The 144,179-nt window shown below is 44.1% G+C and overlaps 2 protein-coding genes and 1 long non-coding RNA gene across 4 annotated transcripts in view; all 3 read right to left on the minus strand.

Annotated features, from left to right (window-relative positions):
• Positions 1–20,816: 20,816 nt before the first annotated feature.
• LOC148043240 (uncharacterized) lies at positions 20,817–32,551 on the minus strand. The gene is made up of 2 exons (XR_015698247.1): positions 31,151–32,551; positions 20,817–21,097 (listed from the first exon to the last, which is right to left on the minus strand). It is a non-coding gene; the product is annotated as an uncharacterized LOC148043240 (long non-coding RNA).
• Positions 32,552–33,224: 673 nt separating this feature from the next.
• Positions 33,225–77,569, minus strand: AKAP11 (A-kinase anchoring protein 11). 2 transcript variants are annotated; one of them, XM_087726954.1, is made up of 13 exons: positions 77,513–77,569; positions 63,848–64,022; positions 63,026–63,124; positions 60,968–61,078; positions 59,374–59,418; positions 58,194–58,328; positions 56,686–56,950; positions 50,641–55,201; positions 49,113–49,256; positions 47,865–47,948; positions 46,682–46,728; positions 42,720–42,880; positions 33,225–34,454 (listed from the first exon to the last, which is right to left on the minus strand). In XM_087726954.1, the coding sequence occupies exons 3-13, from the start codon at positions 63,083–63,085 to the stop codon at positions 34,305–34,307; spliced, it is 5,763 nt and encodes a 1,920-aa protein (XP_087583080.1). In that variant the 5' UTR covers positions 63,086–63,124; positions 63,848–64,022; positions 77,513–77,569; the 3' UTR covers positions 33,225–34,304. The 2 variants fall into 2 exon arrangements, with proteins under 2 accessions (XP_087583080.1, XP_087583081.1); XM_087726955.1 differs by lacking the exon at positions 47,865–47,948.
• Positions 77,570–89,382: 11,813 nt separating this feature from the next.
• The window catches only part of DGKH (diacylglycerol kinase eta), a 57,509-nt gene continuing 2,712 nt past the window's right edge, over positions 89,383–144,179 (minus strand). The window contains 28 exon segments of the mRNA XM_087726956.1: positions 89,383–89,928; positions 96,720–96,799; positions 96,802–96,849; positions 100,171–100,279; positions 100,612–100,731; positions 101,882–101,974; positions 102,998–103,103; positions 104,415–104,581; positions 106,121–106,255; positions 107,120–107,233; positions 109,441–109,548; positions 112,498–112,594; positions 113,170–113,280; positions 115,757–115,874; positions 117,787–117,849; positions 119,305–119,430; positions 121,457–121,739; positions 123,471–123,567; positions 123,926–124,011; positions 126,386–126,473; positions 126,591–126,730; positions 127,749–127,857; positions 128,685–128,847; positions 130,350–130,452; positions 134,195–134,320; positions 136,374–136,480; positions 141,299–141,431; positions 141,740–141,844. Coding sequence (XP_087583082.1) covers positions 89,839–89,928; positions 96,720–96,799; positions 96,802–96,849; positions 100,171–100,279; positions 100,612–100,731; positions 101,882–101,974; positions 102,998–103,103; positions 104,415–104,581; positions 106,121–106,255; positions 107,120–107,233; positions 109,441–109,548; positions 112,498–112,594; positions 113,170–113,280; positions 115,757–115,874; positions 117,787–117,849; positions 119,305–119,430; positions 121,457–121,739; positions 123,471–123,567; positions 123,926–124,011; positions 126,386–126,473; positions 126,591–126,730; positions 127,749–127,857; positions 128,685–128,847; positions 130,350–130,452; positions 134,195–134,320; positions 136,374–136,480; positions 141,299–141,431; positions 141,740–141,844 — 3,225 coding nt within the window. The 3' untranslated portion in view covers positions 89,383–89,838.

The following is a 144,179-nucleotide window of genomic DNA, read 5'->3' on the forward strand; positions in this document are numbered from 1 at the left end:
AGAATAGAATAGAATAGAATAGAATAGAATAGAATAGAATAGAATTCTTTATTGGCCAACTGTGTTTGGACACACAAGGAATTTGTCTTTGGAGCAGATGCTCTCAGGGTACATAAAAAGACAAGATACATTCTATAGAATATAATAGCATAGAGTAGAGTAGAGTAGAGTAGAGTAGAGTAGAGTAGAGTAGAGTAGAGTAGAGTAGAGTAGAGTAGAGTAGAGTAGAATAGAATAGAATAGAATAGAATAGAATAGAATAGAATAGAATAGAATAGAATAGAATAGAATTCTTTATTGGCCAAGTGTAATTGGACACACAAGGAATTTGTCTTTGGTGCAGATGCTCTCGTATAGGTAAAAAGACATGAAAAGATACATTTCATCAAGAACCATAAGGTGCAACACTTAATGATAGTCATAGGGTAGAAATAAGCAATCAGGAAACAATCAATATCAATATAAATCATATGGATCCATGCAACAAAGTTATAGTCCTGCAGTCATAATTGGGAGGAGACAAATATCACTGTGCAATAGCAATCAAAATATCATTCACATTGATATTAATTCTCTAATCTTGGAATTATAGTGTATTAAATAGTTGAACATAGTGAACCTGTTCGTTTTTTTCTTCTTAACACATCATCTAATAAAAATATAATAACACTAAGCATAATAATCCTCATAATAATACTAACAATTTATCATATTATTTATATTTCTATCTTAACATATTTTCTACTCTTCTTTAATCTCCTTTTATTTCCAACTTCCATTTTCATTCTCTAACCATTGATAAAATAATTCCCATGTCATATAATATTCAGTTTGTTCTTTCGCTTTGATTATTAGTGCTAGTCTATTCATTTCTGCACATTCTAATATTCTAATATTTTCCTAATCACCTTCTCTTCTGTAAAGATCTCTTCACTTTTCCAATGCCGTGCAAATACAATTCTAGGTGTGGTTAATACCTGAATAATTAAATATGTGTTCTCTTTACTATAAGCTTCAGGTAAAATGCCCAACAGAAATATTTCTGGTTTTAAACCAATGTGCTGTTTTATGATCTTTACTAATAATGCAAATCTTGATAAATAAGTCACGGTGATAAGGAAGTCATGGCAGAAAACCCATCCATGAATCATCGGCAATTAAGAGTGAAATGACTAATGTTCGCCTCCCGTTTGAGAATAGAAAGAAATCTGGATTATATGATGGTTATCATCATAGATTCAAGATTAAATCTCCTGATATATATTTTCTTTCTTTATTTTTGCTTGGAACTGCAGAGTTCAGTCAAGGGGTATGAAATCTCCAATTTCAGTCTCAACACAGAACCAATGAGAAGAGAATGTGGACAAATTGTTATCAGCTCGATCGAGGAATTCAGTATATATTTCTGGTAGTCCTGCCACCTCCCTGGTTTTGCAGAGGGAGGGAAGGGAAACGGTTTGGGGTTGTTTTTAATAAAAACAATTTCAAATTGGAAAAACCTTGCAGAGAAAAAGGCTAGGTTTTTTGCGGGGGGGGGGGAGAAAAACGTGTGATCTACTGAACAGACCACAATTGCCACGGATAGTACAATTCTGCACGCCAGAGTTTTCTGATTTGGATGCCCCTTAAATTCACATCTTTGACTGGGCTACTGAATAACAGAATAATAGAGTTGGAAGGGGCCTTGGATGTTGTAAGTCATACGTGTGGTCGTAAGTCTTCCCACTTCTAATAGAATTTAGAGTTGAAAGGGAGACGTGTAGGAAACCAGAAGTTGGTCGCAATCAACAAGATGGTACAATCAAGTAAAGGTATTTCTTGTGTTGTGGCCTGTCGTGCGCCGGCCCCTCCAGCAGCCGAATCAGAGGAGGAGGAGATGCGGGGATTAAGGTCAGCATCAAGGCAACCTGTGAGCTCCGAGGGGGAAGAGGGAATGGAGCTGGCAGAGAGAGAGAGGGGGAGGAAGGGAGGGAGGGAAGGAGAAAGAGAGAGAGAGAGAGAGAGAGAGAGAGAGATGGAGCCTGGGCTGTCCGTCAGCCCTCAAATGGAGAGTCAGCAGCCTCCAGGTCTGGAGGTGGCTGACGAGGAAGAGGAGGAACAGCTGGGTCCAGTGCCTGATGTGAGGATGCACAGAAGGCAGAGAGGAGAGGAGAGCAGTGGAAATCTATGGGCCGGTCCTTGGGACGGAAGAGCCACCGCTGCTAGCGAAGCCCCACCCGAGCTCTGGGGATAAAAGGCAGCGGGCGGAGATGAATGGGTGGGTTCCTTCCTTCCTTTTGTCTCTCTGTCCCTTTTTCCTTTTTTTCTTTCATCTCTCTCTCACTTTTCTTTTTTCTTTATTTATTTCTTCCTCTTTCTCTTTCTGTGTGTGTGTGTGTGTCAGTGGTGGGTTTCAAAAATTTTTGGAGCCTCTTCTGTAGGTGTGGCCTGCTTTCCGGGTCCACTGGTGGAACCTCTTCTAACCGGTTCGGTAGATTTGACGAACCGGTTCTACCGAACTGGTGCGAACTGGTAGGAACCCACCTCTGAATCCTATGCAGCTTTACTTGAGAGTAAGTTCCATTAGATTCCCCGTGTCCTGCCTTTGAGTAGAACTGCACTGTTGATATAGACACAGAGGAAGTACAGGGAAATCAAGATTTGTTTTCATAAATTCAAAGATGTTTTATGTGATTTCTCTTCCTAGGGAATGAAAAAGTTCCCAGACTCAAGAAAATGAACTAAGTCTGAGAAATAACATATTCTCAGGCTTGTACGTAGGTGGGCAATCTTATAATATAATTTGTTATTTTAAAGGATTTCTTTTTTTTTTTTTTAGCACTGTGAGAAATTGCATCGAAAGAACTTACAGGCCAGGTCCAATATGGATAATAATTTTTATCCTTTAACATGCTGTGTTTCATATGGTACCATAGAGAAATCTGCATTTTTGAACTTATTTGGCAAAAGGTATTTCCTTTTTTTCCCTGCAGATTTTATTCATTAGCCCATTTGAGATGTTCCTGATCTTAACAATTAACTTTTGGCTCCTATAGATAATTGTAAGTCTATCTTCCATACGGAAGTTCTTATGGTTAGCTACATCAGCCAGAGAGATAATAATTCAGGTTAGACTTTAAACCAACTCCAGAAGAGAAGAGGGGGAGGGACCAGAGGGGAGAGAAGAAAGGAGAGGAGTAAAGGGAAGGGAAGAGAGAAGACAGGAGAGGAGAGGGGAGAGGGGAGGGGAGAGAAGACAGGAGAGGGGAGGGGAGAGGAGAGGAGGGAAGGAAAGAGAAGAGAGGAGAGGAGAAGGAAGAGGAGAGGGGAGGGAAGAGAAGAGGGAAGGGAAGAGAAGATATGGAAGAGGAAGGGAGGAGAGGGAAGGGAGGAGAGGGAGGGAGGGAAGGAGGGGTTAGAGTCAAGGAGGATACCATGTTTTTTTTCATTTGATGGTTCTTCAGGAGCCAGCCACTTCTAGATATTTAGATAGTGGCCCTATGCTCATCTTGGGATTTCTTGATCTGACCCGTAAAACTCTCTGTAACCACTAGATGGCAAAAAAAGGGATTGAGAACTCTTGCTCTTTGCTGCCATCATGTGGCCACACTACGTTTTGCAAAGCAGGTGTGGAAACTTACCCATCTTTTTTTTTTTGTTTCTTTTTTAAATGTGTTTTTATTTTCCATTTCATTTTTGTACAGTCACATATATACTGTGCAGAACTGGGGCCATATAACAATAAACAATAAACACAGCCATTCCTCTTGTCGACAATACCCCCCAAAATAGAAAGCCAATGTACCTCTTCGACCCTCCATACACCCTTTCTTTCACCCCCCTCCAACTTCCCTTCTTCCCTCCATCATTCCCCTCTACCCTACTTCCCCTTTCCCTCTACCACTCCTCTCTCCCGATACACTCCCTCCCTTCCTTCTCCCCCTCCCTCCAGTCCTCTCTCCCACCCTCGCTACCCCTCTTTCTTCTATCCCTCTACTCCTCCCTTCGGTGTATTTCTACAATCTATTAATATATTCAGCTTGTCCTATTTTTACAGTGGAATTAAAGAGCAACAGTATACAAGTGCCATCACGTCACTTTAAAATCTAGCACATACTATGTATCCCCCCTCCCCCCTCCCCCCTAACACCCCACCTCCCTCCCCCCCCCGACTTCCCAGAGCCCGTAAATGGTATAGATTTTTAACAAACACAGTCTAAAATATAGAGACAAAGGAAATAATAAAAAAAGAAGTTAATAACATCTCTGCATTGAACTCAGCTTCTTCCTGTTACACTAACTTTGAGCAGTTTAGATTTTTCCTAATCTTAAGCATAGGCTATCTGTAATACCCATCTTAATGTCAATAGAGATTCTCAGTCATCCAGACCAGGGTTGTCCCAGATGTGTTTTTTTTCCCCAAAAGGCAACTGGACTTTGTTTTTCCTTGAAGATGTTTTGCTTCTCATCCAAGAATCTTCATCAGTTCTGACTGGATGATGGAGAACGGAAGGATTTATACCTCTGACATAAGTGGGGCATGGTGGTAATATTAGAACCATTGCCCATTTACTGTACGTTTCTGCTTAGTTAGATTAAAAAGACCAGGATATTTAGCTGCTAATTCTAACTCTCCCAGAATCCTGATATCGAATGAAAAATTTATTCCATGGTTCTTCCCACCAGGAGGTCAAACATGTTGAGGAGCATTTCATGTGGGAGTCCTTCAACCCTGCCATCTCGTCTTGTGTGTGCAATTAGGACACTAGCAACTGCCTAAACTTGAAAAAAAAAACACTTTAATTTGGCTTTGTGTATGCCACGGGGAGAGATTTCTTACAGCTTTGACGTGAAGCTGCCTTTAGCGGCATGTTTTGCCACGGAGCGCTCAAACGCCAATTCAAACGTTGCAGGCCCATGCATATTCATTAGCCAAAGACAACGGCCTGTGGAAATATTCCCACACGGAAATTATAGTATTTGTAGACTGCCGACCGCAGAGACTTCCAAACTCAGTGCTGTAGACATCTGAGGACAATCGACATTAGCAGAGGCTCGCCAACGAATTAGCTAGAGCGTGGTTTCTCCACTTAGTGCAACTTTTTAAGATGGCTGGGCTTCAAACTCCCAGAATTCCCCAGCCAGCCGAATCGAACTGAAGAAGCATCTGGGATGAGAAGCAAAACGTCTTCAAGGGGGGAAAAAAAATCTAAGAAAGTCCACTTGCCTTTTTCAAAAAAAGCGCCTGTGGGAGAACCGTCAGCTGGATGACTGAGAATCTCCGCGGGCATTTCATTTTTTATTTGTATTTTTATGTTTTTTTTATATTTTTTATTTCCATTTTCATAACATACACTCACATGTATACTATTACATAGCCAATATCCTATTGTATTAAGTAGTAATTACATCAGTTCCTCTTGTCATCAACGCCCAGAAAGATAAAAACCCATTATTAGCTCTTCTGCTCTCCATACACCTCTTTCTTCTACCTCTCTCCTACCTCCTATCTTCCCTCCATCATCCTTTCCTACTCTACTTCCCCTTCCTTTCTCCTTCTCCTCTCTCTTCATTCCACTCCTCCTTATCCTCCTCATCTTCCCCCCTCTCTCCTATCCCTCTCTTCCCATCTTTCTTCTCTCTTCTGTTTCCCACTCTTCCTCCCATTGGTGTATTTCCGCTTCATGTCAATATGCTTAACATATCCTAGGCATTTCAGAAGGGACTTGCCATTATTTCCTTCCAAGGGCTACGGGGGGGGGGGAGTGACTGGTCCAAAGTCAACCAGTTGGCCTTATGCCTAAGGCAGGACTAGAACTCACAGTCTCCTGGTTTCTAGCCTGACGCTAGAAGCCCCTTGGGGCGCTTCTGGAATCTTGCCATGAAAACTGCAGGGATTTGTTTCGACCAATTGTAAAACTCAGCGGGGGAAATGCTACCGGTTCGGACTGGGGTTGGCCCGAATTGATAGTAAAGATGCTACTGGTTGAACGGTTTTTCCAACAATCAGCGGTCGCACAGAGTATTCCCCCCCCGCCCCGTTGTTCACTTACCTTAGCAGGCGCACTCAATAGCAAGCTCCGCCCACCCACCCAGACATCATTTTGACCAGTGGTGGGTTTGAAAATTTTTTAGAACCTCCCTGCTTTGTGGGAGTGGCTTGCCAGCCATGTGACAGGGTGGGAGTGGCTTGCCAGCCATGTGACCGGATGGGAGTGGCTTGCCGGCCATGTGACCGAGTGGGAATGGCTTGGCAGTCATGTGACTGGGTGGGCGTGGCCAACTTGTAAAATGTGGTGAAACTCGTTTAACAACGCTCTTGCTTAGAAACCAAAATGTTGGCTCAGGAACTCTGGCATTGAAGCACGCAAGTCTTAAAGCTGTCAAGTTACAAGACCCTCGCACCTCTAACCCTTTAGAAAGAAAACCCCCAGGGGTGTTCAAACTTGACAGCTTTAAGACCTGTGGACTTCAACTCCCAGAATTCCTCCTCTTGCTCTTCATCTTGATGATGTGTGGACGGGTGGGGGGAGAGAGCTGGAACCGGTTCTAAACGGCACTGTAGATTTGTGGAACCTCTTCTGTAGAAGAGGTTAGAACTGGCAGGAACCCACTCCTGATTTTGACGCACTGTGCATCACAGACGGTCCTCCTCATGCGCGGAGGTGGCACGTGCTGGCATGCACACAAATGTACATGCGCGAATGCACGCCCACATTGATACCGAACCGGTAGGAAAGGGAAGTAGATTTTACCCCTGCTAAAACAGTCTGGAAGGCACAAATAAATGAATCAGTCAGTTAGAAGGCAAGGATACATTTGGGCTGAATATTATTGGCTTCTTCTTTATATCAGGCACAAATCTCCCAACGCTTTATAATTTTCAAAATAAAAACCTAGAGTTATAGTGCAGCCTAAGCCTAAATTCACAATGTACCACCATTTGGGGCTTTTTACATGGTTCTACCAGAAAGAGTTAGATCCTAAACATCCTTGGAGATCCTCACTCATCCAGATCATGGTTGCCCCAAAGGTGCTTTTTCAAAGAGGCAACTGGTCTTTTCTTGGTCTTTTCTTGGAAGAGGTTTTGCTTCTCATCCAAGAAGCTTCTTCGGTTTTTCTTCTTCGGAACTGAAGAAGCTCCTTGGATGAGAAGCAAAACATCTTCAAAGGAACGTCCATGGAGGTTCTCACTCATCCAGGTTGTCCCAAAGCTGCTTTTTCAGCTCTGACTGGATGGTGGGGAATGGAAGACAGACCTGAAGAATCTCCTTGGATGAGAAGCGAAACGTCTCCAGGGAAAACCGAAGTCCAGTTGCCTTTTGAAAAAGCCCCTTTGGGACATCCTCGATGATCCTGCAGATATCTACAACATCGAGTAGAGGTGGACAAAGCTTCGAAGGGGAAATTGGCTTCGCAACCGTTTCTGCTGCGATTTTCTTTGTGTTCCTTCCGAGGTGTCTTCTCTGCACATCTCTAGAAGCACCGAAGAGGATTTTGTAACCCATACGAGACCTCTTCCAACTACAGGAGCTGCAAGGACCCCAAAACGTTGACTTCACCCTGGTCTGGCTGGCTTTCCTACAACAATAAACATTTGTCCGTGGCATTCCTCCCCCCCCCCCCTCCGGTTTCAAAAATCATGATTGGGAGGAGCGTGGGCTGGCCGGCCACGGCAATTTAGGATAGAAAGCGGTATGCTGTTTCTAGGCCATAATATTCCTGGATTGTGATTGTTTACATTTGTGTAGCACACAGACAGGAGTCTTAACTTTTAGCGTTGCCCTGAATTCCGTACGGAAGAGTCAGGCTTGGGACTTAGGGTTCCGAGGGGAAAGGATTTCTTTCCGATGGAAATATCCTCAACAGAGAAAAAAAGCACAGACCACATTGGCCTGGGGGGAAAGCTAAAGGAAACCATCATTAAGCAAACAATCCACTATTATGACAACTGATTGCATTACAGCCGGATTATTATTATTATTTTTCCTTACGTCCACATTTTCTACATCTGGAGTTAATCCAGGAAGTGGGATGGACACATGGCAAACGCAAAATTCTCCCAAAAACAATTTGCTTTCTTTAAAAAATAAAAAAAAGACACCACAATTTTAAAACTGGGTTTTCGTAGAAATAGTAGAAATGAGAAATTGAGTGCAGGCCTGAATGTTTTCCTGACTCTCAACAGCACTTGGCTAATGTCTACTTCCAGAAAATACCGGAAGCCCCAGACTGACAACATTGAGTGACGGTTCAAAGTTACAATGGCACTGAAAAAAGGGACTTATGACTATTTTTCACACCGTTACAGCATCCCCAGGGTGATGTGATCAAAATTCGGATGCTTACCAACGGGCTCGTATTTATGACGGTCGCAGTGCCCCGGGGTCACTTGGTCACCTTTTCCTACATTCTGACCAGCCATGCCAATGGGAAAGCCAGAGTCATTTAACACCCAGGTTATTAAGTTGATAACAGCAGTGAAGAGAGAGAGAGAGAGGCAAGAGAAGAGAGGAGGGAAGAGAGGGGTGAAGAGAAAGAGAAGGGAGAGAGGTAAGAAGAGAGAAAGAACAGAGAAGAGAAAGAGAAAGGAGAAGAGGGACTGAGAGAAAGAGAGAGAAGAGAGAAACAGAGGAGAGAGGAGAAGATAGGGAGAAGGGAGGAGAGAGGAGAAGACAGAACAGAGAGAAGAGAGAAGCAGGGAAGAGAGAGAAAGAGAGAGAAATATGAGAAGGGAGAAGGGAGAGAGAACAGAAAAGAGAGAAGAGGGGGAGAGAAAGAGAGGAAACAGAGGAGAGAGAAGAGAGAGGAGAAGAGAGGGAGAAGGGAGAGAAGGGAGGAGAGGAGAGAGAAGGGGGACGAGAGAGAGAAATAGGAGAAGGGAGAGAGAACAGAAAAGAGAGAAGAGGGGGAGAGAGAGAAAGAGAGGAAACAGAGGAGAGAGAAAAGAGAGGAGAAGAGAGGGAGAAGGGAGGAGAGGAGAGAGAAGGGGGACAAGAGAAAGAGAGAAATAGGAGAAGGGAGAGAGAACAGAAAAGAGAGAAGAGGGGGAGAGAAAGAGAGGAAACAGAGGAGAGAGAAGAGAGAGGAGAAGGGAGAGAAGGGAGGAGAGGAGAGAGAAGGGGGACAAGAGAGAGAGAGAAATAGGAGAAGGGAGAGAGAACAGAAAAGAGAGAAGAGGGGGAGAGAGAGAAAGAGAGGAAACAGAGGAGAGAGAAGAGAGAGAAGAGAGGGAGAAGAGATGAGAGAGAAGAGAGGAGAGAGAAGAGAAAGAACAGAGAGGGAACAGAGAAGCAGAGAGGAGAGAGAGAGGAGAGAGAAACAGAGGAGAGAAGAGAGGGAAAAAGAGAGAGACCATCCTTAACTGCAGGGGGCATCATCAAATGGTCGCCATGGGCTACGTTCCTACCCAAGTTTGTTTGTTCAACTTTTTCCAGCATACTTGGCTGCCCTGAGGTCTTTCTCAAAGCACTTACGCCGTGGTCAGCCTTCCCGAAATTTGGGCCACGGCTACGGCACATGGAACAGACATTTCAGGAATCTGTTTGCAGCGTGGACGCTCCAGCCGCCACCTAAGTCAACAATCACAGTTAAATCAGGATTACATAAGGATCATTTCATCGTCAAACCATTCTCTATCATTTCCCTGCTGCAACTTTTAATTATCATCCACCACCTTAGCGGGGGAGTCGGGGGGCAGAGGGTGTTCTGTTCTGTTCGTGAGCGTGAAATAGAAGCCAGGATGAAATTCTTCATGGCCAGCTGGTAAGGAAAAAAAAAAGTTTAGAGGCTAGGAATGATACGTCGAAAAACTGAAAGATGGGAGAGAAATGTGATGGTTTGCAGGAAAATAACCGTACGGAGCATTTGCACTGGCTTTTCTTATTTATTTTAAAGAACTTTAGCTATGCATAATTCTTTTTTTAAAAAAAAAATTTATTTCCATTCCATTCTATACAATCACATGTTTACTGTGCATAACCGGGGCATATAACATTGAATAATAAACACAGCCCTCACTTATATAGAAAATGCCCTCTACAATACAAGCCCAATATACCTCCTTGGCCCACCATACACCCTCTTTCAACCCCCTCCAACTTTCATTCTTCCTTCTTACATACCCCTCTACTACCTACTTCCCCCCCCTCTATCACTCCCTCTCTTAATCCAATCCCTCCCTTCCTTCTCTTCCTCCTCTCTCTCTCTCCTCCTCTCTCTCTCACCCTCTCCACTCTCCTTCTTCTTTCACTCAGCTATGCATAATTCTTGAAGAATCCATAAAGCAGAAGTGTCAAACTCAATTTCATTGAGGGCTACATCAAGGTTAGGTTTGCCCCCCCCGGGGGGGGCAGAGGTGGGTGTGGCCAGGGTGGGCCTGGCCAGCTCATTACTCATGTCATGGGAGGCCTGTGGCAGTGGTGGGTTTCAAAAAATTTTGGAACCTCTTCTGTAGGTGTGGATGACTTTCCAGATCCACTGTTAGAACCTCTTCTAACCAGTTCGGGAGATTTGACGAACCGGTTCTACCGAACCGGTGCAAACCGGTAGGAACCCATCTCTGGCCTGTGGATGCCTGAGCGCTCCGCCAGCGAAAACAGGCTCCCGAGCTCCATTTTCAGCTACAACAGCCTCCTGCAACCCTCTGCCAGCAAAAATGGTCACTACTTCCATTCTCTGTCCATCGGCTCGTCACAAGAGACCATCCAGACAGAAACCCAATATTTTTACTGTCGCCTTTGTTATATTTGTGTTGTGTTTGTGCTGATAAATAAATAAAGGGAGACTAGTATAGATCTATTTCAAGCTATTTAGCTCTCATCAGCTAGCCATACCCTTACTGGGATTCGAACCTGGGCTATATTACATATTAGGCAGATGAATTAACCACTAAGCCACAGGCTCTAGTTATTCGGGTTTTCTCCGGCGTAAAATTGGAGATGACTTGGCGGCGTTTCGACGAAGTCTCATTCGTCATCTTCAGGCTTGGTGCTTCCAGGAGCAAACAGCCGAGATCTCACATTGCTCCTGGAAGCACCAAGCCTGAAGAAGCCTGAAGATGACGAATGAGACTTTGTCGAAACATCACCAAGACATCTCCAATTTTACGCCGGAGAAAACCCGAATAACTAGAGACCTACATATATATATGTTATATTTATGCTGATAAATAAATAAAGGGAGACTAGTATAGATCTATTTCAAGCTATTTAGCTCTCATCAGCTAGCCACACCCTTACTGGGAATCAGCATAAATATAACAAATGTAACAAAAAGGCAACAGTAAAAAAATATTGGATTTCTGTCTGGATGGTCTCTTGTGACGAGCCGAAGACAGAGAGTGGAAGTGTGACCTTCCTCCCATATTTGGGCATACCAGGGGTTGTGACTTTAAATAAATAAATAAATATATATATATATATTTGGTGGACGTGATGAACCAGGGTCTGGAGGCCGTTAAGAACTGGATGAGCGCTAACAAACTGGTACTCAACCCGGACAAGACCGAGTGGCTGTTGTGTTTCCCTCCCAATAATTTGGCTAATACACCAATGCTTAGGCTGGGGGGTCAAATTTTATACCCCTCAGACAGGGTCCGCAACTTAGGAGTCCTCCTGGACCCACAGCTGACTTTTGATCACCAGCTGTCAGCTGTGACCAGGGGGGCATTTGCCCAGGTTCGCCTGGTCCGCCAGTTGCGGCCCTACCTAGACCGGGGGGCTCTCACAACAGTCACTCGAGCCCTTGTGATCTCTAGACTGGAATACTGCAATGGGCTCTACATGGGGTTGCCCTTGAAGTACATCCGGCGACTACAGCCGCGCGAGTGATAGTGGGCGCACCGCGGTTCGCCCACGTTACACCCGTCCTCCGCGAGCTGCACTGGCTACCTGTTGGTCTCCGGGTGCGCTTCAGGGTACTGATGACCACCTTTAAAGCACTCCATGGTAGTGGATCTGGGTACTTGAGAGACCGCCTTCTGCCGATTACCTCCCTAAATCGACCAATTAGATCGCACAGACTGGGCCTCCTCCGAATTCCATCTGCCAGTCAATGTCGACTGGCGACCACACGGAGGAGAGCCTTTTCTGTTGCTGCTCCGACCCTGTGGAACGAGCTCCCCATGGAGATCCGTACCCTCACCACCATCCAGACCTTCCGCGCAGCCCTCAAGATCTGGCTCTCCCAGCAGGCCTGGGGATAGGCTTTTAATTTACCCGCCCGAGTGTTTGATTGCTGAATGAAAGTTGTGGTTTTACTATTTTTTCTTTGTTCACATATTGCTTTGTTTTTGACCTCGCACTCCCCCTCCCCTGTGGTTGTAAGCCGCCCTGAGTCCCCTCAGGGAAAAGGTCGGCATATAAATCCCAATAAACTCATATATATATATATATATATATATATATATATATATATATATATATATATATATATATATATATATATATATATATATATATATATATATATATATATATATATATATATATATATATATATATATATATATATATATATATATATATATATATATATATATATATATATATATATATATATATATATATATATATATATATATATATACACATACATACATACATACATACATACATACATATACACACACACACACACACACACACACACACACACACCATACATCATACACCATACACCATACATACATACATACATACATGTATATATAGTGGTCTTTCATTGCAAACTTTGCATTCTGTTTTCTAGCTGCAGATTCAGAGAATCAACTATCAATTTGATCGGTATCACTGCACTCTGCTTCTGTAGCTATCCTTTCATTTGATTGATCTTGAAGGTTGCATTGCCCGAGAACTTTCAGCAACTCCCAATTCCGCTCTTCAAGTGAACCACGTTTCACCTCATTCCCTCAAAGCTTTTAACCCAGTGAGTCACTTACTCAGACAGATCTTCTTACCGTTGTGGCGGAATAGAACTGGGTCAAAAGAAGCTACATGGAAAAAACGACTCGAGGGATTTTTTCAGGAGGCAAGTGGACTTTCTGGTTTTTCTTTGAAGACGTTTTGCTCCTCATCCAAGAAGCTTCTTCAGCTCCGGAATCCAGGGGTGTCAAACTCAAAGCCTGTGGGCCGGATCTGGCCAGCGGGGTGTTTAGAACTGGCTCGTGGGGCCACCGTGGAAGCAGCACGCGGCTCTTGTGAGCTCCGCTTTCTGCCACAATGGCCTCCTGCAGCTCTCTGCCAGTGAAAATAGAGCAGGGGGTGGCCCTCCATTTTCCCAGGCACAGGGCTATAGGAGGCCATTGCGGCTGAAAATGGAGCTCACAAGGGCTGTGTGCGGCCTCCCGAGCTCTGTTTTCATTGACGGGGCTGCAGGAAGCTGTCATAACCAAAAACGGAGCTCACGAGGGCTATGCCCAAGCTTCATTTTCTCTGGCAGAGGGTTGCAGGAGGTCCCAGCTGAAAATGGAGCTCGGAAGCCCATTTTCACTGGCAGAGCTCTTGGGCCACAGGCGTCCCTGACACAAGTGACATCAAGCTGGCCACGCCCGCCCTAGCCACGCCCCCTGAGGTCAAACACAACCCTGATGCGCCCCTCAATGAAATCGAGTTTGACACCCCTGCTCTGGTTTAACCCCAATGGATGTATGGATATGCTTGGAGTTTAATTTAACACCTGAGTGGTCGCAGAGACCAATGAAAACCACGGATCCAGGAAATGGTGCATTTGTGGATCACCTTTGCATACGTTCTCAATCAAGGGAATTACGGCGGCGTAGAATGTACTGTAAGTCTTAGAAACCAGATAAAAGAGTCAATATTTTTTTTCCCTAGAGGATCAAAGGTTCCTTTTACAAAAAAAAACTATCTGTCCAATTTGAAGCAATTTTGCCAAAAAGAAGAGAGAAAAAAATCCCACCACCACTAAACTAAATAAACAGGATTTAATGCAGCGCTGTCTGGTTTGGATGAGCAAAACCCCAAGGTGTGGTAGACGCTGGAAATTTCTGATGACTCAGTGGGAATTAAAAAATTGCAAATGGAAGGATTGTCTCGTCCAATTTCTAGAATGCTTAGAGATGAAAATAAAAAGTTGAGTAATTTAGATTAACGTAACATAAATATTAACAAGCATAAAGTTTAATCTTGGTGAGGGAGGGAGGGAAGAAGGAAGGAAGGCAGGCAGGAAGGAAGGCAGGAAAGCAGGAAGGCAGGAAGGAAGGAATTTGATGGGAAAGGAAAAGAGGGAAGAAGGAAGGAATTTGATGGGAAAGGAAGGGAGGGAGGGAAGAGATGGGAAAGAGAGGGAGGGAGGGAAGGAATTTGATGGGGGGAGGGAGGGAGGGAGGGAGGAAAGAAAGAAGGAAGGAAGGTGCTACTCGTTCCTGACTCTAGGGGACGGTGCTCATCTCCGTTTCAAAGCCGAAGAGCCAGTGCTGTCCGAAGACGTCTTCGTGGTCACGTGGCTGGCATGATTAGACGCCGAAAGTGCACAGAACATTGTTACCTTCCCACCAAAGGTGGTTCCTATTTTTCTACTGGCATTTTTTTCGAACTGCTAGGTTGACAGAAGCTAGCAATAGCAATAGCAGTTGCACTTATATGCCGCTTCATAGGGCTTTCAGCCCTCTCTAAGCGGTTTACAGAGTCAGCATATCGCCCCCACAGTCTGGGTCCTCAATTTACCCACCTCGGAAGGATGGAAGGCTGAGTCAACCTTGAGCCGGTGAGATTTGAACCACTGAACTGCAGATAACAGTCAGCTGAAGTAGCCTGCAGTGCTGCACCCTAACCACTGCGCCACCTCGGCCCAGTCTCAGCTGGGACAAGTAACGGGAACTCACTCTGTGCTAGGGATTCGAACTGCCGACCTTTCTGATCGACAAGCTCAGCATCTTAGCCCCTGAGCCACCGCATCCCAGCTCATCTCTTAGAACCTGGTTTTTAGGTGCATTGCCTAATCTTGGGGTCTTCGCATACAAACTAAAGATTTACAACAGAGTCCAAAGTTTAGCTGCACCGGCTTTTCCCAAAATAACGCTGAATCGTAGTAACTTCAGAGAAAGGGTAACCCCTTTCTACAGACTTTTACGACTCCAATTTCTAGTCAGCCGAAAAGATTTTTCAAGTGCTTAATCATGCTATTGTTAATCACCTTGCAATATCAGGATTTCCGTGCACAATTAATTACTCAATTAGTTTTATACACTTTATTACCAAAAGTATGAGTCTGAATTTGTGGATGGGTGAGCGAATACTTTTTTCAATATAGTGTACATCTTAATCAGATCATATCCTTTTAATCCACTTGGCTTTCTTCTTGTTTTAATTAATGGCTGTCATTAAATGAAACCACCTTTCCCCTTCAAGTTTCTCTTTTATTAAATACAAAGTTCTAACCTATAAATACGAGGCAATGAAGTTAGTAAAGCTTTAAGCCAAGAATTCTACGTTTTATTTATTATGGCTATATGTTCTTGTTAGATCTTGCATAGAAAAACCATTCTGGTGTAGTGGTTAAAGCACCAAATTAGAAACCAGCAGGTCATAAAGGCCCAAACCAGTGGCTGACCGTGGGCCAGTCATTCTCTCTCAGCCAGGGGTGGGTTACCACCAGCATTACTGCCAGTTCAGTGCGCGCAAAAATGTTTGCAATGAAAATTGTTCTGCGCGTGCACATTTGCACATAAATAGGTCTGTGCACTTGCAAAGTGTTAAAAAAATGAAAAAAATGTGCAATGAAAATTGTTCTGTGTGAGCACATTTGCACATAAATAGGTCTGCACATGCGCAAAATGAAAAAAAATGAAAAAAATGTGCAATGGCAGCATCAAGATGTATAGGGTTTCTTGCTTGAGCAAGAGTTGGACTAGAAGACCTCCAAGGTGTTGTGGCCTTCTAGCGGCCAACAGAGCCGGCAGCAGAGTCAGAGAGTGAGGAGGGTTGGGGAGGAACATGGGCCAGTCCTGGTGTCAGCGTTCCAAGAATCATGTAGAATTAAATCAGAGTCCAAAGCAAAACGATACTTAAAAGTTCCAATTTAATAGATCAGACATCTTGGCATTATGCTATGGAATCCCAATTCTGGAAGTTACATCAGAATCCCACCCAGTTAAAAGTTCATGATCTTGTCCCCACACCCACAGTCCTTCAAATGGTCCAATCTTCTTCTTCCACGCTGGCATCCACACCCAGCTGCTTCCGGTCAGGTGCAAAGGTTTGGGAGACAAAAGATGACCTTGAGCTTCTAGAAAGGAATTTTTTATTTTGAAAACAACACATTCTACCCCTTGCTAATCCCCCCCCTTAATGAGACTGCGGCAGGCCAAAGATTCTTAAAGTGAGAGACCGCCTGCTGCCAATTACCTCCCAAAGACCCATTAGATCACACAGATTAGGCCTCCTCCGGGTTCCGTCTACTAGCCAATGTCATCTGGCCACGACCCAGGGGAGGGCCTTCTCTGTGGCGGCTCCGGCCCTTTGGAACGAGCTCCCCGCAGAGATTCGGACCCTCTCTACAGGCCTTCCGAAAAGCCGTTAAAACCTGGCTGTGTCGGCAGTCCTGGGGTCGATGAGTTCCCTTCCCCTCTCGAATCGTGTGGCTGTTGGTTGTTTTTATATGCCCTGTACTTTTTGTGTAGTTTTTTGTGTTTCCCTTCTCCTCCTTGGGTTTGTGCGCCGCCCTGAGTCCCGCTGCAGGCCTGACACTTGGAATCTGGGGAAGGCTCTGATGAGGGCTCTGTGTCGGAGGCAGAGAAGGGGCCAGGGCTGTCTGGCAGTTACCAGCTGCCTTCAGAGTCAGACATCAGTGAGGCAGAAGAACAGCTGGAGCCTGTTCCCAGTGTGCGCACGCGCAGAGTTGCCAGACGAAAGGAACAGCTAAAGAACATGGGTCGACTCCGGAGTAAGGCCACAGGTGGACGGTGAATGGCCCCTCCCAGAGGAAATAAAAGAGGAGCGAATGGGGAGTGGAGTTTGCAGGAGACAATTAGTTCGCTTCATGACTCTCTGAGACTCCTTGCCAAGTTCTGCAGATCTCGGCCTGGCAGCTCTCCAAGCCAGATAAGGTCTGTGACTGTAAATCCTCCCTTGAAAGACTTTGCTGGATGTGACGGAGCAGAATTCACAGTCAATTAATAAAAGGGTTTTTTGTCGGGACCACCAGGAGTTTGCTTCAGGTTCTTGGGAAGCCTCGGTCAGAACGCAAGGTCCTTTTTCAACTCGGTTATTCCGTTATTTTGGAACCCACTTTATTTAGGGAATGATTTACAGAAAGGACGTCCTTTCCCATAGCAAGAGAAATATTTCCCATCAAGTCTACAGTCTGTTTGCCCTCTAAAAATCCTGCCGTTAGGGAGGCTGACACATTTCCTTGAGGAAACCGAGGAGGGGGGTCTAAATTGTCAGTTACATAATTTTTCACTTTTTTTTTTCCACTTTAGGAAACTCCTCCTTCATCCCATCTGCCGAAAAGTCCCAAAATTGCTCCATCCACGGACGAGTCATTATTTTTTAATATTTACACAGTTGCCTTCACAACATCCCTTGAGCGTCTTCTGCCTCTGAGCTGATGCCCTGCTCTTCTCTTTCCTGCACAGCCAGTGCTACTTTGAAGAGGTGGGCAACCAAAAGCCACAGGCCCAACTGCATGGTTTCGGTTTTGTGGCGGTGGTGGTTATTTTAAATATAGATAGATGGAAATGGGAAATAGGAGTGGTGTCTTTGAAGTAAACCTCTTCTAGCAATAGCAAGAGCAGTTAGACTTATATACCGCTTCATAGGGCTTTCAGCCCTCTCTAAGCGGTTTACAGAGTCAGCATATCGCCCCCAGCAACAATCCGGGTCCTCATTTCACCCACCTCGGAAGGATGGAAGGCTGAGTCAACCTTGAGCCGGTGAGATTTGAACAGCCGAACTGCAGTCAGCTGAAGTAGCCTGCAGTGCTGCATTTAACCACTGCGCCACCACAGCTATTGCTACCCTTAAAACTTTCTCAACGCTCTCCATCAAAAGCCTAATATAGTTGACCATTTGGCCACCAAATGTTGGTGGCAATTTCTGCTTCAGTTCCCATCCTTCAAAGCCCGTCTTGCTGATCCAAAAAGTAAGTTATGGACTGCTGACCTTATCAGATTTTCCATTCTGGCTTTTAAATACGAGGAGGAGGAGGAGGAGGAGGAGGAGGAGGAGGAGGAGGAGGAGGAGGAGGAGGAGGAGGAGGAGGAGGAGGAGGAGGAGGAGGTGGTGGTGGTGGTGGTGGAACACGAGGAGTAGGAGAGGAGGGGGGAAGAAGGGAGGAGGAGAAGAAGAAAGGAGGAGGGAGAGGAGAAGGAGAAGAAGGGAGGAGTAGGAAGAGGAGGAGAGGAGGAAGGAAGAAGGGAAAAGAATGGTGAAAGAGAAGGCGAAGAAGGGAGGAGGAGGAGGAGAGGAGGGGGGAAGAAGGGAGAAGGAGGAGGGGAAGGGGAAGAAGGGAGGAGGAGAAGAAGAAAGGAGGAGGGAGAAGAGAAGGAGAAGGGAGGAAGAGGAAGGAAGAAGGGAAAAGAATGGTGAAAGAGAAGGGGAAGAAGGGAGGAGGAGGAGGAGGAGGAGAGGAGGGGGAAGAAGGGAGGAGGAGGGGAAGGGGAAGAAGGGAGGAGGAGGAGAAGAAGAAAGGAGGAGGGAGAGGAGGAGGAGGAGAGGAGGAGGGGAAGGGGAAGAAGGGAGGAGGAGGGGAAGGGGAAGAAGGGAGGAGGAGGAGAAGAAGAAAGGAGGAGGGAGAGGAGGAGAGGGGAAGAAGGGAAAAGAAGGTGAAAGAGAAGGGGAAGAAGGGAGGAGGAGGAGAGAAGAAAGAGGAGGGGAAGGGGAAGAAGGGAGGGGAAGGGGGAAAAGGGAGGAAGAAGGAAAAGGAGAAGGTGAAAGAGGAGGAGGTGGAGAAGGAGAAGGAGGAGAGAAACAAATCCATCTTTTGACAAAGAGAAGTCATCCCTCTTCTACCTTTCTGGTCTGGCCAGTATAAACCTTCTTGGCTTCCTTTCAAGGGGGTCGAGGTGAACGTGACCCGTGTTGGGATTAGGCCACTCTTGGTTTCACCAACCCTCGTCATTTGCTCTGTCATCTCCACCTCCCCAAACTCCAGTGGTCCAAGAAAATTCCTCCTCCTTCACCCAGATGTCCACCCAGCGACTCTAAAAACACAACCATGGCCTAGTCTACATTTCTTTAGCTCTTAAACTTAGGTATAAACAAGCCTTCTGCTCACCACAGAAATGAATCAAGTGGAGCCCAAACCAATAATTATCAACATGTGCTCATTTCCCCTGGATGCCTTAAGGTAGAGAAGGGTTTGTTTGTGTTGCTTCAAGAGCCTTCAAGAAGGGAAGTTTGGAAGGAGGGAGGGAGGGAGGGAGGGAGGGAGGGAAGGAGACGACAACCAAAAGAAAAACGAGAGAGAGAGAGAGAAATCTTCTTCATGGAAGTGGACTCAATGTTCTGACAAAGACTTGCCCACACGGTACGACCAGGGACAAGGAGTGCAACTTGGCTCCTTGAAAAAGTGCCAGCACAAAGTGCACAATGACCCTGAAATCTTTCCAGGCAACACACACAGACACACACAGACACACACACACAGAGAGAAATGGGTTTCTGGTGGTGAAGAGACGCAGCTGAGAAGAGACCCCTCTGTCATTTAACTTTTGCAGAGTTATGCAGCTTGCAAAGGCTTCAGATTCAGCATATCCGTAAAGCATTTTATTTTCCTTTTTTGTTTTATTTTCCTTTTTTGTTTTATTTTCCTTTTTTTATTTTCCTTTTGTTTTATTTTCCTTTTTTCTTTTCTTTTCCTTTTTTCTTTTCTTTTCCTTTTTTCTTTTCTTTTCCTTTTTTCTTTTATTTTCCTTTTTTTCTTTTATTTTACTTTTTTATTTTACTTTTTTATTTTATTTTATTTTTTATTTTATTTTATTTTTTTTATTTTATTATTTTATTAATTTATTTTATTATTTTATTTTATTGTATTATTTTATTTTATTGTATTTATTTATTGTATTGTTTATTATTTATTGTATTTATTTATTGTATTTATTTATTGTGTTTTATTACTTATTTTATTTAATTTCATTTTATTTATTGTACACGTTGTATTTATTATTGTATTTATTAATTTTATATATATTTATATTTTATTTGATTTATTTATTTATTTGATTATTTATTTTAGTTGTTGAAAAATTTTCCAGCACGGCCCCACAAGCCGTATCCAGCCCGTGGGCCTTGTGTTTGACACCTCTGGCCCATGGAGTCCTTCCCAAGGGCCTGAGAGAAGTAGAAATTGTTCTCTGATAGCGTTAAAGGTTTCGTTGCAGGATGCAAGCTATTCCAAGGAAAGCCGTCCTTCGCAATTGACTCACGTTGAGCTCGTCAATTCCCACGGTGTTCAGAAGCTTTTGAGATTGCAGAAGTGTTGGGCATTTCATCCGTTTATTTAATTCACAGGAGGCCAGGACTGGAAAGAGTTAAACCTATTCATGTTCTCTGGATGTTGGCCAAAGTTTGATATATTACAAACCAAACCCCCTCCAGTACCTAATTATCTTTTTATTCTTACATAGTAAATCATCACTCTTCAAAACAGGCTACTGGTTCGGGGGTTGGGGGTTTCTGCCAGCGTAACTGCCGGTTCGGTGCACCACACCTACCCAGTTGGCCAAGCCCCCACCCCACCCAAGATCAACCACAGCCCTGATGTGGCCCTCCATGAAATTGAGTTTGACACCCCTACCGTAGAGGGATAAAATGCCAAATCCAGCCTGAACAATAGATTCTGTTTTGTCTAGGTCATAAAATAAAGCAGAGGTGTTGGGTACTTTTGTGATTTTATTTAATTCACACCAGCCTCGGTTCTGGCTCCGAACATCTGGATGGTAACTCACTTCAGAAGCCTTTTAGGAGAAAACGCAGCTGCGTTGGTGTCTTTTGGTGTTCCCTGGGCGAATCCTGCAGCTGCTTTGGTGAACCACATAGCCACTCGTCCCATCCTCGCTCATTTCAAGAAGAAGGTCGTAACCTAAGAAATACTGAAAAGCGTTGGCTGGCCAAGTCATTACTGTAGAAACTTAAATCCACAAGGGATGGCAAAACTACGAGAGAAAAGAAGAGAGAAGGAAAGAATGGAAAGGAAAAACCTCCATGGAAAATTAAACCTTAAGAGTTTTTAATTGAAACTGATTCAGTATTTGGGCCCAAGTGAAGGAGGCAATTTCATCGCAACTTAATTCAACAAATCTTTTTTTTTTAAGTTTATTTATACATTTTTCTTTTGCAGGCATAAGTGCTTTGTGAACGGTGTATTGTCTGGGTCAATTTGCTTACACATAATAATATTTATCCAATTTCTAATCTCTATCACTGTTTATCAAGCCATTGATAAAATAAGCTAGCAATAGCAGTTAGCAGTTAGACTTATATACCGCTTCCTAGGGCTTTCAGCCCTCTCTAAGCGGTTTACAGAGTCAGCATATTGCCCCCAACAACAATCCGGGTCCTCATTTTACCCACCTCGGAAGGATGGAAGGCTGAGTCAACCCTGAGCCGGTGAGATTTGAACAGCCGAACTGCAGAACTGCAGTCAGCTGAAGTAGCCTGCAGTGCTGCACTCTAACCACTGCGCCACCTCGGCTTCTATCAGTTCCACAAGTTAGAAAATATTCCGTAATTCAGCAATCCTTATTCTAGGCTCAAAATGAAGCAATCTTTTGCAATCGTGCAATTATCAGTTTTTGATTTCTCAAAAAGCATCAGATCAACTCCGGAGCTTCTACAAGTATAAATGCAGCAATCTTTCAAATGTTTATTAAAGCCAGCCTGCTTTTTCGGACCGTCCCGTGAGGCTGGGGGGGGAAAAGTGCCATTAATTCATTGAAGTTCCTTCGGTCTTTAACACAGCTAGGCCTCTTTTTCAAGGCTCAAAGGGAAACATGAAGAAATTTGGACTGCGAAACTGCAAACCGGTAGAGAAGGCAAGATCCTTTTTCCGTACAAGCTTATTTTAAATTTTGCACCTGCTTTGCAAAGATCGGGGCACCTTATCACGGTTGCAATAGAATTGTCAGGATTCAACTAGGGGAGATAATGTGTGGGTTTTTTTCCCCTTTTAACTCACACCTTTTTTTTAATGTTTTGGTTTAGTTTTGTTTTGTCTCTTTAATTTTTTTTCTTTTGGCTTTTGTCTTTTAATCTTTTGAATAAAGTAAATATGGTGAGGAAGCAGGCAGGGAGTACCAGAAATTAATCAATCAAATCTTTCTTTCTTTCTTTCTTTCCTTTTTTCTCTTTCTCTTCCTTCCTTCGTCTCTCCTCCTTCTTCCCAGTTCCCTTTCCTTTCTTCTCCTTCCTTCCTTTCCTCCCTCCCCTTCCCACCCTCTGTACCCCTTCCTTCCTTCTTCCCTCCCTCCTTCTATCTTCCTTCCCCTCCTTCCTTCCTTCCCCTTCATCCCTTTTCGCTCCTCCCTCCCTTTTCTTCCTTACTTCTTCCCCTCCCATCCCCTTCCCTTTCCAGCGACTGCCGTTGGTGGGGAAGGAAACAAGGGATTGCGAGAGTGGCTGGGAAACTGTCACAGAACATTGCAAATGAAGCTTTCCATGAAACAACAGCAGCCAACAGCGCTGAAGCAGCCACAATGTCCCTAAATTTTATTCTCTTGGGTTCACAAACCCAGGATTTTTCACACGTTCTATAAGTTAGGCCATTTGAGACAACGTGGTTCAAAAACTGTTGCCCTGTGTGACGCGCCATTTTGTCCAGTTAAAAGTCCTGTCAATGCAAATTTTAGTAGCATGTAGATAAAAAGTGTTGAATACTAGCGCGGGAAATACAAGCGCGCGAATAAAGGACTCCTTCCCTGATTGGTTCCCGGGCGGAGCCGGTTCAATCCTCGCCCTGATTGGTCGAGCTACTCGACGCCCCATTGGCTCCTCGTTCAAACCCGGGGGTATAAATGTTTGGCGCGAACCACGCCACGTTGAATCGCAGTTTACTATGAGCTGAATAAAGTCACTTTCACTTGTCTCTTGTCGCGTCCTTCCCTTCGCTCCAAGATACAAAACTGGCGACGAAGGTGGGATCCCGATTCCCGCGACCACGGAGAAGAGCAAGCCAGCTGCCACCGCGTCTGAACCAGCTCGAACGCTAACTTCAGACTGAGAATTCCGGCAGCGAACGCGAAGTTTTTCTCCGCCTTTCCTCTCTCCCCCTCCGGCTCCACACCTCGATGGCATCTTCGCTTCCTCCTTTCGCGCCATTCGGCGGAGCCAGCGGAGAATCATGGGACAGTTTCATGGAACGTTTCGAGTGCTACCTGATCGCCTCGAAGAACCAGGCTCAGACCGACGAGGAGAAATGCAGCTTCTTCCTATCCTGCTGTGAGCCTTCCATGTTCGCCTCTGCGAGGGCCCTGGCCGCCCCGAGGCCAGCCTACAAACTCGGGTGGAGCGAGCTGATGTCCAGGCTGAGGAACCACTACGCTCCCTCACCCTCTCTCTTTGCACGCCGTTTCGCTTTCCGCCGCCGAGTGCAAAAGCCCAACGAATCCATCAGCCAGTTCCTGGAGGCTTTGCGCACAGTGGCCGCCCAGTGTGATTTTGCAGACCTGGAGGAGAACCTCGCGGAGCAGTTTGTGTGCGGGGTCCGCGACGTGCAATTGCGCAGCCGAATGCTCCGGAATCACAAGATTACCCTGATGCAAGCCGTGGAGACAGCGCGAGCGGCCGAACTCTCCGAGCAATCCACGGCCGACATGGAACGCCTCCAGCTAAACCCCCCCGCGCAAGCCGCCGCGGGGCCGTCCACCCAGACGAACCTCGTCGACGATCTCTCTCCTGCTGAAGACGAGGAGGAGGAGGAGGAAACCGTAGGGCAAATGAGGATGCAGCCGAAGCGGAGGCCACCCCAGCAACCGCCGACGCCCGTTCAGCCAGCCTCAAACGCACCTTGCCGCGGATGCGGCGGCCGCCACAGCCGCGCAGCCTGCCCGTTCCGCTCTGCCGTCTGCCGCCGCTGCAGAAGGGCACCTCGCCAGAGTATGCCGGGCTCTCCTGCCAGCCCCGTCGTTTATGCAGCCCAGCGACCAGCGCCAGGCACCGCAACGCCGCCAGCAGCCACGTTCCGCGAGGCGCTCCGAGGACTGCCACTCAACCTACCAGCCCCCCAGCGCCGACTGCGTGGTCTACCAGGCATCCCACGTTCCCGCTGGCAACCGGAAAATAAGCACCGCCGTCCGGCTCGAAGGTCAGCTGTGCCAAATGGAGGTGGACTCCGGTTCATCCCGTTCTCTCCTTTCTTGGGCTTTGTTCTCCCGCCTTTGCCCCGGGGTCCCCCAGAGAAAGCTGCGCCCCGCCGGGGTCTCCCTCCTAGACTATCAGGGAAATGGGATTCCCACAGCTGGGATATACCACATCCGGGTGGAATATGGGAATTTTAAAGGGAAACTCCCAGTTTTAGTCGTTAGGAACAACCTGCCCGCTCTCCTGGGGTTAGAATGGTTCCCCGCCTTGGGCCTCACCATAGAAGGGGTACACAGGGTAGTTCCCCTCCCCGTAGATAGCGTCCTAGACGAGTTCGCTGATGTGTTCGATGGGAAATTGGGTTGTTACAAGGGTACCCCCATTTCTCTCTGCCTCGATCCCCAGGTCGCTCCCGTTAGGTTGAAGGCACGCAGGGTTCCTTTCGCATTGAGAGCAAAGGTAGACGCGGAACTTGATAAGCTTATTGAGCAAGGGGTACTCGAGCCCGTAGATCACGCCCGTTGGGAAACCCCCATAGTCCTCCCGGTCAAACCCGACGGATCGGTGAGAATATGTGCCGACTACAAGTCGACCATCAATTTGGCCCTGCAGGCAAACCCGTATCCGGTTCCCGTAGTGCAGCACCTACTCCACTCCTTAGGACAGGGCCGCATCTTCGCTAAGCTAGACATGGCACAGGCCTACCAGCAGCTTCCCGTAGACGACGATGCGGCTACAGCCCAGACCATCGTCACCCACCGCGGGGCTTTCCGTTGCCGCCGTCTCCAATTCGGCGTTTCGGTTGCCCCTGGGATTTTCCAGAGCCTCATGGAGCGGTTGCTCCACGGGCTCCCAGGTGTCGTTCCCTACTTCGACGACGTCCTGGTCGCAGCCCCCAGTCACTCGGAACTCCTGAAAACACTGCGGGAGGTCCTCACACGTTTCAGGGAGGCAGGACTGAAATTAAAGCGCAGCAAATGCGAAATTGCTGTTCCCAAAGTTGAATTCTTGGGGTTCCTCATTGATGCCCAAGGCATCCACCCCACTCCTTCCAAAGTTGCCGCCATCAAAAACGCACCCGCACCCACCTCTAGGGCGGAATTACAGGCGTTCCTGGGGCTCTTAAACTTCTACGCCCCTTTTATCCCCCACAAGGCGTCACTAGCTGAGCCGCTACACCGACTACTTGACCGGTCAGCGGCCTGGAAATGGGGTAGCCGTGAAGCGCACGCGTTCGCGGCTATAAAGGACATTTTAACTTCATCGGCAGTCCTAATCCAGTACAGCGATAGGATGCCTCTAATTCTGACTTGCGACGCCTCCCCCTATGGCATAGGGGCGGTCCTGAGCCACGTCCTCCCGAACGGCTCAGAAGCCCCCATAGCTTTCTATTCCCGGACACTCTCCTCCACGGAGCGGAACTACAGCCAAATCGATAAAGAAGCCCTGGCTGCAGTGTCCGGCATTAAGCGGTTCCATGACTACCTTTATGGTAGAAAGTTCACCCTAGTCACGGATCACAAGCCCCTCCTGGGGCTACTGGCGGGCGACAAGCCAACTCCCCCCATTTTGTCCCCCCGCATGACTCGGTGGACGGAGTTCCTAACGGCGTATTCGTATACGCTGTTATACCGTCCGGGAAAACAGCTAGGGCACGCAGACGCCCTGAGCCGTTGCCCTCTGCCAGAGACGGACACAGCCCACGTGCCCGCACTCTCTGTTCTGTCCATCGCCGAATCCGACCTCCCCGTCTCGGCCGCGGACGTTGCAGCCTGCACAAAGGCTGACCCCGTCCTATCTCAGGTTGCTTCATGGGTTTTGAGGGGGTGGCCCACGGAAAAGGTAGCGGAAGAATTCCGCCCATTTAAAGCGCGACAAGCCGAACTCGCCCTTCACGGGGGTTGTCTTGTCTGGGGGGATAGGGTAGTGATCCCCAAAGCCCTACGGGCACGAATCCTGCCCGCACTCCACAAAAACCACCCAGGCATAGCGCGAATGAAAGCCTTAGCCCGTAGCTACGTGTGGTGGCCCTTGTTAGACTCGGAAATTGCAGACTACGTTGGCCGATGCAGGGTCTGCCAAAACTCTAGGCCGAATCCCCCCACAGCCGCCCCTCGTGAGTGGGAAATCCCTAGAGGCCCATGGTCCCGTATACACATCGACTTCGCCGGCCCCTTCCACGGCCGGAACTTCATGATAGTGGTCGATGCTTACTCCAAGTGGGTGGAGCTGGTAATCATGACCTCCACCACAGCGGAGAGCACAGTGAGGGCCCTCCGTAAGATGTTCGCTACCCATGGGTTACCGGATGTGATAGTTTCCGATAACGGGCCCCAGTTTACCTCCACCACGTTCCAAGAATTCCTGGCCGAACAAGGAATCAGACACGCGGCCACGGCCCCTTATCACCCAGCTAGTAACGGCCGGGCGGAGCGAGCAGTTCGCTCAGCGAAAGAAGCTTTGGGCCGCATGGACCAGGGCGACTGGCAAGAAAGAGTAGCGGCCTACCTCTTGAGCCAGCACTCCATACCCTGTCCGACGACCAATAAAAGTCCCGCGGAGCTCTTGATGGGTAGGAGATTGCGGACCCCCCTAGACAGGCTCCATCCATTATACGCAGGGGATCCGCCAAGCAACCTGGGGGCCCTTCCTTCCCACGCGTTTAAGTTAGGGGACCCTGTATGGGCCCGTTCCTTTTCTGGGGATCCACGGTGGGTTCCCGCAACCATCACAGCTCTGACCGGCCCCTGTTCCTTCAGGGTCGCCCTGGCCGACGGAACACAATGGAGGCGCCACGTGGACCAGTTAAGGCGTCGCCTTCACGCAGAAACAGACGGCCCAAGCCCCTCAGACACCCGCTCACACCAGGAGCCACCCTCGTTGACCTTTTCCCCAACGGACCGTTTCCACCCGGGGAACGGGAGGCATGCCGATGCGAACTTGCAGGACAGGCGCGCCCCAACCGGCTACTCTTTTCCTCGAAGCCCTTATCGAGACTCTGAACCTACACCCCAACTAGACTGCGCGGGGCCGCTACCGGACACTCCTGTTGCCACGGAGACGCTACCCCGGACAGATGGACATCGGGCACGGGACCCGGGGCCAGCGCCTCCTCTCGGGGTCACGCCGCACGTTCACCGCCCCACCACGGACACTCCTCCACCGGCGGTTCCCCCCCCGTCGACAACCGCCGGGGAGCCACGAAGATCGGGACGAGAACGCCACCGGCCCGCCTACCTACAGGACTATGTTTGCCCTTCCTAAAGGAACTCTTTGACTGGGGGGGGAGGGGTGTTGAATACTAGCGCGGGAAATACAAGCGCGCGAATAAAGGACTCCTTCCCTGATTGGTTCCCGGGCGGAGCCGGTTCAATCCTCGCCCTGATTGGTCGAGCTACTCGACGCCCCATTGGCTCCTCGTTCAAACCCGGGGGTATAAATGTTTGGCGCGAACCACGCCACGTTGAATCGCAGTTTACTATGAGCTGAATAAAGTCACTTTCACTTGTCTCTTGTCGCGTCCTTCCCTTCGCTCCAAGATACAAAAAAAAGAACTAAGTAAACTGCAATAAGAACATTGAACTTGGCCCCAAGACAACGTCCCATCCCACTCACGGTTCTCACCACTTCATTCAACTTCTTGTCTATTTTTGTTCTCATTTTGTCAGTGAAACTATGATCGACCGCAGTAAGCACAAAGGTATTTGCATTTATTTTAAACTAGATAGAACCCTGTTAATCTAAGCGGAGCGGCCCACACAAAGGTTTTCAGCGAGACAAGAAGCATCTGGCTGCACATCCTGTTGTGATGTTCCTCCCAGACTGGAGAAAGTGATGGAGCATGCTTCAGCTCCAACAGCTGCTTCCCATGGATGGTAGAGCCCAGGTGGGAAAATTAGATGAAATTGGAAGGACTTGGGAGAGGCCATGGGAACCGTGAACCCAAAGTCCTGTTCTTCTTCATCAGTCGGTTTAAAACTGTGTTGCTAGCAATTTTTATCTTCAATCCCAAGCAACGGTGATAGGAAGAGCACAACATATTAGTCATATTGTACCTTACAGATGACATTGTATTCATGGACCGTGCTCCATGTTTTTCTTTGTGTTTGATGTTTTTCACTGGCTCCCCCAGGAGTTCCATTGATAAATCCTTGGGCAAAGATGACAAAGGTCCTTAATGGTTCTTTCAAAAGATCCTCATCTGTTTTCCCATCCCTATATTTCTTTGAGAATGTCCTGTTACCAAGCTAATCACCAGCCTAAGGGATCCAATTCTTTATTTTTCAAATAAACTTTTTAGAGATGACTACCTCCTAAATGGTATGTCTGTCTGTCTGTCTGTCTGTCTATTCTATCATCTATCTATCTATCTATCTATCTATCTATCTATCTATCTATCTATCTATCATCTATCTATCTATCTATCTATCTATCTATCATCTATCTATCTATCTATCTATCTATCTATCTATCTATCTATCTATCTATCATCTATCCAACCATCTAACCACCCTTTTCTCCATAGCCATCCATCCACATTACCAATCAATCTTTTTATCTATCCATTCACCCAGTCACCCATATTCCATCTATCATCTATACCTATTGATCAATCTTCAATCCATCCATCCACATTATCTATCAATCTGTCTATCATCATCCACCCACCCATCTATATTCTATCTGTCTGTCTGTCTGTCCGTATCATCTATCATATCTACCCACATCTATCTATCTATCCATCCATCCATCCATCCATCCATCCATCCATCCATCCATCCATCCATATCATCTATCATATCCATCCATATCTATCTCTCTATCCATCCATCCATCCATATCTATCTATTTATCTATCCATCCATATCATCTATCATATCCATCCATTATCTATCTCTCTGTCTACCTATCCATCCATCCATCCATCCATCCATCCATCCATATAGATCTATTTATCTATCCATCCATCCATCCACCCATATCATCTATCATATCCATCCATATCTATCTATCTATCTATCTATCTATCTATCTATCTATCTATCTATCTATCTATCATCTATCTTTCATCTATCTATCTATCTATCTATCTATCTATCTATCTATCTATCTATCTATCCATCCATCCATCCATCCATCCATCCATTCATTAAATGTATATGCCACTCCTTACCATGCAAATCCACTTTAAAAATCTTCTACATTGATTTTACACACGCAGTGGTCTGTAAATCCTAAAAATGCAAATCAGCCTTGCCTTCATTATTTTCAACCTGACAAGATTCAATTGACGCAGAAGAAGAAGGATATATTGCTGTTTTCTACGCCATCCACGAGAATTCCGGCAAAAATAATTTCCCAATATGATTTCACATTGCATTTGTTCATTGGCATTTAAGCTCTTCTAACTTTCCTTTGTATACCATCCCTGCTCTCTCTCTCAGAGAGCTATCGGGAATACATCCTGGACTCTGAAAAAGAAGGTTTTTTTTCCCCCCTTACTCTCCTGTCAAGATAACTTAGATGAAAGAGTGCAGATTTTTAACCTTCTCTAGAGGATTTGGCTCACTCTTAGAAACAGGAGGTTGAATTTTACAGGACTGGGCTGAGATCCAAGTAGTTACTATGCTTTGTGCTTATTAAGACAAGTGTCCTTGTTCTGAATCCAGAAGTAGACACTTGGTTATTGATCTTGCTCTGAGCAAACACATCTTCATTTACGGAAGACTTTTAGAAGTACGGCCAGCCAGATTTTTACGAAACGGTTGGGAAGGAACTCAGCAATATTCATTTGGGATAAAACCTTAGAAACACGTAGAAAAGTAGAACATCTCAGCTGACTGTCTCATTCATATTTTCTCTTCCCCTTGTATGAATAAAAACATTAGTGGGAATCCTGATTCTAGAATCTGTCTTTCCGAAGAATTTGTTTTAAAAAGCGGACTTGAATCCTAAGATTTAAAGGATCTTTTCTAGACACCTGGGACACACGGGAAGCGATCACTCTTCCTCTAGAGAACAATATTTGCAAATAGTTCTTGAGATCTTTTTATTGCTTTCTTTTGTCTGTTCAAAGTTTAGGTTTTCACCCTTGCAACAGCATTTGTTTCTAGCCTATCACACAACAGATGTTTCTTGATACTTCTTCGTCCAATGTTAGTGGTTTTAATCCTACGTTGGATATTGTTATGTTAAAAATTGTTTTGCTCTTAGTTATTGAAATTTGTTGAAAGAATCTCACAAATGCAGTGGTATAAACAGGACAGGATGGATGGATGGATGGATAGATGGATAGATGGATGGACGGATGGACAGACAGACAATGATGATAGATGATAGATAGATAGATAGATAGATAGATAGATAGATAGATAGATAGATAGATAGATAGATAGATAGATATAGATAGACAGACAGATACATCCATACATATACATATACATATACATATACGTACATACATACATACATACATACATACATACATACATACATACATAGACAGAGAGACACAGACACACAGACACACAGTCATGATAGATAGATGAGAGACAGAGGTAGATAATAGAGATACACAGATGAGAAAAAGATGAGATGATAGACAGCCATGATAGAGATGAGAGATAGATAAAAGATAGGTAGATAATAGATATAAATAGCCAGATGAGAAAGAGAAATGATAGATGATAAATAGATGAGAGAGAGAGAGAGAGAGAGAAACAGAAAGAGAGAGAGAGAGACAGACAGACAGACAGACAGAGACAGAGAGATACACAGACAGACAAGACTAAATATTGGGACTCTCTAAATTTTGCATGGCATGATTGTGAGACTACTTAAAAACAAGAATTCATAACACAGGGTCAATACTGTTAAATAATATTATGGAAATACTTAAATTTGATACTTACATTTCATTGATTTGCATCTGCAGCTTTCTCAAGTTATTTTGCGATTGTTTGGGAAATGGCTGGAATTCCCCTCTCAGTCGCCAATCTTGACGCTTCCCTTCTTTGAAGAGACAAATTTTAAACCACACCGACGTCTGCTTATATACAATTTATTTTAAGGTTACTGTTAAAACAACAACTTTAGTGCAACTTGAAATTCACATCTCGACATCTAATTGCGCCCATTTACTAACCACCAACAGTGGAAAATCTTCACGTTGACTTTCATTCCTTGTACTCACACAGGCGCACGCATGCGCGCGGGCACTCAAACACGCCTAAGAGCAATTCAGAATATGATACAATTCCTAAACAAGAAGGCTCTCTGTACAGAGGAAGCCTGAAACGTGTACAGCAAGAAACGCAAACAATAGAATTCCGAAATGTATTTTGATATTCCTGGAAGGTCAGGTAAATTCCACCTTCCATAGCAGTCAAGTAAGAAAAGCAGAACCAAGCCACCAAGACTCATAATGGTCTCACAACCTTCAACCATCAACTTTTGAGAGTGCTATTAAGGCTGGAGTAGGGCACGTCGTCCAATCTCTTTTTGTCTCCGGCATCTGTATGGATCCCTCCATTGCAACACCAATTCTCAGTAGAAGACTCCCGGAAGATCTCCTTAATCTTCAGAGATACCTTCTATCTGCTTGTCCCTTCCTCTCCGTTGACTGGAGAGGTTTGATTTATTTTCTTAGCTCATGGGCTTCTGCTTCCTTGCAGCATCCTCATTTGGGTCAACAACAATTCGCCATGGCCAAATTCACCATGGCCAACTTGCTATGGCCAACTCACCATGGCCAACTTGGCATGGCCAACTAGCCAAGGCCAATCACCATAGCCAATGCACCATGGCCAACATGCCATGGTCAACTCACCACGGTCAACTTGGCACGGCCAACTAGCCAAGGCCAATCACCATAGCCAATGCACCATGGTCAACTCACCATGGCCAACTTGGCACGGCCAACTAGCCAAGGCCAATCACCATAGCCAATGCACCATGGCCATCATGCCATGGTCAACTCACCATGGTCAACTCGCCATGCCAAACTCGCCAGGGCCAACTCGCCAAGGCCAACTTGCCGTGGGACAAGAATTGCATTAACATTGAAGAAACAGTGGAATGGAATCATTAAAGAAAGGAGGCCCAAGGGGGGGGGGGGGAGAGAAAATAAAATGTGAATGACAAAAAATAAAATTATTTTAAATAATTGAATTGCTGACTTGTCCCGCAGCGAGTTGTCCTGGGGCAGGTTGGCCAAAGCAAGTTGACCATACAAGTTGTCCCATTCCGTCCTCATTTGTACCCTTCCTAGAAGCCGATGGGGAAATTCCCCGTTTTCTAAAGAGCATCAATGACCCCCCCCCCCCTCACAGCAGAGTTCTACAGCTTGAAATGTTGGTTTCTCCTTCCATGAAGGATGCAGTGATATGATCTCAGGAAGTCATACCTTCCTCTTTTCTGCTCCGTAAAGCGCAAACTAGTTCAACTAGATCCACATCACAAAATGGGAGGGATCTCCTGGATTTGTGACCATTTCTCCGAAGCGGTTATGTAATGCCGATGTGTCTTTATGCCACCATTTATCAACTTTGGCCACTTGGAAGATGCCTGGACTTCAGCTCCCAGAATTCTCCAGCCAGCTATGCTGGGAGTTGAAGTCCATCCTTCTTCAAGTGGCCAAAGTTGATCAACACTATTTTATGCCAATGATTCTTATCTCCTGCATTCTCAATTTAACAGAATGCAGTTGAATATAAAGAAAAAGACCTATAGACATACAACATTGGTTTGGGGACGATGTTTCGACGAGACAACATTAAACATGTCTCCTGACATCACGGTATAAACCAGAAACAAAGCAACTGGAACAGAGGTGGGTTCCTACCAGTTTGGACTGGTTCGGCTGAGTACAGAGTAACTTGGCCCCCCTCGCACTTAAAACAGTTCAATTGTCGGTGGCGCCATCTTTTATTTTTCCTTCTGCGCATGCGCAGAACAATCTCCATTGCAGAAATGTAATTTCCCCCCCCCCCTTTTCTTACGTCAGAACTTTTTAGGTGTAAATGCGCACGCAAAAATTTTTATCAGCAGTAATGCCAATAGGAACCCACCCCTGGATTGGAGAACTCAACCTTTTGGCTACTGGCCTACCCTATTCTTCTTTCCTGTAACTATTTGTTTTATGAAGAGAGAAGATTTTACAGAACGGATGAAAAAGGAAAAGTATTCTGGAGGGAGTGTAGCATTTTGGTATCTAACATTTGGAAATATTACAGTATTATAGTGATGGGGAACATAAATCTCCAACCCACCTTCTCCGATACAATCGTAATACTCAATATTGAGAATTACGGCCTTCCACGGCCTTTCACTTGGAAATGAAGAATACTTGGTTTTTGATGGGTGCAAGTAATAAATTCTACACTTTGATCCTGACCCCTTCCTTTACTCCAATTCTGATGCAATTTGGTCCTCTCTTCAGCTTCATCAGCAGAACTTGGCTGAAGTCGGTGGAAGCAGCAAAGAAATGAGTGAGCAAATCTACAGCCCCCCCACAAGACCCTCAGAGGAAAAAAAGGCAGCAGCTGACCATCGCTGGACCCCAATTTTTTGGCCTGCAGCTCGTTCCAAGGAGAGAGGCAAGGAAAAATGGCAAAGACGACAGACAGAGACACAAATAATGGACCTAGACTGAGATGATACGACATTCCTTGTCCTAGTTTGGCAGGAATCCTCACTCAACGATAGAAAGCGAAAAGGCTTCTCATCTCCGCGACAGAAGAGAGTTGCAGACGGATGAGGAGAAGAACAAGTGGAGACCCTCATTCAGATCACGCACACAAACACACACACGCACGCACACACACACACACACAGAGGATTAAAACCACACACAGTTTCACAAAGCCACTTGACAGTACAGCACGCTTAATATTTACTTCTGGCATAATGCTCCTCACAACGCAAATTATGTTACATTTGCTAGTTAGCACACATTCTCTCTCTCTCTCTCTCTCTCTCTTTCTCTCTTTCTCTCTCTCTCTCTCTTTCGTTTTTCCCCCATGAGGATTCAAGAGTTGAATTCAAGGAGAAACTTCTCCGGATCGTTCAGACGTTCTCCTGAAGCCACCTGAAGAGGGTTGGGCTTCCCAGGGTCCTGTCCCCATCGCTAGACTTCTCCATGGCTTCACAGTATTTCAGGACTGCCTGGAAGAGGTCTCCCACACACCAGCCTTTCTCCTGCAAGGTCTTCGAAAGCTAGAAAGGGGTGTGGGGGTGGGGAGAGAAGGAGATTGGAGAACTTCATCATCTTTTGAAGGGCATCTTTTCCTACTCATATTTACCTGACCCACAAAAGAGGAGGTTGGACAGTTTCATCATTCTTTGAAGGACATTGTCTCCTAATCATATCTACCTTACCCACGAAATAGGAGGTTGGAGAACTTCATCATATTTGAAGGACGTCTTTTCCTAGTCTACCTGACCCAAAAAGGAGGAGGTTGGACAGCTTCATCATTCTTTGAAGGACATCTTTTCCTAGTCATATCTACCTGACCCACAAAACAGAAGACTGGAGACCTTCATCATCTTTGAAGGACGTCTTTTCCTAGTCTACCTGACCCAAAAAGGAGGAGGTTGGACAGCTTCATCATCCTTTGAAGGACATCTTTTCTTAGTCATATCTACTTGACCCACAAAAGAGGAGGTTGGACAGCTTCATCATTCTTTGAAGGACATCATCTCCTAATCATATCTACCTAACCCACGAAATAGGAGGTTGGAGAACTTCATCATCTTTTGAAGGACGTCTTTTCCTAGTCATATCTACTTGACCCACAGAAAAGAAGGCTGGAGACCTTTATCATCTTTGAAGGACGCCTTTTCCTAGTCTACCTGACCCAAAAAGGAGGAGGTTGGAGAGCTTCATCATTCTTTGAAGGACATCTTTTCCTAGTCATATCTACTTGACCCACAAAAGAGGAGGTTGGACAGCTTCATCATTCTTTGAAGGACATCTCTTCCTAGTCATATCTACCTGACCCACAAAACAGAAGGCTGGAGACCCTCATCACGCAGCTCAGCTGTGGGCCGCACAATCGTGGGACGTTTCCCCCCACCCCGCTTTTTAAAGCATTTTTTTTTTCCTGCCTTGAGCCAGCAGGAAAAAAAAATGCTTTGAAATGTGGAAAAAAAGGTTCCCACAATCGCACAGCACAACTGAATCTTTTTTCCCCACTTCTTAAAAGCATTTTTAACCACCTCTTCGAGCAAATAGGTAGTAAAAAATGCTTTTTAAAAAAAAAGTTGGCTCCATAGAATGGAGTTTGCTCAGAAGCGGAAATACACCAATGAGAGGAAGAGTGGGAAACAGAGGAGAGAAGAAAGATGGGAAGAGAGGGATAGGAGAGAGGGTAAGGGGGGGGGAGATGAGGAGGATAAGGAGGAGTGGAATGAAGAGAGAGGAGAAGGAGAAAGGAAGGGGAAGTAGAGTAGAAAAGGATGATGGAGGGAAGAAAGGAGGTAGGAGAGAGGTAGAAGAAAGAGGTGTATGGAGAGCAGAAGATCTAATATGTTAAGTATATTGATATGGAAGCATAAATACCATCAACATAGAATGGAGTTTGCTCAGAAGCGGAAATACACCAATGAGAGGAAGAGTGGGAAACAGAGGAGAGAAGAAAGGTGGGAAGAGAGGGATAGGAGAGAGGGTAAGGGGGGAAGATGAGGAGGATAAGGAGGAGTGGAATGAAGAGAGAGGAGAAGGAGAAAGGAAGGGGAAGTAGAGTAGAAAAGGATGATGGAGGGAAGAAAGGAGGTAGGAGAGAGGTAGAAGAAAGAGGTGTATGGAGAGCAGAAGATCTAATATGTTAAGTATATTGATATGGAAGCATAAATACCATCAACATAGAATGGAGTTTGCTCAGAAGCGGAAATACACCAATGAGAGGAAGAGTGGGAAACAGAGGAGAGAAGAAAGATGGGAAGAGAGGGATAGGAGAGAGGGTAAGGGGGGAAGACGAGGAGGATAAGGAGGAGTGGAATGAAGAGAGAGGAGAAGGAGAAAGGAAGGGGAAGTAGAGTAGAAAAGGATGATGGAGGGAAGGAAGGAGGTAGGAGAGAGGTAGAAGAAAGAGGTGTATGGAGAGCAGAAGATCTAATATGTTAAGTATATTGATATGGAAGCATAAATACCATCAACACAGAATGGAGTTTGCTCAGAAGCTGAAATACACCAATGAGAGGAAGAGTGGGAAACAGAGGAGAGAAGAAAGATAGGAAGAGAGGGATAGGAGAGAGGGTAAGGGGGAAAGATGAGGAGGATAAGGAGGAGTGGAATGAAGAGAGAGGAGAAGGTGAAAGGAAGGGGAAGTAGAGTAGAAAAGGATGATGGAGGGAAGAAAGGAGGTAGGAGAGAGGTAGGAGAAAGAGGTGCATGGAGAGCAGAAGAGCTAACAATGGTTTTTTATCTTTCTGGGCGTTGATGACAAGAGGAACTGATGTAATTACTACTTAATACAATAGGATATTGGCTATGTAATAGTATACATGTGATTATATGTTATGAAAATGGAAAATAAAAGGGTATATTTTAAAAAAAAAGTTGGCCACACCCACCCAGTCACATGACCCCCCACCACCACCAAGCCACGCCCAGAGAACCGGTGGCAAAAAAAAAAATTACATTTCACCTTGTGGGGTTGGACTAGATGACCTACAAGGTCCCAGCTCTGTTAATCTGTATCTAAACTCAGAGAGCGAACCTTGATAGATACTTCTATAATTGGGTATCCTCAAAACCTGCTTTTCACTTCCTTAAACCTGTTTTTCAGAAAGATATTCCCAAGAGTTCCTGATTTTTTCTTATTAGTAGGCAACAGTTGGCTAAAAAAAAAAGATATTGTGCACAAATTAATTCACTGGTAACAGTCCTGAATAAACTGGCATTCGACAATTGCTCGGATGAGTACGGAAATATCTCTTTCCATCCTTCCATGACATAAAGTGTGGTTTCTTTGGTGAATTTACTCTATTGTGAGTAGAAACCACTGACTCCAGAGTGGCACATTTAAGGAAGCGCGAAGATCCACAAGGCAGAAATCAAAATTTCCAACGACAAGCCGAAGTTGTGTAGTTCAAACACTTCCCTGCTCAGAGGGAATTTTCCCTCCTTCTCACAGCTTGAATAAAAACACATGTGTGGGATGCAAAGGGCAGCCTAGTTTGATACCTGGGATGAAAACTGGGATTTTGAAGGGGGGGGGGGAAATGCGAAGGTTTCTTTGGACCAAACACATCGCACTGTATTAATCCTGTGTCCTTTTGTGAATGGCTCGAACAAAGATATTTCACTTTGGATATCAACCTGGTGGGTTTCTGTGAATCTCACTGTGAATCAACTTCATTTCTAAATCTGCAGAAATAAATTCTCAGTCATCCAGGTCGTGGTTGTCCCAAAGGTGCTTTTTTCAGGATGCAACTGGACTTTCTCTTTTTTCCCCCTTTGGAAGACGTTTCGCTTCTCATGCAAGAAGCTTCTTCAGTTCTGAACTGAAAGGTGGAGGATGGAAGGATTTACATTCCTTGCAGACAACTGGTTGTTAGCATCCAGTGACGTGCGGTGAGGTTTATGGCTGGTGAGGCAGTTCTCTCCCCCAACACCCCTCTGACTAAAGCACTTTCTTTCGCCTGCCTATGCTCACGGCAGAGCGAAAGTATTTGAGTATTTGAGTATTTGAAAATTTATTTATAGGCCGCCCTTTTCCCTGGGGGGACTCAGGGCGGCTCACAACTCATGGGGAGGGGGATACAAACAATAACACACAAGAACAATACATAATTAAAAATAGAGCACAACATTCATACCATTCGGGTGGGGGTGAATTACATTCTTTAACCCCAGGCCTGACGGGATAGCCAGATTTTAAGGGCTGTGCGGAAGGTCTGGAGGGTGGTGAGGGTACGAATCTCCACGGGGAGATCGTTCCAAAGGGTCGGAGCTACTACCGAGAAGGCTCTCCTCCGCGTAGTTGCCAGTCGACACTGACTGGCAGATGGAACTCGGAGGAGGCCTAATCTATGTGATCTAATGGGTCGCGAGGAGGTAATTGGCAGGAGGCGGTCTCTCAAGTAAGAAAGTTACTTGCGCTTGTTCTCACGCTTTAACCAAAGGAGGTCCAAAATTCCCAGAGGTGAGGGCGAAACAAAAGAAAGAATCAAGATCACATGAAGGGTTAATACCACTTTATAAGGCCTTGGTAAGGCCACACTTGGAATCCTGCATTCAGTTGTGGTCGCCACGATGTAGAAAAGATGCGGAGACTTTAGAAAGAGTGCAGAGAAGAGCAACAAAGAGGATTAGAGGACTGGAGGCTGAAACATATGAAGAACGGTTGCAGGAACTGGGAATGTTTAGTTTAATGAGAAGAAGGACTAAGGGAGACATGACAGAAGTCTTCCGATATCTCAGGGGTTGCCACAAAGAAGAGGGAGTCAAGCTATTCTCCAAAGCACCTGAGGGCAGGACAAGAAGCAATGGGTGGAAACTAATCAAGGAGAGAAGCAACTTAGAACCGAGGATAAATTTCCTGACTGTGAAAACAATTAATCAGTGGAACAACTTGCCTCCAGAAGTTGTGCACAACATTGGAAGCCTTTAAGAAGATGTTGGATAGCCATCTGTCTGAAACGGTATAGAGTTTCCTGCCTAGGCAGGGGGTTGGACTAGAAGACCTCCAAGGTCCCTTCCAACTCTGCTATTGTATTCTTGTAAGATCACCCCTAATTGCTTCACAATTCCACAAACATTTCAACCGGCTCTCTGACTCACCTACTAATTAGCCAACGTGTATTTTACTTCGATGTGACTTTTTAAAACGACTAAAACTCTATAAGGGCTGCACACGTTTCCGTGGAAATCCTTGAAGTTTCTAAACAACAACTGCCCGAAGGATTAACCAAAATAGCTTCTAATGAGTTGAGTTTGGAGCAGGTCATCCAGGGGGGACAATCACATTGCTTAATTGCAGACTGCGGGTTCATACAAATCAAGATGTGGCTGTCCATAATTACGGGTGAGACAATCAAGTACCTGGAAGGGAAGGTTGTTTGTGTGTGTGTTGTTTTGTGTTTTTTTAAGGCCACAGAGCTTAGATTACAATGAGGTCATCATCTGCTTACGGATAAAACGCAGAGAGAGGAGGATGATATTGCAAAGCACTTTGCCATTCCAAGGAAGAAAATGAAAGTGGATTCAAAGTCACATTTAAACAAGTGGGTAAAAATCTCAGATTAGGCTCTTCATCTGGTCGCCATCACGCTTTAACAGAATAACGGGGTGAGAAGGGAACTTGGAGGTCTTCTAGTCCAGCCCGCTGCTGAAGCAGGAGATCCTACACCATTCAGGACAATTTAGCTGTCCAGGCTCTTCTTAAAAACTTCCAGCGTTGGAGCATCCACAACTTCTGGAGGCAAGTTGTTCCACTGGTTAATTCTTCTTACTGTCAAGAAATTCCTCCTCAGTTCTAAGTTGCTTCTCTCCTTGATTAGTTTCCACCCATTGCTTCTTGTCCTGCCCTCAGGGGCCTTGGAGAATAGTTTGACTCCCTCTTCTTTGTGGCAGCCCCTGAGATATTGGAAGACTGCTATCATGTCTCCCTTAGTCCTTCTTTTCATCAAACTAGATATGCCCAGTTCCTGCAACCATTCTTCATATGTTTTAACTTCCGGTCCCTTAATCATCTCTGTGGCTCTTCTCTGCACTCTTTGTAGTTATTCATATACCTGAATAATTTGAATTATAATAATTTAATTTTGACGGAGATTGGTAAAAATATCAGATTAGGGAAGGGGTCGGCAACCCGCGGCTCTGGAGCCGCATGTGGCTCTTTTCATCCCTCTGCTGCGGCTCCCTGTCGCCGGTCGGCTCCACAATTGATAGGGCTTTCGGTTAGGACAGGTAGAGGAAAAAAGATGCTGTGCTAGGAGGAGACTCTATGGTGGGGGGAACCGGACTTCCGCTCAGCAGAGGAAAAAAGGATGCCGTGCTAGGAGGAGACTCTATGGTGGGGGGAACCAGACTTCCAGTCAGCAGAGGAAAAAGGATGCCGTGCTAGGAGGAGACTCTATGGTGGGGGGAACCAGACTTCCAGTCAGCAGAGGAAAAAGGATGCTGTGCTAGGAGGAGACTCTATGGTGGGGAACTGGACTTCTGGTCAGCAAAGGAAAAAAGATGCTGTGCTAGGAGGAGACTTTATGATGGGGGGAACCAGACTTCCGGTCAGCAGAGGAAAAAGGATGCCGTGCTAGGAGACTCTATGGTGGGGTAACCAAACTTCTGGTCAGCAGAGGAAAAAAGATGCTGTGCTAGGAAGAGACTCTATGGTGGGGGGAACCGGACTTCCGGTCAGCAGAGGAAAAAGGATGGTGTGCTAGGAAGAGACTCTATGGTGGTGGAACCAGACTTCCGGCCGGCTCCAGAATTGAATGGAGGGCTTTCGGTTAGCTCTGCTGGCTGGAGAATTCTGGGAGTTGAAGTCCACAAGTCTTAAAGTTGCCAGGTTTGGGAACCACTGCCCTTGAGTAATGCAATCGGGCAGTTTGATCACCAAATATGCACCATCTATCTTATCATCTTCCGTTTCTCTTATGCTACATATCCATTTACACAAACGAAGGGAGAAATAACAAAAAAAGCATATTTTCCTTTACAAATAACCATTCTGAGTTCTTGATACTTGACGAGGCTCTTAAACATTCAATATTTAAACCGGGAGGCTAAGCTGAACTCTCACTGAAAAGGCAACAGGAAAAAATAAGTGAGAATTAAGTGTAGTAGTTGTGGCGGAAAACAGAAATAAACACATGTGGCAAAAATTGTTGACCAGAAGCTAGTCAACAGGAAGAAGAACGCAGTGAACTTGAAGGAAACATTCAAATCAACCAGGCTGTTTTTAGTGCAGAAGGCAAATTAGCCAGCCCACCGCAGGTCGCCCGAAGGAAATTAGTGGAGAAGCTTTTTTAAATAAAATAAATGCCTCCGGAAATGCATTATGACTGTACAGGTTTTCTCACCGGACAAATATGAGAAAAGGGATGTTGGCGAGTGGAAATGTGAAATTTAAGGGGAACAACAGGATGATAAAAAAGACAAAAGGGGACGGATCTTTGCATTGTGGATTTGGGGTCATTTTGAGATTCAGACTCAGTGCAGATGACAAAATGAATTATCCATAGTTTTACATTCGTATTCCGTCCAGAAGAAAAAGTACTGGATGGCCAGAGAGAGGGGGGGGAAGGGGGAGAGAGAGAGAGAAAGGGGGAAAGAAAGAGAGAATGAAAGAGAGAGGGGTGAGTGAGAGAGAGAGAGAAGGGGGAGAGAGAAAGAGAAAGAGAGAGGGGGGAGAGGGAGGGAGAGAGAGAAAGGGGGAGAAAGAGAGAGGGTGAAAGAAAATGAGAGAGAGAGGAGAGAGAGGGAGGGAGGAAGAGAGGGGAAGAAAGGGGGAGAAAGAGACAGAGAGAAAGAGAGGCAGGGAGGGAGGGTGGGAGATAAAGAGGGAGGGGAGAGAGGGAGGGGGAGAGAGGAAGGGAGAGAGAGGGAGGGGGAGAGAAAGGGGGAGAAAGAGAGAGAGGGTAAAAGAGAGAGGGGTTATTGAGAGAGAGGTGAGAGAGAAAGAGAGAGGGGGAGAGAAAGGGGGAGAAAGAGAGAGGGTGAAAGAAAGTGAGGGAGAGAGAGAGGAGGGAGAAGGAGGGAGGAAGAGAGGGGAAGAAAGGGGGAGAAAGAGACAGAGAGAAAGAGAGGCAGGGAGGGAGGGTGGGAGATAAAGAGGGAGGGGGAGAGAGAGAAAGGGGGAGAGAGAAAGGGGGAGAAAGAGAGAAATAGGGTAAAAGAGAGAGGGTGAGTGAGAGAAAGGTGAGATAGAAAGAGAAAGAGAGAGGGGGAGAGGGAGAGAGAGAGAGAAAGGGAGAGAAAGAGAGAGGGTGAAAGAGTGTCTGTGTGTGAGAGAGAGAAAGGATAGGGAGGGAGGAAGAGAGGGGAAGAAAAGGGGAGAAAGAAAGAGAGGAAGGGAGAGAGGGAGGGGGAAAAAGAGGGAGAGGGAGAGAAAGGAGAGAGAGAGAGAAAGGGGGAGAGAGAAAGGTGGAGAGAAGGTGAAAGAGACAGGGTGAGTGAGAGAGGGGAGAGAGAGAGTGAGAAAGAGAGAGAAGGGAGAGAGAGAGTCAGAGAGAGGAAGAGAGAGAAAGGGGGAGAAAGAGAGAGAGAGGGTGAAAGAGAGTGAGTGAATGAGAGAGGGACACTCAAACATTTGAAGGACGGTTGCCAGGGCCACAAAGATTGGAACATGACCACAATTTAAACTCCTTTCCCTGGAAGATGCCGCGGCAACATTAACCAGAGGTTCCAACAAATGCATCTTGGAAAAAACGACGCCAGTGGGTGGCTTTCACACTGCTTTCCCACCCAGGGAAGGCTCCCTTGAAGTGGAATTATACGTCAGCTTGTACTGGCTCTGCGTCTTCGCTACTCACCAGGAGGAACTCCCCGGGTGTGTCCTCATGGAAACGCAGCTCGGGCACATCTGCTTCCGAAGCACTCAACCACTGCAGCGTCATTCTCAGCTGAGGATCCACCGGGCAGGGCCCAACGTCCACATTCACGATGACCAAGGCTTTGGAAGGTTTCCTCAACCCTAGGACAAGCCAAGGAGAAGGGGAAAATGAAGCCCATCCATCCCACGTTTTTAGTCAACGGGCGGCGGAAAGCTTTTTGCAAAGAGAGACAAGTTGCTGCTAAGACACGATAGGAAAAGCAAGGAGGTTAGGCATGTTTGCTAATTGCATCCCATTATACAAAGCAGTAAAAAAACAAGAAAGAAAACAAGAGATCTTTGCAAACTGGCTGAAAGGGAAACGGACCGGCAATTATAGCTCAATTTCAAGTAAATTCAAAGTCCTATGTTTCTTTTATTTATAATTCACATTTTTTAACTGCCCATCTCTCCCTCTTTCTCTCTTGCCTTCCTCTCTCTCTCTCTCCAATCTCTCCCTCTCTCTCTTTTCTTCCTTTCTCTCCTCTCTCCTTCCATTCATTCTTTCTCTCTCCACTCTCTCCTTCTCTTTCTCCTTCCTCTCTCTCTCCTTCTCTCTCTCCTTCTCTCCTTCCATTCATTCTCTCTCTCTCCACTCTCTCCTCTTTCTCCTTCCTCTCTCTCCTCTCTCCTTCCATTCATTCTCTCTCTCTTTCTATTCTCTCTCTCCACTCTCTCCTTCTCTCCTTCCATTCATTCTCTCTCTCTTTCTATTCTCTCTCTCCACTCTCTCCTTCTCTCCTTCCATTCATTCTCTCTCTCTCCACTCTCTCCTTTCTCCTTCCTCTCTCCTTCCATTCATTCTCTCTCTCTTTCTATTCTCTCTCTCTCCACTCTCTCTCTCCTCTCTCTCCTTCTCTCCTTCCATTCATTCTTTCCCTCTCCACTCTCTCCTCTTTCTCCTTCCTCTCTCTCCTTCCATTCATTCTCTCTCTCTCTTTCTATTCTCTCTCTCTCCACTCTCTCCTCTCTCCTTCTCGCCTTCCATTCATTCTCTCTCTCTCCACTCTCTCCTCTTTCTCCTTCCTCTCTCTCTCCTCTCTCCTTCCATTCATTCTCTCTTTCTATTCTCTCTCTCTCCACTCTCTCTCTCTTCTCTCTCCTCTCTCTCTCCTTCCATTCATTCTCTCTCTCTTTCTCTCTCTCTCCTCTCTGTTTCACACACACACACACACACACACACACACACACATGTTGGATTCAAAATCCGCCCAATCAACAATAGACACAATCAATTCTAACAGCTAAGAAATTGCAGATTGGACAGTCATTTGTCTGATATGGTGTAGGGTCTCCTCCTTGAGCAGGGGGTTGGACTAGAAGACCCCCCCCCCCAAGAGTCCCTTCCAACTCTGTTATTCTGAAAGCAGTTGGGCTTTCAAAGTAACCCATTACCTACTGTTAAAATTCTCCTTCTTGTGTAGGAAGTGAAAGGAATTGTCTTATGTTCCATGAGTTGGGACATAACCTGAGCTGGCTTTGTTGACTTTCAATTTAGCAGGAAGCAATCGTGCAGTTAAAAAAGAACACGCACTAATGCCCATAAGAGGGAGCTAGGCTTCTTGCGTTCACTTGGGAAGCATGAATCCGAGTAATTTAGGGCAGGCCACGGAGCAAAGCACAAAAGTTTGTGGTCCATCCCAGCTGAGAATATTACACAACAAATACAGATGGTTTTCACGCAGATTACAAACGCTGTTCTCGCATCCAGGATGGACAAAACACTGGAACAGAGGTTGTTTCCAATTAAATCTTTAATCAGGCCGTCAACTCCTAAAGTTGTCATGGTGAGGGACGGGAGGAGGGGGGGCGCATTCCATGCATACTTTTGGCTAAAGTCGGAGCTCAGATTACCGCAGTAGTAGGCTTGGGAGGGCGGCACCTCATTGGGGAATGTGATTTATGACACAGACTGAGTGGAGGGGAGCAACAGGGGCAAGGTTCAGCTATAATTCAAACAAAGCTCGGGTCTAATTGCAAAAGAGGCCTTGCCTAATGGTGCTCCTAATAAATGGCTAGTTTTGTATTGAAACTTGGCTCGATACTCATGAATCAATTAGGGCATCTTGAGGAAACCTGACACAGGCATTCACGCTGACCCACTCCTTACAATTTAAGTGGCCCTTTCAATCTGGTTTTTCTGTTTGTCACCTTCTTGCCGTTTTCCCCTCTGCCATTTTCTCCATCCCCGAAATTCTGATAAAGCGAGAAAAGACGAAACAGATGTGCAGTCTACAAAAAACATCTGTGTAGAAGCACCCCCTGGGTAGTCTTAAGGTGTATCGGAATACAGAATAACCAATTCGAATGGACCTTGGAGGTCTTCTAGTGCAGTGGCCACCAACTGGTGGTCCGCAGAAAAATTATTTATATTTTTTTTACATTGCACTAAATACTATTTATCTTTTTTTTTTAATTCATCGTAGTGGTCCACGGGATTTAAAATTATGAATTTAGTGGTTGCTGAGGTCCAAAAGGCATTCCAACCTTACACCGCTTCAGACAAATGGCTATCCAACATCTTCTTAAAGACTTCCAGTGTTGGGGCATTCACAACTTCTGGAAGCAACTTCTGTTCCATTGATTAATTGTTCTCACTATCAGGAAATCTCTCCTTAATTTCTAGGTTGCTTCTCTCCTTGATGAGTTTCCACCCATTGCTTCTTGTTCTACCCTCAGGTGCTTTGGAGAATAGCTTGACTCCCTCTTCTTTGGGGCAACCCCTGAGATATTGGAAGACTGCTATCATGTCTCCCCTAGTCCTTCTTTTCATTTAACCAAACCAGGGGTAGTCAACCTTTTTATACCTACCGCCCACTTTTGTATCTCTGTTAGTAGTAAAATTTTCTAACCGCCCACCGCTCCCACAGTAATGGTGATTTATAAAGTAGGGAAGTCAATTAAATTTAAAAAAGGGAAGTGCTTCAGTATCGGACAAAACCCCTACCGCCCACCATGAAAGCTGGAACGCCCACAAGTGGGCGGTAGGGACCAGGTTAACTACCACTGAATTAGACCTACCCAGTTCCAGCAACCGTTCTTCATATGTTTTAGCCTCCAGTCAGGGCCGGATTTTCCTATAGGCTAACTAGGCTTCAGCCTAGGGCCTCAAGATCAAGAGGGGCCTACATTCAAATTGTTAGCAAAATTAAAATTACACTATTCTAAAAACAGTGAACACTAAAACCCTGAACCGAAAATAAGGAGAAATTCTACGCAGATGACTAATAAACAAACATAAAAATGTATTGGTTAAGATTGTTCCAGCGCCGCGGCAGTTGGGGAGCCCGCCCATGTTCCCAGCATCGGCGGTCGGGCGAGAGGCGCGGCCGCTCCCAGTAGCCGCCCCGTCGACGCAGAGCCCACCAGCGGCCAGGCAGGTGAGGGCGAGGGGGGCGAGCCGGGCAGCTGAGCGCAGCAGGGGAGGCGGCTGGCCTCGCTGCCTTTGCCGCAGAGTAGAGCCGCCCTCCGTCGGGAGGCCAGCTATATATATTGATATCTATTGATATATATCACAGTAATGATGTATTTTATTGTCTCTCATGCAATTTACAAACTTAAAAATGGGAGGTGAAAGGGCCTCATAAGTGGAATAGCCTAGGGCCTCTTTTCATCTAAATCAGGCACTGCCTCCAGTCCCCTAATCCTCTTTCTTGCTCTTCTTTCTGAGTTGAAAGTCCACAAGTCTTAAAGTGGTCCAAATTTGGAGACCCCTAAACTAGACATACTCAATTTCTGCAACATTTCATCCTATCTTTTAACCTCCAGCTCCCAGGTCATCTCTGCACTCTTTCTACGAGTCCCAACATCTTGGTTTTTTTATTTTAATTTTGTATCACGGTGACCAAACTGGACGGAGTGTCACTTCTAATATAATCCACATTCACTCCCCTTCGGACTCACCTTCCATGGAAGCGTTGAGCTCTTCCTCCTTGTCTTCTGCTCCATCGCTAGAAAAGAGGGGAGACCCGTGAGAAACGGTGACCGTATTAAAACTGTTGGGGATGAACATTCAAGAAAAATATAGCAAGAACCGACAAAAGTTGTAAGGAATTATGGTGAAAAAACAAATTCCTTGCTTCTCATACCATTTCCCGCTTTGCAAATTTCCTGGTTGAAGAATTAAAAGTCCGCCTTCTTTTTTTTCTTTCTTTTTTTAAAAAAAAAGATCAATATCCAATGATTCGGAGAAGAAAGTACAGGTAGTCCTCGGCTTAACGACGGTTCCTTTAGTGACCGTTCCAAGTTACAACGGCAGTGAAAGTAGGGACTTACGACCGTTTTTCACAGTGACGACCTTTCCCCATGTTCGCATAATCAAAGTTCAGACACTTGGCAACTGGTTCGCACTTACGACCGTTGCAGTGTCCATGGGGGGGGGGTCATGCGGATCTCCTTTTGCGACCTTCTGGCAAGGTAAGACAATGGGGGAAAGCCAGATTCACTTAACAACCGGCTTGCTAGCTTACCAACCGCAGCGACTCCCTTAACAACCGAGGCAAGAAAGGTGATAAAACGGGGGGTGAAACTCGCTTAAACAAGCGTGTCGTTTTGTGGTTAAACGAGACGCTTAAACAAACGTCTCGTTTAACCACAAAAATCGGGGGGGGGGGCCTCAATTGGTGGCCGTAAATCAAGGATGACCTGTACCGCTTCAAACGTCTCCCACAAGGGGCGGCTGAGAGCGAGGAGAACGATGGGGAATTGAGTAAAAAAGAAAAAAAATCAGAAACAGCGCAGAAAGCAAACGCTTCATATTTAGCAAGGCAGAATCGGGAGGAGAAGGAGGAGGAGGAGGGGTGGGGGGGACGGCAAGGCGGACATGCACAACACAGATCGGATGTTGGTTTGTTCTTTCCACAAAAGGCATTCACACCGTTCACACAATCAAATGGAGCCCGCTCTCTATGGTTCAGGAACAAGCACGATTGTTAAGAAGAAGTGAGAAGCAAACGCCGACAGTGAAATCGAGAGGTTTAAAGGCGCCCGATTGTTGGTCTTGAAAAAAAGGGAATCGCGGCCATGCATGGAGACACAAGGGGGGGGGAGGCGGACCGTCCTGTCGTTGGGTCTTGGATGGACCAACCTGTCGGATGTCGAAAAGGACAAATTCTCCTCATACAAATCTCCTTCTAAACCAAGACTGCTCCAGCTACTGCTGTTACCATTACTGCCAGGAGAGAAGAGAAGAGGGCTGAACGACGAAGAAATAAGTAGTTAGCTCCAACCAGAACTTCCTATTGACTAGCGGATTGCCTTAGATCAGGGGGGTCAAACTCAAGGCCTGCGATGCGATCAGATCTGGCCCCTTGCGGCCATCCTGAAAACGGTAAGGGGGCCAGGCCTGGGTCACTTCAGCCACCAGGCTCACGCAGTCCCAGTGGGGACACGCGCACACAGGGTTCAGGCCTGCCGCCATCTTTCCTGCTGGATCTCTGGCCTGCCACACTTTCTATTATTCTACTAGGCATTTTCTGTGGTGGGAAAACGGGAGCGGGGATATTGCACGGCGTTAGATGATATGTAGCCAAAACAAAATTCCTTTCTAGAAAACCAAGGTCATCCTTTGTCTTTGCAGCTCTGCACCTGACCGGAACTGGATGGGTGGAACTGCCAGCGTGGCAGTGAAAGATTGGACCATGGGATGGACTGGTGGGTGTGAGGGGGGCAAGATCTTGAACTTTCAATAGGATGGGGAAAACCGGGAAGCCTTCAGTTTCAGGTTTTCCCAGGTGTGCCAACATGGCTCTCTTCATAAACTTTGAGGAATCCTTTGCCTTCGACTCTGGTTTACTTTTAGAGGCTATTTGGAACCCTGACAACAGGACAGGCCCATGCCATCCTGGCAGACATACATGCGCACAGGAGTCAGCGGGCGCGGGCACGCACAGGCCCAGCCCACCCTATCCTTCCGTGAGCGTGTGTGCTTGTCAACATCTGTCCACATGCACTCCTGCTGGGATGGCGAAGGCTAGGCCTGTGCGTGCGTGCCCCTACTGGGATTGAGTGAGTCTGGCCAAAGCGATGCAAGCCAGACCCTTTCTGTTTCCAGGACGACCCCGTGCTTACCAGCCTTCCAGGTGTGTGCGCGGGGGGGGGGGGGGTGAGAGGTGTCCGACAGTTAAATCATTCAACCTTTAAAAAAATACCAGTTTCTCAAGCTAAAGCCTGTTAAAAAGTCAACCCGGGACCTTAACGGTGTTAGAAGGGTTTGTGAAGCCATCTCATCAAAACTGCACATTAAACATTCACTCTGGAGAAGTTCGGGCCACTAAGAGTTGACTCCGATGGACGGGGCGCCATCCGTCAACGTTACAAAATAGATTTTAGTTACCTGTCACTGAGGTGGAGAAAGCTGCTGCTCTCGTCTGGATGTTCCTCATCGAAACTCAAGTTGGACCAGCTGCCGGTGCTGTCCTCTCCAGTTTGCTGGCTGACCACGGACTCAGCAGAATTCGGACCCTCCGTTTCCATGGCGCTAATACAGGTGAAGTAGGGTAGAGTCACTATTTGTCATCGCTGCACTCCGCATACCTGACCTTCCTTCAGGGTTGACCGCACCTGGAATCCGCTCCAGGGGTCGCCTCAAATTCCAATGGCTCTTTCAGAAAGATGAAACAAGTCTCATGCCCCCCCACCCCCTTCGTGACCCGACAAAAGGGCGAACGACAAAACCGCGCCCGACTAAACCGCGTCGCTGACGTCATCAACGCGGCGACAACAGCCAGCGCAGAGAAAGAAGGGCGCTTTAAATAGCGCATCGAAAGAAAGCCGATTTAACTTAAGGTAAGGGTTAGGTTTAGGGTTAAGTTTAGGTTTAGGGTTTACAGCGTGCTTCTGTCTCCGTGCTGTTGTCGCCCTGTTAATGACGTCAGCGACGCAGTTTAGTCGGGCGCGGTTTTGTCGTTCGCCCTTTTGTCGGTGAACCCCGCCCCCTTTATATGTTTTTGTGTACAGGCTTGAGTAATAAATCTTCTGAATTGCATCCTAACATACAGTTCCCAATTCTTGGCGCCTGACATTACTCGAGTCCACTGAAGTTCAATAGTAAATTGGTGCCAGAATTCAATAGCATTCGAGAGAGGTTGGACTTAAGACTGTTTTTGGGAACGTAACGACTCTAGGCCGATGACTTGTTTAACTCCGCTCCCGCCAGCTCTGCCTCTCTTCTCCTAATCTAGTCAACTCAAGTTGGGTACTAAATTGGCGCCAGATAAGGAGCAACAGCATTCAAGAGGGTTTGGACTTAGATCGTTTTTGGGAATGCGACGATTCTAGGCTGATGACTTGTTTAACTCCTCCCCCTGCTCTCCTTCTCCTGATCTGGTCAACTCAAGTTCAATATTAAACTGATGCCAGATCAGGGTCAAGGGAAATTCAAGGGGGGTTAGACTTACACGGTTTGTGGGAACATAATGACTCTAGGATGGTGACTCATTTAACTTGTGTCCCCCCCCTCCCCCCGCAGCTCTCCTCTTCTCCTAATCTAGTCAATTCAAGTTAAAGTCTAATTTGGCGCCAGATAAGCGTCAGCAGAATTCAAGAGGAGTTCTGGGAACATAATGATTTAATCCTGCCCTCCCCTCCACTGCTCTGCCTGCTCTTCACATGTGCACTAGAGCTCCAGAAACTAGACATTTCAAAACCCCACAAACTGGCTTCCGGCGTGCCAGCTGGTCTTCGCGCATGCCAGGGCACCGGAAACCCGAGGTTTCCAGGGCTCCGGCAGGTGCAATGATCAACTGGTCAGTGTACGCAGAAAAGCAGCTGGCGATGGCGCCCGTGCCCACAGAGAGGGCTGTGCGCCATAGGCTCTCCATCACAGTCCTACAATATATATTCCCTGCAAAAATCAGCCTTACCTTATACTGATGGCTGGAGCAATATTTGTCATGCAGGAAGTCATAATTTCTGTGCTTAGACTTTCGGCGAAACTGATTCCATCTTGACTGATCCCGCTATCCGCTGTCAAACTGGTGTTGCTGAGCTGGCGCCTCGCTCGGTCCAACGTGACAGGCGCAAGGTTTTCAGCAAACAGGACCTTCTCCTCCATATCGACGTGAATTTTGGGAATGTCCAAATGAAGCCCATGAGATTTAGGCAAGGTGATGCTTACACTCCCATCCGAAGACTGCCTAACGTTAGAAGGAAGATCTCGTCCAGCTAGCGGCAGAGACGAACCGCCAATGCAGGTTTGGTGTTCTTTCAAACTGCAGTGTTTGCAGGCAGCTATAGAAAACGGGATCATTTTTTCTTCATAGGTTAACCTCTCTCCATTTGTCCATCCTTCCGGAGCTTGCCGAGTAGCTGATCCTAAGCTCGCTTCTAAAGTATCATCTACGATCTTCTTCGCGTATTGGTCTACGGCTCGTAAAATGTTCCCTTGGTAGGTGGAGTCCCTCAAACTCTCCATGCTGTGATACAGCTTCTGCTTACAACGGGAAGAAGACAGTCTTTGACTCCACGTCGTTTTGAAATCGGTGACTTTGTCGTCTCTCGGCGGTTGGTACAAACAAGAATCCGTGAAAGATTTGGGTAAACTCGTCGCGGACATGAACATCCTTCTGGCATCAGAGGTGATCGTACAAGCAAGAGATTCTGAGAAGTCAAGCAACTTGGAGCGTTCGGGCCCATGTAAGGGACACCTACTCCTCCAAGGCTGCTTTGTGAGATGAAGTATCACGCCATTTTTCTGATTCTTTTGATCGAAGTCCTGGTTTGCGGCCTCGAACAACTCAAGCTTGCTGCTTAGCTTGGAGCTCTTTTCTGGAGCAATCTTTCTACTGGGCTTCGCCCGGAGTTTCCTGGCGGCTTGCTGCATCCCAGACCTCACCGTTTTGTAAGCAAGCCTGCTGGCAAAATTATCCATGATGAGGTCCCCGTGGCCGCCTTCCTGTTTCAAAACCCGGATGATGTGGTCGGTGTATTCATCCGTCACGCTTTCGCAGCTGGGATATTTGGAGGTGAGCCCCGAAGTTTCCGAATTCAGGGGCACGGGAAGAGCGCAGGGGTCTGGTTCTCTAGAACATGGCTTCGGTCTTTGGTCTTTGGACCAACATTCGTGATAGTTTCTTTTCAGGTGGAAGCAACTGCCCTCGTAATTAACATGACGGAGACTCAGAAGTTTACAATGTCTTGAGTTGAGCCTTTTCTTGGCTTCTCGGATGACCCTCCCAGCCATTTCGCCAGCGTAAATCCACAAAGTGGGTGGGTGTTTTTCCGGAACGTTAACAAACGTGGAATGCCCGCCTCTTTGGTCTTCCGTGCTTACTTGACAGTATCTCTTCTTCTCCATCTGAGTAGCTTTATCTTCTAAACGTGAAGCGGCCTGCTCAGTTGCCATAGAGATGATACAAGTAGCTAGATGATCGGCATAATCTACTGTCGGTCCTAAAGGTTGAATTTGCTCTAACGATGTTTCCGGATGTTCTTCAACTTCCTTGTTTTCCACTTCTTCGGAGAGAGACCGCATTAATTTCAACATAAACTCTTCTTTTTCTAACTTTTCACATTCCGGAGTGTATATTCCATCTGTTTCCGGCACGTAAGGAGTCGAAGGAGGAGTAGCAGGCGCAAACTCCTTGGCTAATTCCCCTTTCAGTTTTTTGGTTAATTTCCTTAAATTCCACTCCGAACTTGCCTGAGAAGGCATTAACGGTGTGGAAGGAGGTGTTTCTGGTACCACGAGAAGATTTGTGTCTCTGACACTCAATTTATCTTCCAGCTGAAGTGCATCTTCACACGTGTTACTTATTTCCGGAAAAGGCATTTCGTGACCAAACGCAGAACCTCCTGGGGCTTTAGACGCGCTCTGCTTTTCAGGTAAATTACTGATAGGTATCGCTGAACTGTCTTTCGCATCTGGAACCTGCTCATTAGATCTGACAAATGTCATCGTAGGAGAGATTATACTTGCGGATGGCTTGCAGGCCACACAGTTCTTTCCTTCCTGAACACCCTCTTTAGAACCCAACAGCAAACATCGATTCGAAGCCGCGGTAGAGATGTGAAATTTCGATATGTTGTTTAAAGGCATCTGCTGTTGACCCACGATAACTGGGATGTTCTTCGTTTTCTCTCCTTGTTTGGCCGCACCCTGAGAGTCCTTCTTACCGCTTCTCCGGTGGGTCCCCAACCCAACACAGTAGGCTAATTTTTCACTGGTAGCCGAGCACGCCGATTTCGTTTCGTCGACGGACTGCTTTACGATCCGTTTGGCCAGATAATTTGCAAACATATTCTTGCAAGAATCTTTCCCAATGCACTGCAAACAGGGGGCATCATTCATTTGCAGCACGCCTGTGTATGTCTCTGCCGATTTAGAAACCCGGGAAGAAGTGACGGCTTCGTAGACTTCCGATACGATCATATCGACCATCGTGCCAGAAAAGTTATTGGTGCTCGATATTTCTGCAAATTTGCCGGACTCAGGGTGGTCAGGAGAGTCGCGTTCATTGCCTGCCGCGAAATCAGTGGTCAGGTAGATATTTCGAAGTGAGGACACTTCACTTCGATTGTTTTTGGTGGCACAACACATTTCCGGGGACCCTCTGACGTAGGAGAGCTTGGTCTCGGAGGGCAGTGGATTCTTGACGTTGTCTTCCTTCCATAAAATCTGGTGCTGAGAAAGGATGCTTCCAGCCAAGGGCACCGGAATCGAACTTGCAATGCCCGTTGTGTAGAACAAGGCTCGATTAATGGTGTGTTCCTTTCTGAATTCCCAAACAGGGTTTAAGGCTACCGGCACTTTCTCACCAAGCTCATAAGACCCATTGGATGTGTGGGTTAACTCCAGAACCTTCTCCTTGCTTACACATTTTACGTTGTCCGTGGAAACGCTTATGGCTGCTTGTGACGTGAAGCTCACATCGACCTGTGATAACTCAATGAACGCATCCTGGATGACAGATTCAGACAAGTCTTGGGCATAAGACCACACGACTCGATCGTTATAACGGAAGGAGTCCTGATGAGACGCCGTGGGCGTCGGCGGATGCGAAAACTGACAGACTTCCATTATCCCCTCAAATATCAGCTCCTCGGCAAGGTTCGCTGCAAATTTGGTAACGGTGTTGGTAAACATTTGTTGCTTCACAGAGTACAGTTCTTTCAATGCTCCGGTGACGGCTTCGCTCACCAAGAACCCTGCCAAACCATTAATAGCTTTCTTCTTCAGCAGAAGGGCTTGCTGCCTTCCAATCTCGTAGAAGGCCATCTGGAAGACCGAAGAAGTCAATTTAGCAGCCAACTGACACAACGCATTGGTACACGAAGAAACACTCTTCTGGAGATCTTTAAACGCGCTTCCAAAACTCGTTTCCACCAGCTCCGAAGCAAATCTCTGGATGTGATCTTTAATCACTCCCGACTTGTGTTTGGATCTATCTTTCTTATGAAGTCCTTTTCTAGATATGTCTCTTTGGATTTTCGCCGTCCGGTCTTTCTGTTCTTCCGGGACGACCCTACCCTGGCCAATCATCTCCTGTGTGCATCTACACAACGAGGGCGGCCTAGCATTACACACAGAGCCCAGAATTTCAAAGGAAATATTATTTGCAAAATCCGAGTAGGTGTGATAGACGATGTTGTGGTTCTGGCTGAAGGCATCTCGGTTCACTCGGCAGAGGCATTCGGCGGAAAAGCAACTGCCCGGAGGACTGAAAGCAGAAGATCTGATTGGGCTGAACAAGGCCGCGTGATCGTCCGCTGGGTTTTTGATCAGGCGGGGAGAATCTGGGACGTCCAACAGGTTGTTATACGGAGATTCTGGTTTGAGGGGAGTCGGCTTCCTTACGTTGGCTGGAAGAACCGGGCGATCACATTTGAATTTCTGAGGGTTCATGGATGCTGAGGTGGAGCAGGACTTCTGACACGAAACGATGCTTTTCTGCGACGTATGACTTGCGGTGGCGGGATCTCTAGAACCTTTCGAACTATTTTCCAAAGTTTGTTCGCGTTCGTCAAATTGGTCAAAACTATCAAAAAACTCGCTGACTTCAGAGTCGGAATCCTCAACTCCATCTTTCCCTACTGGGATTTTCGGCAGCTGAAGCTTGGCCTTCAAACTTTTCTGATAGCCTTCTTCATCCAAGAAGATGACCGGGCTTGGGCTAGAACAGTCCGACTCGGACGAATCGGCCGGGGAGGAAGAAAATAAGGTTTTGTGCAAAAAATTAACGCCGCGATCCGAAGAACTGTGGGGCCTGAAAAAGTTTCTCTGCATCCAAGGTTCAGAAATGGAAGTGGAGACCGGATTTCTTGCGGAAGATGACAATTCTTCAAGTTCTAAGATGTTCACCAAGGAGATGGAGGACTTGACCGACGGCCTCCGATACAGAGAACTGACGAAGGACTTTTGATCATTAGATTTGAGAGGATGAGCAAAGGTGGACTTTGGAGATGACTCTGGACTCTTCTCGGTTTCTGTTCAAAAGGAGGGTGGGGGGGGAGAAAAAAAAGAAAGAAGACATTTTTGTAAACTATCTTGGAGAAGGTCTATCAATGTGTCTACTAAGACTTGACACCAGCTTAATGAATCAATATCAGTCAATTAGCAGAAATAGGACACAATCAGGGATGGGATTCAGCCAGTTTGGATCGGTTCGGGCGAATCAGATGCTCATTTTACATCTGGTTTGCCGAACCGGTAGTTGCAACGATTGGCTGGCTCCGCCCACTCCACCCTGCCCCTCCCAGAAGTCTCTACGCGACCCATTTTGGATGCCCTCACGAAGACTCTGGGAGGGTGAGAAAGGGACCTCCCGGAAGTTCCGGAAGTCTGGAAACAGGCTCATTTCCGGCCTCCAGAGGGCTTCCGGAGCACAGAGGAGGCCATTTTCACCATCCCGGAGGCTCGAGGAAACCCTCCGAAACCTTGAAAACACTCCCTGCCGTGGTATAGGAGGCCGAGTAGGCCACGCCCACCATGGCCACGCCCACCCAGCAACCAGGCAGAGAACCAATTGCTAAAATTTTTGAATCCCACCCCAGACATTGCAAAAAAAATTTGGCCACTGGATTCATCATACGAAACTCCCACGTTCAATTAACAGCAAGTTCCACTAGGCTAAACTGGGTAATTTCGACATAAATGTCTACACAATTACATCCTTAGCAATCAATATGTTCATGGTTTTAAAATATATACATTGAAACTCTAGAAGGAGTGCAGAGAAGAGCAACAAAGATTAAGGGACTGGAGGCTGAAACATATGAAGAACGGTTGCAGGAACTGGGTATGTCTAGTTTAATAGAAGGACCAGGGGAGACATGATAGCAGTCTTCCAATATCTCAGGGGTTGCCACAAAGAAGAGGGAGTCAAGCTATTCTCCAAAGCACCGGAGGGTAGAACAGGAAGCAATGGGTGGAAACTAATCAAGGAGAGAAGCAACTTAGAATTAAGGAATTTCCTGACAGTGGGAACAATTAATCAGTGGAACAGCTTGTCTTCAGAAGTTGTGGGTGCCCCAACACTGGAGGTTTTTAAGAAGAGACTTGACAACCCTTGTCTGAAATGGTATGGAGTCTCCTACCTGATGACGTTACCTAGTTGGGTAATGAAGTGTCTGAAACAACCATGCTCAGAAAGCAACAAGGACCCCCTCACAAAAATAGCAACAGCACTTAGACGTCTAATAATTATAGGTCCTTATTTTACGAACTTCAAAAGGATGGAAGGATGAATCAACGTGGAGTCGGTTACGATCGAACTCCTGGCAGTGAGCGGAATCAGCCTGCAATACTGCATTCTAACCACCGCGCCACCCCCAGTTCTCACACAACATACTACAGGCGAAAATTATTTCTGGAAAGTCAAATTCAATGACTTTAACGTGCCCTTAAACATCCATTGCCGAAACCCCAAATATTGAAGAGGTTACCGCATCCCCAGGGGGGGCCAACTAACCGATATGGGTTGTTTTCCCCGGCTCGTCTTCCTCTAAGTGTTCTAACGCGGTCACGAAATCGTCTTCGATGGACGACACGGATTGATTTGTGTCGTCGTTCTCGGTGTGGGTTGAGTCCGGCGTCTGTTTCTGCAGCGAGCGCATCTCCTCGCTACACCTTATCGCGGCGGTGTACTTGCCCAGCAGCGTCAACACGGCGTCCCCTCTGAGCCTCGCAAACGAAGGCGACAATCTCATCACACACAGCACTCGTGACACACAATTCTGGTGACAAGAGAAAGGGGGGGGGGAAACCCCATAGGTTATTTATCAGCAGCTATAGTGGTGGTCCTTGAATTATGACCACAAGAGGGCCCCCAAATTTCTGTGGCTAAGGGAGACATCACTAAAGGGAACTTTGCCCCATTTCCCGGCCTTCCAGTGGTTAATCACTGCAGTTGACAAATCGGCAACCCGGATGTTAAGTGGATCTGGCTTCCCCATTGACTGCTGGTCAGAACGTCGCAAAAGGGGATCATGGGACCTCAGTCGTACAATGGGGCAAAGTTCACTCAAAAACTGTCTCACTTAGCAACAGAAATGATGCACTCAATTGTGGTCAAGCACTACCTCGCGGGGGGGTAGGGTATATGTACATAGACTCTGGAAAGAGTGCAGAGAAGAGCAACCAAGAGGATTAGGGGACTGGAGGCTAAAACATTTGAAGAACCGTTGCAGGAACTGGGCATGTCTAGTTTGATGAAAAGAAGGACCAGGGGAGACATGATAGCAGTCTTCCAATATCTCAGGGGTGGCCACAAAGAAGAGGGAGTCAAGCTATTCTCCAAGGCATCAGAAGATAGAACAAAAAGCAATGGGTGGAAACTAATCAAGGAGAGGAGCAACTTAGAACTGAGGAGAAATTTCCTGACAGTTAGAACAATTAACCAGGGGAACAACTTGCCACAAGAAGTTCTGAATGCTCCAACACTGGAAGTTTTCAAGAAAAGCTTGGACAACCATTTGTCTGAAATAGTATAGTGTTTCCTGCCTATGCGGGGGATTGGACTAGAAGACCTCAAAGGTCCCTGCCAATTCTGTTTTCTATAGGTATTCTATTCTATTCTACTCTACTGTATATTTTACTCTACTCTATATTCTACTCTATTCTCTATTCTCTATTCTCTATTCTCTATTCTCTATTCTCTATTCTCTAGTCTCTAGTCTCTAGTCTCTAGTCTATATTCTATAGTCTATATTCTACTCTATTCTACTCTACTTTATTCTATATTCTATATTCTATATTCTATATTCTATATTCTATATTCTATATTCTATATTCTATATTCTATATTCTATATTCTATATTCTATATTCTATATTCTATATTCTATATTCTATATTCTATATTCTATATTCTATATTCTATATTCTATTCTATATTCTTTATTCTACTCTATTCTACTATTCTATTCTATATTCTACTCTACTTTACTCTATTCAATAGCAGCATGCTATATTCTCTTACCTTGTTTCTGAAGTCATCACAAGTCTCCGTTGGTTTACAAATGTCCTTTAGCAAAAGAGCTTCCTGGTCATGCAAACTGCACCAGTGGCTTGATTTCAGAACATCTGGAAGGCCCACAGAGACAGTTGCCAGTTCCTAAACCAAGCAGAGCACCCTTCAACAACAATTCCATCGAGTAGGGAAATTAATTGAACTTTACCCCTGTTCCTTCCCTCCCCTCAGTCTGTGTCATCAATCACATTCCCCAATGAGGTGCACCCCTCCCAAGCCTGCTGCGGTATTCTGAGATCTGACTCTAGCCGAAAGTATGCGTTGAATGCGCTCCCCTCCCCTTCTCTCACCACAACAACTTTAGGAGTTGACATTATATTCTAAACACATTGTTCTTTTTGGGGGGGGGGGAATAATAAAATCATAGTCATTAATATGATACAGTTATGTTTGTTTCTCCAGAAAGTTTCATTTCCTCTGATACCTTTTCGGCCAATACGCAATATTCAATCTTCACTTCAGCAGAATTTCTCCAACCCTATTTTGAAATCGCGTGACATAAGCAAGACTTTCAACCATTCATTTAGTGGCCGTTGGAAGGTACAATGGCGCTGAAAAGAGACTTACGGCCACTTTTCACCCGTACGATGATTGTAGCATCATCATGGTCACATGATCAAAATTTGGCTGCTTGGCAACTGGCATGTACTTATGGCGGTTTCATATGTGATCCCCTTTTGTGAACTCTCAACAATCCAAGTCAACGAGGAAGCCAGATTCACTTAACAACGGTACTGAAAAAGGAAGCCTATGACCATTTTTCACACTTACGACCGTATCAGCATCCCCATGGCCATGTGATCAAAATTCAGATGCTTGGAAACTGTTTCCTATTTATGACGGTTGTGGAGTCACAACCTGCAGGCGAAGTCAATGGGGAAGCCAGCTTCACTTAACAACCCTGTGACCCACTTAACAACCGCAGGGAGTCACTTAACAACTGTGGCAAGAAAGGTTATAAAAATGGAGCAAAGCTCCCTTAACAAATGTCTCACTTAGCAACAGAATTTTGGTTTCAATTGTGGCCGTAAGTCAAGGATTGTCTTTACTGGAATGTAGATAGAATTTGTTCATCTTAATTATGAAGCACGACCTTTTGATCTACCTTCTGACTCAAAGAAGACCATACCTTAGGTGGAAGAGCAGCCTCACTAGCAAAACAGAGAAAAGTGACCTGTAATTTAAAAAAAAAATACATATATATAAAAAGAGATCACGTAAATTATTGAAAGAAATATAGACAGGTTTTAAATACTATATTATACTTCAGGCTTTAGCAAAAGAAGATGTATATTTGATGCTAGTTAGGGGTTTTTTTAACGTCTTCCAGAAGTTTGTCTGTCTATCTATCTATCTATCTATCTATCTATCTATCTATCTATCTATCTATCTATCTATCTAACAAACAAACAAACAAACAAACAAACAAACAAACAAACAAACATATATCATATATATATCTATCATCTATCTATGATCTATTTATCATCTATTTATCTATCCTATCTATCATCTAATTATCATTATCTATCTATCATCTATCTATCTATCTATCTATCTATCTATCTATCTATCTATCTATCTATCTATCTATCTATCTATCTGTATCTAACATCTAACTATCTTTTATCTATCATCTAACTATCATTATCTATCTCTAGCTATCTATCATCTATCTATCATCTGTCTATCTGTCTGTCTGTCTATCTTTATCTCTCTATCTCTCCATCCATCTATCCATCCATCCATTTATCTATTTATCTATCTATTTCACTCTATATCTATCTATCTATCTATCTAACAAACAAACAAACATATATCATATATATATCTATCATCTATCTATCTATGATCTATTTATCATCTATTTATCTATCCTATCTATCATCTAATTATCATTATCTATCTATCTATCTATCTATCTATCTATCTATCTATCTATCTATCTATATCTATCTTAACATCTATCTAACTATCATTTATCTATCATCTAACTATCATTATCTATCTCTATCTATCTATCTATCTATCGTCTGTCTGTCTGTCTGTCTGCTTTCTATCTGTCTGTCTATCTATCCATCCATTCATCCAAAATTCAGGAAAATTTGCATTTTTTTTTCAATCCAGCAGGGTTTTTTTTTAACTGCAAGGAAATCTGTTAGGAATGAAGTTTAAGAAACTTGTCTTCTGTTTTGGCTAAGAATACATCTATTTTCTTTCTCCCAACAGAGAGAAATCAGATCAGAAAGCTTAGCTATTGTCTAATTAAGCAACAATATAAATACAAACAATTCAGAATTTTTTTTATATATTTCAGTGTATGGCTTAGTTTAACATCAAAATAAATATTCAGTCTAAAAAGGGAAATATATTGCGGGCCTCTCTGTAATTGAACTATATAAAAACTTTCATGAACTATATGAAAACAGTCTCAGTAACTCACAGATAACATCTTTTCTCTAATCCTTAAGGAGCAAGGTTTATATGAAAATAACGCACAACTTGTATGTCACCCAACTATCAAAGACTCCGGGCTGCTCACAAGGGGCAAAGAAATTATACTAAAATCACTTCATATGTAAAAATAAATTTAAAAGATAGTGAATGGGATGGAGGGAAGAGTCTCATACTCCCTTGCTGAATGACATGGTGAAGAGCATGACGAAGGCGTAATTCATATTATTATTATTATTATGAATTTAAAAACCGAAGAAATGCCAAACCTCATTGAAACGTTCATCTTTTTTCGACAGATCTTGTGTTGATATGGTACACAACGGTTTTTGACTTTGCAACAAGGGCGTCATAGGAGAGAGGGAAGATTCGCTGGAGGTCTGTTTTTGAAATAAATAAGAAAATAAATAAGGAGATGGTCAAATGTGATTTTCGTACGACCTTCTGATTAGCATCGTCGAGGGGGAAGGCAAATTCACTTCACAACTGCGTTGAATAAAATATAATACAGCTGGAAGGGACCTCGGAGGTCTTCTAGTCCAGCCCCCTGTTCAAGAAGGGGAACCTATACTAACTTAACAACTAACCCTCACTTAACAACAGTGGCAAGAAAGGCCGTAAAGTGAGGCAAAACTCACTTTACAAGGATCTCACTTAGCAATTGAAATCCCCTTTTTATGACCTTCGGACAAAAGGAATGTTGATGGGGAAACCAGATTCACTTAACAACCATGTTACTAATTCAACAACTGCAGTGACTCACTTAACAACATTGGCAAGAATGGCTCTACAATGAGGGAAAACTCACTTAACAACGGTCCTGCTGAGTTGTGGTAAAATATGATCCCCTTTTGCGACCTTCCGACTAGCAACGTCAATGGGGAAGCCAGATTCACTTAACAACCGTGTGACTAATTCAACAACTGCAGTGACTCACTTAACAACATCGTCAGGAAAGGCCGTAAACTGAGGCGAAACTCGCTTAACAACAGTCTCGCTCAGTTGTGGTAAATGCAATTCCTCTTTTGGGAACTAAAGTCAAGGGAAAAGCCAGATTCACTTAACCACCTTGTTACTAACTTAGACAACGGCAGGGATTCACTTAACGGCGGCGGCAAGAAAAGTCATAAAATGGAGCAAAACTCGCTTCACAAATTTCTCGCTTAGCGACATAAATTCTGGGCTACCTCTAGCTATTCTATGAAGTTTTCTCTTTTTGGGGTTTTTTTTTAAACTCAGGAGTGCATAGAAACTAGTTCAGTGTTTCTCAACCTTGGCAACTTGAAGATGTCTGGACTTCAACTCCCAAAATTCCCCAGCCAGCATTTGCTGGCTGGGGAATTCTGGGAGTTGAAGTCCGGACATCTTCAAGTTGCCAAGGTTGAGAAACACTGAACTAGTATTTTATCCTGAGGTCTTAAGATTTTGCGTCTCCTGGTGTTCAAACTAAGTGCAAGAATTGGGGGGAAGGTCTTTTTAATGGCTCCTTAAAATCTAGGAGACCAGAACCTTGCTAAAGGAGAAGAAGATTAGATTTGAAGGGTTTATTAAATTAAATGTATTATAATTGCTAGAGAAGACTCCTATGAGTCCCTTGGACTGTAAGGCCATCCAACCGGTCAGTCCTAGAGGAGATCAACCCTGACTGCTCTTCAGAAGGCCAGATCCTGAAGAGGAAACTCAAAGACTTTGGCCACCTAAGGAGAAGGAAGGACTCCCTGGAGAAGAGCCTCATGCTGGGAACGATGGAGGGCAGAAGAAGAAGAAGGGGACGACAGAGAAGGAGGTGGCTGGATGGAGCCACCGAAGCAGTCGGCCTGAGCTTAAATGGACTCTGGGGGATGGTAGAGGACAGGAAGGCCTGGAAGAAGGTTGTCCATGGGGTTGCGATGGGTCAGACATGACTTCGCAACTAACAACAACATCATTGTTCATTCCAGCAAAGGCTGGATGAGTGGCATCCAAGAACATTTGAGACAAGAACTCACGTCTTTAGGAAAACACGAAAACCTATTCATGTTCAACCCAGAAAAAAGGAACCCAAGTGTTGTTGAAGTTGTGTTATGGCCAAATTGTTTCCAGATCTCCAGAGAGGAAACATCTCATTGGCTCTGAATGGATTTGGTCAACGCATGGACTCCATCTTTTAAAAAATCACTGACTTATGGACAGTGGGGCTTATTAAAGCTGGCCTAGCAGACTTCTTGCTAAATTGTCTGCGAAACGTTCTTTTCTTAAGAAAGTCAAGGAAAAGGGAAACCTTTTATCGTGAGCCATCAAACAGTCGCTCAGCCAAATGAAGGTGGTGATGAAGACCAAGGTTTTACCTTTTTCACTGGCCCTCTAGGATTCCTCTGACAGCTTTGGATCCTGGTGTGGCCGTCCATGTTTTAATTTTTATTTTCACGGATGAGTTTCAAGAATCTCTAAAATAGAAACAGGTTATGCTGCGTAATTAATCCGCCACTGGTTACAACGCACAATTTCAAGTTAATAAAAAGAGCAGGAAGGAAGGGGGAAGGGGAAGGAAGAAGAAGTAAAATAAGGAGAGGAGGAGGAGGAGGAGGAGGAGATGGAGAGGAAGAGGAGAGGAAGAAGAAGAGGAGGAAGAGGAAGGAGGGAGAAGAATAGGAGGAGGAAGAAGAGTAGGAAGAAGAGGAAGAAGGAAGAGGAAAGGAAGAGGAAGAAGAGAAGGAAGGAGGAAAGAAGAGAAGGAGGAAAGAAGAGGAGGAGGAAGAGCAGGAAAAGGGAGAGGAGAAGGAGAAAGAGAAGGAGAAAGAGAGGAAGAGAAAATGAAGGAGGAGGAAGAGAAAGTGAAGGAGGAGGAGGAAGAGAAGGAGGAAGAGGAAGAAGGAGAGAGAGAGGGAGAAGAAGAAGTAGTAGTAGTAGTAGTAGTAGTAGTAGTAGTAGTAGTAGTAGTAGTAGTAGTAGTTGTTGTTGTTGTTGTTAAAGATTGGGACCAAGAAGCACTCTGAAATCCCACAAAGTAAAATTAAGGAAGAAAACAATGGACTCACCTGAGACTCTAGTTTTATTACCTACCTGAGAGTTTTTATCCCGTTCAGTTCAACATCTCAAGATCTTCGGTGTCAAAGCTCCCCCCTGCCCGTCCATTCCATCCTGCAGCCGAAACAGCCAATGGCACTTACCCAAATGCAAATGCTTTGTTGCCATCAACATCCAAGGCTGTCTTCTTGAAGATCCATGCTCCCAGAGGCATCCTCACCTCTCCTCTTCTTCAGCAGGAGATGGACTTTGCCTTCACCATGGTCCATGAGAGTCTTCTAGGTCACCGCTGGTCTTCTACACGCTACATACTGCAATCTTGAGAGGGGAAACAACTTTGTGTTAGAATGGAGCGTTGGCTTACCCGATACCCTCATCTTCTGAAGACGCGGAGAGAGCATCCTTGTGTGTCTCCACTAAGTCAGGACAATGACAAGGAACACCAAAACCACAACTCCAAGAAAATATGACTTTGTTCAGGCCAAAGATTTTTTTTCACAGGCGATACCTCCCACTTCTGTAATCTTTCGACATGGCTGAACGTATGGTAAATACTAGAAAATTGAGAGAGGTAGTCTTAAACTTATGACCACAATTAACAAAATTTCAGGTTGGCAGAAGCTGGGACAAGTCACCGGAGCTCACACCATTTTGCAGCGCTAGGGATTCGAACCGCCAACCTTTCTGATCAACAAGCTCAGCATCTTGGCCACTGAGCCAACACGTCCCATACTTTCATTGGTAAGTTATAGAACAAAGCAATTAAAAAAAGCAACAAATAAATGCTGCCAACGGGCAACATGTAATACAGTAAGGGTATTTATTGCTCGGGAAAATGGAGATCACATCCTTCAAAATAGCCCCAAGGAAGAAAGGAAATGCTAGTTTTTAAGACGGTATAATTTGCAAAAGAAAAAAAAGAACCCCTTTCCTTCAGTTAGTTAATCTTGTTGACTGAAACCCAATTTTTACAGAGAAGTAAAAAAGTCTCAAATACAGCAATAACGAGAACGCGAAGAATTAAGAATTGGCTGGACTAAAACGCCATCTCGGCTGGGACATAAATTGCCCATAATTGTGTTTTCTCCCGCTGGTTGGCCTTCCAGAAGACACACACACACACCCAACCCCGACAAGAATGACATAAATCTCCGGCTCATGTAGGAAATGGTCACTCTTCTCTTGGAAGAGATTTCAGCCCAATTCTCAGAAAACAATTTTGTGGCCTTAAAAGACCCGGGGCTACTCCGAGGTCACTTCCCCAAGGCTGCTCTCCCTCCTCCTCCTCCTCTTCCTGCGGAGAAGAAAAGTAAACACAGGGTCGTAAGTCGAGGATTACCTGCCTTCCGATCCTTCCTTACCAGGAGGAGGAGAAAACCCTCTGGTTTTAAAACTAGTTTTTAAAGCTAAATCAGTTTCTCAAATGTTAGGTGGCTCTCTGATCTGTATATATATATATACATATATATACAGTATCTATCTATCCCTATCTGTCTGTCTGTCTGTCTGACTGTCTGTCTGTCTATCTTCTTCTTGAGTTGCCATGGTTGAATAGACGGCATTATAAATTCAATAGATAAATAAATATATCTATATCTATCTGTATCTTATCTATATATCTATACATCTCTATCAATCTCCATCTCTATCTGTCTCTATCTCTGTCTCTATATCTCTATCTTTATCTAATACAGCTATCTCTGTATATCTATATCTATGTCTGTCTATCTATACATCTATCTATACACCTGTATCTATCTATCTATCTATCTATCTATCTATCTATCTATCTATCTATCTATCTATCTATCTATCCATCCATCCATCCATCCATCCATCCATCTATCTATTTATCTATCTATACAGCTCTCTATATATCTATATCTATGTCTATCTATACATTTATCTATCTATAAATCTATCTGTCTATCTCTATCTCTATCTATCTATCTATCTATCTATCTATCTATCTATCTATCTATCTATATCTCTATATCTCTATATCTCTATATCCCCATCTCTCTCTGTCTGTCTCTGTCTCTGTCTCTGTCTATCTATCTATCTATCTATCTATCTATCTATCTATCTATCTATCTATCTATCTATCTAGTATCTATCTATCTATCTCTATCTCTATCTATCTATCTCTATCTATCTATCTATTATCTATCTATCTATCTATCATCTATCTATCTATCTATCATCTATCTATCTATCTATCTATCTATCCATCTATCATCTTTACCATCTATCTATCTATCTATCTATCTATCTATCTATCTATCTATCTATCTATCTATCTATTTATCATCTATCTATCTATCATTATCATCTATCTATCTATCATCTATCTATCTATCTATCTATCTATCATCTTTACCATCTATCTATCTATCTATCTATCTATCTATCTATCTATCTATCTATCTATCTATCCAGGTCTCTGTATATCTATATCTATCTATATCTATACATTTATCTATCTATCTATAACTCTATCTATCTAAGTGTAAATCACGGTCATAAGTCACTTAAGTCCAAGACAATGTTTATGTTTTCTCTTCCTATATAATGATTTCATGGGCTTTGTTATATTATTTTTGGCTGGTTAATTTGTTGAATAGTGACTATAATAAATAGGATCCATTTATTATATTATATATAAATGCTGGGCGGGGGGGAATTGTTGCCAAAACAAGTCATTGTCCACTGAGCAAAGTTAAAATTTTTAGGGAAAAACAATGTTAAAATATAACCTAAATAATTTTGAATAGATGCTGCTCTTACTTAAATACTGTTTTAATCTTATGCAAAACAGCACTATAATTATATGCGCTTAGCTCCTGGCAATCAATTGTAATAATTACCCCTTTCTGTTTTTCTATGTTGCTCCCTGGGGAACTCTGGGAACTGAAGTCTACGTATCAAAAAGTTGCTGATCTAAATGAAATTGGAGGTCAGCCTAGAGACAAAACTATGCAATAAATGTTCTTTTTTTATATAAAAAATTTCAAATTAATGGTAGAAAAAAATCTCCTTTTAAACTTTTTACCCAATTAGTCAGGAAAAAAACACAGTTTTCTTCCATTTTGGGGGGAAATTCTAAAGGGGGAAAAGCTAATATGAAAGGAAAAATCTCTTTCTAATTCATTTATATCACAGAATTCTTCAACTGATATGGTCTATTATACACTATATGCTACAACAAACTTTTAACTATTGATTAATATTGCAATACTAGGAAGCCAATAAAAATAAATATTTCTGGACTACAAGAGCCGAGGTGGCGCAGTGGGTAGAGTGCAGTACTGCAGGCCACTTCAGCTGACTGCTATCTGCAGTTCAGCGGTTCAAATCTCACCGGCTCAAGGTTGACTCACCTTCCATCCTTCTGAGGTGGGTGAAATGAGGACCCGGATTGTTGGGGGCATATGCTGACTCTGTAAACCGCTTAGAGAGGGCTGAAAGCCCTTTGAAGCGGTATATAAGTCTAACTGCTATTGCTATAAGAGGTCAACAATATTAAAAATCATCAGAAAATCTGAGAGGAAGAGGAGTGATTTTAGATCAGATTATAACTGCTATAAAGAAATTAAGAATTAATTTTTTCTTTCCTTTTCCTCTTTTACTTCCTGCACTTTCTTCCTTCTTTCGGGATAGAAAAAACACGAATTCGCCTCTCTTAAAACTAAGGGAGATTCAGGACTGATAGAAGCACCTTTTTTAATATACACAATAAAGTCAAGTCTGGAACTTGTGATCAGCAAATCTGGAAAAAAACATCCACCAAGTTGGTCTTAAAAAGAAACTAGGCGATAATACCTATTGCACACGCATTGTTGTGAAGTATTTCTCCAGAGGCTCCATTAAATAAGAACGCACGGCTGAGCAATAAATTACAGCAAAACACATAACCCCATCTCTTTACGGTGGGTGTGGAAATGCTCAGGAAGGCAGGACAGATGGCTGCAGAAAAGATGGTTTAATCCTAGTTAATCATTTTCTAGCACTAAATGAAGCTTCTGCAACAATTTCAGAGGCAGCCTCACTTCCAATGCATTGAGGAACCCTAACCATACATACATACATACATACATACATACATACATACATACATACATACATACATACATACATACATACATATATATATATATATATATATATAATAAAGGAAGAGAGCCTGTGGCTTAGTGGCTAATATAACTGCCTGATATGTAATACAGCCCAGGTTCGATTCCCAGTAAGGGTATGGCTAGCTGATGAGAGCTAAATAGCTTGAAATAGATCTATACTAGTCTCCCTTTATTTATTTATCAGCACAAATGCAACACACACACACACATACATATATAAACCTTTAATGGAGGAAATTGTAAACAAGATAAAAACTACAAAAATAGGAGAAAAGAAATGAAAGAACAAAAGAAGGGGGAGGAAGGGAGGGAGAAAAAGAGAGAGGGAGGGGGGGAGAGAAAGAAAGGCAATGGGAGAAAGAGAAAGAGAGAGAAAGAAGGAAGGGAAGGAAGGAAGGAGAGAAAGAAAGAGAATGGGAGAAAGAGAAAGAGAGAAAGAAGGAAGGGAGGGAAGGAAGGAAGGAAAAGAGAGAAAAGAGGAAGGAAGGAGGAGGGAAGAAAGGAAGGAGAGAAAGAAAGAGAAAGAAGGAAGGAAAGGAGGGAGGGAGGGAAAGAAGGAAAAAAGGAAGGAAGGAAGGAGGAAGGAAGGTTCTGATGTTTTTGACAGTGCTTACAAATGCATTTACATTTTATCCTCTCATTTTACGATTACATCATAATTTCCTTCTTTCCATAAACTAACTTTCTAAACTTCAAACCCCCCAAAAAATCACATTCATTTTTCTCTTTTTTTACAACAAAAAGTCCATAAAGCTTTCCTAGCGCTGAGAAATGCAATTGTTGATCTTTCTCTAATCAAGCCACTTAATTTTGCCACCTCTACCAGTTGTGTCATCTTCACCAACCATTCCTTCACTGTGCGTAGACTGTGCGTATTTCAGAGTATTTCCATTTTTGCACTTACAATAGTCTTGTAGCCACAATCATAAATAAATCTAACCTTCCACAGCTCTCCTCAAAGCATAGGCAGATCTAACCCAACTGTTTCTTGCCAGAAAAAGATAATAATAATAATACAATTGATACCTATCCACTGTACCTTCAAAGACATGTGTTATTATCCCTTCATCTATCCATCCAAAGAACTAACTGAACACAATTTGAAAGACGAATAAATAATAATAGGTATCGATAAACAAACTAAACAATTGTTTATCGATACGTATTATTAACGTATACAATTAACAATTGAGGAGACACACAAAACCACTTTTTGTGTCTCCGCAGGCAATACACAAACCAATTGCACACAACTTCAGAAGGAGGAAGTTTCCTTTGGCACAGACATACATTACCTAGTTAGAAAACAAACAACTCATTAAAAGTATTTAATTATAGTTCATCTGCCCTCATCCAGCCTGTTACCGCTTGTGCTAAACATGTGCTATCTCCCTCTTCGAAACCCAGAAATTACCAACAACAATCATCAATAGATGTATCGCGTATTAAAACTCAGATCAGTGTTACGCTTTTGATTTCTTTTTAAAGGCTGTGGTCCACAACGTACTCACCGGATTGGCTAGTAAAATCTGAATTCTGTCCTCCCTTAAATCTTTTCAGAGCAGGGAGAGCAAATGGCACCCTCCTTCTTCGAAGCACACAACTTATCCTACACCGGCAATCGACACCGTTCTCAACAGCCCCACACACACCGATGCCAGTTCCTGTTCAGAAATACCCAGTTATATCGGACCGCATGATCTGACGGGAAAGGAATATCAGCCGGAGATTTCCGTTTTCCTAATACTTTAAAAACACAATTAGAATTCCGGGGAGGTTCGCGCCTTCTCACATTTCCCAGGGAGACAAAATTAGACCGCCGACTGATGCTGACTCCCTGAGTAGAGATAACTGGGACTGGCCGATAGGGTAGGAAGAAGCGGGGGGGGGGGGATGACAATATTACAGTCCAGGCTAGAAAACATGCTCATTTTGATCACTGGATGCTACCGTGTAAACAAATGAGATTTAATTTTTTACGGTGTAATATAATGAGATTGCTAAACCAAAGTAAACAACCTATTTTTCCAGGTTGATAGATGTATCATTTTGTTATATGCATATACACACATATATACTGTATTTTTAGAGTATAAGATGCACCAGAGTATAAGACATACCAAGGTTTTGAAGAGGCAAATTTTTAAAAAAGTAGGTAGGTAGATAGAGGGATAGAGAGGGACAGAAAGAGAGAGAAATACAGCAGGTAGGGAGAGAGAGTAGTTAGGTAGGTAGGTAAGTAGGTAGATAAAAGGGATAGAGAGAGAAAGAGAGAGAGAGAAATACAGTAGATAGGTAGGGGGAGAGAGAGTCTGTAGGTAGGTAGGTAGAGGAATAGAGAGAGAGGGTAGGTAGGTAGGTAGGTAGGTAGGTAGGTAGGTAGGTAGGTAGGTAGGTAGATAAAGGGATAGAGAGAGAGAGAAAAAGAAATAGAGAGATAGAGAAATACAGTAGGTAGGTAGGGAGAGAGAGAGAAAGAGAGAGAGAGAGAGAAGGTAGGTTGGTAGGTAGAGGGATAGAGAGAGAGAAATAGAGAGAGAGAGAAATACAGTATATAGGTAGGGAGAGAGAGAGAGAGTAGGTAGGTATGTAGATAGAGGGATAGAGAGAGAGAAATTTAGTAGATAGGAAGGGAGAGAGAGAGTAGGTAGGTAGGTAGAGGGATAGAGAGAGAGAGAAAAAAATGTAGGTAGGTAGGGAGAGAGAGGGAGAGTAGGTAGGTAGGTAGATGCTTCCAGGTGTATTTATCCATGTGCTGGAGAAGGAAATCGCTGACAATCTGCAGCACCTAAGACTTTGTTTCTGCTGGCACAGCTCTTGATCAATGTAATTCTCATGAATCAGTTAAAGAGCTTTCCAAAAGGGAAAAAAAAAGTTTTTGCACTCTGCAAACCTCCCAAAAATGGCCCATTTTTTTGCGAAAACATCCCCCCCTTTTTTAAAGGCATGAATAGCCTTGGGGGGGATTTGCAGAGTGCTCCGGAAGGGGCAAAATGAGCAAAAAATGGCCCATTTTTTGCTAAAACGGGACCCACAGCACACAATTTTGATTCAGGCGGTAAGCCCTCCGATGCGATTTGCTAAGAAACGCAACCTTAGATGACCCACAACACAATAAATCTGTCATCTGCAACCTCAGGATAATCATGCGACCCAATTTTACTGAGTGCAGAGATACTAGAAGGGTTTAACATGCGATAATCTTCCGTGTGAGATTGCAGAAAACTGATGGATATTTGCATTGGGGGGGGGTGGTGTTCCTCCCTAGTAGCTCTTCCTAGGACGCCAGCTGCCTATTCTTGACATGGTCATTAATTCTGCAATTGATTAAAAGGCCTCGCCAGCCAACACCTTCATTGTTTCGGAAATTACTAGGTAGTCCTCAACTTACAACAGTCGATTTAGTGACCGTTCAGCACTGAAAAAAGCGACTCACAGCTGTTTTTTTGCACTTATGACCATTGCAGGTAAGTATGACGGTTGCAGCCTTTCAACGATCACGTGGTTAAAATTCAGACCCCTGGCCACTGACTCATATTTATGACAGTCACAGCATCGGGGAGTCACGCGATCCCCTTTTGCGACCTCCCGACCAGCAGAGTCAATGGGGAAGCCAGATCCGCTTAACAACCATGTCACTGGTTTAATAACGGCAACGATTCGCTCGATTCCGGCAAGGAAGGTCGTAGAACGGAATGGAACTCGTGTAATGTGTCAATTCAAACCTTTAGTGTCAATGCGCAAACACGTGTACAATGAGGTTGGCTGAGCCTCCCTTACTGCACCCCCACCCCCCCACCCCAATGCAAATACCATCGCAATAACTCACAGTGAAAGGAAGAAAATCCCTAGCCATGTAAATCAGGGGTGGGTTCCTGCCGCCATTACTACCAGTCGGTGTCTGAAGCGGTAGCATGCGCATTTACACTTAGAAAGGAACATTAAAAAAAGGAATAATTTTTTTCCCAATGAAGATGGTTCTGTACATCTGCAGAACAGGAAATCAAGGATAGTATCGGTATGGTTACATGTCCGGCTGAGTTACTACCTATTCAGCCGAACCGTACCATACCGGTAGAAACCCACCTCTGGAGAAAATCATACTAACAAAGACACAATCCTCTATACCAGTGGTTCCCAAACTTGGCAACTTTAAGACTTGTGGACTTCAACTCCCAGAATTCTCCAGCCCTGCTGGCTGGAGAATTCTGGGAGTTGAAGTCCACAAGTCTTAAAGTTACCAAGTTTGGGAACCACTGCTCTATACCAGTGGTGGCTAACGATTTTGTACTTGCATGCTGAAATCGGGCATGTCTGTGTGACAGCAACTGTGCATGTGCCAACACCCACAATGCAATGTGCTTTGCCCCCCTACGCATGCAAGTTTATAGAAACTATAAAAACAGGAGAAAGACAAAGCTAGGTGAATGAGTGGAAAGAAGAGAATAGAAAAGAAGGGATTTTTCCAAGAGGAAAAGGCTAGGAAAGGAGGATGGAAGTAGAATAAAATTAAATATGTTAATATTGTTAATAGTGAACATGATGTGAAGGAAACAGATTCATACTATTAATGGTGGAAAATTGACTACATGAAATGTTTATTATATAAAATTAAATCTGAGGATATATACATATTACCTACAGTAAACTAGAATAAAAGACGGAAATGAAATGTTACGTTTGATTAACTTGGAGAGGCAAATAATGATACTGTTTATTTATTCAGAAGAAATTAAATCTACCATGGAAAATATGGAAAGAACAGAATATGGTCAGGGAGATCTCTTGCCTTTAGATTCCCGGAGAAGACAATGGCCAAATCCATTTTAAAAGAAAACAATTCCTGTCTGCCCTACTTTTTTATTTTATTTTTTGCAATCTGTCTGTTTGGCACCCACGACGTCCTTAAGCCCCCCCTCGAGAACGGAGAGACTGAATTGCATTCAATGCAACCCTTGGGCCCTATTTTTATTCGTTGGCAAAGTTGCGTCTGTCGCCCTTTCTGGGCACGGCGTTGATTCCTGAAATACGAAACCTGGAGATTATGTTTTACACCATACCGGAAACAGCACAGTTGAGATGGCGGGGGCTACTAACAGGTGCTGCTAATACCCCGTTGCCACCACCAAGTTCAGAAGAGGCACGGATCCCTCTGTCCTTTCGGCACTTACGCGGCCTCACTAATAAAGGAGAATATTGTGTAGATCAGGGTTTAACTGTGGGGTGCTTTCTGAGTTTGATGGATTTTCTTGCAGACGTTTCGTGGCCAAACTAGGTAACATCATCAGTGTACCAAGGACTCCACGGTCTCTGCAAACCCTAGTCCTTATTAGCACTGATGATGTAGCCTAGTTGGATCACGAAACGTCTGCAAGAAAACAAGCAAGCTCAGATAGCACCAAGGACCCCACATGGCTCTTCCTCCACCTCCTTCCTCTTCCTCACCCTCTCTTCCCCCCCCCCTTCCTCTTTTTGGCAAACCCCACTCCTTTTTAATACTGATGATGTAACCCAGTTGGGTCATGAAATACCTCAATCTCTTGAGACGAGCAAAGTCATTGGGGAAGCCAGCTTTGCTCCACGACCGGGAGACTCACTCATCAACTGTTCATCATTCACTTGCGAGGTAGGTCGTAAAACAGGGCAGAGCTCAGCCAAGGTCTCCCACTTAAAGACGGAAACGTTGGACTCCACTGCAGCCAATAAGCCGAGGAGCATCTGCATTTTCATTTTCACGCGTGCCTAGTACAGTATATAGTACAGTATATAGAGCCGAGGTGGCGCAGTGGTTAAATGCAGCACTGCAGGCTACTTCAGCTGACTGCAGTTCAGCTGTTCAAATCTCACCGGCTCAGGGTTGACTCAGCCTTCCATCCTTCCGAGGTGGGTAAAATGAGGACCCGGATTGTTGTTGGGGGCAATATGCTGACTCTGTAAACCGCTTAGAGAGGGCTGAAAGCCCTATGAAGCGGTATATAAGTCTAACTGCTATTGCTATTGCTACACATGTTCACCTTTATACAATCACAGTTTTTGATGGGTCTCCTTGGGAAAATGAATGGCCGCCTCTCCTTGTGAGGATGCCGGCCATCCAGGAAAATAGGAGCAGGAAATTCAGGATATCAGAGTCAATAGAAAACCTATTGGCGAGAAAGTGTTGAGGTGGCCTAGAGGTGGAGTTCTCGCCCCAGAATCCAGAGAATGTGAGTTCGATCCTAGGTAGAGAAAGAGATATTTCTCTCCCTGGGCACAATGAAAATATATCCGCCGAGCAAAACTCCTCAGTGGTAACAGGACTGGCATCCGGCCAGTAAACATTCAGCTCTATTCCGTTGCCCAGACCCATAACCCCGCAAGGGATTATGGGGTGGTTAAAAGAAAGAAGAAGGGTCGATGGAAAAACTCTTCCTTCTGCCTTCCTTCTGATTTATTCTCTCTAATAAATCGAGATTCCAGGAGGACTTTTGAGAAATTCCTGCTATTTCCTCGCAGGATGCAATTAAACAAAAAAGGAGGCGGAAACTTAACACAAGGAAATGATTGTTTTATGTCAGATATTTGGCTGGCACGCCCACTCTTATTGTTCTCGAAAAACACCGCAAGCCAGCAATCTTGCACAAGGGGAAAAAGTTCATAATTCTATATATATATAGAATATATATATCTTGGTGGAAAGAAGTCAATCAAATGAATAAATAAACATCCAAAATAAGAAGTCCGTTTGTTATTTCCTGTTTTGAAAACTATTTGTAAAGTTAGCGGTTTCAGGAAACAATAAAACGTTCTCCACCAACGATGCCGACTTACGACCTACATTTCTGCCGCTAAGTGAAAAAAATTGTTAAGGAAGTTTTGTCCCGTTTTGCGACCTTCCTTGCCGGCTTTGTGAAGCGAATCCCTGCAGTTGTTAAGCGAGTAACGCGGTCGCTGAGCGAGTCTGCCTTCCCTGTGGACTTTGCTCATCAGAAGGTTGCAAAAGGCGACCACGTAGCCCGAAGATATTTCAACCGTCATAAATATGAGTCGGTTTCCAAGCGTCTCAATTTTGATCACAGGGATGCTGCAACGGTCATAAGTGTGAAAAATGGTCATAAGTCACTCAGTGTCGTTGTAACTTGGAACGGTCACTAACAGAGTCCTGTGGGATTGGGCGGCCTATAAATTTAATAAATAAAATAAATAAATAAAATAAATGAACTGTTGTAAGTTGAGGACAACCTGTATTTTGGTTCCTTTGAATGTATCATACCTGATATATCCACCTGAGATATATCCCCTAATTTTCAACGGTAAAGAAAAATTAAATGCACAGCATTAGAATAATACGCCATTCAATAACTGGAATTATGCAATATTTACATGCAGGTATTTGCAACACAGGTGAGGCCTGGTTGGAAGATAAAAATGCAGGCCCTTAAACGTAAAATAAAATAAAATAGACAATTTCTGATGTCAATCCACTTTGCACACCCACAAAACTGCGGAAAACGAAAGTGTATCTTTGCACAGGTTCACCACGTACGATCTCGGAGAAGATGTAATTTTTTTTAAAAAAAATACTAGATTGTGCAGAAATGGATAGGCTGACAATTAAAGATAAAAGATAAAAGAAGATACAGAATACTTTCAAGTATGAGCTTTATTTCACCAATGGTTGGACATTAGAAGTAGAAATGCGCAGAAATGGATAAATTAACAATGGAACTAAGGAATAGAGAGGAAACAAGAGTATATTATAAGACATGGAACAGGTGGAATAATTGGCTAGGAAAGAGGTGTAAAATGAATGCATAATGAATACAGAGAAAGTATAACAAAAGGAAATGGTATATATTTAGAGAATAACAGAGAATAACAGGTGTAAATGTTTTATATCTTATATAAAGGAGTAACTATGAAATAAGGAGGTATATGTATAAAACACTAGGCCTTAATATGGGAAATTAGAAATATCAGAAATATCGATAAAGGAAACTGTAAAAGTGTAACTGATTTTAAGGTTTAAAAAATGTTGAATAAAAATTATTTTTAAAAAGGAAAAGAAAAAAATAAAAATTGGAAAAAATACTATTCTGTATGTTTTAAGTTTAATATATTATTATATTGTATACTGTTATGTAAGCAAATTAACCCAGACAATACACTGTTCATAAAGTACTTATTTATATTAAGTAAAATATATAAACAAACTGTTAAAAAAAACAACCCAGAAACTAAAGTGAAACCGGTTTATTGCCAAGCGAAAAAGGAATACTTTCACTGATTCTCTTTCTCTCTCTCTCTCTCTCTTTGAAATTATTTACATCCGGCTTGCAAATTACACGTGTAATTCAACAACACAAACAGTTCTGCCTAAATTATGCAAAGGGAAAGTCCTGGAGAACCGACAAATGGAACATGTCGTTATTCGAATCACTTCTGCTCCACTTAAAAACAAAATTTTAAGGAGGAGAGAAGGGTTTCCTGCCTGAGGAGGGGGTAAGACTAGATGACCTCTAAGGTCCCTTCCAACTGTTATTAGGAGGAGAGAAGGGTTTCCTGCTTGATCAGGGGGCTGGACTAGAAGACCTCCAAGGTCCCTTCCAACTGTTATTCTGAGGAAGAGGAGGAAGAGGAGGAAGAGGAGGAGGAGAGAATAGTCTCCTGCTTGATCAGAGGGTTAGACTAGAAGAACTCCAAGGTCCCTTCCAACTCTGTTATTCTGAGGAGGAGGAGAGAAGGGTTTCCTGCCTGAGGAGGGGGCTAGACTAGAAGACCTCTAAGGTCCCTTCCAACTGTTATTAGGAGAGAAGGGTTTCCTGCCTGAGGAGGGGGCTAGACTAGAAGACCTCCAAGGTCCCTTCCAACTGTTATTCTGAGGAAGAGGAGGAGGAGGAGGAAGAGGAGGAGGAGGAGGAGAGAATAGTCTCCTGCTTGATCAGGGGGTTAGACTAGTTGACCTCCAAGGTCCCTTCCAACTCTGTTATTCTGAGGAGGAGGAGAGAAGGGTTTCCTGCCTGAGGAGGGGGTTAGACTAGATGACCTCCAAGGTCCCTTCCAACTGTTATTAGGAGGAGAGAAGGGTTTCCTGCCTGAGGAGGGGGCTAGACTAGAAGACCTCTAAGGTCCCTTCCAACTCTGTTATTCTGTTCTTTCTGCAGGGACATTTGGCCAAAGAGGCTGTAGAAACCTTGGGGGGGGGGCAAAATCGGGGAAGGGAAGAGCTTACTCCGAGTCCCCCCCTCCCCTGAATAAATAAAACTCGGACCCTGTCCCATCTGCCCCATGGACCCCCCCACTCCGCCCCAAAAAAACCCCTGAAGCCCCTGGGGTGGGAAAGAGGTGTGTCAGTGCCCCCCCCATTGAAAAAGGATTGGGGGGGTGCTGCATGCAAAACCATGCAAAAAAAGGGGGGAAGCAGGGGATCCCCCTTCCTCCAACTCCAAAGCCCCCACCACCCCAAAAAAGCTTTGCCAACCGGGAGGACGAAGGCAAGGCTTGCATAGCAAAGGCGGAGGGAGGAGGGGGGGGCGTCTGGCTGCCTCTGGGGGACCCTCCTCCCCCAATTGCAAAGCGGCCAGAGGGGAGCAAAGGGGGATCCCCCCAACCGCTGGCAAACCCGCGTGAGACCCCCGGCGTCCCCCCCCCAACCCCCGTTCCCCGGCCTGGCCAAGCCCTTGCGCATCTCCCTACCCGGCTCCTCCGTGGCTCCGCCGCCGCTTCCTCCTCTCCTCCTCCTCCTCTTCTCCTCCTTTACGCCGCCGCTTCTCGCGAGAGCGGAGATTTCCTTGCAAGCACCCGGGGTGGGGGGTGCGGGGATCCCCGAGAAGCGGCGGGGGGCAGGAGGGGCTCTTAAGGGAGCCTGGGGCGCCCCTGTGCGCCCTGCTTTGGGGGAGCGCTTTGGATAGTGGCGCTCCAAAAAGCGCCCTTGGTATCCCCCTCCCCTCGCCTTCCCCTTGCTCCCCACTCTTGGGGGGGGGGGGGTCCTTCCAAGGCTCAAACGGGGGGGGGGTCCCTTGGTGCTCTCTGAGCCTGCTTGTTTTCTTGCAAAGGTCTGTATAGACGTTGGATGGTCCTGTTCCTCCTCCTCTTCCTCTTCCTCCCAGTAAACCCAATTCCCTCCTAGCACTGATGATGTTACCTAGTTGGGTCGTGAAAGGTCTGCAAGGAAACAAGCAAGCTCAGAGAGCAGCAAGGACCATCCCCCACGGAGCTACTCCTTCTCTTCTTCCTCCTCCTCTTCCTCCCAGTAAACCCAACTCCGTTCTAGCACTGATGATGTTACCTAGTTGGGTCATGAAAGGTTTGCAAAAAAAAAAAAAAAACACCAAGGAAACTCAGAAAGCATCAAGGACCCCATAGACATACTCCTTCTCCTCTTCCTCCTTTTCTTCCTCTTCCTCCTCCTCCTCCTCCCTGTAAAAACCCAACTCCCTTCTAGCATTGGATGATGTTCCCTAGTTGGGTCGTGAAACGTCTGCAAGGAAACAAGCTCAGAGAGCAGCAAGGACCCCCCATAGACCTACTCCTTCTCTTCTTCCTCCTCCTCTTCCTCCTCCTCCTCCTCCCAGTAAACCCAACTCCTTTCTAGCACTGATGATGTTACCTAGTTGGGTCGTGAAACGTCTGCAAGGAAACCACTAAGGGAGCACCAAGGAATCCAGTCCTCCTCCTCTTCCATTTCCACTTCCTCCTCCTCTTCCTCCTCTACTTCTTCCTATTATTATTATTATTATTGTTGTTGTTGTTGTACAATTGTATCACAGCGGCCAGTTGTTTCGCCGGATTTGGCTTTGGTTACTAGTCGGGCCCCACCCAGGGGCCTAGGACGTCGTAACGTATTTTCGTAATATGCGTGCAGATCCAAGCAGTGCGGCTTTTTGCATTTGACTGATGGTGATTTTGTCAATTTTTAACTGTTTTAAATGTAATTCCAGTGCTTTTGGAATAGCACCCAGTGTGCCAATTACCACTGCTGGTTTGTGCCATAGTCGTTGAATTTCGATTTTTAAGTCCTGGTATTTTGCGATTTTTTCATGTTCCTTCTCGGCGACCCTGCTATCACCTGGTATTGCGATGTCTATGATTGTGACCTTATTTTTCTCAACCAGTGTGATGTCTGGTGTATTATGCGCCAGCATTTTGTCCGTTTGTATACAAAAATCCCACAAGATCTTGACCATCTGGTTTTCGGTGACTTTTTCAGGCTGATGTTCCCACCAGTTTGTTGCTGTTTTAATATTATAATTTTTGCACAAATTCCAATGGATCATTTGTGCTACTGAATTGTGCCGCAATTTATAATCAGTCTGGGCGATTTTTTTACAGCAGCTGAGTATGTGGTCAACAGTTTCATCAGCTTCTTTGCAAAGTCTGCATTTGGCATCATCAGAGGATTTTTCGATTTTGGCCTTAATGGCATTTGTGCGGATAGCTTGTTCTTGCGCAGCCAGGATTAGTGACTCTGTTTCTTTCTTTAATGTACCTGTTGTTAACCAAAACCAAGTTTGTTCACTGTCCACTTTATCTTTTATTTTTTCCAGAAATTGGCCATGCAGTGCTTTGTTCTGCCAACTCTCCATTCTTGATTTTATCACATCTTTTCTGTATTCTTGTTTCGTCTGTTGGGCCTTCAGTAGATTTTTGTTCTTTACTTCGATTAATAGATGTTCTTGATTTTCTTTTAAATAATCAGCCAGTCCATGTTTTTCTTCTTCAACTGTTTGCTTCACTTGTAATAATCCTCTGCCACCTGATTTTCGGGGCAGATATAGTCTATCAGTATCACCACTGATATTATTATTATTATTATTATTATTATTATTATTATTATTATTATTTAATTAACTTGTATGCCGCCCACTCTCGGAAGACTCAGGGCGGCTTACAAATAAGAATGGAAAGGGGGATATAAAAATAAAATAGAATAGAATAGAATAGAATAGTACTGATGGGGGGGTGCAGACGTTTCATTACCCAACTAGGTAACATCATCAGTGCTAGGAAGTAAAGGGGTTTGCTCTGACGAAGCCTTCTAGCACTGATGATGTTCCCTAGCTGGGTCATAAAATGCCTGCAAGAAAAGAAGCAAGCTCAGAGAGCATCACAGGACCCCACAGTCCTCCTCCTCCTCCTCCCCGCAAACCCCACTCCCTTCCAGCACTGATGATGTTACCTAGTAGGATAATGAAACGTTTGCGAGAAAACCACCCAGCTCAGAGAGCACCAAGGACCCCCTCATGTCAACCTTGAGCTACAAAGAACTCATTCCCTACTTCTATGGCAGTGATGGCTAACCTTTTCAGCACCAACCTCAGTGTGCATGCATGTGCGTGCGGATGGGCGCCAGCTGGCCAGCACATGCATGCCTTTGGGGGGACATTTTGGGCCATTTTCAGGCCATTTTGGGCCCCAAAAAATGGCTCAAAAAACTGTCTGAAAACAACCCGAAAAACGGCTATTTTTCAGGCAGTTTTCAGGCCATTTTCCAGGCTGTTTTTTTTTTGGGGGGGGGGGGTCGGGTCGTTTTCCGGTGCTCCATCACCCACAAAGACCAGCTGGCCAGCACGCATGTGCGCACTGGAACCCCGAAGAACAGCTGGCGATGGCACACGTACCCACAGAGAGGGCTCTGCATGCCACAGGTTTGCCATCACGGCTGGCCGAGTTACTACCTTCTCAGCCGAATCGTTCTGTACCGGTAGGAACCTACCTCTGCCCCCACCCCATCTCTATGCCCTCCTATTTAACTACGTTTTCTAAGCCGCATGCGCAGGCAAAGCACATGTGCTGAACTCCCAAAGCGAACTGGTAGTAAACTGTTGTGACTCAGCAGAAGCTTGCTGTGAGTTGCGGCGGGATGCAGGAATAACGAGCAGCTGTTGCTCGTTGGGGTCGTCTTCTGCAGGTAAAAGACGGATGGTGCCATACCTTAGTTGCAGAAGTCAACGTTCGTGGTTCGTCGTTCGTCGTGTGTGGTTCATCGTTTCGAGATTCAAAGAGGCACTTGAATTTTAAATTGCTGTTTTCTATTTTTATTTTTGTACCCCCACCCCTTTTTATTGTTAGCCGCCCTGAGTCTCTCGGGAATAGGGCAGCATACAAGCCAAATAAATCAAATCAAATCAAGTGATTTGCTTCCTGTAAACCTGATTCAAAGAGGCACTTGGATAAGTGATTTGCTTCCTGTAAACCTGGTTTGCTGTAAGAGCTTTTTTGTTTTTGCTTCTGCTGTGTAACTTTTTGCCAGAGACTTTATCTATGTTTATTTTTGGGCTCGCAGCCAGCTTGAGCCAGGACTGATAAAGATATTTCCTTTGAAGTTCTGTCTGACTGTCATTTGTGAACGAGCGAAGAGGGGGGTCAGAACATAAACTTATGTGAAACTCACCTCTGATTGGATCCACTGAATGCTTTTATTATTCTACTTTTCTTCCAATATAACCCTCCCTCTTTAAAAGTAAAAATAAAAATGGAACCCATGGGTGCCGAAATGCATTAAATCAAACTTTCAGGAGGGGGAAAGGTAAAAAGACACACTGGTATTTTGTATGCAGGTGTTTATTTTGGAAGGATCAAACGGAGCCCCTTGGAAAGGGAAGGGCTCTCATAAAAATAGAATGAAGTCAATCGTCGTTTCCAACAGCATACAAAAACACACGTCTCCATGACTTCCATACAATAATAAATAAGTAATCATGCATCCAATGATAGAAAGGCACAAAAAAAAGACAAAAAAACTGGTCACTTAAGGAAGCATAAAATTACTATTAACAGAACCGCCCGAATACTCTGTACACAGCAATGTAACAATATGTCCCCAAAGGTGCAAAACACATTAAAACATCTTTCAAAATAGTATATGCAATAAATATCTTGGTTTTTCATATCTATATCTATATCTATCTATCTATATATTAAAATATAAACCTGTGCTGCTGTAAACAGATTGTAAACAACCAAAACTCACTGTTTCTTTTTTTAAAAAAAAATACAAGTAAAGAAAAATTCCCAAATTTAAAAGTATTCCCTGCTCAGAAGATTCCGTCACGGATTAAGACTTAAATTTTTGGGTTATTATTATTATTAATTATTATTGTTATTGTAACCCTAGGCAGAAATCACAGGCAGGGCTTTGAAAACAGCTAATCGCCCCGTGGAAAATTCACACAATATTTTCACGGGGCGCGGAAGGTGTTCATCCCTGCCTGGATATAGACCTATTTCTCAAGATTGGTATACCTGCAAAGAATTTAAAACGATGAAACTAATCTTTAAAGTACTTCGACTTAGGACTGAAATGGACACCCAAAATGTCTGTTGTTAAGCGTGACGTTTGTTAAGTGAATTGCCAGGCCTGCAGCCATCTTTTCTGTTGGATCTTTGGCCTGCCAAACTTCCAATTATTCTACTATGATATTTTCTATTGTGGGGAAATGGGAGGGAGGATTGTAGGGAGTTAGATGCTGTGTAGCCATAACAACATTCTTTCTAGAAAGCCAAGGTCATCCTTTGTCTCTGCACCTCCGCACCTGACTGGAACTGGATGGGTGGAACCCCGCCATGAATTTTTGTCCCTTTCTTGCCGCAGTGAACCGTTGCCTTTGATAAATCAGTAAATGAAGAGCCGAGGTGGCGCAGTGGTTAGGGTGCAGTACTGAAGGCCACTACAGCTGACTGTTATCTGCAGTTCAGCGGTTCTAATCTCACCGGCTCAGGGTTGACTCAGCCTTCCATCCTTCCGAGGTGGGTGAAATGAGGACCCAGACTGTGGGGGCAAATATGCTGACTCTGTAAACCGCTTAGAGAGGACTGAAAGCCCTATGAAGTGGTATATAAGTCTAACTGCTATTGCTATTGCTATTGAATCCGGTCGTTAAATGAATCCAGCTTCCCTCATTCACATTGCTTTCCTCATTCATGTTGCCAAGGGGGATTGTGTGTTTGTTTATTGGATTTATATGCCGCCTTTCTCCCAAAGGACTCAGGGCGGCGTACAACATTTTAAAAATACACATATTACAAAAGTTAAAAAGGAAATTAAATAAAGTATCCAAAAACAAACCCAATTAATATTAACAATACAATTTTTTTAAAAATTAGATTAAAATTAACAATTAAATTAATCGTTTGTTTTATTTTGTTCAGGCCAGGCTGGCTTGCTGGAAAAGCCAGCTTTTTAGGGCGCGTCGGAAGGACCGGAGGTCGGGGATTATACGAAGCTCCGGGGGCAGCTCATTCCAGAGGGAAGGCGCTCCCACAGAGAAGGCTCTCCCCCTGGGTGTCGCTAGCCGACACTGTCTGGTGTCGACGGCACCCTGAGGAGGCCCATGTGTGACCTTGGGTTGCTGCAACCGTCATAAATATGAAGCGCCTGAATTTTGATCCCGTGATCGTAGAGCTGCTACAGAAGTCGTAACTGTGAAAAGCTGTCGTAAGTCATTTTTTCCCAGCGCCATTGTACTTTTGAACGGCCACGAACTGTTGTAAGTCGAGAACTACTTGCAATCGCAATTCAACTAATGATCACAGAGATGGAGATAATTTAGATTGTTTCAGCCTCTGGTTGACTTTGGATGTCGCCGTGCTTCAACTATTAGCAAGCCATGTGGTTTTGGACATGGCTAAAATAACTCCTATGAATTGCAGTGAATTTTTAGGATAATTAATTTGGTTCCTATATCTATTTAAAAATAGAGGGATTGGCGTATTCAGCATTCTCCAGAGAGGCATGAAATCAAGCACAGAATAGAATAACAGAGTTGGAAGGGACCTTGGAGGTCTCCTAGTCCTGCTAAAGCAGGAGACCTTCTACCATACCAGGCAAATGGTTATCTAACATCTTCTTAAAGACTTCCAGCGTTGGAGCATTCATAACTTCTGGAGGCAAGTTGTTCCACTGATTCATTGTTCTAACTGTCAGGAAATTTCTTCTTAGTTCTTTGTTGCTTCTCTCCTTGATCAGTTTCCACCCATTGCTTCTTGTTCTACCCTCAGGTGCCTTGGAGAACAGTTTGACTCCCTCTTCTTTGTGGCAACCCCTGAGATATTGGAAGACTCCTATCATGTCTCCCCTAGTCCTTCTTTTCATTAAACTAGACATACCCAGTTCCTGCAACTGTTCTTTATATGTTTTAGTCTCCAGTCCCCTAATCCTCTTTGTTGCTCTTCTCTGCACTCTTTCTAGATTCTCCGCATCTTTTCTACACCGTGGTGACCAAAACTGAATGCTGCATTCCAAGTGTGGCCTTACCAAGGCCTTATAAAGTGGTATTAACACTTCACGTGATCTTGATTCTGTCCCTCTGTTTATGCAGCCTAGCAGAGAAAGGTTAGCTTCTGCTAAATCACATACATGGCGAACAAAATTATGACTCTTGCTGTTATGGTACCTACGCCCTCGTTCTAGGAAAAAAATAACTGTTTTGTGAGTCCACATAATATTTTTTAATCTAACTGGCTTTTTCACAAGGATTATTATCCCTGAACATCTTGGTTTAATTAAAAAAAAACGTCAAGCCACTTTACATTTTATGAAATAGTTGGCAAAAAAAATGGAGAATCTGGTGTCTAGACTGGTGTTTCCCAACCTTGGAAAGTTTAAGTTGTGTTGGCTTCTAAATTGCGCCAATCACCAGGTCCAGAAAAACCTTAAAGCTTCCAAGGTTGTGTAACTTAAGAGCTATAATCTCATCTAAATGTTCCTGATTACTTCTGTATTAAGAAATCCTGCATTCCGTAATCCCCATTATTTCTCCCTTGCCCAATTTTCCCAAGAATTGAATTAAAACCGAGCCTACGAGGAGAAAATATTGACAAATCTAAGTAGGACAGTTTTAGTGGACGCTTGAAGTTACAACAACGCAGAAAAAAAGTAATTATGAACATTTTTCACACTTACACCGTTGCGATCAAAATTCAGATACTTCGCCACTGACTCATATTTATGACGGTCGCAGTGTCCCGCGGCCACACGATCCCCTTTTGCGACCTTCTAACAAGCAAAGTCCACAGGGGGAGCAAGATTCACTTAATAACCATTTTACTTATTTAACCACTGCAGTGATTCACTTAACGACCGTGTCAAGGAAGCTTTGTAAAAGGCGGCAAAATTCACTTGACAAATGTCTCATGTAGCAACAGAAGTTTTGGGGTACATTGTGGTTATACGACAAGGATCACCTGTGTTAAACTGGCAACCAAACTTCCAGGTGTATCCAGAAAGAAGAAAGTCCAAAAAATTCAAGATGGCGCCCACCGTTGGATACAGATTTCCCTGCTACTTTCAAGAAAGAAAGTTAAGATAATATTAATCAAATAACTGTGAGTTATTATGCATTGGGAGGGTGGGGGAAACCACAATCTCTATGCTGGCAATACAATTTTTCTAAAAGGGCTTTCTTTTTATTTTTTTGGGACAGAAAAAAAAGAAAGAAAGATTAGAATGAAAACGGTTAGAAAGAAAAACCAACTTTTGTGCGAACGTAGATCACGGCTTAAATTAAATCACAAGGAAGCAGCAGGGAAATTCTATTTCATAGATTTAAAAAAACGGGTGGTTTTTTTTTCTGTTTTAAAAAAATCTAATTTTCTGTATTCAGGATCGTCTAGCTCAGTGTTTTTCAACCTTGGCAGCTTGAAGATGTCCGGACTTCAACTCCTAGAATTCCCCAGCCAGCGAATGCTGGCTGGGGAATTCTGGGAGTTGAAGTCCGGACATCTTCAAGTTACCAAGGTTGAGAAACACTGGTCTAGCTAATGCATTGTTCCCTCCCCTAGAACAGCACATTAACATTCTGAGATTGAAAAAGCACAGAGCGAGTCACCGTGGCTAAATTAAAAATAATTATAGCCTCTTTTTCAGTGCATGGCAGCCTTCTGTTATTTATTTATTTTTACCCAAAAGGGTTTAAAAAAAAAAAAAAAGCATTATTGTGCAAAGCCAAGCGGTATTTGAAATTTTTGTGAGCCAAGAATGCGATAGGTTTGGCAAAATATCAAAATGAGTGTAATACCAATGCAATCTGGGACAAATATTGATGTAAACGCTGAGAAAATACGTAAACTTTCCACAAAGGTTTCAGTAAAGTGAGGTCAGTTTACAAGCAATTTGCTTTTCACACCAATCCCTGCTGCTTTGCACACAATTCCATGAAAAGTGTTTGCACATATACACGGAGCCATCTTAAATCTTACGTAAACATTTCATATATTTCATATTCTGCTATATTCTTCCGCAGATGTTGCTGTCTTTCGTGGCAGTTAAGCTCTGTAAGGCTTATTCTAATTGACAATTTCTGTGACTGTCAATAGTTTTAGTACAGGTAAATCCTCCTTTTACAACAGTCCCTTTAGTGACAGTTCAAAGTTACAGTGGCACTGAAAAGTGACTTACGACCGTTTTTTTCACACGACCGTTGCAGCATCCCTGTGATCCCGTGGTCAAAATTCAGAGGCTTGGCAACTGGCATGTACTTATGACAGTTGCAGAGTCCCAAGATCACATGGTCGCCTTTCGTGACCTGCTAACAAGTCAGTGGGGGAATCAGTTTCACTTAACAATTGGCTCTGTTGTGACTTTGACTGGTCGCTAAATGGGTGGTTGTAAGCAGAGGACTGTAACTTGACACTAGGCAAGAGGACAAAAGTTTAGCCTCAGGTGTGAAGCAGGAGGTTGAGAAAGGAACCCAACCTGGAAACAAGCTATTGATGTAGAGTTTAGGGTCTGTTTGGAGAAATGAAATTCAGTCGCGATTCAGACGCAATCATCAGTTCCCTGCATGTTGGTTGGCTCATAATGGTTTAAAAGCTGGGGGAAGGGATTTAAGAGTCCACAGGGGGGAGATTCCCACAGGCGCTTTTTCCAAAAGGCAGCTGAACTTTCTTGGTTCTAGAATAGAATATAGAGTAGAATAGAAAAGAATATAGAATAGAATAGAATAGAATGGAATGGAATGGAATGGAATGGAATGGAATAGAAAAGAATATAGTGTAGAATAGTATAGTATAGTATAGTATAGTATAGTATAGTATAGTATAGTATAGTATAGTATAGTATAGTATAGTATAGTATAGAATAGAAAAGAATATAGAATAGAATATAGAATGGAATAGAATAGAATAGAATAGAATAGAATGGAATGGAATGGAATGGAATGGAATAGAAAAGAATATAGAATATAGAATATAAAATATAGAATATAGAATATAGAAAATAAAATATAGAAAATAGAATAGAATAGAATATAGAATAGAATATAGAATAGAATAGAAGAGAATATAGAATAGAATATAGAATAGAATGGAATAGAATAGAATATAGAATAGAATGGAATAGAATAAAATAGAAAAGAATATAGAATATAGAATATAGAATATAGAATATAGAATATAGAATATAGAATATAGAATATAGAATATAGAATATAGAATATAGAATATAGAATATAGAATATAGAATAGAAAAGAATATAGAATAGAAAAGAATAGAAAAGAATATAGAATAGAATAGAATAGAATAGAATACAGAATAGAATAGAATAGAACAGACTGGAATACAATAGAATGACTTTCTGCTAAGCCAACTTATAATAAAAGAATGATAAGAATGACAGAGTTGAAAGGGACCCTGGAGGTCTTCTAGTCCAACCCCCTGCTTAGGCAGGAAACCCTACACCACTTCTGTTAGATATTAGCAACTGTTATAATGGTTTCCACCAAGGTCCTCTGTTCCAGCGGGAACCTTACCTTTCCATTACCCAATTAGCTTTCCATTACCCAATCTAACAACTTCAGACAAATGGATATCCAACCTCTTCTTAAAAACCTCATAGCATCTGGAGGCAAGTTGTTCCACTGATTAATTGTCCTCACTGTCAGGAAATTCTCCTTAATTCTAGGTTGCTTCGCTCCTTGATTAGTTCCCACCCATTGCTTCTTGTTCTACCTTCAGGTGATTCTCATCCAAGAAGCTTCTTCTCTTCAGTTCAGTTCTCTTTGTTGAGAACTGAAGAAGCTTCTAGGATGAGAAGTGAAAAGTTTCCAAAGTGGGGTGGGGGGACTCAAGGAAGTCCAGTTGTCTTTTGGAAAAAACACCTTTGGGATAATCGTGACCTGGATGATGGAAAATCTCCACAAACAACCGTGGAGGCTGTTGGGAGCTGTAGTTCATCCATAGTGGGAGGTGACCCCGCCACCGAGATACCATCTTAATTTTTCTGGATTCCTCTGCTAATCTCCCTGGTTTCAACCATATCTAGAGCCGCGATGGCGTGCCCAAAGTGGCACACAGAGCCATGTCAGCTGGCACAGGCAGCGTCACCCATTTCTCTTCCGCGTTTCTGGTGTGCATGCACGCATGATGATCAGCTGACCTTCGCACGTGCGGTAGTGCCGGAAACTAGAAGAGCTGGTCTTCTGGTTTCCGTTGTGCTCATGAGCGCTGGCCAGCTGATTCATCATGTGCGCATGCGCGCCGGACATTAGCCAGATTAACCAGAAGTTAATTTCCCGGCGTGCACATGTCCACTGGGCAGCTTCTCTTCCAGGTTGTGCGAGTGAGCACAAACCGCACACTCCCTTTTCGGCACTCGGTTCGCCATCCCTGATATGAAATTTCTTGGCTCTGAAGCAGATGCACAATTTTCAGAAAAGGAATTTCTTTTCCTGCCCCGATCCACCAAATTTTCCAGTCCAAACTAACACACAATTGGATAACAATATTTCCGATGAGGCTAAATCCATCTGTAAACTGAAAATAAAAAAAATAGTTGGCTTAATGCACGGGTTAAAGACCGGGCTCGATAACCTTCCCAGATTTCATTAAAACGGCATAATCTTGATGTTGATGTCAAATTCGATGCACTTTCGGTCGCTCGGCCGCCACGTTTTGAAGCTGAGGCGTCCGAGGTAATCTGGGAGTTGCTTGACGGAAGAGAGTAAACGTTGCATATTTTATCCACCGTGAGGAAATGTTCAGATCTTTCTCCCTCGGGGAACCAAATCCTAAACCTGTCGCCTTCTAGCATTTTTGAAATACCTGAAGCAAGAGTTGAAGACGTTTTTCATGACTAGAAAATGGCAACAATGTCCGCCACACGCCGCGTGTTTTTCTATCGCCTCAGGAGAAAATAAAATAAAATCCCTAACACCCCACCCCCACCCCCAAAACAGTAATAAATTAAATCTTATTAAAACAGATATAAAAGTTCTTCAAGTGTAAGAATTTATCATGCAAACGAGCAGGGCGGTTTGGGCCGAGAAACGACGCGTTGTGGCGTGTCCGTTCACCGCATCCAACATTAATTTCGGCCAACGAAATGGGACGAAAAACCCGAGAGGACGATGGTTTGAGGTACCACTGAAACATCGGGATGGGATCGGGTCTACGAAGACACCGGAGGCTCTGGGTGAAGTTAGGCCTCAAGGATTTGTCAAGCGGAACAATCTCGTTTTGTAAAAAGATTTGTCATCTGCAAATTTGAAAGAACCTGAAAGGATCTGGGTGGATTACCAAAGTCTGAATAATGTCCATGCTACCCAGGAAACGTGATTTTTTTTTTTTTTTTTTACTGTAATGGAGACATTTTGATTACTTCTCGTAATATATTTCACAGCCTTTTTAGACTCGCAAAAGAGCGGTGGCTTAGAGGTGGCGCTCTCGTCTCACCATCGGGAGGCTGTGAGTTCAATCCTAGGTAGAGGCAGATATTTCTCTTCTCTGGGCACAATGAGAATATATGTGCTGGACAAAACTCCGTTTTGGCAACAGGAGGGGCATCTGGCCAGTAAACATTCAGCTCCATTCAGTTGTCCAGACTCCGCCTGGCAAGGGATTATGGGGTAAATGACCCCATAAAACCTTTAGACCCACAAAACCTTTTGGATACTCGTTCATCAAACCTCGCCCCGATCAGAATTAATGCTCTCCTCACAACCTGCCGTTTACTCGCCCGGGAGGAACCCGCGTCCTTCTACGCCTTTGTGTAAATAGCACTTCCTCGATGGAGCCGCCGACACAGCTACAGTTCCGGTAACGGTGGGCTTCTGCCAAATTCTTTAATTCCCTGAAGAATTCGCTTCATATGACCCACTTTCGTTATCCCCAAATCCTACAAGGGAAAAGACAGATTCATTCACAGAAATTCAGGTTAGTAGAACATCATTTAACTTTTGGCAATAAAGCTCGTTTAGAGAGCGTCCATTGTAGACAATTAGTCAATCCTTCCCCCCCCCCACACACACACACATATCAACTTATTTAGACAGAGTGGTGCGGTGCCCCTAGAGGTGGAGCTGTCACCTCACAAGCAGGAGTTTACAAGTTCGATCCTAGGTAGAGGCAGGCATTTCTCTCTCTGGGCACAATGAGAATGTATCCGCTGAACAAAACACCGCATTGGCGACAGGAAGAGCATCTGGCCATTAAAACACTCTGCTCGCGCCATTCAGTTGCCGAGACTCCACCTCTCAAGGGATTATGGGGTCATTAAATCATGAAAATATCAACTTATATTAGACACTGAATTGTGTTTCGGAGGAAAAGTTTTGTAAAAGAAGTGGTGCTGTCTATTTTCTCCCCTGCATTCTGTATTTCTTAGATTTTAGACATACATTCTTGATTTGTCTCCCTGGAATGTGGAATGACACCAGATCAAGTTTTACTAGTATCCACATTTGTTTCTTGAACGGCATTATGGAAGTTACGGCTTACTTCCGTAGCATCTTCAAGTAGCCAGCAAGGAAGGCAACTAAAATAACCAGCAACAATCTTAAATAACAGAGGAAGCATTAGGAAATCTAGCAGAACAAAATAGACAAATAAACAAAAAATAAAAACCTCATGTATAAATCAGAGGCAGGTTACTATTGGTTAGGGCGAACCGGTAGTGATATTTTGGCCTCGACTGCTGAACCGGCAGCAACCCAGGCTGGCCACGCCCTCAAGCCAGTTCCCAAATCATCACTGCTGTTAGGTTTTGAGTAGCTTTTTCATGTTCTGCGCATGCACAGAACAATTTGCAGTCAACTGTGAACCTGCAGAGCATGTGTCTGGGGCATGCGCAAAGCGCATGCGAAGCAAACCAGGAGCAACGCCGTATCAGCAACCCATTCTCGTATAAATATTGATTTTAGATCACAGAGAAAACCTCTTATGCATGGTGTCGTCATACAACAAAGTGGTTTTTGTTCTGTTTTTAAAGAAATATGGTTGGAGGCACAACTTTGTAGGATTTCAAGTTCAGAAATCAGGGACGATCTGTAAAAACTCCAGACTGGTGTGAAAACAGTCGAGGAAAGCAGAAATACATTTCTTTTAAAACAAAACAGGTGATTGCATCTTGATATCCCTCTAAAAGTTTACAATGCGGTCTTCAGTTTATGACTGTAAGGGACCGGGTTCGTTATGCAATCATTACGTTGTGACATTTGTCACACTTTTAATGGCCTTTTTATTGCGGTGGTCCTTAAGTGAATCTGCCGTTGTTAAGAGAACGCTGTTCTCATTGTTTGCTGGGGGGGCTGTTTTTTGCTGGAAATACGGAAGCAAACGCCAGCTTTCCGCAAAAATATTACACAGGCGGTCCTCAACGTACGACCACAATTGAGAATTTTCTGTTGCTAAGCGAGACAGTCATTAAGTGAGTTTTCCCCGTTTTACAGCCTTTCTTGTCACAGATGTGAAGTGAGTCACTGCAGTTGTTAAATTAGCGACACGGTCGCTAAGTGAATCTGGCCTCCCCGTCGACTTTGCCCGTCGCAAAAGGGGAAATCCCATGACCCTGGGGGCGCTGCAACCGTCATTAAGTGCATGCCAAGTGACTCTGGGGATGCTGCAACCGTCGTCAGTGTGAAAAACAGTCGTAAGTCACTTTTTTTTGCAGTGCCATTGCAACTTTGAAAGGTGACTAAATGAACTGTAAGTCGAGAACTTATCTGTAAACCCCAGTGGCCCCATCTGCACCCCATGAGCCGAGGTGGCGCAGTGGTTAAATGCAGCACTGCAGGCTACTTCAGCTGACTGCATTTCTGCAGTTCGGCTGTTCAAGTCTCACCGGCTCAGGGTTGACTCAGCCTTCCATCCTTCCGAGGTGGGTGAAATGAGGAACCCGGATTGTTGTTGGGGGCAATATGCTGACTCTGTAAACCGCTTAGAGAGGCCTATAAAAGCACCATAAAGTGGTATACAAGTCTAAGTGCTATTGCTCTTCCTTCCTTCCTTCCTTCCTTCCTTCCTTCCTTCCTTCCTTCCTTCCTTTCCTCCCTCCCTCCCTCCCTCCCTCCCTCCTTCCTTCCTTCCCTCCCTCCCTCCCTCCCTCCTCCCTCCCTTCTTTCCTCCTTCCCTCAGCCTTCCATCCTTCCGAGGTGGGTCAAATGAGGACCCGGATTGTTGTTGGGGGCGATAGGCTGACTCTGTAAACCGCTTAGAGAGGGCCGAAAGCCCTAGGAAGCGGTATATAAGTCTAACTGCTATTGCTATTGCAGGATGCTACAAACCACCATCCATGTGGGCCAGTTCAGTTGCTAAGTGCTCGAATGGTAAACATTAACCATGGAGACAGCAGCCCTTCAAACTGGGTCATCTAAGTACATTTTGGGGGGAGGGGGTTCAGATCACACAGAGCCCTACCCAAGGCCACTGCTGGTAGCGCATGGAGTCCCAAAAGTGCTTTTTTCGGGAGGCCACTGGGCTTCCTTGGTTTTCCTTTGAAGATGTTTCGCTTCTCATCCAAGAAGCTTCTTCATCTCTGAGTGGAAGATGTAAAATGGAAGGATTCCACTCAGAGCTGAAGAGGCTTCTTGGATGAGAAGCAAAACATCTTCAAAGGAAGAAAAAAACAAACCAGAAAGTCCAGTTTTCTCCTCTTGAAAAAAAGCACCTTTAGGAGGGCCTGGAGGACGGAGACTGTCCATTGACCATCAGCTCACAGAGTAACTCGTGTGTAAGTTTCAAGAGTTTTACCTCCTGCCTTGCTGGCTTTAAAACCTCCAGCGTCCTTCAGCGTTCAAAATCCAGAATAGCAATAGCAATAGCAGTTAGACTTATATACCGCTTCACAGGGCTTTCAGCCCTCTCTAAGCGGTTTACAGAGTCAGCATTTCGCCCCCAACAACAATCCGGGTCCTCATTTCACCCACCTCCGAAGGATGGAAGGCTGAGTCAACCCTGAGCCGGTGAGATTAGAACCGCTGAACTGCAGATAACAGTCAGCTGAAGTGGCCTGCAGTACTGCACCCTAACCACTGCGCCACCTTAGTCTGCATTTTCCTAGTAATGCACTGCTGCCCTCCTATGCTCACTCCAATTAATGCTGCCACTGACCGGTTCCAGTTTACGACGGGCTGTCAGCAGAGCGACACAACAAGAGCTCACAGCCGCGTCAAACTTGGCTACTCAAGAGATTTTTGGGGATCAATAGGATCTTCCCTGAAATTAATAAACGTAATTGGTTATCCTCCACTTTCTCTTCTCCTAAACCCCACAAGGATATATGAAGACGGGTAATGCTCAAGGCACCATATTCATTTAGTGACCGTCCGAAGTTACAGCAGCCCTGAAATAAGTGACTTCCGACCGTTGTTCAAACTTACGACCTTTGCAGCATCACAAGGATCAAAATTCACACACTTAGCAACCGACTCACCTTTATGACAGTCACAGTTTCCCCGGGCTCATGTTAATCCCCTTTTGTGATGATCTAACCAGCAAAGTCAGTTGGAGGAGCCGAGGTGGCGCAGTGGTTAGGGTGCAGCACTGCAGGCCACTTCAGCTGACTGTTATCTGCAGTTCAGCGGTTCTAATCTCACCGGCTCAAGGTTGACTCAGCCTTCCATCCTTCCGAGGTGGGTGAAATGAGGACCCAGACTGTGGGGGCGATATGCTGACTCTGTAAACCGCTTAGAGAGGGCTGAAAGCCCTATGAAGCGGTATATAAGTCTAACTGCTATTGCTATCTATCATCTATCTATCTATCTATCTATCTATCTATCTATCTATCTATCTATCTATCTATCTATCTATCTATCTCTGTCTGTCTGTCTTTCTGTCCGTCCATCCATCCATCCATCCATCCATCCATCCATCCATCCATATCTCTTATCTATCTATCTAGAGCCGAGGTGACGCAGTGGTTAGGGTGTAGTACTGCAGACCACTTCAGCTGACTGCTATCTGCAGTTCAGCGGTTCTAATCTCACCGGCTCAGGGTTGACTCAGCCTTCCATCCTTCCGAGGTGGGTGAAATGAGGACCCGGATTGTTGTTGGGGGCGATATGCTGACTCTGTAAACCGCTTAGAGAGGGCTGAAAGCCCTATGAAGCGGTATATAAGTCTAATTAATAAATTAATAACTAAATAAGTCATTGGGGAAAAGCCAGATTCGCTTAACGACCGCGTGACTAATTTAACAACTGCAGGGATTCACTCAACAACGGTGGCAAGAAAGGTCGTAGAATGGGGCAAGGCTCCATTAAGAACTGTTTCACTTAGCAATGGATACTATGCGCTCCACTGTGGACTTACTCCAGTAACGTCAGTAGTGTAGAGAGTTGTACGGCTAAACACACGAAAGTTACTACTACGAGACAAAAACCTTTCGAAGATATTTTACCCGCCTTCTTTGGGCTTCTTTGGGTACGTGGACTTCTTTCAGCATTGTGCAAGGGTTTATTAATCATTTGGAAGCCTACAAGAGAGTGTTTCTCAAACGTGGCGACTTTAAGTCCTGTGGGCTTCAACTCCTGGGGGATTCTGGGAGTTGAAGTCCACAACAGGACTTAAAGTCGCCAAGGTTGAGAAACCCCGCTACAAGAGCACAAACGCAGCATCCGCCTGCAGCTCTTTAAAGCAGCCGTGTCCTCATCCAGAATCACATGGCTGGTCTCTGTAATCGAGGAAAAGGTGCGGCTGCTTTAAAGAGCTACACAAGGATGCTATTTTTGCTCTCGGAATCAAATCCAGAGCTCTAATTGCTATATTGATCGTTTGATATTCACTCCCTGTTCTCTGTTAGTCCCCAAACCAACTTAAATGCTTCTTTTAACATGCAAGCTGGATGTTAAATCTCTCTCTCTCTCTCTCTCTCCCTCCCTCCCTCCCTCCCTCTCCCCCACTCTCTCTTTGGACTCTAAGGTCCAATTTTGTTATTCTATTCTATTCTATTCCATTCCATATCTCTATTTATCCTATCTATCTATCTATCTATCTATCTATCTATCTATCTATCTATCTATCTATCTATCTCCATATCTCTATTTATCCTATCTATCTATCTATCTATCTATCTATCTATCTATCTATCTATCTATCTATCTATCTATCTCCATATCTCTATTTATCCTATCTATCTATCTATCTATCTATCTATCTATCTATCTCCATATCTCTATTTATCCTATCTATCTATCTACCTATCTATCTCCATATCTCTATTTATCCTATCTATCTATCTATCTATCTATCTATCTATCTATCTATCTATCTATCTCCATATCTCTATTTATCCTATCTATCTATCTATCTATCTATCTATCTATCTATCTATCCATCTATCCATCCATCCATCCATCCATCCATCCATCCATCCATCCATCCTATGGGGTTGAACTTAAGGTCCTAACTTTGTTATTCTATTCTATTTTATTCTATTCCATTCCATTCCATTCCATTCCATTCCATTCCATTCCATTCCATATCTCTATCTCTATCTCTATCTCTATCTCTATCTCTATCTCTATCTATCTATCTATCTATCTATCTATCTATCTATCTATCATCTATCTATCTATCCTATGGGGTTGAACTCTAAGTTCCTAACTTTGTTATTCTATTCTATTCTATTCTATTCTATTCCATTCCATTCCATTCTCTATCTCTATTTATCCTATCATCTATCATCTATCTATCTATCTATCTATCTATCTATCTATCTATCTATCTATCATCTATCTATTTCCTCTATGGGGTTGGACTCTTAAGGTCCAACTTTGTTATTCTATTCCAATCCATTCCATTCCTCCCTCCCTCCCTCCCTCCCTCCCTCCCTCTCTCTTAGACAATTTGTGTTTTCATAGATTAGGAAGCCGGGCGAGGTACACATAAACATACACATACAAATAACAGTAAACAAAAAAACACAATGAAACCCACGCTGAACAAAATAAGAGCTTGTTTGATTCCCCTCTTCTTTGGGGCAGCCCCTCAAACGCTGGGATATGGCTATCCCATCCCCTGGTCCTGCATTTCTCTAGAATAGCCAAACTCGAATCCTGCAACCGTTCATATGTGTTGGTTCCAGCCCTTTAATCATCTTAGTTGCTCTTCTCTGAAGACTTTTTCCAAAGTCTCAACCTCTTCTTTTGTAAACGGGGTGAGACCAAAACTGGATGTAGTATTCCAGTTTTGTGGCCTCGCTATGGATTTATAAAGCGGATCTAATACTTCGCGTGATTTTGATTCTATGCCTCTGTTTATACCAGTGTTTCCCCACCTTGGCAACTTGAAGATGTCCGGACTTCAACTCCCAGAATTCCCCAGCCAGCATTCGCTGGCTGGGGAATTCTGGGAGTTGAAGTCCAGACATCTTCAAGTGGCCAAGGTTGAGAAACACTGGTTTATACAACCAAGAATTATGTCAGCTTTTTTGGGGCCGCCGCTTCACACGGCTGGCTCTCGTTAAAAGAGTCTTTTTCAGAAGGAAAATACTTCCCTTCTTATTTTTATCCGGCAGAGAAATTCAGCCTAACAGGCGATCCGTTTTTCGGCCAGGTGTGTTATGCAGGGTTTAGTGTTAAAAAGCCAGCTACAAGCACATCGCTGGGATGGGGGAAAGAGAGAGAGAGAAAGCTTCCATCCATTCTTTGAGACGCTCGTAAGCAGAAAAAGTAGCACGACGCCATATACCTTCAGGTCTCTTCTCTCCAGGTGCAAAAGCTCGGCCCCTCGGATGTCGTGGCTGACGAACGTTTCTTTGTATTCTCCAAACTCAGCAGGTCCAGCCAAGCAGCGACTTCATCCGGGCCCCATTTCTGAACTACCAAAGTTAAGAGCAAAACCCCCTTAATGTTTTTTTCCCCGCATGCTGGGCTGCACGACAAGCAGAAAAGGTTAGGCCTTTAGAGAGGGCGAGAAACAGAGGAGAGAGCAAGGGGGTGATAGCGGAAGTGGGAGTCACGTTGGGATGGGCAGCAGCTTCTGACATGCGGGTTAAAAGGAGGGGGAGCCCAGGAATCTGAAGGCTGCCTGGATTTTAGCCATGCTCTTGGCTCCAACATCCAGCTACGCCGTCAAGCTACTCGATGCCAACTCATTAGCTTGGCTAATTAGGATTGGGGGGGGGGTGTCTCTGTACGTATTCCAGGAGGGGCAAATTGCAATAGATTGTTTTCAATTAAAGTGAATAGTTTGTTGGTTGAAATGAGGGGATCCTTGGTGCTAGCACTGATGATGTTACCTGGTTTGAATAATGAAGCTCAGAGAGCACCCCCACGGTCCTCTCCCCCTTCCTCCCCTCTCTGCAAACCCCACTCCCTTCTAGCACTGATGATGTTACCTAGTTGGGTAATGAAATATCTGCAAGAAAATCACCAAGCTCAGAGAGCACCAAGGACCCCACAGTCTTCCTTCTCCCTCCTCCTCCTCCTCCTCCTCCTCTTCCTCCTCTTCCTCCTCCTCCTCCTCTCCTCTTCCTCCTCCTCCTTCTCCTCCTCCTCTTCTTCTTCCTCTTCCTCCCCCTCTCCCTCCTCCTCTTCTCCTCCTCCTCCTCCTCCTCTTCCTCCTCCTCCTCCTTTTCTTCTTCCTCCTCCTCCTCCTCCTTTTCTTCTTCCTCCTCCTCCTCCTTCCTCCTCCTCCTCCTCTTCCTCCTCCTCTTCCTTCTCCTCCTCCTCTTCTTCTTCCTTCTCCTCCTCCTCTTCTTCCTCCTCCTCCTCCTCCTCTTCTTCTCCACCTCCTCCTCTTCCTCCTCCTCTTCCTCCTCCTCCTCCTTTTCCTCCTCCTCTTCCTTCTCCTCCTCCTCTTCTTCCTCCTCCTCCTCTTCCTCCTCCCCTCCTCCTTCCTCCTCCTCCTCCTCCTCCTCCTTCTCCTCCTCCTCCTCTCTCTACCTCTTCCTCTATTACCTAGTTTGGGTAATGAAACATCTGCAAAAAAACAACAGCCCAAGCTCAGAGAACATCAAGGACCCATCAATATACGGATTGAAATGCAAACAGCTGCCACGTTTCATTCAAGCATTACTTCTTTCACCAGGTCAAATAAGGTAAAAAGTAAAGGCAAAGGTTCCCCTCGCACATATGTGCTAGTCGTTCCTGACTCTAGGGGCAGTGCTCATCTCAGTTTCGAAGCCGAAGAGCCAGCGCTGTCTGAAGACGCCTCCGTGGTCATGTGGCCGGCATGACTCAATGTCGAAGGAGCACAGAAACGCTGTTCCCTTCCCACCAAAGGTGGTTCCTATTTTTCTACTTGCATTTTTAATCTGCTTTTGAACTGCTAGGATGGCAGAAGCTGGGACAAGTCACAGGAGCTCATTCCGTTATGCGGCGCTAGGGATTCGAACCGCCGAACTGCCGACATTTCTGATGGACGAGCTCAGCGTCTTAACCACTGAGCCACCACATCCCATAGTCAAATAAACTTCGAATAAAGTTCTACACATATGTGTGGCTCATAGGAGAAAGGATTTTAATACTGAAGGAGGCATGGAAAAGCAATCGGGTCTGTGCTTTATCAAAATTTATCCCAGGATACCTCCAAGGAATTCCAAAGTCAATCATTTCAATTATATCCCTGCAATTAATTAAAAAATCTTCCCCTGGCATTTTTTTTTAGCACTTCGAAACTGAAATCCTGGTATGATGTCGTGTTAAAAAAAACAGGACTTATGTTTTTAGTGCCTAATGCAACTGCAGCAATGAGAAAGTGATAAAAAATAAATGTTCTGCGGAGCTTCAGTATCTAAAAAAGTGTTATTCTTCGTTTAGATAATAGTTTCTATACTGAGCTTTCTGTAGAGGAAACCTTGAACAATGTAGGAATTAGTAGCATGTTCTGGAGAAGAAGAACGCATTCACAGAGGGCATCGGTTAAGTTTTCTCTCTTGTGGTAGTTAGATAGTCCACTGTCAAGACACTTTGAGGACTTGGCTGAATTTGCTAGAGAAGACCAGTAAGAGAGCACATAGTGTCTTTAAAAGAAACTCAATGGCTTGCTAATGCTTGAAGAACATCTACGAACTGTCAAGGGACTGCATCTTCTAGAGAAGACCAGTAAGATAGCACATAGTGTCTTTAAAAGAAACTCAATGGCTTGCTAAAGCTTGAAGAACATCTACGAACTGTCAAGGGACTTCATCTTCTAGAGAACACCAGTAAGATAGCACATAGTGTCTTCAACAGAAACTCAATGGCTTGCTAAAGCTTGAAGAACATCTACGAACTGTCAAGGGACTGCATCTTCTAGAGAAGACCAGTAAGATAGCACATAGTGTCTTTAAAAGAAACTCAATGGCTTGCTAAAGCTTGAAGAACATCTACGAGCTGTCAAGGGACTGCATCTTCTAGAGAAGACCAGTAAGATAGCACATAGTGTCTTTAAAAGAAACTCAATGGCTTGCTAAAGCTTGAAGAACATCTACGAACTGCCAAGGGACTTCATCTTCTAGAGAAGACCAGTAAGATAGCACATAGTGTCTTCAACAGAAACTCAATGGCTTGCTAAAGCTTGAAGAACATCTACGAGCTGTCAAGGGACTGCATCTTCTAGAGAAGACCAGTAAGATAGCACATAGTGTCTTTAAAAGAAACTCAATGGCTTGCTAAAGCTTGAAGAACATCTACGAACTGCCAAGGGACTTCATCTTCTAGAGAAGACCAGTAAGATAGCACATAGTGTCTTCAACAGAAACTCAATGGCTTGCTAATGCTTGAAGAACATCTAAGAACTGTCAAGGGACTGCATCTTCTTGAGAGGACCAGTAAGATAGCACATAGTGTCTTTAAAAGAAACTCAATGGCTTGCTAAAGCTTGAAGAACATCTACGAGCTGTCAAGGGACTGCATCTTCTAGAGAAGACCAGTAAGATAGCACATAGTGTCTTTAAAAGAAACTCAATGGCTTGCTAAAGCTTGAAGAACATCTAAGAACTTTTAAGTGGCCTCCTTAAGCCATGATATTTATACATCCTTGACCCGCAAGTCGATGTAAGGGACAACTTTCTCGTGGGATAAAGCAACTTCAAGTCATCATGAAGATGGACTAACAAGGAAGCCCAAGACAATATGCTCGGTGCATATTGTGCTACACACACACAGTCCACTCACAACCTTGTCTCTTCAAATCAACAATATTTTTGAAAACATACCAGGCTGGGTGCTAGTCTTCTGTTTTTGAACCTTTTCCTTTTTAAACTTTGGCACTATACGAAACATGGTACTTCGGCTGTTTCTTTTACAGTATTCCAAAGGGGGATCCTAAAAAATAATAATAATAATAATCATCATCATTTTTTTCTCTTTCTTCATTTGATGCATCCACCAGTTTATTTGTTAAAATAAGGAGACCAAATAATCAGGAGATTAAACTATAATATATTTTTTTAAAATAACGACTCTTATTTATTCAGTACAAGATGCGCTTCGTTGAAAAGGATGATTATAAGTCTCCAAAAGGTAAAAGACAATGGATAATCTTGATCAGATGAAAGAAAAATGAAGTTATCTTTCTTTTTTTTCTTTTTTTCTTTTTTGGTAGTAAAAGGGGGGGGCAGTGAAGATTGGGGCTTGTGTGCGAGAATTCCACCCACCTCGTCATCATTGATCTGCAGAATATAGCAGAGCCAAGGGATTTCGGCCAACTTTCTCAATTCAGCCTCCAGATTGTGCACCGCCGACACCAGCAACTCCTCGCAAGGGGATTCCAATTGCTACCAAAACAGAAAATTATAATTTTGTTAGACCGGATTGTCTTAATGATTGTCTATATCACCTCTCTATATTTATGTAGCTATATAGTTAGATCATCTATCTATAATCTGTCAATCAACTCTCTGAGGTGTCCTGGGCACTGACCCAGGACTCATTATTTCAGCCCTGAGCTACAAATATTCCTTTTTGCTAGTATCAACTATTTAGCTTCAATCATCTGTCATTATCTATTATCTGTCTATCTGTCTGTCTGTCTATCTACCGGTATCTATCTATCTCTCTGTCTGTCTGTCCATCTATCTATCCTCCATCTATCTGTCTGTCTGTCTGTCTGTCTATCTTCCATCTATCTATCTGTCTGTCTGTCTGTCTGTCTCTGTCTGTCCGTCCATCCATCCGTCTGTCTGTCTATCTTCCTTTCATCCATCCATCAACTATCTATCTATCTATCTATCTATCTATCTATCTATCTATCTATCTATCTATCTATCTATCTTCTATCTATCTGTATGTCTATCTTCTATCTATCTATCTATCTATCTATCTATCTTCCATCTATCTATCGATTTATCTATCTATCTATCTGTATGTCTATCTTCCATCTATCTATCTATCTATCTATCTATCTATCTATCTATCTATCTATCTATCTTCTATCTATCTATCTATCTATCTATCTCTATCTTCTATCTATCTATCTATCTATCTATCTATCTATCTATCTATCTATCTATCTATCTTCCATCTGTCTGTCTGTCTGTCTGTCTATCTATCTTCTATCTATCTATCTATCTTCTATCTATCTATCTTCCTATCTATCTATCTATCTATCTATCTATCTATCTATCTATCTATCTATCTATCTAGCTAGCTAGCTAGCTAGCTAGCTAGCTAGCTATCTAGCTATCTAGCTATCTAGCTATCTAGCTATCTAGCTATCTAGCTATCTAGCTAGCTATCTTTAGTGGGATCGCTCCACTAAAGCAGAATTGGATAGTCAAGAAAACCAGGGGGGGTGGTGAAGAGAAGGGTTTGGGTCTGGAAAGAGTGGAAGGAGGCTATGGGTTTCCAACGCCACTGTAAAGAAATACTTCAGGGATTCTTTCGGGCCAATATCACCGTTTGAGAAATGGCAGATCATTGTCTTACCAGCAAGACTTTTCCAACTAACAAGGATTCTGTTTCGTCATGTAACGCCTTCACGGTGGCAGCGATTTCTAGCGCGGTGTTTCTGCTAAGGCCCTGCAGAGGAGGGGGGGGAAAATAAACCATGAAGGTCCCAGCTGTACATTTAATTAGAGGCAGCCCTGTACAACTGTTCCTTTAGTGAGCAAACAGTGTGAGGGGAGCTCACGCACAGCACCAAGCACCCCAAAAAGGGAGCACTTCGCACGCACGCTCGTCTGGGCCATGACCAGGGAGAGGAGCTGCCCAGGGGACATCGTGTGCCAGGCAATGAACTTCCGGTTCCCAGTGCATGCATGCGCGCCAGCTAGCAAGTTTTCCAGTTACTGTTGCGCATGCTTATACACCGATCAGCTGCCAGCCGCACATGCGCATGCCGGAGAACAGAAGACCAGCTGCTCCGCTTTCCCGCATTGCTCGCACACACAAAGGCCAGCTGATGGTCGGGTGCTCATGCGTGTCAGAACACCCGAAGAGGAACGGGCAACGCCACCTGTGCCAGGCGACATGACTCTGTGTGCCACTTCGGGCACGTGTGACCATCATTTCAGACAAATGGCTCTCCAACATCTTCTTAAAGACTTCCAGTGTTGGAGCATTCACAACTTCTGGAGGCAACTTCTGTTCCACTGATTCATTGTTCTAACTGTCAGGAAATTTCTCCTTTGTTCTAAGTTGCTTCTCTCCTTGATTAGTTTCCACCCGTTACTTCTTGTCCTGCCCTCAGGTGCCTTGGAGAATAGTTTGATTCCCTCTTCTTTGTGGCAACCCCTGAGATATTGGAAGGCTGCTATCCTGTCTCCCCTGGTCCTTCTTTTCATTAAACGAGACATCCCCAGTTCCTGCAACCGTTCTTCATACGTTTTAGCCTCCAGTCCCCTAATCCTCTTTGTTGCTCTTCTCTGCACTCTTTCTAGAGTCTCCACATCTTTTCTACATCGTGGCGACCAAAACTGAATGCAGGATTCCAAGTGTGGCCTTATTACCAAGGCCTTATAAAGTGGTATCAACACTTCACGTGACCTCGATTCTTATTGAGAACGTATTTGAAGACAAATCTTTCTCTTTTTTCGCCCTCACCTCTGGGAATTTTGGACCACCCTTGGTTAAAGCGTGAGAACAGGCATTCACCGCATGGGCCAGTTCTTGCTCCAAGAGGCTGTGAGTTTTGGCAGCTTCACATATCCTGTGGGAAAGAGCAGATTGGGGAAGGGGGGGATAAAAGAGAAAGAGAATTTAAAAGCCCAGAAAATGTGTTGGTTATTTATTTATCAAACTCATTAAGCTGCCCGTCTCCGATATACGACTCTGGGTGGCTTTAAAACAGAATCAAAACAATAAAAAGTACAGTAACCAGAGTTAAAAAGAGTCATAGATATAGTCAGTCCTCGACATACGACCACAACTGAGCCCCAAATTTCCATTGCTAAGCGAGACGTTTCCTGAGGGAGTTTTGCCTCGATTTTACGACCTTTCTTGCCACGGTCTTTAAATGAATCCCTGCTACTATTTAGCAACACGGTTGTTAAGTGAATCTGGCTTCCCCGTTGACTTTGTTGGTCAGGAGGTCGCAAAAGCGGATCAGGTGACCCCCGGGACGCTGCAACCGTCGTAAATGCGAGTCAGTTGCCAAGCGTTTTGAATTCCGATTGTGTGACCATGGGGAGGCTTGCAACGGTCGTAAGTGTGAAAAACAGTCATAAGTCACTTTTTCCAGTGCCGTTGTAACTTCAAACGGTCACTAAACGAACTGTCGTAAGTTGAGGACTGCCAGTATTTTTAAAAAAAAAAAAGAGGAAAAAAACAAGAAAATCCACTCGCCTTTTGGGGGAAAAAAACATTTTTGAGACAACGATAACCTGATGGATTCAGAAGCCCCATAAAGAAGGCATGAAATGATTAACCACTTTTAATCTCAAAGGGGCTTTTTCAGGAGGCAACTGGACTTTCTTCTTTTTTTTCTTTCGAAGACGTTTCGCTTCTCATCCAAGAAGCTTCTTCAGCTCTGACCGGATGGTGGGGATGAAGATGATGAGAAGGGAAACATTTTCAAAAGGAAAAAACAAGGATGTCCAGTTGCTTCCTGAAAAAAAGCCCCATTAGGACAATCATGACCTGAATGATGGAGAATCTCTACAGACCTTTTGCTATATAATTTGGGATGGAGACCCTTGGAATGGGGTGGGAGGAGGAAGGGATTTCCAGAGGGAAAAAAATTGCAGACTACAGGAACCATTTGCACCACTCAGGTGACCCTAAGGACACAGAGAAACCTCCAAGTGGCCTCAATGACCCTCTAAAAGGATGCAAATGACCAGCTTTGTCTGCAAGGAATACAAATCCTTCCATTCCCTAACATCCAGTCAGAGCTGAAGAAGCTTCTTGGATGAGAAGCAAAAGAATTCCAGTTGCCTTTTTAAAAAGCCCCTTTGGGACAACCTGGACCTGGATGACTTGAGGATCTCTACAGATTTTTTGCCCTGAGTCTCCTCCTCACCTGGTGATCAGCTCTTCCGCCACCTGAGAACAAGCCTGGAGCTGCGCCGTCTCTTCCTCCGAAGCCAGTTCCACCGCCTGGTGCGGATACAACGGAGACCGCAACCCTGGTTTGCAAGAATCGCACTTCTGTTTATCTTCCCAGGATTTTAACGTACTTTCAAAGGCCTGTTCAGAATTGGGAAGAAATAAATACATCGGGTATTATTGAAGGCACAGCACAGTCGGGCATTCGTAGTCTAGTAGTTTAACGGTGCACCTTGCAATGAAAAAATGACAAAAGACTTTGCTCTCTCTCTCTTTCTCCCCCCCCCCTCCCTCCCTCCCCCCCTCTCTCTCATCATTTCTTGAAAACTGGCAAAGATGGGTCTTAAAATCCAGAGGAATCACACAAACCTCATTAAGAATCTGGACATGTATATATGTATATTAGTGTGTGTGTGTGTGTGTGTGTGTGTGTCTATGTCTGTGTCTGGGGTGTGTGTACGTGTGTGGGTGTGTGTAGATGAGAGACAGATAGATAGATAGATGGATGATAGCAATCAAGATAGATGGATAGATGGATGGATGGATGGATGGATGGATGGATGGATGGATGGATGGATGGATGGATGGATGGATGGACGGGTGGACAGAGAGATAGATAGATGATAGATAGATAAATAGATAGATAGATAGACAGACAGACAGACAGACAGACAGACAAACAGATGATAGATAGACAGATGGATGGATGGATGGATGATAGATAATAGATAAATGATAGATAGATAGATAGATAGATAGATAGATAGATAGATAGATAGATAGATAGATAGATAGATAGATAGATAGATAGATAGATAGATAGATAGACAGACAGACAGACAGACAGATGATAGATAGACAGAATGGATGGATGGATGATAGATAGATAGATAATAGATAGATAAATGATAGATAGATAGATAGATAGATAGATAGATAGATAGATAGATAGATAGATAGATAGATAGATAGATAGATATAGATGATAGATGGATGGATGGATGGATGGAGAGATCAATAAATAGATGGATAGATGGAGAGATGATAGATAGATGATAGATAGATAGATAGATAGATAGATAGATAGATAGATAGATGATAGATAGATAGATAGATAGATATAGAGTGAAATAGATAGATAAATGGATGGATGGATGGATGGAGAGATACAGCAATAAAGAGATAGATGGATAGATAGATAGATAGATGATAGATAGATGACAGACAGACAGACAGACAGACAGACAGACAGACAGTGAAATAGTTAGATAAATAGATGGATGGATGGGTGGATGGATAAAGAGATAGAGTTAGTGATACACAAACACCAGAGAGCCTCCTAACATTTGAGAAACAGATTTGGCTTTAAAATGGTTTTGAAACCAGTGTGTTTCTCCTCCTCCAGTCAGAAGATTGCAAAAGGGGATCGTGTGACCCTGGGACTCTGCAACTCTCATCAATATGAATCAGCTGCCGAGCATCTGAATTTGGATCAGGTGACTGTGGGGTCGTAAGTATGAAAAACCTGCCCAAAGTCCCCTTTTTTTCCCCACCGGCGTTGTAACTCTGAGCAGTCACTAAAGGAACTCTTGCAACCTGCATTATCCCTGCTTTTTTATTATTATGGTCTCTGTGTGTTAGGAGAAAGACACACACACACCCCGTCCCCCTCCGACGTACTCTGTCTCGCGTGAGCATCTGCGCTCTGTTCTTGTGCACAATTTTAATGATCCCTGGGGGCTGGATCCAAGCTTCCCCATCGACCTGAACGGGGACGCCTTCATCCCCAAGGATGGTGATCTTCACCGCCCTGCACTGGAAAAGAGTAAAGAGATTTCAGCCCACCGGAAGACGTTCAAGCAGATTCCCACCAAGGACGGTGGCTCCTCTCCAGGCCAGGGGTGGGATTCACATTTTTTTCCCACTACCGGTTCCGTGGGCGTGGCTTGGTGGGCGTGGCAGGGGAAGGATACTGCAAAATCCCCGTGTCCTCCCGATCAGCTGGGAGGCAGAGAATAGATGGGGGTGAAGAAATTTGCACACTAAATAAGCAAACTAATGGTCTCCTGCAAACTCCACTCCCCTTTCGCTCCTCTTTTATTCCCTCTGGGAGGGGCCATTCACCGTCCACCTGTGGCCTTTACTCCCAAGTCGACCCCTGTCCTTTAGCTGTTCCCTTCGTCTGGCAACAGGCCCCAGCTGTTCTTCTGCCTCACTGATGTCTGACTCTGAAGGCAGCGGATAACTGTCACATGGCCCTGGCCCCATCTCTGCCTCCGACCCAGACCCCTCGTCAGAGCCTTCCCCAGAATCCAGGACTGGCCCAAGGAAGCCGAGGTGGCGCAGTGGTTAGGGTGCAGTACTGCAGGCCACTTCAGCTGACTGTTATCTGCAGTTCGGCGGTTCAAATCTCACTGGCTCAGGGTTGACTCAGCCTTCCATCCTTCCGAGGTGGGTGAAATGAGGACCCAGACTGTGGGGGCGATAATGCTGACTCTGTAAACCACTTAGAGAGAGCTGAAAGCCCTATGAAGCGGTATATAAGTCTAACTGCTATTGCTATTGCTATCCTCCCCAACCCTCCTCACTGTCCGAATCTGCTGCCAGGTCCACTAACCACTGGCGGACCACAATAATAGGGAACGCTCTCATTTCCTTTTCTCTGGGCATCAGACAAACCTGGGCTATTCTATGATGTTGGAGCTTGATCACCCGGGAAACGGCCATCTGCATGCTGCCAAATACCGCCACCACCTCCAAGATTTTATCATCGAACGATGGCGCCCCAAAGATCTGGAGAAGAAAGAGAAATCTTTTATGCCTTGTGTGTCAGGCCTGCAGCCATCTTTTCTTTTGATTCTTTGGCCTGCCACACTTTCTATTATTCTGCGAGGCATTTTCTATCGTGGGAAAATGGGAGGCGGGATTGTATGGAGTTAGATGCTATGTAGCCATAACAACATTCTTTCTAGAGAGCCAAGGTCATCCTTGGTCTCTGCACCTCTGCTCCTGACCGGAACTGGATGGGTGGAAGCTGCCAGCATGGCAGTGGGAGATTGGACCATGGGATGGGCTTGTGTGGGAGGGGGCAAGATCTTGAACTTTCAACTGGGTGGGGAAAACCGGGAAGCTTTCAGATTCGGGTTTTCCCAGATGTGCCAACACGGCTCTCTTCATAAATTGGGACTTTGAGGAATCCTTTGCCTTGGACTCTGATTCACTTTTGGATGCTATTTCGAACCCCGACACTGTGATTCACATTTGTATATTCCAACATTTGCATTCTGGCCCTGAAGTCATTCAGGGACTATTATAGAGCCGAGGTGGCGCAGTGGTTAGAGAGCAGCACTGCAGGCTACTTCAGCTGACTGCAGTTCTGCAGTTCGGCTGTTCAAATCTCACCAGGCTCAGGGTTGACTCAGCCTTCCATCCTTCCGAGGTGGGTAAAATGAGGACCCGGATTGTTGTTGGGGGCAATATGTTGACTCTGTAAACCCGCTGAGAGAGGGCTGAAAGCCCCATGAAGCGGTATATAAGTCTAACTGCTATGGCTATTGCTATTATTAAGTTTTTCACTCCAGGTTATAAATCGGCATTTCTTAAATATCGGAGAAGGTAGAGGTTTGGAACGGAACTGTCATTTTAAAGGTCACTACCAAAGTATTGGAAAGAATTACTGTTCACAGAGTTGGGGCTGGAATCTTTTGTCAGAATATGAGAACCTTTGGGCTGCTGGAAAGGCCAACAATGCATGTACCATTTATCAAAGCTATTTAGAGAAGGAGCAAGAGAAGAGTTTCTCTGTCAACTGCCAACCATCCCTTTCGCAGCCTGAAGCGAAACCCACGTCGAAAGCATCTTATACAGATAGGCACAATGAGTCGTGGTTAGAATGCAGGATTGCAGGCAAAAATTCTGCTCACAGCCAGGAAGTTCGATCCTGACCGGCTCAAGGTTGACTCAGCCTTCCGTCCTTCCGAGGTGGGTAAAATGAGGACCCAGATTGTTGGGGGCAAGAGGCTGGCTCTGTCAACAGCTTAGAGTGGGCTGTAAAACCACTGTGAAGTGGTATGTAAGTCTAAGTGCTATTCCTATAGCTCTTCCTTTTCTCCTTCCTTTTCTCCTTCCTTCCTTCCTTCCTTCCTTCCTTCCTTCCGTTGTTAGAATGCAGTATTGCAGGTAACTCACTGCTAGCAGTAAGATCCTGCCTGGCTCGAGGTTGATTCAGCCTTCCAATCTTCCCAGGTGGGTAAAATGAGGACCAAGATTGTTGGGGGCAAGAGGCTGACTTTGTAAATGGCTTAGAGTGAGCGTAAAAGCACTGTGAAGTGGTATATAAGTCTAAGTGCTATTGCTATTGCTCTTCCTTCTTTCCTTTCTTCCTTCCTTCCTTCCCAATGGTTAGAATGCACAATTGCTAGCTAACTCTGCCCACTGCGAGGAAGTTTGATCCTGACCAGTTCAAGGTTGACTCAGCCTTCCCTCCTTCAAAGTTGGATAAAATGAGGACCCAGATTGTTGGGGGCCAGAGGCTGACTTTGTAAACGGCTTAGAGAGGGCTGGGAAGCCATTGTGAAGCAGAGTATAAGTCTACTGCTATTTTCACAGTCCCGTATGCTGGAATTGGTGACCCTTGGAGAACTGTGTGCAACAGAATTTCATTTTATTGTGTGCCGATCATTGTACACCCAATGTGACAGTGAAATTATTCTAAGTTTGTCCCCATGGTCACATGATCAAAATTCCAATGCTTGACAACCAATTCACATTTACGGCGGTTTCAGTGGTCATGACTTTCTGACAAGCCAAGCCAACGGGGAATCCAGATTCACTTAACAACCGAGTGACTTACTTAACAACTGCGGTGGTTCGCCTAACCGCTGTGACAAGAAAGGTTGTAAAATGTGGCAAAATTCACTTAGGAAATGTCTCACTTAGCAACAGAAATGTTGGGATCAATCGTGGTTGTAAATCGAGGACTTGGGAAGAGCAAGACTTACATCATCTTCCTTGGTCCCACCCCAGAAATTTGTCCCACCAGCGTAGCTTGGGATGTTCAAAACAGCTATGCCTTGAAGACTCGGAAGAGGAATATATTGTCCATCGCACTGCAAGGCATAAAACACTGTATAAATAAGCACAGAAGCATCCTGGGGTTTCCATTAATCACAGATATAGGTTAGACTTGAAAACTAACTTATAAGAGCCGTGGTGGCACAGTGGTTAGAATGCGCTATTGCAGGCTAAACTCTGCCCACAGCCAGGAAGTTCGATACGGATCAGATAAGGCTGACTCAGCCTCCCATCCTTCCGAGGTCAGTAACATGAGAAGCCAGGGCATTGGGGAGCAATATGCTGACTCTGTAAACCACTTAGAGAGTGCTGTAAAGCGGTATATAAGTCTAAGTGCTATTGCTATTGCTCAGTGGTGAAATTCAAATTTTTTTTACTACCGGTTCTGTGGGCGTGGCTCGGTGGGTGTGATGTGACTTGGTGGGCGTGGTGTGGCTTGGTGGGCACGGCAGGGGAAGGATACTGCAAAATCCCCATTCCCTCCCCACTCCAGGGGAAGGATACTGCAAAATCCCCATTCCCTCCCCACTCCAGGGGAAGGATACTGCAAAATCTCCATTCCTTCCCCACTCCAGGGGAAGGATACTGCAAAATCTCCATTCCTTCCCCACTCCTGGGAAAAGATACTGCAAAATCTCCATTCCCTCCCCACTCCAGGGGAAGGATACTGCAAAATCTCCATTCCCTCCCCACTCCAGGGGAAGGATACTGCAAAATCCCCATTCCCTCCCCACTCCAGGGGAAGGATACTGCAAAATCCCCATTCCCTCCCCACTCCAGGGGAAGGATACTGCAAAATCTCCATTCCCTCCCCACTCCAGGGGAAGGATACTGCAAAATCCCCATTCCCTCCCCACTCCAGGGGAAGGATACTGCAAAATCCCCATTCCCTCCCCACTCCAGGGGAAGGATACTGCAAAATCCCCATTCCCTCCCCACTCCAGGGGAAGGATACTGCAAAATCCCCATTCCCTCCCCACTCCAGGGGAAGGATACTGCAAAATCTCCATTCCCTCCCCTCTCCAGGGGAAGGATACTGCAAAATCTCCATTCCTTCCCCACTCCAGGGGAAGGATACTGCAAAATCTGCATTTTCCCCTGATCAGCTGGGGCTCGGGAGGCAGTGAATAGATGGGGGCAGGGGCCAACCAGAGGTTGCATTTGCTGGTTCTCTGAACTACTCAAAATTTCTGCTACCGGTTCTCCAGAACCTGTCAGAACCTGCTGGATTTCACCCCTGCTATTGCTACGTTATCTAGCTTCCTTGCTTAGCCAGGATGTCCTGCGCATGTTTTAGTCATGGACTTCCGATCCTTGAGATAACAGCCTTCCATTCTACAACGGCCACAGAAGTAAAGGAGAACAGTTCTCTAATATTAGAAATATCCTCTAGATTTCTACTGAGGCCACCAGAGGCTACAGCAAGACCTTCAGCCAACAGATGGTTCCAAATTTGATTCTGACACATCATCATCTCCATTTAACGACCCCATAATCCCTTGCAGGGTGGAGTCTGGGCAACTGATTGCATGCAGAGCCATATTTGGTGCCACGCCAGCCGTCGGTCGCATGCACGCATCGGCCAGCTGATTTTTCGCCCTTCTGGAGGGCCAGGGGAAGCTGTTTTCGCCCTCCCCAGGCTTCAGGAAAGCCTCCGGAGCCCGGGGAGGGGTTGCACACTCATGCATGGGGGCGGGGGTCGTGTGTGCATGCACAGGTGGGCGGGGAGATTGAGTGGGCGCGCACACATGCACGAGAGCGGGCACGCACGGAATAGCAATCTTGGCACGCCGTCAGAAAAAGATTTCCCATCCCGGTAATACACCATAGGCCACCTTTCAAAATGGCCTCTAAATTACAGGTACGAAGACTTCCCCCACGGCTTCCCAAAGTCCACATTCCATCACAACATGCGGGTCAAGATGGGGCATAAATGCCACGAGTGAATAAAGGTGGTTTAATTTTAGTATGCGGCTGGACTTTTGTCTATTTCTAATACCATCACCATATAGTTTTATGTCCCATGTCAATGCCAATAGATCAGGGGTGAAATGCTCTGAAGTCTGCTACCGGTTTGCTTCCTGTGTGCATGTGCACTTCCCACACATGTGGGCCGTTCCCCCAAACCAGTAGTAAAAAAGTACTACCAGTTCCGACGGTCAGCTCTGCGACAATCAGCTGTGCTGCATGGGTTTTTTTACTAACAGTTTGGGTGAACCAGTAGCATTTTTACTACCAGTTTGGGCAAACCTGTAGCATTTTTACTACCAGTTTGGGTGAACCTGTAGCATTTTTACTACCAGTTTGGGCAAACCTGTAGCATTTTTACTACCAGTTTGGGCAAACCAGTAGCAATTTTTACTACGGTTTGGGCGAACTTGTATCATTTTTTACAACCGGTACGGGTGAACTTGTAGCATTGTTTACAACCAGTTTGGGCGGAACCTGTAGCATTTTTTACTACCAGCTTGGGTGAACCTGTAGCATTTTTACTACCAGTTTGGGTGAACCTGTAGCATTTTTTACTACCAGTTTGGGTGAACCTGTAGCATTTTTTACTACCAGTTTGGGTGAACCTGTAGCATTTTTACTACCAGTTTGGGCGAACCTGTAGCATTTTTTACTACCAGTTTGGGTGAACCTATAGCATTTTTTACTACCGGTTCAGGCGAACCAGTAGCATTTTTACTATCAATTTGGGCGAACCTGTAGCATTTTTTTACTACCGGTTCAGGCGAACCAGTAACATTTTTTACTACCAGTATGAGCGAACCTGTACCATTTTTTACTACAGGTTCGGGCAAACTGGTAGCATTTTTTACTACTGGTTCGGGCGAACCGGTCCAAAGCAGTAGCATTTCACCCATGCAACATTTAGAAACCAAACTCCGATCAAAATACCTCAAAGCATCAAAAGGTAAACAGATTCATTTTGCTTCAGGGAGACATGAGACAAACGGCGTGTCGGGGAGTTTAAGCCTTACCTCGAGTTGAACTTTCTGCTCTAGGTTTTTGTAAGTCCGTTGTAGCAATTCTTTCGTCCCAAGGACCCCATACCACATCATGTTCTTGGTCCTACTTCTGAAAGGAAAAAACACTTGGGGTCACACCTTAAAGGCCTGGAATTAACCGCTCAGAAACATTCAGTAAGACGTCAACACCCCCCCACCCCACCCCCGCCTAGATGTTAAAGAAAACACACAACTCGCAACCACAATTGAGCCCAGCAAAATTTCCATCACTAAACAAGAACCACCCTTTGGTGAGTTGTGAGTTGTGCCCGGTTTCTTTCTTGACAAGGTTGTTAAGCAAATCACAGCAGTTGCTAATTTAGTGAGCTGGTTGTTAATTTGGCTTCCCCGTGGACTTTTGCTTGCCTAAAGGTCGCAAAATGGGATCAGGTCACACACACACACACACAAAAACACACACACACGCACCTCGAGGCCCTGCAACTGTCATAAGCACACGCCAGTTGCCCAGCCTCTGAATTTTGATCATGTGACCGTGGGAATGCTGGAACTGTCCAAAGTATGAAAAAAACGGTCACATTTTTCAGTGCTGTTGTAACTTTGGTCACTAAACGGATGGTTGCAACTTGAGGACTAGCTGTAGTTTGTTCAAGAAGAGTAATTCAACTCCTCAACATGACTCACCTGCATTTTTCAGGGTGCTCTTCCCTCTTGTTGTTAAATTCCAATGAAATCTTCGCATCCAACCCGATGCCGAAATAATTGTTCATGACGCACTTCTCTGAGTAGCCTTCCCTGTACACAAATGCACAACTCCTGTTGGTAATAGCACACGGAGGAAGCACACACAGGGGACACAAACAAACAGCACAGTGCTAAGGTTCTTTTTTAGAGCAATCCCGAACTTCTTATCCTATCCTAAAGGGGTAATTGGGGACATGGTGGCTCAGTGGCTAAGACGCTGAGCTTGTCCATCAGGTCAGTGGTTTGGCGGTTCGAATCTCTAGCATAGCAGAGTGAGCTCCCGTGACTTGTCCCAGCTTCTGCCAACCTAGCAGTTCGAAAGCATGTAAAAAAATGCAAGTAATAAAATAGGAGCCACCTTTGGTGGGAAGGGAACAGTGTTGCGTGCGCCTTCGGCATTGAGTCATGCTGGCTACATGACCACGGAGACGTCTTTGGATAGCGCTGGCTCTTCGGCTTTGAAACGGAGATGAGCAATAGCAGTAATAGCAGTAGACTTATATACCGCTTCATAGGCCTTTCAGGCCTCTCTAAGCGGTTTACAGAGAGTCAGTATATTGCCCCCAACAATCTGGGTCCTCATTTTACCCACCTCGGAAGGATGGAAGGCTGAGTCAACCCTGAGCCGGTGAGATTTGAACCGCTGACCTGCTGATCTAGCAGTAGCCTGCAGTGCTGCATTTAACCACTGCGCCACCTTGGCTCTTGGCAACACCCCCTAGAGTCGGGAATGACTAGCACATATGTGTGAGGGGAACCTTTACCTTTAGAGGGATAATCGTAGTGGTCTGAGGATGGAAGGGTCTTAAGATTGCCTAACAATCCAGATTCAAGAGGGAAGAAAGTGATTTGGATTGCACAGAAGTCCTCGTAAGGCCCCTATCAGCATTTTCTTAAATCTAGAACCCTGGACAACCTAGGAGAAAATGCTATTTTTATGACCAATTTTGTGGCAGTTGTTAAAGCAAACACCACAGTGGTTAAGCTAACCCAATGTTCGCTGTGGGAATAAGGGACCAGTCCTAAGTTGATAACTACTTGTAATACGGTGAAGGTTGGGTGGCTAGTCCTAATTCTCTAGAGGTAGTAAATGAGCTCTAGGCATGTCTACTTATACCAGTCCCAAAACAGACACTGTGGTTTTGAATACGACATCCAGTTTTGGTCGCCATTCAAAATTGTTGAGACTCCAGAAAGTGTGCATTGAAGAGCAACAAAGATGATTAGGGGACTGGAGGCTAAAACATACTAAGAATGGTTGCTAGAACTGGATATGTCTAGTTTAATGAAAAGAAGGACTAGGGGAGACATGATAGGAGTCTTCCAATATCTCAGGGGCTGCCCCAAAGAAGAGGGAGTCAAGCTATTCTCCAAAGCACCTGAGGGCAGGACAAGAAGCAATGGGTGGAAACTAATCAAGGAGAGAAGCAACTCAGAACCAAGGAGAAATTTCCTGACAGTTAGAACAATCAATCATTGGAACAGAAGTTGCCTCCAGAAGTTGTGAATGCCCCAACACTGGAAGTCTTTAAGAAGATGTTGGATAGCCATTTGTCTGAAACCGTATAGGGTTTCCTGCCTAGGCAGGGGGTTGGACTAGAAGACCACCAAGGTCCCTTCCAACTCTGCTATTGTATTGTATTGTGTTGATTAGGGGACTGGAGGCTAAACATATGAAGAACGGTTGCAGGAACTGGGAATGTCTAGTTTAATGAAAAGAAGGACCAGGGGAGACATGATAGCAGTCTTCCAATATCTCAGGGGCTGCCCCAAAGAAGAGGGAGTCAAGCTATTCTCCAAAGCACCTGAGGGTAGAACAAGAAGCAATGGGTGGAAACTAATCAACCTAGAACTAAGGAGAAATTTCCTGACAGTGAGGACAATTAACCAGTGGAACAATTTGCCTTCAGAAGTTGTGAATGCTCCAACACTGGATATTTTTCAGAAGAGCAGGGGATTGGATTAGAAGACCTCTAAGGTCCCTTCCAACTGATTATTCTAGTCTAGTCTAGTCTATCCTACTCCATTCTCTACTTCAGGGGTCTTCAAAGTTGGCAAGTCTAAGACTTATGGACTTCAACTCCCAGAATTCCTCATGCTGGTTGAGGAATTCTGATAATTGAAGTCCATAAATCTTAGACTTGCCAAGTTTGGAGACCTCCTCCTCTATTACATGTGAATTTCACAGCAGGAGGAACCTCTTGCCCCAAATCTTGCCAATCTTCTGTTTCTTATTCTTGTTAAAACTCTTAAGGACTCCAAGAACCATATGCAGCTTCCTGAGATAACCGAAGACCTTTTGTTTACAACCCAAAAATCAATACAAATATTTTTCCCTTACACGAATTAGGAATTCTGCCACCTGAGATGGAAGGACTCAAACAGAAGGTGTCTTAGAAAACGCCTGAGACCTCTTGCATTTAAATACTCTCTCATGAACATAATAGCATCAAATATTAATACTGTAAAAAAAAGAAAAGAATGCCCATTAAATGAGGAAGGAGCAAGAATCAAACTTGTTTCTTACAGCGATTCTGGGTCAGGATCTATGAAAGGGGTGGCACCGTACGCATCAAAGTTTGCCAGTAACATTTTGCTGATAATGGAGCTTCCCGCAATAGAGGCAGCGAGGCCCGCTCTCAGCCCTGATTGGAAAATGGGGGGAAAATAGATGTTTTAATTAGATATTTAAGCCATTTAGGAATCAATTCACAAGTTAAAAATCTTGCATCTCCGGGAAATGTTCAATGAACCAGATAAAATATCAGAGATAAAACTGCTGTGACCCAGCTCCCCAAATACGAGAAACACTGTGACGTCAACTCAAAAAGTGTCCTTTATTAGGAATGCTGGCAAAAAGTTTATCTCACAGGCTAACAAGTCCGCCTGGCAGGAGAGATGAGCAGTTGTCTGCCACATCTATTCATCTCCGCCCCCTGCCTTTGATCCCCAGAGCTCGGGTGGGGCTTCGCTAGCAGCAGTGGCTCTTCCGTCCCAAGGACCGGCCCATAGATTTCCACTACTCTCCTCTCCTCTGTCTTCTGCGCATCTGTGCATCAAGCACTGGACCCAGCTGTTCCGCCTCTTCCTCATCAGCCACCTCCAGACCTGGGGGCTGTTGACTCTCCATCTATCTATCCATCCATCCATCCATCCATCCATCCATCCATCCACCCACCCATCCACCCATCCACCTATCCTCTCTCTTTCCTATCTATCTGCCTGCCTATCTGCCTGCCTCCTAGCTACTGATCTATCTATCATCTGTCTGTCTGTATATCTATCTATTATCTATCTATCTATCTATCTATCTATCTATCTATTTATCTATTATCTATCATCTACCTACCTACCTATCTATCTACCTACCCACCCACCCATCCATCAACCTATCCTCTATCCTATCTATCTCTCTCTCTATCTATCTATCCATCCATCCATCCATCTATCTATCTATCTATCCATCCTTCCATCCATCCATCCAGCTAGCAACCTATCATCTATCTATCTATCTATCTATCTATCTATCTATCTATCTATCTATCTATCATCTATCTATCCATCCATCCATCTATCCATCCATGCATCAACCTATCTACCTACCCACCCACCCATCCATCCATCAACCTTTCCTCTCTTCTATCTATCTATCTATCTATCTATCTATCTATCTATCTATCTATCTATCTATCTATCTATCTATCTATCTATTATCTATCATCTACCTACCTATCTATCTACCTACCCACCCACCCATCCATCACCTATCCTCTATCCTATCTATCTATCTCTCTATCCATCCATCCATCCATCCATCTACCTATCTATCTATCTATCCATCCTTCCATCCATCCATCCAGCTAGCAACCTATCATCCATCCATCTATCTATCTATTTATCTATCTATCTATCTATCTATCCATCCATCCATCCATCCATCCATCCATCCATCCATCCATCCATCCATCCATCCATCAACCTATCTATCTACCTACCCACCCACCCATCCACTTTTCCTCTCTTCTATCTATCTATCTATCTATCTATCTATCTATCTATCTATCTATCTATCTATCTATCTATCTATCTATCTATCTATCTATCATCTATCTATCTGAAATATGAGGACAGTACAATATATAAAATATTACATTAAATAAAACCTTGATAAAATCACCATTAAATGGCACCACTTTGATAGATTGGCTGAACAAGCCCTTCGCCTCCATTCCTTGAATGGTAAATCCATTGGGAAATAAATTCTACTCGGTGATCTCAGCTGCTTCCCTTCAAAGTATGTGTACTAACGGACCTTCTCTAGACTCTGGGAGATTGAAAGCCAAAGTCTGTCTTACATCCATGGAGAAGTTTCTCCTTACAGGAAGAGTCAAGGAATAAGGACCTTCTCATGATGGATACTAAGGTTGACCTGCTCTGCTTTCCCCATCCTGTAGCTCCTCCATCCAAGACATGAATTGCAGGGGCAGCTGAATCTGGCCTGGTTCCAATTCACTTCTCCAAAAATAATAATAATAATAATAATGAAATCTTTATTACCTGGACAAATTATTCTTGTGTTCAGGACTGGAAGATTTTCCTTGCTGGCGACACCGACTGGGACTGAAAAATAATCAGCAGGCGAAGGGTTTTTATGCACTTTCTCTCTCCTTCCGGACATTTGAGCCAGTTTTAACTGGTCATAGAGTGGAAATATAGGCAAGTTATAGCAGTTCATTTAGGGACCATTCAAAGTTATAACGGCACTGAAAACAAGGGGCTTGGGACCTTTTTTCCACACTTATGACCATTGTGGTTGTCAGGCCTACAGCCATCTTTTCTGTTGGATCTTTGGCCTACCACACTTTCTATTATTCTGCTATGCATTTTCTATTGTGGGAAAATGGGAGGGGGGATTGTATGGAGTTAGATGCTATGTAGCCATAACAACATTCTTTCTAGAAAACCAAGGTCATCCTTTGTCTCTGCACTTGACCAGAACTGGATGGGTGGAACTGCCAGCGTGGCAGTGGGAGATTGGACCATGTGATGGACTGGTGGGTGTGGGGGCAAGATCTTGAACTTTCAACTGGATGGGGAAAACTGGGAAGCTTTCAGATTAAAGGTTTCCCAGATGTGCCAACATGGCTCTCTTAATCAATTGGAATTTTGAGGAATCTTTTACCTCGGACTCTGATTTACTTTTGGATGCTACTTGGAATCCTGACAGCGGTATCTCCATGGTCACATGATCAAAATTCAAAATTGGCAACTGACTCTGATTTATGACAAGTGTCGCAGTGTCCCGGGGCCATGCCGTCCCTTTTTGCGACCTTCTGACCAGCAAAGTCATTGGGGAAGCCAGATTCCCTTAACAACGGTGTGACCAATTTAACGACTGCAGTGATTCACTTAACAACAATGGTGGCAAGATTAACAACAATGGTGGCAAGAAACGTCGTGAAACGGGGCAAATCTCACTTAAGAACTGTCTTGTTTAGTTAGCCACGTAACAATTGTGGTCATAAGTCGAGGGGAAGCTGTACTTTGTGGAAATACTTGTGAAAATGACCTAAATGAACCACAGCAACCACGAGGACAATGTTTTGTCTGCTGGAAAACGTTTTGTATTTCACTTTAGGAATTTGTAAGGGCTTTTTCCTTCATAGAAGTAAAGCAGATTTTGAAACATTTCAGAATGGAATGGATGGGATGGGATGGGTGGAGGGGAGGGGAGGGGAAGAGAAAAGAGAAGAGTTGGAAGGGACCTTGGAGGTCTTCTAGTCCAACCCCCTGCCTAGGCAGGAAACCCCATACCATTTCAGACAAATGGCTATCAAACATCTTCTTAAAAACTTCCAGTGTTGGGGCATTCACAACTTCTGGAGGCAACTTCTGTTCCACTGATTAATTATTCTGACTGTCAGGAAATTTCTCCTTAGTTCTAAGTTGCTTCTCTCCTTAATTAGTTTCCACCCATTGCATATTTCAATATGTTGATGCTTATTTTATTTTATTTTAAAAAAAAACAGTCCACACTTGGAATCCTCGTGCAACTATCCTTTTCTGTTTACTTACTCGGATGAGATTCATACTCTTTTGTGTCTTCATCTTTTTCTTCCTTGGATTCTTCTAATTCCTTATTATACTCCATCGCGGCCTGGTTTATTTGATCTTCATTGTGTGCGTTCTGCTCATCCACCACTGTAACACCAAACGCGACTATTAATTATTTAAAAAAAACAGCGAGGGACCCTATTAGAAAGAATGGTTACCTGTCCCCTGCAGTGGCCTTGGCAATCTCTTTGATTTCTGCTGGGAAAACTAATGAGGAAGCTGTACATCTTTTATGTCCCTTGGCTGAGATGATCAGAGTCTCCCAGGGATAACCCAACCACTGCATAACTCTAATAATGCTCTTTATTTTGCAAAAAGTACCATTAAGTCATTAACGTGCATGCAAAGATCCCCCCCTTCTGTTTATCTCCTGCTAAAAGGAATTTCAGAAGGTCTTCTCTGCAGTCACGACATAAGCCTAAGATTGAAAATGAGGCTTGTCAGATGCTCTATCTTTTTTATTATTATTATTAATTTTTTTTTAATTTTTAATTTAAAACAAGTACAACATCTTTCTTTACATGCTATAGAAAGTGTATCAGTCGGTCACAAATAAACTTTCGTACATCTCCTCCACAGTCAACAAACATAACTCATGTTAATTCAAGCATTTTAAATCAAAGATGCTATATCTTTTCTATCCCGCTCTACCGAGTAGAGAGATGGTCTTTGATAGACAGCCCCTGAAAGGGACTAGAAGCATTTGAAATGTGGATTTATGGGCGGCTGTTATGTCTATGTTGGGTTGACAAAATCAGGAAGGAGGAGGTGATAAGTCACCTGGAAAAGCCAAGGGAAATCATCAAAGCCATTAAAAAGCGAAAGTTGGAATATTTCGGACATGTGATGTGACACTTGGAAAAATACACCAATACTTCACTTAATCCTCCAAGGAAAGATTGAAGGCAAATGAGGTACAGGCAGAAGAAGGATATCATGGCTTCAAAATATAAGGAATTGGTTTGTTACTCAGGAGGAGGAGGAGGAGGAGGAAGAAGAAGAAGAAGAGAGGAAGAGGAAGAGAGGAGGAGGAGGAAGAAGAAGATGAAGAAGAAAGGAGGAGGAGGAGGAGGAAGAAGAAGAAGAAGAAGAAGAAGAAGAAGAAGAAGAAGAAGAAGAAGAAGAAGAAGAAGAAGAGAGGAGCAGGAGGAGGAGGAAGAAAAGAGGAGGAGGAGGAGGAGGAGGAGGAGGAGGAAGGAGGAGAAGGAGCAGCAGCAGCAGGAGGAGGAGGAGGAGGAAGAGGAGGGATTATCTCTCCAAAATTATGTCTTTAAAATTATCTCTTTAAAATTGCTTGGTGTCAACCACACCAGGCAACTGATTTTTGATTTTGCAGATCTGCTTGTGCCAATCTTATATTTTTTTTAAAGAAGTTTCATTTTTGCAAAAATAAAGACGACCAGCTGAAATTATTTTCAACACAAAGAAGGAAGTTGACCAAACCATTGTTAAACCGTGGTTAACCTCACTTCATAGATGTCAGATGATACAGCAAGCAGTAGTTTCATTTCATTTCATTTCATTTTAATTTATTTGTATGCCGCCCTTTTCCCTGAGGGGACTCAGGGCGGCTCACAACTCAAAGGGAGAGGAATACAAACAGAATGACAAAACATAAAAAACCATACATAGTTACTCGGTTAAGGAAGCAAACCTTGGTTTGCAGAAGGTATCCAAGCTACAGAGGGAGAAATTAGCCGCCCGGAGTCCTTCGGGAGTGGGCGGCATACAAAACTAATAATAAACAACAACAATTAGCCTTGTTCTGGTCCCAAAATTGTGGTGCTGTTGTTTTTCAAAAGGCAACTGGACTTTCTTTGTTTTTCCTTGAAGATGTTTCGCTTCTCATCCGAGAAGCTTCTTCGGTTCTTCAGAACCGAAGAAGCTTCTTGGACGAGAAATGAAACATCTTCAAGGAAAAACAAAGAAAGTCCAGTTGCCTCTTGGAAAAAGCACCCTTGGGACAACCAGAACCTTGGAGGACTGAGGATCTCCATAGACATTTAACCGTGTCCTTGTCAACAAGGGTTTAGCTTAGGACGAGTTTCACTTCAAGTTAGCCCCATCAAGAGAACCATGAAGAAGGAAAGCTAGCCAATTCCATTCCCTTCACCTTTCTCTGCTTGCTCAATGATCTGCCTCAGCGCTTTCTTTAAGCTGTTGGCCCGGAGCATCAGCTGCTCACGGGATTTGAACATCTGTTGCATCGGAGAAGCTGCGTCGTGGTTCTCGGCCAACAGTTCTTTGGCGTCCGACAAAGATTCTTCACTCGAGGACTCGTCCGGCTCTTCCTCAGCGATAGGGGTGGTAGCCATGGGGGGAAGGCTTGAACTAACCTGGGTTTCAGCCTGGAGGGCCTGGAGCAGGAGGCTTAACTTCTCGTTCAGTTCCGAGCACTAGGAAGGTTGTAAAGAAATATAAAGGAGCGGCTGACTCAGCTCTGCGGAGGAATTACTGAATGAGTCTGTCATTCGTATCTCTATAACTGCCTGGTTTGGCCCAGCAACTGTTGTGTTGTGTTCTATATTCTACATTCCACATTCTATATTATATCCTATCCCTTATTCTATTCTGTTCTGTTCTTTTCTATATTCCTATTCTATTCTAATTTTTATTCTCTATTACATTCTTTATTCTCTTTTCCTATTGTATTCTCTTTTCTATTCTATTCTATATGCCTATTGTATTCTCTATTCCTATTCTATTCTATTCCAATTTTTATTCTCTATTCTATTCTCTATTCTATTCTCTATTCTATTCTCTATTCTATTCTCTAGTCTATTCTCTATTCTATTCTCTATTCTATTCCTATTCTATTCTATATTCCATTCTATTCTATATTCCTATTCTATATTCCTATTCTATTCTCTTTCTATTCTAATTTGTATTCTTTATTCTAATCTATTCTATATTCTTATTCTCTTTATTCTATTTTATTCTAATTTTTATTCTCTATTATGTTCTCTATTCTCTATCCCTATTCTATTCTCTATTCCTATTCTATTCTAATTTTTATTCTCTATTCTATTCTCTATTCTCTATTCTATTCTCTATTCTCTATTCTCTATTCTCTATTCTCTATTCTCTATTCTCTATTCTCTATTCTCTATTCTCTATTCTCTATTCTCTATTCTCTATTCTCTATTCTCTATTCTCTATTCTCTATTCTCTTCTCTATTCCATTTTATTCTCTATTCCTATTCTATTCTCTATTCTAATTTTTATTCTCTATTCTATATTCTTATTCTCTTTATTCTATTTTATTCTATTTTTATTCTCTATTATATTCTCTATTCTCTATTCCTATTCTATTCTCTTTTCTATTCTATTCTTTTTTCTATTCTATTCTCTTTTCTATTCTATTCTCTATTCCTATTCTATTCTAATTTTTATTCTATATTCTATTCTCTATTCCATTCTATTCTATTCTATATTCCTATTCTACTATATTCCTATTCTATTCTATATTCCTATTCTACTATATTCCTATTCTATTCTCTATTCTAATTTTTATTCTCTATTCTATTCTCTATTCTATTCTAATTTGTATTCTTTATTCTATTCTATTCTATATTCCTATTCTTTCTATTCTATTCTATTCTAATTTTTATTCTCCTATTCCATTCTCTATTCTATTCTATTCTAATTTTTATTTTCTATTCTATTCTAATTTTTATTTTCTATTCTATTCTAATTATTATTCTCTATTCTACTTCCATTCCCATTCTGTTCTGTTCTGTTCTGTTCAATTCTGAGGTACAAATATTCTATAAATCTTCCATAATTTAAAAAAAGCAGACGATAATCTACCATTTCAGTGGATAGGTGGACGGGTAGTTCTCAATTTACAACATAATAGAGCCAGCCTACTGTCTCATGGCCATTAGTTGGGATGGCCATCCATATGACCAACCTGATTTTACAACCATTTTTCTGATAATTGTTAAATCCCATTTGGGTTTAAAGCTAGTCGTCTTTAACTGTCTTTATACCTGTTAAATTCCATGATATTTTTTTTTGTAAGCCTTCTGTGTATCCATACAAAAGAAGCATTAATCCTAGGTAAATACACAGATAAATATGAAATGCTGAATCATTTCTTCAAACAAAACAATCTCCATTCTTACTTTCATAGCCATGGCGTCCGTTTCTGCATTTTCCTCTGGCCTTTCACACGTCTTCCCTATTTTGGCCACAAATCCTTTCACGGTTTCACACAAGATCCTTTTTCAGGAGAAAGAAATACAGGAACAAGAAGGGAAATTGATGATGTCAAGGCATTAATTTTCCATTAGGCATTAATTTAGCTCAGCCACTTATTGTTGAAAAAAAGAAGCCATTAAGATAGTATGTTTTACATTTTACAAATGAAAAGCCCGTTACATCACACATACAAAATCTCTCCTCACCTCATATTTCACGTTTATAATATGAAAATCTCAATTGATCATAGGTAACCTCTTGCTGTAGGGAGGCTTCAGAAGAAAGCCAACAGAAGGTTTCATACATCAAGAGAGACGGAAAGAGGTTGTTATTTTTTTCCAAATTAGAAAGCGATTTTACACACTGAGGTTGGACTTACTTGGCAGATGATATAACCACGGTGTGTTGATCAGAATCAAGGATCTTTGTCAGATGGGTGGCCACTGAATCCTCGTAGGCAGACATCTGGAAAGAGTTTTTTTTTTTTAAAAAGCTTTGGATCTTAAAATGCAGCTGCATAGTAGCAATAGCAATAGCAATAGCAGTTAGACTTATATACCGCTTCCTAGGCCTTTCAGCCCTCTCTAAGCGGTTTACAGAGTCAGCATATCGCCCCCAACAATCCGGGTCCTCATTTTACCCACCTCGGAAGGATGGAAGGCTGAGTCAACCTTGAGCCCGTGAGATTTGAACAGCCGAACTGCAGAACTGCAGTCAGCTGAAGTAGCCTGCAGTGCTGCATTTAACAACTGTGCCAACTCGGCTCCTGTAAATGTTTATATTTCACACAAACCTATATCAATAAAATATTGGATGGATGGATGGATGGATGGATGGATGGATGGATGGACGGACAAATAGACAGACATATACGGATAGGGAGATAGAGAGATAGAGAGATAGAGACAGACAGACAGACAGATAGACAGGAGAGTGAGAGACATAGATGATATAGATAGAAAATAGAATATACACCAATAGACAGATTAGATATTAGAGAGAGAGAGTGGGGCGGGGAGAGAGGGATAGACAGACAGACAGACGGATGGACAGGCAGACAAGAGAGATGCTGGACCTGACTTCATTTGATTGACGCTACTATCTTGACTAATTTGCTTTTGTGACACGAAAAATCTACAATTTTTCAGTGGCATAGGCCACACCACAAATAAATTAAAAATATGGGTTTGTTCTAATATGACAAAAGTTTCAGTGGTCTATATAAAGCATTATACAGACCAGAATCAATTTCATTTCCTACCATAAAGGATTGATGGATTGATTGATTGATGGATGGATGGATGGATGCACTGAGGATGTTACCTAGTTGGGTAACGAAACGTCTGCAAGAAAACCACCAAGCTCAGAGGGCACCAAGAACCCCACAGTTCAGCCCGGACCTACAAACATTCTCCTTTATTGGTCTCCCATTATTAGCTGTGGGAGAAAGAAACTTTCTCTTCCTTCAGCATTTTAGAAATTAAACACTGACTGAAAATGCTGGCAACTGATTCTTATTACAATATCAATAGATTTTTTCCCCCCAACTAAATCATATGACTTCAATTAAGTGAACAGTGTAAGTTTCTCAGATCTCATTAATGGTATTATTGCAAGTTCTTCCCTTAAGCATTTGCTGAAATCCAATACATAATTAACCAGGAGTGAGTATTCTGAATTCAAAAACACTTTTTATCTTAATTGCTCTCTCTGTGTGTATTTGTGAGTGTGTGTGTGTGTGTAGAGGGAGAGAGAGAGAAAAGGTGGATGGATGAGAGGCAGACAGAGTATTACTGTTGTTGTCTGTTGGTGGCCTGATGAGCCGCCGCAGATTCGGACAGTGAGGAGACTGGGGAGGAAGATGGGCCAGTCCTGGAGTCTGGGGGAGGCTCGCACGAGGGCTCTGCATCGGAGGCAGAGAGGGGGCCAGGGCCGTCTGGGAGTTATGTGACGCCTCCAGAGTCTGACATCAGCGAGGCAGAGGAACAGGGGGAGCCTGTTCCCAGTGCACGCATGCGCAGAGCTGCCAGAAGGCAAGAACAGTTAAGACAAAAGGGACAACTCAGGAGTAAGGCTTGGAGGTGATTGACCCCTCCCATAAGACATAAAGGAGGAGCGAAGGCACGGGAGCTTTTTCGCAGGAAGCAACTGTTCGTTCTGGTCGGTTTAAGCTCTGAAACTCCGTTTTGACTCTGTGCTCCGTGTGGCCATGCAAAGCTAATTGCCAATTAGGTCTTTGGCAGCGTTTCAAGGGAGATAAAGGTGGGTACTTATTGGCCTTATCCCGAAAGACTGTGGCAGACTTCTGTCGGACTCTTTACAAACTATTTGCGACTCACTACGGGCTGTGAACGAACATAATTCACAGCCATTGAAATAAAAAGGAGGAGCCGAGGTGGCGCAGTGGTTAGGGTGCAGTACTGCAGGCCACTTCAGCTGACTGTTATCTGCAGTTCAGCGGTTCAAATCTCACCGGCTCAAGGTTGACTCAGCCTTCCATCCTTCCGAGGTGGGTGAAATGAGGACCCGGATTGTTGGGGGCAATTTGCTGACTCAATTTGCTAAAAATCTGTAAACCGCTTAGAGGGGGCTGAAAGCTCTATGAAGCGGTATATAAGTCTAATTAATAAATAAAATAAATAATAAATAAAAAGAAGGTTTTGGGGACCACATGTGTGCTTTTTACTGTATCAGGAAGCCTAGGTGAGAGCAATTGCTCAGTTTCAATGCGTCAAAATTCGATCTTGCATAATTTAATGGCATCCAGAAATTTAGCTGTACCCGACAATCCGATTAGCTCTCACGTCATTTAATTACAAGCCCAAAATTTAAATTTTACCTGACAATCTTCGGAGTCTTCTTCAGGAGTAACTGGGAGGATGCACGGCTTGGATGGCAACCTCAATTCATACGACATGATGCTCCACCTGAAAAAAATTCCCCAAATTCAAATCCACAAACGGGATGATTCGCCGAGAAGGAGCGCTGATCGCGAGAAAGATTTGACGATGCAAAGAAAACAAGCGAGAAAGGCCTTTCCTTACCTGTCTAGCATTTTGGTGCTGGCTCGTTCTAATTTTTCCAAAATTTGAGGGAGTTGCGTGTCGTCATCACAAGAACCTCCCCAGCCGAGGACCCGGGCGAGGTCATTCCCTGTCCCAAGTGGTAATACTCCCAAGTGACACTGGAATGGAGATTAAAAATACAGATTTGTGATTTGGTTTCTGAGAGTCAGTTTGTTCTACTGGCTTAGGAAGCAGAAGATCAAGCGTTAAGTCTTGCCTTAGTCGTCAAAGCCAGCTGGGTGACTTTGAACCAATCACAAGGAGAGCGGGAGTTCTAGTCCCACCTTAGATGTGAAAGCTAGCTGGGTGTCCTTGAGCTCCACTTCACATGGTGGTTGTTGACTTTGGGTCAATCCCTAGGAGACTGGGAGTTCTAGTCACACCTGAAAGGTGGCTGGGTGACCTTGGGCCAATCCCCAGGAGACTGGGAGTTCTAGTATCACCTTAGACATGAAAGGTGGCTGGGTGAACATTGAGCCAATCATCAGGAGACTGGGAGTTCTAGTCTTGCCTCAGCCATCAAAGCCAGCTGAGTGGCCTTAGGCCAATCACTAGGAGACTGGGAGTTCTAGTCCCACCTTAGCCATGAAAGCTAGCTAGATGAACTTGTGTGCCAGTCGCCAGGAGACTGGGAATTCTAGTCTCACCTTAGACATAAAAGTCACCTGGGTGACTTTGAACCAATCACCAGGAGACTGGGAGTTCTAGTCCCACATTAAATGTGAAAGCCAGCTGGGTGACCATAAGCCAGTCACTCTCTCTCTCTCAGTCCAACCCACTTCATGGGATCATTGTTGTGGGAAAGAAAGGAGGAGGAAGTTGTGTTTGGATGTGTTAGATATTCAGTTTTGCCTTCCGTTTACGTGTAAAAATAATAAGAATGGGATCAAAATAAAGTAAACTAAAGTAAAGTAATAAAATAGTGAAGTGAGGAGAATTGAAGTGAAATAAATGAAACAATAAAACAAAATCAATAATAAAATTCCCCTGCTTTAACCTTAACCACTATTAAACTGACAATGACAATGGTTAATTATAACCACGGGGACATTTTCCTTTCTTTCATTGTTCTATCTAGTCTTTTAGAAACAAAACTTGATTTACTTCTCTCGGGGACTAAAAGAAAAGGAGACTTGCCTGCTTGTGTAGGTTGAGTTTATCGATTTCAGACAACACCCAGCCGACACTCCCATCTCCTCCACAAACCAGGATTCGAAAATTGTCAAACTTCTGAAATAACCGTAAACTGGGGTGGGAAAAAAAGGCAGGGCCTGTATTCAGATCTATTCTGTTCGGAAGAGAATCTCATCACCTGGAGAAATCAATCAGTCTAGGGGACATGCGCGGGCCGGAATATGTACTTTCGGTTTCCGATGTGCACATGCCAGAGGTGGTATTCTACAAATTCGGACCGGATTGCTTGAGCCGGTAGCGGAAATCACGGTGGCTCCGCCTACCTAGGCCACTTTTTCGCCAAAAGCGCATGCATAGAAGGATCACCTTTGAACCACTAGGGAAGGTAAGTGTATGCCACCCCTGGCGCATGTGCACTGGCCAGCTAATCTTCCGGTTATTGGCATGTATGCATGTGTGACGATCAGCTGGCTGGCTGGGCGCATGCCAGAGGTGGGTTCCTACCAGTTCACACCTATTCGGTAGAACCGGTTCGTCAAATCTACCGAACCGGTTAGAAGAGGTTCCACCAGTGGACCCAGAAAGCAGGCCACACCTACAGAAGAGGTTCCAAAAATTTTTGAAACCCACCACTGACGCATGCTCACACCAGGAAATGGAAGACCACCTCTTCCAGTTTACGGCACTGCCACACGAACGAAGGCCAGCTGACCGTCCCATGTTCATGCGCGTCAAAAACCCGGAACAGGAATGGGCGATGCCGCGTGTGCCAGGCGACATGGCTCCGAGTGCCGCTTGGGGCACACATGCCACAGGTTCACCATCACAGATCTGGAACCCATGGAATCTGCATCTCTTGAATCACCCTGGAATGCCCTCCTGTTAACCGGCTCTCATTCTTTTCCGAAATAAACCTGGGTAGAGAGTAAACCAAGTTACCCTAAGTGGGGTCCCCCGTTCATTAGATCGAAAACCTGAGCTGGGTTTAGGGACTGCTTGAAGCGCCGGAGGAATTTCACGCCCTGGTTGTCTCCGCTCTTCGAATTCACAAAAACCAAGAGAGGACTGGCACAGGTGGGTGGGCAGGTAGCTTTCCAGAAACCTGCACACACAAAAAAAACAGAAATAAAATCATACCAACCAGCGTAGAGTCTTTCCTAGTTCCACCAAGGTCATCACAATTACAATCCAGAGGTTGTTAATTGATTGATTGATTGATTGATTGATTTTATTATATTTATATGCCGCCCTTTTCCCCCGAAGGGGACTCAGGGCGGCTCACAATTCAAATCAGGGAAGGGGGGTACAGACAAAAAATTAAAAAACGAAACATAACAATACATAATTTAAAAACACACAACAGTCATACCATTCGAGGCGGGGGGCAACAGCTCTTTAGCCCCAGGCCTGTCGGAACAGCCAGGTTTTAAGGGCTTTGCGGAAGGCCTGGAGGGTGGTGAGGGTTCGAATCTCCACGGGGAGTTCGTTCCAGAGGGTCGGAGCAGCCACAGAGAAGGCCCTCCTCCGGGTAGTCGCCAGTCGGCACTGGCCGGCGGATGGAATTCGGAGGAGGCCTACTCTGTGGGATCTAATCGGTCTAGTGGAGGTGATTGGCAGCAGGTGGTCTCTCAAGTACCCAGGTCCAATACCATGAATGTTGGGCTCAATTTTGAGCAGGGGATTAAGAACTGCAACAAATAAACTCAGAGAAAAGAGAACAAAGGGACCTTGGAGGTCCTCTAATCCAACCCCCTGCTGAAGCAGGAGACCTAATACCATTTCAGACAAATGGCTGTCCAAGCTTTTCTTTAAAAACTTCCAGTGTTGGAGCATTCACAAATTCTGGAGGCAAGTTGTTCCACTGATTAATCGTTCTGACTATCAAGAAATTTCTTCTTAGTTCTAAATTGCTTCTCTCCTAGATTAGTTTCCACCCATTGCTTATTGTTCTGCCCTCAGATGCCTTGGAGAATAGTTTGACTCCCTCTTCTTTGTAGTTGAGATATTGGAAGACTGCTATCATGTCTCTCCTGGTCCTCCTTTTCACTAAACTAGACATACCCAGTTCCTGCAACCATTCTTCATATGTTTTAGCCTCCAGTCCCCTAATCCTCGTTCTTGCTCTTCTCTGCACTCTTTCGAGAGTCTCCACATCTTTTCTACATCGTGGCGACCAAAACTGGATGTGACATTCCAAGTGTGGCCTTTCCAAGGCCTTATAAAGCGGCATTAAAACTCTTTTCATTCCATCAGTGAAGGCCAATATGTTTTAGAAGATAGAAAATTCATTTTCTGGCTTTGAATTTACGGCGATCTGCTTCGCCTCTACAAATTGAAACCTAATTAGAAGCATGAATCTGACTGTTCGTATCTTGAGTGTCATTAATTCTCTTACATTCATTTTACAATCGGCAAGAAATTCTCTTCCGTAAAGTGCTGAGACCTTCACCTCTCTGCTTGAATTGCCCCCATCTCCCACCAAAGATTTTCTGGCGTTTTGCAAACTGTCCCACACTATTATCCGTGTTGCATGTCGTGCGCATTCACTGTGCACAAATCACACACGTGATACACATCGTACATCTGCCCTATCCACATACGTACCATCCGAATCTATGCTGTTCAGCGCTGTGGGCGGAATAATTGAGACTTTGCACTGGCCGAGGGGACACTTCCGCGGATACGAGTCTCGGCACGCCGTATGGACCTGGAAATGGTTTTACCCAATGGAGGAGAGCCAGGGATTATTAAAACGTTTACGAAACGGAGGTGATTTTAGGGCAAAAATGCAAATCTGAACACGAGCCGACTTCGACTACAACTGACATTTTCTGTTGCTAAATTAGACATGTGTTAAGTGAGTTTTGCCCCATCGGACAACTTTTTGTGAAATGACTCTGGGATTCTCCTTTGACTTTACTTGTTCGGAGTTCGCAAAAGGGAATCAGGTGACACCCCGGCTCCATGCTGTCCTATTTAGGCACATTTTTGAGGCCAGGCACATGCGCAGAAGGCACACATGCAAGCAAAGCGCATGCGTTGAAGGCGGGGCGCCTATACAGCTGGCGCACGCACGCAAAGCTAGAGGGCAAGCGCAGGGCGAACCGGTGGTAACAAAATATGAAACCCCCTGCTGGTCATAAATGTGAGACAGTTGCCAAGCAACAGAATTCTGATAGCATGACGAGACTCTATTGTGGTCATTAAGTGAGGATTTAGGTATATTTCCAGAGATGCTCATCTCACAATCTCTGTCTTTCACACAGATGTAGATAAACAGGTGTTGGATAAACATTTGTCTGAAGTGGTGTAGGGTTTCCTGCCTAAGCAGGGGGTTGGACTAGAAGACCTCCAAGGTCCCTGCCAACTCTGTTATTCTATTCTATTCTAATCTGGCCGTTGGTCAATGCCATCTTGAGCCGAGGTGGCGCAGTGGTTAGAGTGCAGCACTGCAGGCCACTTCAGCTGACTGCTATCTGCAGTTCAGCGGTTCTAATCTCACCGGCTCAGGGTTGACTCAGCCTTCCATCCTTCCGAGGTGGGTGAAATGAGGACCCGGATTGTTGTTGGGGGCAATATGCTGACTCTGTAAACCGCTTAGAGAGGGCTGAAAGTCCTATGAAGCGGTATATAAGTCTAACTGCTATTGCTATTGCTATAGCTATAAAACATTTCATATAAATTTCCCTTAATTGCCATTGTCCACTTACAATTTCTTTCCCAAAGTTTTTTGCCATTTGTCTAATTCTATAGTACATCCAAAGGTTTTTGCCCATACTGTTACTGCCTCTTTTACTTGTTCATCTTCCATTTTTAAGCTTAACAAGAAGTACATTTTCTTTATCAACTTTTCGTCAACTCCTAACATTATTTGGTCAAATATTGTCAACTCTTTATAGAGGTGCCGTTGCAATTTTGAATGGTCTCTAAATGAACTGTTGCAAAGCGAGGACTGCCTGGTTTGCAGGTGGAAGAAAATGCACTAATATAGTCTGTTCAGCCCAGCTACGGGGATGCTGGCAGAAATCTTAGTGACGAGCTGAAGTGCCACATCTGCTGTGCTAATGGCACTCAATTCTAATTTGCTTTTATCCTGAGCCAAGGGAGGCTGTGTAAACTCTGTTTGCACTGACAGATTAGGAGCGAGAGGAAAATATTAAATTAGCTAAATTGAAATCTGGAGAAATTAATTTTCAGAACACCTATCTGAGAAGACCGGTTGGGCATGGCCAACTCAAGATCACTCACGTCGAAGGGCGCTTGGCCTTAGCTGTTATAAGGGAATAAGGGTTAACCAGAGAGGCAGTTTCTGTAAGCAGGGCAATAAAGATGAGGCTAGAAACAACACCAGAATGTTTCCTTCCTTCCTGCCTTCCTTACAGGATTAGCCTTGGAAGGTGGAAAAAACCAGAAAAAGAGATTTCTTCCAACTGGTTCTCCAAAATGCTTAGAAAGTTAACAACCGGTTCTCCCGGGCTGGCTGAATCCCACCACTGTTTCTGGGGATGTTGCAACAGTCATAAGTGTGAAAAATGGTCATAAGTCACTTTTTTCCAGTGCTGTTCTTAACTTTGAACAGTCACTAAATGAACTTTTGTAAGTCGAGAACTACCTGTATTTAGAAAGTTCAAATCTAAATCTTCAGTAGATCTTTAGAATCTCATCACAAGGGTGGGAGGGGGGGATATGATGATTATTTTTTTAAACCTGAAGTTCAGATCAGGCATATACGTTCAAATTCTATGCAGCTAAATAAATCATCCACTTTTTTTAAAAAAAAGAAGAATCTTGGTGGGTTTATAGGAATGTAACGGTGGGACCAAACAAAATAATTGTTAGGGGGGAAAAAAGAAAAGTTCCATTGTAATTCAAAGAGTACTTATACTATGTACTTATGTTATATTAGTTTATTAGTCCAATTGCGATGGATGGCTGTGAATATTGGACCATAAGGAAGGCTGAGGGCCAAAGAATGGAGGCCTCTGAACTCTGGTGCTGGAGAAGACTCCTGCATTGAGTCCCTTGGACTGCAAGGTCATCCAACCGGTCAGTCCTAGAGGAGATCAACCCTGACTGCTCTTTAGATGGCCAGATCCTGAAGAGGAAACTCAAAAGACTTTGGCCACCTAAGGAGAAGGAAGGACTCCCTGGAGAAGAGCCTCATGCTGGGAACGATGGAGGGCAGAAAAAGAAGAAGGGGACGGCAGAGAAGGAGGGGGCTGGATGGAGTCACCGAAGCAGCCGGCGTGAGCTTCAATGGACTCCAGAGGATGGTAGAGGACAGGAAGGCCTGGAGGAACATTGTCCATGGGGTTGCGATGGGTCGGACACGACTTTGCAAGTTATAAATACAACTTATATTATGAGAAGGAAAAGAGATAATATGGCTTAAACAGAATGCGTGGGATCATAAACGCTAATTCTCCAAGCAACAACTTCAAAAAAAAAATCCTTGCTAAGTTTATATATTTTGACTTATTGTAGAAGTATAAAAAACAATATGTTTACAGACAATTTTAACGTACCAATCAAAACTTAAATCTTTAAAAACAAAACCATCCATTAGCTATTAGAAAAGCACCATTTGCCCATAATTCAATAAACAGCTATTTATCTGGTCTTATTTTGATTTTCCAAAAGTAATAAAAGGATGCGAAGTAGAAAACAGGAGTCCTATTAAATAAATTTCAGGTTGCAGATCCGTTTGTTTTAGGCTTCAGTGTTCTGATTGCTTTTAATTAGGTAAGCTGTTTGGTTTGATCCGGGGAGAAAAACATGCTTCAAAATGATAAATCAAGGCAATATGGAACCAAATTAAATGAAATTAGATTAAAGTAATTGGGTTAACGGTGAAAAATGGCACAGAAACTTAAAAGGGGAAACCAGGCAGCTGACAGGCTTGGAAGCATCAGCTGTGGCTGGAAGCTTCCATCCAAGCTCTAAATAAACACTTCATTATAACATTTAAAGCAGTGTTTCTCAACCTTGTCAACTTGAAGATGTCTGGACTTCAACTCCCAGAATTCCCCAGCCAGCATTCGCTGGCTGGGGAATTCTGGGAGTTGAAGTCCAGACATCTTCAAGTTGACAAGGTTGAGAAACACTGATCTAAAGGCTCATCCAGAGTTTCTTTGGCTATTTTCTTTATTTATCCTGGGAAGGTTTTTTTTTAAAAAAAAAAAAACTACCGGTTCTCAGAAACAAAGACAATCGTCCCTTTGGGCCGAACCGGGAGGATTTCACTCCTGCTGGGACACCCATAAAAAAGGTTCAAACACACAACCACAATCGTCATCGTGACTATTTTATCACCACCACCACCGCCGCCGCCACTGCCCTGCAGAGATCCATGCTGTCTGGTCATTTCCTCGTCCCAATCCAGGAGGAACATCTTCCCAAAAGGGCAAATCTCACCAAACTTACCATCGTCTTGGTAAGTCCAGACTTACCATCGTCTTACACCACAGGCACTTCCAATCTTGCAGGCGGAGGACACTGCCGCAGGTTTTGTCACACACCGCACACTTGGCACTGACCGGAAGGTTGCCTTCTAACCACTGATGAGGCATGGCTACCTGGAGGGGAGGTTTTATTGGGGTCAACGGGGAGGAGAAAGAAGGAAGTTCAACTTCCACCCTTTTGATTTCAATCTCTTTATATCTATCTATATCTATATCTATATCTATATCTATATCTATATCTATATCTATATCTATATCTATATCTATATCTATATCTATATCTATATCTATATCTATATCTATATCTATATCTATATCTATATCTATATCTATATCTATATCTATATCTATATCTATATCTATATCTATCTATATCTATATCTATATCTATATCTATATCTATATCATCTATATCTATATCTATATCTATATCTATATCTATATCTATATCTATATCTATATCTATATCTATATCTATAGGTCTCTAGTTATTCAGGTTTTCTCCCACGTAAAATTGGAGATGTCTTGGCGACGTTTCGACGAAGTCTCATTCGTCATCTTCAGGCTTCTTCAGGCTTGGTGCTTCCAGGAGCAAGCACCAAGCCTGAAGAAGCCTGAAAGGCTCCTGGAAGCACCAAGCCTGAAGAAGCCTGAAGATGACGAATGAGACTTCGTCGAAACGTCGCCAAGACATCTCCAATTTTACATGGGAGAAAACCCGAATAACTAGAGACCTACATACTAACACCCGCGAAAACCTCAGGAAAAATATATATATATATATATATATTTCCATTTTCATTTTCATAACACACACTCACATGTATGCTATACATAGCCCGTATCATATAGTATTAAATAATAATTACATCAGTTCCTCTTGTCAACAATGCCCAGAAAAATAGAAACCCATTATAGCTCTTCTGTTCTCCATACACCTCTTTCTTTTGCCACCCTCCAACTTTCTATCTTCCCTCCATCATCCTTTTCTGCTCTACTTCCCCTCCCTTTCTAGAGCTCCTCTCTCTACAATCCACTCCTCCTTATGCTTCTCATCTTCCCCCCCTTACCCTCTCTCCTATCCTTCTCTTCCCATCTTTCTTATCCCTTCTGTTTCCCACTCCTCCTCTCCTTGGTGTATTTCCGCTACATGTCAATATGCTTAACGTATCCTAGGTTTTTTTAAAAAAAATAGTAATAATAATAGTAATGAAAATATAAGAAAAAACAGTATACATGTGGGGTCAAATTACATTAAAATCTAACACGTCTCGTCAAACCTGATATATAACCTGAGGATGAGGATGAGAGTGAGGTTCAACTTGAGGTTGTGGACGAAAATTATGTTGAGGGTAAGGGTGAGGATGAGAGTGAGAGTGAGAGTGAGGATGAGACGAATATGAATATGATGAGATAAGGATGATGTTGAAGAAGACAATGAAGGTGAGGACGAGGGTGAGGATGAAAATGAGGTTGAAGTTGAGGTTGAGTTTGAAGTTGAGGGTGAGAAAGAGGATCAGAGTGAGGTTCAACTTGAGGTTGAGAATGAAAATGATGTTGAGGGTGAGGGTGATGATGAGGATATGAAGATGAAGATGATGAGATGAGGATGAGATTGAGGATGAAATTGAGGATGAGCCTGAAGATGATGATGATGATCCCAAAGATTTCCACCACATTTCAAAGATGGCTGGAAGAAGAGCTACTGTATTTCTTGAGAAGCTGAACAGATACCCTCACCATTTCTATGGTGGCATTATTCAGCTTCTCCTTCTCAATCCTTGGCCACTAATAATAGGAACAATGTTCTTTCTTTCCCAACTGCAAGACCAGGTGACTTCTCGGTCCTAAAATCTGGCCATTCTCTGCAGCTGTGAATGAAGTTGTTGTGGACACCTTCCATCCTGCTAAAAACAAATCTGTAGCTCCCCAGGGCCTACATGAAAATACTCCAAGATCTTCTTTTATTATTATTATTATTTCTCTCTCCAAGGTCTTCTTAGTGGTAGACTTACATACCTAATTCAACACATCATGTGCTTAAAAACATGTTTGTTAGACAGGACCCACAGCTAGCTACAACTCATCCTGCCTAATTGTTACTACGGGCAGTTCTTTTTCAACGAAAAGTGAAGAATAGGATTTACTGCACGTCGCAAAGACTTACACCATCTTCATCCTCAATGATATCTCTTCCAATTGAAGTCAACGTTGTCCATTTGCAATTATTTATTGCCCGAACGGCGCATCTTTTGTGAGCCTTGAACTTGCATACTAGGAGAAAGGAATATATATATATATATATTAAAATATACGTAGTTTCCTGAGAACATAATTCCTTCATGGTCACAAAATCTATCTTAACCGAATGCCCATTTATGGAGAAAGTTCAAAGTTCGCCAAATTACAGATTCTCAACTTACGATTGGTCGCTTAGCAAGTGTTCAAAGTTACAGTGGACCTTCCCAGAACCACTGACGATGCGTTTTGAAAGTTAAGATGCTGGCACAAAGACACGTCATGTCAGGAGAATCAAGACCACCTGTTAAGTTCCAGGTAAGCTGATTTATTGCTCATGTCTACGTACAAGAATTAGTCAATCAGTCTAAATTGGCAATAAGAGTCAATGGAACTGAAGAAGAGTTGGGTGTAGATTGCTTGCGACAACAGAATGACTTCAAGGCTGATTCCTCTCTTGACTCCATCCCCAAACTCTGACTCTCTTTCTCCTAAACACACAGACACACAGATACATACACACTTTTAAGGCCTGAAGTCTCACGGTCACAGTTTGTAATGTTTGTTTTTTTTAACCAGTTTCGGTCACTGACTTCCAGTTTCTGGCAAAAATACCACTATTGGGGAAAACGGATTTGCTGTGGCGCAGTGGTTAAATGCAGCACTGCAGGCTACTTCAGCTGACTGCAGTTCTGCAGTTCGGCTGTTCAAATCTCACCGGCTCAAGGTTGACTCAGCCTTCCATCCTTCCGAGGTGGGTAAAATGAGGACCCGGATTGTTGTTGGGGGCAAATATGCTGACTCTGTAAACCGCTTGGAGAGGGCTGAAAGCCCTATGAAGCGGTATATAAGTCTAACTGCTATTGCTATAAACGACCAGCATGAATGCTTCAACTTACAACTGCAATGACTCAGAATCCTAACTCCCATCTCCATTCCAGGCATAAACTGAAGTCCATCTCTAGCCTCCTTTAAGCATCCAACATACAGTTTAGCTTCCAAATCCCCAATCATCTTTGTTGCTCTTCTCTGCATTCTTTCTAGGACCTCGGCAAGGTCTTATTTGTATGGTGGTGACATCTTTCTGTGCACAACTACTCCAGCATTAGTCCTTAAGCGGAAACTCGTGGCCGAGTTCTCAAAAAGGGGCACGCTATCTGTCATTGTACGGGGGCGCGACGCTCAGCGATTGAAGACGCTGAGCGTGTCACCTTTCCAGCTCACAGCTCAGGTTTGAGACCTGAGCACCACACAAAGGTGGGGGGGAGCTCCCGTACCTCGCTCCAGCTCCTGCCCACTTAGCAGTTTGAAAGCATGAAAATGCACGTAGATAAATAGGTACCACTTCGGTGGGAAGGTAACAGCGTTGCGTGCGCCTTTGGCGTATAATTATGCTGGCCACATGACCACAGGAAATGTTTTTGGACGATGCTGGCTCCCTCGACCAAGAAATAGTGATGGGCACCACGCCATAGAATTGGCCACGACTGGACAGGACTGGACAGGAGAAAGCCTAACTTTTGCTTGTATCAATGCCATGTGTTCTCCAAGCAAAATGCACGATACTTGATCTATTCAGTCCTGTTTAGGCATAAATATCTCTCTCTCTCCCTCTCCCTCTCTCTCTCTCTCTCTCTCTCTCTCTCTCTCCCTCCCTCCCCCCTCTCTCTCTCTCTCACACATACACAGCTACTAGACAATCTCTTCGTAAGACCCCTTATGAAGCCAAGACACATAGCATCTGCACGCTTATATAAACAAGGGGTGTGAACCACTTCAAACCTTAGCCAAGACCTGGATAATTATTATTAATCATAATGAAAGCCTGTTGCTCGCAAGCTTTCGCTGCGCGATTCAGCCTCCCAGAAGTTTTGAGTTGGTAGCTTTCCAAGAACAGCTGTTTGTCCAAATGCCTTTGCTGGTTCCAAAGGAAGAGACGCAAAAACATTAATCTGGCGACATCCAAGTCTCGCGACTTGTAGTTTATCTTGTCGGGAAGCGTAACGGTTGCCCGTGCAAATTATTTCGTTTCCAGTAATATGGATAACTGGGTTTAAAAACCCTACAGAGGGAATCCAAGAATTGTAGACAGAATGAATCAAGGTATTTGTTTAAGGAGAAACTTCCTAACAGTGAGGACAATTAACCAGTGGAACGGCACGCCTCCAGAAGTTGTGAATGCCCCAACACTGGAGGTCTTCAAGAAGAGACTGAACAGTCAGTTGTCTGGATTAGTATAGGGTCTCCTTGAGCAGGGGGTTGGACAATATGGGGGCAATATGCTGACTCTGTAAACCACTTAGAGAGGGCTGAAAGCCCTATGAAGCGGTATATGTCGAACTGCTATTGCTATTGCTAGTTGTGAAGGCCCATTGGCTGCAAAGTTGAGCAGTGATTAGGACAGTGTTTTTCAACCTTTTTTGTGCAAAGGCACACTTTTTTCATGAAAAAAATCACGAGGCACACCACCATTAGAAAATGTTAAAAAAATTTAACTCTGTGCCTATATTGACTATATATAAAGTGTTTTTCCCACGGCAGACCTTACACTATGTCACAGCACACTAGTGTGCCACGGCACAGTGGTTGAAAAACACTGGATTAGGTGACATTGGGATGTCGCAATGATTTCTAACACAAATGTTGGCTGAAAAGCTGGGAGTTGTTGTTTGTTTACACCATTGTAACTCCAAACAGTTGCTAAATGAAGTAGTTGGTAAGCAAGACTATCTATAAAGACTCTTCCTTCACCAGCCCACAAACCTCTCAGGATCCAAATCAATCACGCAGATAATCAGAGGTGGAACCGACCCTCAGCTAACCCACACAAGCTGCCCCAACCAACGCTTCACCTCCCAATGACCCCCACTTGACCCATCACAGGACATTCACCTGATGGGACTCACACCTGATTCATCTCAAGACCCATCCAAGACCCTCACCACCCATGACCTCTCCATCACAAGACCCATCACAGGACATTCACCTGATGGGACTCACACCTGATTCATCTCAAGACCCATCCAAGACCCTCACCACACATGACCTCTCCATCACAAGACCCATCACAGGACATTCATCTGATGGGACTCACACCTGATTCATCTCAAGACCCATCCAAGACCCTCACCACCCATGACCTCTCCATCACAAGACCCATCACAGGACATTCACCTGATGGGACTCACATCTGATTCATCTCAAGACCCATCCAAGACCCTCACCACCCATGACCTCTCCATCACAAGACCCATCACAGGACATTCATCTGATGGGACTCACACCTGATTCATCTCAAGACCCATCCAAGACCCTCACCACACATGACCTCTCCATCACAAGACCCATCACAGGACATTCATCTGATGGGACTCACACCTGATTCATCTCAAGACCCATCCAAGACCCTCACCACCCATGACCTCTCCATCACAAGACCCATCACAGGACATTCACCTGATGGGACTCACACCTGATTCATCTCAAGACCCATCCAAGACCCTCACCACCCATGACCTCTCCATCACAAGATCTTCACTTGACATGTCTCACATCTCAAGACCCGTCACACTGATGGGACCTCCCCATCACAACACCCTCACCTGACGTGACTTCAAAACCACAAGTCCCATCACAACCCTCACCTGATGTGACTTCCTCATCACAAGACCTACTGACCACACCAAGTCCTGATAAACAGAAGAATACCAACACGGACATCCCCTAAACTCCACTGAAGATGTTACCTAGACATGTCTCATAACTCAAGATCCATCACAAGAGTCTCACTGATGCAACCTCCCCAGCGTAAGACCCACACCTGATGTGACCCCCATCTGACCCATCACAAGATTTCCACCTGTCATGACTTCCCCATCACAAGTCCCATCACAACCCTCACCTGACACGACTTCCCCATCAGAGCTGAGGTGGCGCAGTGGTTAAATGCAGCACTGCAGGCTACTTCAGCTGACTGTTATCTGCAGTTCGGCTGTTCAAATCTCACCGGCTCAGGGTTGACTCAGCCTTCCATCCTTCCGAGGTGGGTAAAATGAGGACCCAGATTGTTGTTGGGGGCAATATGCTGACTCTGTAAACCGCTTAGAGAGGGCTGAAAGCCCTATGAAGTGGTATATAAATCTAACTGCTATTGCTATTGCTATCACAAGACCTAGTGACCACACCGAGCCCTTTTAGACAGAAGAACACCAACATGGACATCCCCTAAATTCCACTGGAGATGTTACCTAGCCAGGTAACGAAATGTTTGGAAGCCAACCCACAAGCTCAAATAATGAACCTCCACCTTCACTCTTCATTCAATCAACCAATGGGCATAATGGCCAGCATTTAATCAATGTCCTGACCCCAGATACTACAGGTCCTCTTCCTTCTTGTGCTCCATAAAAGAAATTGCAAGGGCCTCCCCCCAGGTTTGAACACATCACATCGATTTTGTTATTAGCCAAAAAGGCTAAACAAATCTGAGCGATTGCAAAATAACAGGTTGCTTCAAAGCCGCAAGCCCACCGTTCCTCTGTTGAGCCGAAAAGTCTCAGTCGGCCAGGAGGTGCCTCGAACTTTACGACTACAGCGACTTGCAACCAAAATCCCAGTCGTAGGTCAAGGAGCTTCTGTTAACACTCAGCCTTGTAAGCAAATCTGCAAAGGACATTGCTTCTTGGCAAGGCAGATTTGTTAACCAATTAATGAAAGCACGGCTAAATTGTTCAGGATAAAAAGAAAGGCATTCACCGACACAACCCGCTAGCAAAAAACCACCCCTCTCTTTAAATAAGGGACTCGTACTTTGCATCTTCATGCTAAATGATGATTCACCGAGGACGGATTTACCTTCGCAAGACAAGCCGTGGGAAGTCACTCCGGAGAGGCTCTCGCGACAGACGTTGCAAAAAGTGGGCCTCGCGTGGGAACAAGCATACCAGTTGTGCATCCCTGAGAAATGTTCCACGTTAAACTGGGCCGCCTGATAAAGAAATGAAAGAGAGATTTCCAAGGAAGAGGCATGCCAGGGTTCCAACCGCCACAAGTTCATCTTTCAAGCAAAGCAACTAACCAACAAATAAAAAGAAAACCCCAAGACATTTGTGTTTTGTTTTTTTTTGAAGTAAAAACAGAACAGGCTAAATATAAACCTCAAATCGATGCTCGCCTTGGTCTTTCATGGATTTTATTCAGAACACGGACATTTTCTTTCCTGTTTTCTGCAGCTTGGTAAAGAGGCAATCCTGATTTTTTTTTCTTTTAATTAAAAAAAAATTGTCTCACGCTTACCTCGTAGTGTTCTCGAGACTGTACAGACTTGAGGGAGCTAATCCAGTCTTCCATCTCTTTTCTGTTCTCCGCACACAATATCAACCTTCGGAACGGGGTGATTATCTGAAAAGGATCGCTTAGGTTAGGACTGCAAGTTGCTAAAGGGAAGGCTGATCCAACACAAGAATGTTTTTTTAAAAAAAACCCTTCCTTTTATCTGACACATAAACGAGAACATTCCCCTTCATCACCGTTATGAGAGCAAATTAACCCCAGCAGCCACAATATGGAAAAGGTTTCGTTTGTTGCGTATTTCGGGACAAAACTCGATTTGAACACACCCAGAGAAAAATCAGAATCGTCTTCAGATTTTTTTTAAAACATATCCATAAGTTTATTCCCTAGTAAGGAAGGAGGGAAGGAAGGAGAGAAGGAGAGAAGAAAGGAGGGAAGGAAGGAGGGAGGGAAGGAAGGAGAGAAGGAGAGAAGAAAGGAGGGAAGGAAGGAGGGAATGTAGGAGAGAAGGAAGGGGGGAAGGAAGGAGGAAAGGAAGGGGGAAAGGAAGGAGAGAAGGAGAAAAGAAAGGAGGGAAGGAAGGAAGGAGGGAAGGAGAGAAGGAGGGAAGGGGAAGGAGGGAGGGAAGGAAGGAAGGGGAGTAGGAAAGAAGAAATGAGGGAAGGAAAGAGGGAAGGAGGGAAGAAGAAGTAGGACCGTTGTAAGATAAGATGGATCTATGGGATGTTAAAAAAAGCAATCTTCAAGTATATTGTCAACAGTAGGGAAAAATTGTTATAAATACATATTAATTGTGAATGTATATATGAAATTGATAAAATTAAAATAAAATAAAATAAATAAAAAAAGTTTATTCCCTAGTAACAATGATGGTCGAGAAAAGATAAACCTTCCTTAATATTCTGCATTTGACAAGTATACAATTATTTAAGGATTCGTGTAACCGGAGATGGTCCTATTTGCAAAAAAAACGCAGCACAATTTGACAGACAGGGAGAACAGTCAATGATCTGAGTTGGATGACATTTCCCCTTCAGATGGGTCCCCCTGCCGATCTTAAATTCAGATATAATTCCCTCGGTCTGAAATTCTTCAGGGTGATTAAAACGAAGGCAAAACAAATGTGGTGGATACTTCTGGGAAGCAGCAGGTTTTAAGAACATCGAAGCAACAAACGTATTTTCCCATCCCGGTTAGATTCGTTGCTTGCTATATCTTCTTACCTTTCTGGAGACCTCGTTCTGGAAGGCTTAAACGATGCCACGATCTATTTATATCAACACAACGCGATTCCAGAATCTGAATCTCCACATAAAGATCCACCAGATCAGGGTCTAATCTGATAAACCTGGTTCAGCGTCTTGCAAAAAACAGAATTCCTGGTCCACAACTTACCCAGCCTTCTTGGCAGCGGATTCTGTCTTTGCTGCTCTCCACAAATGACACTAACAAATCAGGCAAGGCTCACTCAGTGTACACACACACACAAACACACACAGAGAGAGCCCCAGAGTCACGTGGAAACTAGCAGAAACTCCTGAACATTTTCATATAAACAAACAGGAGGATATTTTTCCGTCCTTCTCTTTCTCCCTCCCTTCATATCCTCTGAATCCGTTCCTTTTCCTGAACGTCGGCGAAGGAGCAGGGAATCTCATGACACAAGGGGATACAAAACCAACATGTCAAAATACCCTTTCTTTTAAAAAAATAATACAGGTAGTCCTCAACCGCCACTGAGCTCAACATTTCTGTCGCTAAGCGGAACAGTCGTTCTCAGTGAGTTTTGCCCTGTTTCACGGCTTTTTCTTGCTACGGTGGTTAAGGCAATTCCTGCAGTTGGTAAAGCAGTAACACTGTCGTTAAGAGAAATTAGTAAAATAGTTCCTTATCGGAAGGTTGCAAAAGGGGATCACGTGACGTGAACCCCCCCCCCCCGGGGACACGGCGACCGTCATAAATAGGAGACAATTGCTAAGCATCCGAATTTTGATCATATGTGAGCCTTGGGGAAGTTGCAAGGGTCGTAGGCGTGAAAAGGGGTCGTAAGTCGCTTTTTCCCAGGGACATTGTCACTTTGAGTGGTCACTAAATGAAATGTCGTAAGTTGAGGACTACCTCTGCGGGGTAGTAAACACATGGCCTACGCTGCCAAACTGTATTTCTCACTCTGGGTTGGAAAAATAACCTGGATAATGGACAAAATTGTTCACATTGTGATCAAACCAGATTGTGAAGCCTTCAAAATAGATTCTTGGACATAAATTGGAATGCTTTGTCTGTCTCTTTTTAAAGCGGCCGCATTATTTGCAAAGTGTGAACCGATGAAAACCCTTCTTGGCAGTCTCCACATCTGTCTGTCTCCACAACCTTTCTCCTTCCATTTGTCTCCAGCCAGCTTAGACACCAAAACAAGTGTGTTGTCATTGTGCAAAATTGCAGG

The sequence above is a fragment of the Thamnophis sirtalis genome, unplaced genomic scaffold, assembly GCF_051295495.1.
Source record: "Thamnophis sirtalis isolate CommonGarterSnake01/CBP01778 unplaced genomic scaffold, rThaSir2_p1.2 scaffold_12, whole genome shotgun sequence".
In the NCBI taxonomy this organism is placed as follows: Eukaryota; Metazoa; Chordata; class Lepidosauria; order Squamata; family Natricidae; genus Thamnophis; species Thamnophis sirtalis.

Bases quoted from the DNA above. Each gene is read 5' to 3' on its own strand.
- AKAP11 (XM_087726954.1), bottom strand. From the start codon at position 63,085: ATGGACGGCCACACCAGGATCCAAAGCTGTCAGAGGAATCCTAGAGGG. The intron at 46,729-47,864 runs GTTGGTCCATCC...CCTCTTTTCTAG, and splicing joins TCCTTTTCGACATCCGACAG to CGATGGAGCAGAAGACAAGG. The intron at 34,455-42,719 runs GTGAGTAGCGAA...ACCCCTTTCTAG, and splicing joins CACCCGGGGAGTTCCTCCTG to CTTTCGAAGACCTTGCAGGA.